The sequence below is a fragment of the Phascolarctos cinereus genome, unplaced genomic scaffold (genome assembly GCF_003287225.1).
Source record: "Phascolarctos cinereus isolate Bilbo 61053 unplaced genomic scaffold, phaCin_HiC Scaffold_1;HRSCAF=81, whole genome shotgun sequence".
NCBI lineage: Eukaryota > Metazoa > Chordata > Mammalia > Diprotodontia > Phascolarctidae > Phascolarctos > Phascolarctos cinereus.
Genome location: NW_027555514.1, coordinates 72,157,324 through 72,279,219, shown reverse-complemented (window position 1 = coordinate 72,279,219; position 121,896 = coordinate 72,157,324). Strand labels below are relative to the sequence as shown.

General features: G+C 36.1%; 1 protein-coding gene and 1 pseudogene across 34 annotated transcripts; both read right to left on the bottom strand.

Annotated features, from left to right (window-relative positions):
- Positions 1–7,716: 7,716 nt before the first annotated feature.
- On the bottom strand, positions 7,717–8,677 carry LOC110211198 (L-lactate dehydrogenase A chain pseudogene; annotated as a pseudogene).
- An 11,985-nt stretch (positions 8,678–20,662) lies between these two features.
- CREM (cAMP responsive element modulator) lies at positions 20,663–92,351 on the bottom strand. 34 transcript variants are annotated; one of them, XM_020990400.2, is made up of 9 exons: positions 92,160–92,348; positions 81,142–81,243; positions 78,657–78,780; positions 59,871–60,017; positions 53,013–53,110; positions 52,703–52,845; positions 41,785–41,973; positions 30,093–30,249; positions 20,663–22,182 (listed from the first exon to the last, which is right to left on the bottom strand). In XM_020990400.2, the coding sequence occupies exons 2-9, from the start codon at positions 81,183–81,185 to the stop codon at positions 22,038–22,040; spliced, it is 1,047 nt and encodes a 348-aa protein (XP_020846059.1). In that variant the 5' UTR covers positions 81,186–81,243; positions 92,160–92,348; the 3' UTR covers positions 20,663–22,037. The 34 variants fall into 34 exon arrangements, with proteins under 34 accessions (XP_020846059.1, XP_020846071.1, XP_020846074.1 ...); XM_020990401.2 differs by having other exon boundaries at positions 22,089–22,596; positions 30,093–30,246; positions 92,160–92,347; XM_020990399.2 differs by having other exon boundaries at positions 22,089–22,596; positions 92,160–92,346.
- Between the last annotated feature and the right edge of the window lie 29,545 nt (positions 92,352–121,896).

Sequence of the window (121,896 nt, the reverse complement as noted above, 5' to 3'; positions counted from 1 at the left end):
ACTGGGCTTTACTCCCATTAGGAAACCCTGAGTTCAAATTTCAGACACAATTACTGGCTATGTGACCCCGGGCAAGCTACTTAAACTCTTACCTGCCTCAATTTCCTCAACTGTAACATAATTGCACCTATCTCTCTGGTTTATAAGGATCAAATGAGATATTTCTAAGTTCTTAGCAGCATCCTTGGCACATAGAAGGTGCTCAATAAATGCTTGTTGACTTGACTTGAAGCTCTCTTAAGCTGGTCAGGTCGGGCTTTTTTACTAACATACACTTCTCACTAATGTTACCTATCTCCAGATATAAGAATTATTGCTAGGTTCTCAGGAACCGGAAGTCTCTTGCTACTATACTGAACATAATTAAGCAAGCGGACAAAGGCATATGCATAAAGAAGTGAGGCATTTATGCCATTGTTGTGCACGCTAATTGTTGTAGAGTTGCAGATACTGAAGATGCTCCACCAGAATCAAATGGAATCTTTTACTATCTCTAACTTCATATCATCGTCATTAATATTTATATATATCTGCCCTATGAAGGGCACTGTGCTAGAAACTGGGCATATGAAGATGCTTTTGAGGAGCTATATCCTAGTTGGAACAACTGAATGTATTAAAAAGATAGAAATATAAGGAAGCCCATATATGTAGTATTAAATGAGTGCTACAGTAATATGCTGTACCTCAGAAGAGTTATTAATCACTGAAATTACATTGGCTGGGGGAGGCTTTTAGGACCTAAAGGCATCTTGAAGGAATAACATTTCAGTAAACAGGTTAAGGGTATGTAGGTGTTTTGTTTTTGTTTTTCTTTTTTTTGGGGGGGGCAGGGAGGAGGGGGAGATTAATTTTATCATTCCAAGCAAGGAGAATGATGTTACCAAAGTACATGACCTCTCTGGAGGATAGTAAATCTATTAGTTTTACTGAAGTAAAACATTTCAAAAAGATCATTCAGGACTGGATTGTGGAAGGCCTTGAATTTTAGTTCAAGAGTTTTAACTTTACTCTGTAGGCATTGGAAAGCCAATGAGAAGGGTGAGACGTGGGCAAAATGGTATTTTAAAAAGATTCATTAGGAGGCAGAGCCAAAATGGTGGAGTAAAAGCAGTGACTTGCTTGAGTTCTCCCCCAAATACCTGTAAAAAATGGCTCTAAACAAATTCTAAAGCAGCAGAACCCACAAAAAGACAGAGTGAAACAAATTTCCAGCCCCAGACAACCTGGATGGTTCATCAGGAAGGTATACAGTGCTGGGCTGGGAGAGAAGCACAGTTTGGCGTGGTCTCACAGGCCTCATCAAACCTGGAGCAGCCCTCAGAGGACTGAATCATGGGCAGCTGTGGCAGCTTCCAGATCTCTCAACCCATGAATGCCAAAGACAACTCAGAAGGTAGGAAAGTCAGTGAGAGAGAAGCACAGTGCAGTCCCAGCCCCAGTTCCCAAGCATAGCCCCAGGGCAGCAGCTGCCTCCAGAGTTACTGGCCCACAAACTGAGGGGGAATTGAGTGGCTGATCAGAGGGGGACTGCAGGGATCTGTCTGCTGGTGCAGGATTCTCTTGCTTTGCCCGTTCATGGATCTGGGTCACATTTCTAGGTAGCAGTCCTGGGACGAGGAGGAGCGCTGGTGTGATGGCACAGCTTGTAGTGGCTGTAGAGAGAGAATCCTCCTCACAGTTCCAAGACAGAAAAGAGTGCCTGTGGTCACTCACAGACCAGAGGACAGGCCAGGAAAGGAGTAAACACCTTGCCCCTCGATCATAGCACCTTGGAAGAACTTAAAATTTACAGGTCCCTAGAAGTATCTCTGAAAACAGCTACACAAAACCCCCAAAGCTTGGGACAGTACATTCTCCACACTGGAAGCAGACCCCTACCTTAACAAAGAGTTCATAACTCAATTAATTGGCTGGGATCATGAGCAAGCAGCGCAAAAAGAGACCACAGAAGCTTACTTTGGTGATAAAGAAGATCAAAACATACAACCGGAAAAAGACAACAAAGTCAAAGCTCTTACATCCAAAGCCTCCAAGAAAAATATGAATCAGTCCCAGGCCATGGAAGAGCTCAAAAAGGATTTTGAGAAGCAAGTAAGAGAAGTTGAGGAAAAACTGAGAGTGACGCAAGAAAATCATGAAAAACAAATCAACAGCTTGCTAAAGGAGACCTCCAAAAAATACTGAAGAAAATAACACCTTAAAAAATAGCCTAACTCAAATGGCAAAAGAGGTCCAAAAAGCCAATGAGGAGAAGAATGCCTTAAAAAGCAAAATTGGCCAATGGAAAAGGAAGCCCAAAAGCTTACTGAAGAAAATACTTCCTTAAAAATTAGAATGGAGCAATTGGAAGCTAGTGACTTTATGAGAAATCAAGACACTATAAAGCAAATTCAAAAGAATGAAAAAATAGAAAGCAATGTGAAATATGTCCTTGGAGAAACAACTGACCTGGAAAATAGATCCAAAGAGAGAGAATTTAAAAATTATTGGACTATCTGAAAGCCATGAGCAAAAAAACCTAGACTTCATCTTTCAAGAAATTATCAAGGAAAACTGCCCTGATATTTTAGAACCAGAGGGCAAAATAGAAATTGAAAGAATCCACTGATCCCTCCTGAAAGAGATCCCCAAAGGAAAACTCCTAGGAATATTGAGCCAAATTCCAGAGTTCCCAGGTCAAGGAGAAAATATTACAAGCATCCAGGAAGAAACAATTCAAGTACTGTGGAAATAGAATCAGGATAACACAAGATTTAGCAGCTTCTACATTAAGGCATGCAATATAATATTCTAGAGGGCAAAGGAGATAGGATTATAACCAAGAACCATCTACCCAGCAAAACTGAGTATCCTTCAGGGGAAAAAATGGATTTTCAGTGAAATAGAGGACTTTCAAGCATTCTCGATGAAAAGACCAGAGCTGAACAGAAAATGTGCTTTCAGATACAAGACACAAGAGAAACATGAAGAGGTAAACAGGAAAGAGAAATCATAAGAGACTTATTAAGGTTGAACTGTTTACATTCCTGCATGGAAAGATGATATTTGTAACTCATGAGTTTGTAAGTATTAGAGTTGTTGGAGGGAAAAAATTATATGTATGTATATAGATAGATAGATAGATAGGTAGATAGATAGATGGATAGACAGATACATAGATAGAGGGCACAGGATGAGTTGAAGATGAAGGGGTGATATCTGGAGAATAAAATTAAGGGGTGAAAGAGGATTATACGGAGAGAAGGAGAAACGGAGAGGTAGAATGGGGTAAATTATCTCACGTAAAACTGACAAGAAAAGGCTTTTACAGTGGAGGAGAAAGGGAATGAGTGAATCTTATTCTCTTCGGATTTGGCTTAAGGAGAGAATAACATACACACTCAATTGGGTATGGAACTCTATCTTACCCTACAAGAATGGGATGGGGAGGGACAAGAGAGCAGGAGGATGATAGAGGGGAGGGAAGATTGGGGGAGGGTGTAATCAGAAGCAAACACTTCTAAGGAGGGACAGAGTCAAAAGAGAGAATAGAATAAATGGGGGACAGGACAGGATGAAGGGAAATATACTTAAGTTTTTCACAACATGACTACTATAGAAGTGTTTTGCATGACTACACATGTATAACCTCTACTGAGTTGCTTGCCTTCTCAATGAGGGTGAGTGGGGAGGGAGGAAGGAGAAAATTTGGAACACAAAATTTTAAAAACAAAAGTTAAAAAAATTGTTTTCAGGAAATACAGGAAATAGGGTATAGAAATCTATCCTGCCCTATAGGAAAATTGAAGGGGAAGGGAATAAGAAAATTTTATGAAAAAACAACAACAATAAAATAGGTGACCCATTGGTTAATTTGATTTTTAAAAAGAAAGAAGAAAGTCAAATTATCAGTATCAAAAATGAAAAGGCTGAATTTACCACCAATGAAGAGGGAATTAAAGCAATAATTAGGAGTTATTTTGCCCAGTGCAAAGTATGCAAATAAATCTGTCAATATAAGTGAAATTGATGGATGTTTACAAAAATATAAATTTCCCAGGCTAACAGAAGAGGAAATAGAATATTTAAATAACCTTTTTTAAGAAAACATTTTAAAAAATCCATCAACTAACTCCCTAAGTAAAAATCCCTAGGACCAGATAGATTCACAAGTGAATTCTATCAAATAGTTAAACAATTAATTCCAATACCTTACAAACTATTTGGGAAAATAGGTGAAGAAGTCTTAACTACATGCCTTACACAACACAAACATAACGCTGATACCTAAACCAAGAAGAGACAAAATAGAGAAAGATAACTGCAGACCAATTTCCCTAATGAATACTGACGCAAAAAAAAAAGTAAATAAAAGACTAGTAACAAGGAGATTACAGCACTACATCACCAGGATGATACACGATGACCAGGGGGGATTTATATCAGGAATGCAGGGCTAATTCAATACTATGAAAACTAGTGGTATAATTGAGCATATCAATAACAAAATTAACAGAAATCATATGATCATCTCAATAGATGCAGAAAAAACTTTTGACAAAACACAGCAGCCACTCCTATTACAAACACTATAGAACATAGGTATAAATGGAGCTTTCCTTAAAATAATAAGTAGCATTTATCTAAAACCATCAGTGAGCATTTTCTATAATGGGGATAAGCTAGAAGCCTTTCCAGTAAAATCAGGGGTGAAGTAAAGATGCCCATTATCACCACTCTTATTTGCTTATTGTACTAGAAATGTTAGCCATAGCAATGAGAAGAAAAAGAAGTTGAAGGAATTAGAATAGGCAACGAAGAAACAAAACCATCACTCTTTGTAGATGTTATGATGGCATACTTAAGAGAATCCTAGAGAATCAACTAAAAAACTACTTGAAATAATGAACAACTTTAACCAAGTTGCCGGATATAAAATAAACCCACATAAATCATCAGCATTTCTATATATTACCAACAAAGCTCAGCATTAAGACATAGGAGAAATTCAATTTAAAATAGCCATAGAGAAGATAAAATACTTGGGAGTCTACATGCCAAGACAAACCCAGAAACTACATGAACCCAATTATAAAGCACTTTACACACAAATAAAGTCAGATCTAAACAATTAGAAAATTATAAATTGCTCATGGGTAAGCTGAGCCAATATAATAAAAATGAGGATTCTACCTAAATTTACTTATTTATTCAGTGCCATACCAATCAAACTACAAAATACTATTTCATAAAGCTAGAAAAAATAATAACAATTCATCTGGAAGAACAAAAGATCAAGAAGATCAAGGGAATTAATGAAAAAATGCAAAGGAAGGCGGCCTAGCCATACCAAATCTAAAACTATATTATAAAGTGGCAATCATCAAAACTACCTGTTAAGGGTTAAGAAATTGAGTAGTGGATCAGTGGAATAGATTAGATACACAAGACAGTAGTAAATAACCATGGTAATCTCGTGTTTGATACACCCAAAGACCCCAGCTTCTGGGATAAGAACTGTTTGACAAAAACTGCTGGGAAAACTGGAAAACAGTATGGTAGGAACGAGTATAGACCAACATCTTATACCATATACCAAGATAAGGTGATACCATAAGGAAATTAGGAAAGCAAGGAATCGTTACCAGTTAGATATATGGAGAAGGGAAGAATTCATGACCAAACGAGAGAGAGAACATTAAAAGATGTAAAATGGATATTTTTATTATATGAAATTAAAAAGGGTTTGTGCAAACGAAACCAATGCAGCCAAGATTAGAAGAAAAGCAGAAAGCCGGGAAACAATTTTACTGCAAATGTCTCTGATACCTCATTTCTCAAATATAGGGAAAATGGAGTAAATTTATAAGATTACAAGTCATTCCTCAACCGATAAATGGTCAAAGGATATGAACAGGCAGCGTTCTCTAAATCATTACTGATTAGAGAAATTCAAATAGAACTCTGGGGTACCACCTCACACCTACAGATTGACTAATATGACAGAAAAACACAATGATAAATGTTGGGAGAGGATGTGGAAAAATTGGGATGCTAATGCATTGTTGGTGGAATTGTGAACTGATCCAACCACTCTGGAGAGTAATTTGGAATCATACCCAAAGAGCAATCAGACTGCATACCTTTTGATCCAATAACACCATTACTAGGTTTGTATCCCAGAGATCACAAAAAAGGGAAAAGGACCTACACGCACAAAAATATTTATGGCAGCTTTTTACGGCGGCAAAGAATTGGAAGTTGAGGGGATGCCTATCACTTGGGGAATGGCTGAACAAGCTATGGTATATGAATGTAACAAAATACTATAGTGCCATGGGAAATGAGGAGGCAGATTTCAGATAAAAACCTGGAAAGACTTACATGAACTGATGCTGAGTGAAGTGGGCAGAACCAGAGTATTTTACACAGTAATAGCCACATTGTGTGATGGTCAATTATAAATGACTCCTCAGCAATACAATGATCCAAGACAAGCCCAAAGGACTTCTGATAGAAAATGCTACCCACATTCAGAGAAAGAACTGATGGAGTCTGAATGCAGATTGAAGCATACTATTTTCACTATATTTTTTTGGTTTTTTTTTTCCTTTTGGTCTGTTTCTACTTTCACAACATGACTAATATGGATATGTTTTACATGATGGCACATGTTTAATCTATTGTCAAATTGCTTATCATTTTAGGAGGGGACAGGAAAGGGAAGGAGAAAATCTGGAATTCAAAATTTTTTAAATGAATGTTAAAATTATCTTTACATGTAATTAGAAAAAATAAAATATTGTTTAAAAATAATTTTTAAAAAGAGAAAAGTTTAGAGGTAAGAAGATCCATTGCAAATTCTCTTTCAGTGATCTAGGCTTGAAGTGGTAAGGATCACGAATAACAATTTTGGATATGGAATAAACCACAGCAGTCACCTCATTCAACCTATACCCCCCAAAGAATCTCCAGAACCTTTAGAAATCAAATCCCTTTTACTCCCTTTATAAATCGATTCCCTTTTTATCATTTCTTAGTAACCTGATGGTTATTCTCAACCTCCTTTTCCTTCTCATACTAAATTCTTACCATGTCTTAACCAATTTGTCTTACTTACCTTTCCTTACCTTATTTTTTTAAATCAGTTTTTTGTTTATTTAGTATTTAGGGTCAGTATGACACCTGAGGAGTTGGCTGCATTGTTGTACATATATAGATCTTTTTATATAATATGGAAATTTACAACTATTAATACATTTATATGTAGAAAAAAATCAGGTCCTCTGGAAAGGTGATACACGGGGCCATGCTATAGAACCCTAATGGAGAGGAGCACAAAGGTAATCAATGTATCAATAAAGTATTACTACGATATAGTGTTTTGTATCCAGGAATGTTGTCTTCTGGACCTATGGGAACCTGTAGCACCTACATCCAAGGCAGGCGATTAGATACCTGTGGGGCGCTGGCTCTGCTTGACACCAACTACTAAGACTGTACAAGTCTTATCCAGCATCATATACAACAACAGGGTTTAACACATAGTAGTTACACTGTACTATTCCCTACTTCTAACTTTAGGAAGAGACCAGAGTGTGTTCACAGGTTTTACACTTCTGGTGTTCAATCACTAATTAGAGGAAGATTTGACCTATTTGAAAAGTGCATCATACATAACCCCTTAACCACTGTCATGTTCTCTATAGTAAAATGGCAACACATTAAAAGGCTTTAAAATTGCAGCTCCTTCTGGATTCTCCAAAGAGTATCTGTGCTCTTCTTTAAATGGCCCTCCTTCTCCAGATTCAGGCTTACCTTCACCATGTCTGAAATGCCATTCTGCCCCAAGACATATGGTACACTAAGAAAGACATCTTCATTAATGCCATATAGGCCCTTAATCATGGTGGAAATTGGATGCAGTCTCCTAAGATTCTTCATAATGCTTCCTGCCAGATGTGCCACAGATACGCCAATGGCCCGGGAAGTATTGCCCTTTGGCTTGATCACCTCATAAGCACTGTCAACCATCTATTTATTTCCAATTCTCTGAATCAGCATCAGTTCCCAAAGCAGGATATTCTTCAGAGAGCCACCAGCAATATTCATACCACTCCACAGAGGAACAGACCCACCTATAAAAACCTGAAGAATGGACACCAAGTTTCTCCCTCATAGGTAATGGAAACAGGCAGAATCCAGATTGCAACCACTTCCAACACGGTTCTTAGGAAACACACTTAGCTTCCAGGCCACAAATGTCAAAATACCCACTGGATTGCAGACAATAAGCAGCTTGCAATTAGGGCTGTATTTAACAATACTGGGAATGATGAATTCAAAGATATTCACATTGCTCTGGACCAAATTAAGACCGCTTTCTCCCTGTTGACATGCCCCAGCTGTAACAACCACCAACTTTGAGCCTGCAGTCACACTGTAATCTTTGCCAGAAACAATCTTTGACGTTTTGAGGAAAAGGCTGCCATGCTGGAGATCCATCATCTATCCCTCTAGTTTGTCTTCTATTACATCAACTAGGGCAAGTTTATCAACCAAATCCTTCATTGAGATACTGATGGCACATGCCATGCCAACTGCACCAACCCCAACAACAGTGATCTTGTTATGGGGAACCTGGTCTTCCTTTAGGACATTCACAATCAGCTTGATCTTTGACAGTAGTTGCCATTTTGGGGGAGATCGAGGTTGCTGGTCAGAATGCGAAAGTTCTAAGTTAGATGTCTACTTATCTTATTTTGCCACCTGCCTTCTCTTTCTCCTTGAATTCTTCTTTTCCGCTTCTGATTGAGTCCTCCCTTTAACTTCATTAAGGTTTTCCTAATTTCTATAAATTATGCCAGCCTAAATTCAAAACCTGTCCTTTACAAATTCACAGACACCCAAATCACTTCCACAGAAATCAGAACAGAAAGCACTATAAATTTAAAGACAGCAATAGTTTTGAAAAATATTAGGAAGGACTGACAGTAATTTGTGACTTGCCTGATGCAAGTGGCAAGTAAAAGTCAAGAGACTGGACATAATGGAACATCTTAACAGGAAAAGGGGAATGAGTCACTACAGAGATGGAAGACAGCTGAGAGAGGATATTGGTGATAGAGACAAGTCCTGGAGGGGGTGGGTGAGGAAGAGATCAATAACTAAGGTGAAGGATTTAGCCTTGAACAGGAGGACATTTAAGACAAGAGCAGTAAAGAATCTGTGAAAATCCAAAGGAATTTTGAGATAATAAAGGTATGACTACAGCAATGCTTTGAAGTGGAGTTAGCTCAGAGAGTTTGGACCACATGACTTCCATTCACTCCATAAAATATGAGATAATGTCAACTGACAGAAAGGGAGGCAACACCTAAGACTTGGACTTGAAGAATATGGAAAAAGGTTTGGAACAGTCTCTAGGGAGAACATGAAAGCAATTCAAGAGGAGATGAATAAAAGGAATTTTGAGTGGCCATGAAGGCTCACCTGATACATCTAAGATAGCATGGATCTGTATTGGACTCAAGCCCTCATAGTTTTGTGATTTTTTTCCTAAAATGCTTGGCAGTCCAAGAGTAGAAGTTAAAGATGTGGGGAAGGGGGGAGAGAAGAGGCATAATTGGAGGTAAGAAAACCCAGTGTGCTAGAAAGAGTGTTATTTAAAAGGATTTTACCAAATATGGAGGAGAGTGGCACCATAAGAAAGCTGAAGGGCTAGAATAAGGACATTATGGACAAAAAAACGAGGATTGCTGACCTAACCTGATTCAACTGAACAAATTCTCTAAGTCAATTCAACCAGTTTTTATTAAGCTCCTTCTAGGAACAGGGCACAGTGCTAAACAAAAACTGGAACAAAAGGCCTACACAGGCCCTCCTTTCAAGTACTGGATGTGACAATATAATGGGGTAATAGTTTATGTTAGCATTTTACAGTTTACAAATCATTTTCCTTACAACAACTGTGTGAGGTAGGTAGTATACATGGCTATTACCCCCATTTTGTGGATTGGTAAAAAGCCACACATTTCTTAGGTACCAGTATTTAGGCCTTTCTAAGTCTAGGCCTTCTGACTTTAGGTCTAGAGCTTTTCCTATCATATGTATGTATGCTCCCCACATGGGCAGGGATAGTGTCCCCTATTTTTAATCAGCACATAGCTACTAAGCACTTTCTAACGTGCAAGGAACTGTTTTAGATGCTATGGAAGAATTGAAGATATATAAATCTGTTCCCAATAGCCTCCAGGGGCTTAAAATCTAGCTTGGGAAACAAGACAGACATAATTTAAAATTAGTCCAAAATTAACGGCCAAAAGAATTGTGTGAACAATACAAGCTCTGAGTTCAGAGGAAGGAGAAGTCACTGTGTTCTAAAAAGACTTTACTCAGGACTTTAGATGGGTTTGAAAAAATGGGTATGATTGAGGGGTGCTCATTAAATGAACAGCCTAAACTGCTGCCTCACTTCTTAGCTATGTTTTGGTGTTACGAAACTGGCTGCACTGTAAAGACCAGGACGAGGTTTGTAGTTTCTTTTTATCCTAAAAGAACTCTCACACTGTGTTTTCCTCACACAACCCTTATACTTGATATTTCCACCCCATCCTGTTCTAAATCTGAGAGTTTGGAAAAAGGTCTTAACACTTATGGCAGTAAAAGGCCTTGAAGGGGCGCCTAGGTGGCACAGTGGATAGAGCACCAGCCCTGCAGTCAGGAAGACCTGAGGTTCAAATGCAGTCTCAGACCAGAAACTTGACACTTAGTAGCTGTGTGACCCTGGGCAAGTCACTTAACCCCAACTGCCTCGCAAAAAAAAAAAAAGGCCTTGGAAATGAAATGGAAGACTACGGCAGTGAAGTGACTTGCCTAAGGTTTTCATACCTAGTGAAGGATTGAAACCCAGGTCTTCATACACTAACCCTAGTGCTCTTTCCTTCCTGTATTAACTTTACTTGAGGGCAAGGAGGGTAGGGAGGTAAAGGGGCCCAATAAGTTGATTTTAAAAAAAACCCACTTAAATATATGATGTTATACCTTCCTCCTCCTCAACTAAATGTAGGTTTACTATTGATGGATTAATCAATCACCTAAGTTTTCAGCACAAACTTCCATGAAACTGGTAGGTCTGGAGAAAATGCGTTCTGCCTTAAAAACAAATGATTTTACTAGGCCTGATTTTCTCTAAATAATTTAGCACCTCTTCTCAAAGAAAAGTTTATGAAAAGGATTCTTTCCATACATCTCAAATTAACATTTGACTAAACCCCAAGAACATTAAAACAACAAAATAAAACAACTAGATTCTGTAAGGCTCCATTGTGTCCACAAGGGGTCAGACAAAGGCAATCACTACTGATTTTTCCTTAATTTCTATTTTTCCAGAGACCAACAACCACCATTAGGTGTAGCTGCTCACATGGAAAATTCTTTTGCTCAGAAAACTAAGAAGCCTAGTTATCTAAAACTAAAAACAATTAGGAAATACTTTCAAATGCCTTCTTAATATAAAGTCTATCAAATGTCAAAAGGTAGAGTTTTAAGTTCAAAGTCATCGTATATGCTTTTTATACCAAATTATAAGCAAGCAGTCTCTTCAAAGAACTGAGACAGTAAATCAATTCATACGGACAAAAATCCTTAGAACAATAAAAGTTACACTTTTATTAATAGTAAAATATAATACAGCAAAATTTAGATGAGTTTTTATTTTCTGAAGTTTATTATGAATATGCTAGATTTTATTTTTAGACTACCATCTGATTTTCTAAAGTATGCAACACTATACACTGGAAAACACAAAAGAGTTTGACTTAAACAAATGCAAAAAAAAAGGAGGGGATCTTTCTACTCCATCGATAGAGATCAAAAGCTTCAGAGAAGGAATTTGGGGATTTATCAACTCAACAAGCATTTATTAATGTCAGGCACACAATAGGCTCTAGGGATATCAAGACAAAAATAAACAGCTCCTGCCCTCAAGGAGCTTATGTTCTCTACTGGGCAGAAATCTGGAGCTGGAAGGAAGGTTGGAGGCGAACTAACCTACCTCAAGTGCAGTTTCCTTTTACAGATGAAGCTGAGGCCCAGAGGTGAAATAACTTGTCCAATGTTGGATAACACGGGGAAGAACTGGGACTTGAACCCAGGGAACTGACTCCAAATCCTGTCTTCCTTCCAAAGCATCAAGCTGCTTTCTAATAACTCACTGAATAAAAATTAAAGCACTTCAAGGTTCATACAGCTCAAGAGGTAGGGAAGTGCAATACTATCATTCCCATCTCACAGATGAGCACAAATAACTTGCAAAGTCACAGTATCACACATGCGGCACCTTTTCTGATCCCCTCAAATCATCTCTATGAAGAAACTGTCTCTCCAACAGAAGAGAAGAACGTTCGCATTTTTGTCTGTGTAGCCTTAATAGACAGCACATATCCTGGCACATATCAGATGCTTAATACATGATTATTTGACTGATCAGGGACTGATGAGCTCACAAGCTCCAATCCCACAAGTTTAGAGTAGGGTTCTTTTCAACATACTCCACATTAGGGCTGGTATGGTACTTAAAGATGAGAAATAGCAAAGTAAAATGACTGGTCCATGGTCATCCCACTGGTATTAAACAGCTGGTGATCAAACCCAAATCAAATCAATGTTCTTTTACATAATGATACTTTCTTATGGAAACTTCAATCTAATTTTCTTTCAATTTTATTTTTACAAAAACCAATGACTTTTTTAAAAAGAGTTTTCCTAAATGAAAAATTCTTCTACAAGTAGTAATCATTTGGTGCTGCTTCACTGGACATACAGACTGCAATTAATAGAGAATCCTACAGCATTTTGAAAACTGCTGTGATTACTATGTCATTTTTTCAATACCATCAGATTCATCATCATAATATTCCTGTTGAAAAGTTCATAGCAAACTTTTTAGTCAGTAAGAACAAAAGTTTCCTTGAATCTATTTAGAAACTATGCTAAGGTAACATTTTTAAAAGTCTCATATCAAGGTTTTACAGATGCCAGAAGAGAGGATAACTCTCCCTTTACCAAAATTAAGGACCAACCCTAAGGAAAAAGGGCATGGATATAATCTTTGATTTAGCATTCTGAAAGTCAATCATAATTAGGAAACCTGGGTATTAAGAAATTTAAAACTCTTTTGAAGGATAAAGATGTAATACAGGTCAAGATGGGGTGCTACTGAATTCTCTGGAAATTTGAGAACAATGATCACTTGTTTATTAAGGTTTAGAAGGGTCATGATTTTAGGAGGGAAATTTTTAACCAGATCTTCCTGAACAAAAGCAAAAAAATAAGGTGCCCTCCAACAAAAATGTAGCTACTGACCCACCGTCAGTACTAGCATAAATTTTGAATTTTTTAGAAGTAGCATTATAGTGGATTTACACTGATCTATTCACATTCACCTATCTCATCCAAAATGGAGAACAAGGATCTTTAGGAGAGCTAACCAGTATTAAGGATGTCATCTATAGCCACAGAATGGAGCAGGACAAAGATAACTGGCAGGCTAAGTTGTCAAACCATTGATTATGGTCTCATTCCTATCACATTCCAACAAACTACAGGAACCAGCTATAACACCACTGGTAATAATAGAAGAGGTTTCCTTTGAGAGTCACTATGTCTGATTTAAAGGTACTTTATATAGTGCCTTTAGCAACAATCAGTTCATCTACAAGTAATGATTCTTTCTTGAGACAAATCAATAGGCAGAGGATTTTCCACGTGTATAAATTAGTTGAAAAATGTATGACAATAAAGAAAGTGAGCCAATCTTGTAGTGAGAATAAGGATTGACAACAGCTTGAGTGTTTCAGTTTCCCATAAAATGAAAAAAGACCTGGAGTCTATGCCTCAGGGTGAAGAAGAGGCAGAGAGGGAGGCAAATGGAGGTGGGGGACCCATACGTACAAAAATATTTATAGCACCTCTTTTTTGTGGTGGCAAAGAAAACTGAGAGGATAACCATCAATTGGGGAATGGCTGAACCAGTATGTGAATGTGATGGAGTACTACTGTCCTGTAAGAAATGATGAAGGATCTGGTTTCAGAAAAACTCAGAAGATATAAACTGATGCAAAGTGAAGGGAGCAGAATCAGAACAATTGCTATAGCAACAGCAATATTATAAAGATAACTTTGAAAGACCTTTGAAAGACCTGGGAACTCTGACCAATGCAATGATCTACTACAGTTCCAAAAGACTGATGATGAAACATGCTATCCACCTCCAGAAAGAAAGCAGATGGACTGAGTGATGATGGAAGCACATATATTTTTTTTGGACATAGCTAACATGAAAACTTGTTCTGCATGACTATACATTTTGTAATGGGTTTTATATTTCTTGCTTTCTCAATGCATGGGAGAGACAGAGAATTTGGAATTTAAAATTAAATTAAAAAAAAAAACTTAGAGGAAGGCCACTCCACAATAGGTACATCATCTATGATAAATCTATGGGAAAACAGACAAGATGAGAGGGATGGGATGTGATCTGTAATGGTGGAAGGAATATTCACATTGACAGGGCTATAAGTACTTAAGTATACTTGTAGGACTTTCCCATACTAACAAATGTGTGTTTAAAAAAATGTGGGGGGGGGGCAACTAGGTGGCAACGTGGATAGAGCTCCAGCCCTTAAGTCAGGAGGACCTGAGTTCAAAACCAGCCTCAGACCAAACATTTGACACTAGCTGTGTGACCCTTGGCAAGTCACTTAACCCCGATTGCCCCCCCCAAAAATGTGGGCATACATTTTGCTCAAATTATTGCCTATAATGCTGTTTTAAGGAAAGTAGGGATTCTTTTCCTTTTTGTTGATGAACATTAAATAGGATTTAGAAAAACATTTTGGGCTCATATCAGCAAAAGATAAGCTGGGAAACAGAACCATGGTCATTTAGCTCTATTCTACCAATGAACTGGAGGCAGCCCTCACCCTGGAAAAAGGAACTTAGTGGCAAAGGAATCATAGGTCAGTCTTTAGGGGAGCTCTTTTATGGAACAAAATATGTGCAAAGCAGATTTCAGAAAAAAGGTCATTTTAACTACCTTTCGCTTTCAGTCACTTATTGTGGTCCTTTCAGAAATAAAAGTGGCCCAGATGTGAGCTTACAGAAATAGGCAGAAAAGCTAAGCTTCATCAGAAGGTCAGAAACTGTCATGACGAGCTAGTAAATTTGCTTTAAGAAAAAAGTTTTCTCTTCCCTTCCCCTGTGGTTTCAGGGTGAATTAGGACTTCTACTAGGTAAGGAGGATAATGTACTCATGGGGTAATACAAAACCTACGAGAGAGATTTTTAAAGGGTGGAACTATAAGATTATGAACTCAGAATAAGAAAGGACCAAGAAAAGGAATTTCCTATGGTCAGGAATGAGGGTGGGATCTTAAGTTGAACAGATGCCATTTAAACATCTTAGGAAGGTGCAAGGAAGGCTTCTGCAAAGTCTTTGCAGGACAGCCAGAAACATATGGGAGAAATCTTTGGGAAGTCAGATTAGTGCCTTTTGTAATTCAGGAGCCTGAAATGTGTAAATAAAGTTGAGAAATAGGTTCCAGAAGGTATGAGAAATTTAGCAGACTTGATAAACTAGATCTCTCTCAAGCTACAAACCTGAGTACTTGGTCTAGCACTGAGCTTTAAAAGAGTTGGGGAATGACTCAAAAAGAAAAATCTTTACTGAATGGGTTTGGTCTGGGGAAAAAAAGAGAACAATCTAGGCATATTAAACTAGTTTAACTTCCAAGGCTTTCTAAACTTTCTCCTTTTTAAAAAAAAAACCTCTATATTTCTCTTTCTTTTTTTTTAGTGAGCAATTGGGGTTAGGTGACTTGCCCAGAGTCACACAGCTAGGAAGTATGATGTGTCTGAGGCCGGATTTGAACTCAGGTCCTCCTGACTCCAGGGCCAGTGCTCTATCCACTGCACCACCTTGCTGCCCCCCTCTGTATATTTCCCTCTCGTTTACTAAAGCGGAAAAACTAAAGAAGTATGGGCTAATCACGAGAAAAGCAGGGACGGAGAAGAGTTAGAGATGTGTCTCTTCTTCCAGGCTAAAAGGAACCCAGGCCAGGAGGACGGGTGATTGGAAAAAACAACGAAACAATCGCAGCATTGAGGGCTTTCATTTTAAACCTGCCAAGAAGCCCTGAAGACTGTAGGAGCCCTGACAATCCAAGCTAGACATGAAAATCCTTGTCTCAGGAGTCAGTGTAGGACCCTGGGGGCTGTTTAGAGGGGTGAGGGTGGAGAAGAAACTGCATTACACTCGAAGTTTTCAGTTAATCATTTACCTAAGAAATTTGGCTCTTAACAGTGGAACTAGATTTCCTTAAGACTCCAGGTACGGATGGTGCCTTTTAGTTCTTGCTTCTCCCACATTACTTGCCACAAAGTACGTGCTCCCTAAATGCTAACATAAGATTGAGGGATTATATGCCTGGGGCTCTGCCAATCAAGGGCTTCTATGATATAAATGATGCCTTATTGTTTAGGCATATCTTCATATCACATAATTCATGAAAATGATTACTGGAAGAACTCATGGTAAAAGATTGAGCTTTATTATCACAACTTAGTACTTATATAGCCTGAATCATGAGTCTATAACCTCTAAAAGTGAAAGACAGGTGACTTTTACTGCAAGGCATTCACTGAGAAAACTCTTTTACTGTAGGTGAGATACCTTTCCTAAAGCCAGGGCAAAGCATTGTGGCAACAATATTATTTAATTCCTGTTCTTTAGTGAGAATAATGTCTGAAGACTGTCTACTCTCATGGAAACCAGATGAAATTCTGGATGACAAGACTGTGGTGAGGCAATGTGCTTTACATGGTTTTCAATAAATTGCAGAATTATCAATCGGGAAGGATACAGACCTTTTTCATAACATATACACCTAACCTACCCTAAAGCTGAACCAAAAAATTGATTACTTTAGCTGAAAGTGACAACATAAAACCAATAGCAAAAGAGCCCGATATGGTTGAAAGAGGGAATTCAGGTCAGTGGTCCTCATTTCTAGGCCCAGGTCTGCCAGCAGGCATTCAATTTCTCCAAGCTTCATTTATAAGATTAGAGTGTTGGACTTAATCTCTAATGTCTTTTTTGACTTGATAATCCTATATTTCTATTTCAAAAGGCTTTGTCTGCTAAGTATGTAGTGCCTGCTCTGTGGCAGGTTATGTGCTAAGTTCTAGGTAATTATTACCTTGTTTAATCCTCACAACAAGCCTGTGAGGTGAGTGCTGTACAAAGGTCCAGTCCCTTCCAGGATCACAGAGCCAGAACACGTCTGAGGTCTCAGCACCTCGTAACAATTATTCCAACAGTTTCTATTACTGTCCTTGCCTCCAGTTTCTCCCCTCCTTCAAAATACAACTATATAATTCGTGTTACTAAAGCTTCTCAAGAATCTTCAGTAGCATTCTGTTGCCTCTACAATACAACAAAAATCTCTGCTTGGCATTTAGTCTACAGTCAGGCTCCAAACTCTATTCTCTGACTCATTTCACAAGACTCCCCCCACATATATTCTACTTTCTGGCCTAACTGGCCTAGTGCTTATTACTCCCTGTATAAGACATTGCATCTCCCCTATGCCTGAACCTCCGCCTCTTGGAATTCCTACGTCCCATCATCAAGGTTCATTATTCAAGCCACTGCCTACATGAGGCCTTTCCCAATTCCTCCAGGTTTTAGTGTTCCTCCACCAGCAAATTCATATTTATTTTGCATTTCCTTGTAGGGTGTATGTAAATTTATGTCATATGTGTGTTGTTTCCTCTAAGCAGAATTCAAGCTTTGGAGGGCAGGAGCACATCCAGTACTGACCACAGTTCCTGGCACAAAGCAGTCAATGTCTATTAAATTTCATTAGAATATTAAATTTCATTAGAAAGCACAAAAGAGAAAGAGTGTGATGACTTTTTGGCTCAGTGTTATTATATTTTTGTTTCTATTCTACTACAGGAAGGAACTAATGGCATTGCCATCGTTTCAGAGCAGGATCAAGTCTCCTACTATTAACTTCAAACCAAATAACCTTGAACATAGGTTATTTAGATAGGAAAGAGGAAAGCCTGAGTTAAAAGTCAACAATACTTAATGCCAATGGTAGAGGGAAAACAATTGCCCAATAACACATGGCAGTTCAGTGTTTTACTTTTTTTCCTTTCCTTGAAGAAATTCAAGAATGCTTTTGGCTGTTTGATTTCGAAGCTTTTCCAAGTTAGAACTGGCTCAGAATTAACACGAGTGGCATTTTATTTTAAATAAAACCTATTCTAAGCACCAAATATGTTAATTAGCTTTGCAATGATTGTTTTTTATTCCTTAAATAAGATTTAAGCATGATTTTACGTAGCAGGCATTACCCCAAAAAGATTATGTCTGAAGTGTCTCGTCATAGATAGATACAGATCCACAAAACAATGTTATGTTAACAATATTTTTGGCTACAATAACACACACAAAACTTCTCAAATGCAGGAATATTCTAAGAGCCTTCTTTGAACATATTTTTAAATTTTATAGAATTCTAAGCATGCAATATAAAAATAAAAATGTCATAGCTGAGGTAAGCACAAAGCATGGGTTCTTTATGGGTTCATAAAGCATTCTCTTGAGTTTACTTACTTGAGCTTCCTTACAGAGTTAAGCAAATTTGGGTCTTTGCAAAAGCCGTTATGACTTGCTGAGGTATTTTAATGTTTACAAACTACCTGGAATACTCTTAATTAAAATTTTACCTATTCCTCAAGATTCAGATTACCAGCTACCTCCTCTGTGAAACTTTCTCTGATTATTCAGGTCCTCACTCACTCTCACTCTTACCAACTCATAAAACACACAATTTGCTAGATGCAGTCTTATTTTCTTGCACCTCTTTAAGGTTATTCTCTTTTACAGCTAGATTATATACCCCTCAAAGGCAGGAAGTATATCATACTTATTTTTGCATCCCTTTCAGCATCTAATAGAATGATGGTAATATATAGTAGGTTTTTAAATCTACCTAATGATTGATCAATTAAAAAAAGGACAAAAAAAGAGGATGCTTTCTGCAAAGAAGAAGGTTGTGAAATCAACCTCCTGCTCTGACGGCTTCATTGAGTCATTTTCCTGCCACTGACCTTTAAGTGTGGACAACACCCTCAACTCAATTCTTTGTGTTCTGCTTTTTTCCATCTATTCTCAAGTTGGAGAATTCATTCACTTTAAGAGCCTCAACATCACCTCTGTGGTACAGAAATCCAATTTGATAACCCTTTCCATATCTGAATTTCAGAACTACATTTCTAGATACCTACTGGACATTCTCCCATGTTATGTTTATCTTGCCATCTCCTCAAACTCAATATATTTAAAACTAAAACATACTTCCCCTCTTCTGATTTGTGTTCTCTTTCCAACTCTCCTATCTCTGTCTGTACTACCTTGTATCTCTTTGCCTTGCTTCACCCAACCTTAATCCCCCCTCCTTAAATCTTCAAATCATCGACTTTTCTCTATCTTTTGCCCCCACTTACCAGTTATCCCTCATCCCTATTCATTCTACTTAGAAATACTATTCAAATTCATGCCTCCTTCTCTATTACATGGCCACATTCTGCTATAATCACAGTTTGGGACCTTCACAACTTTATAACTAGATGAGTGCAATATCCTGATTTATCTCCTTAAATCAATACTACTGCCAGACTTACCTAAAGCATTACCTCATCACTAACCTTGTTTACAGACTTTTTGCTACTGTTTGTTAAATAAATTTTAATTCATTAGCATGAAATTCAAGACTCTAAATCAATAGGCACCCACCATACAAACTTATCTATCACTATTGCTCAACACAGACCCAACATGCCAATCTGACCCATCTGTGTGCCATTCTCACTTATATCTCTGGATTTACCCATGTTCAGGCTTGTACCTTCAATGTTTCTCTTCCCTCTTTCTTCATTAATTCAAATTAAATCCTACAGGCACTTCCCTTTATATTAAAAAAAAAATGAAGCTATCCTTAGATTAATACCAACTTAAATGATCCAAAATTCAGTTAGAGAGGACTTGTTTTCTTCTTATTAGATCATCTCTTTCCAGTTCCAAGAAAGAGTCTTCTATTTTTTCTGTAGTCCTATGAGTGCCTACCCCAATTATGGGCATATAGTAGACACTTAGTAATGTTCAATTAATGAATGAGTACAAAATACTCTCCTTTTCTTCACCTGAAACTTTGGCTTTTCTTTCCTTTCCTCTTTTCTTCTGCTTGTCTTCTTCCTCACCTTATTTTTCTGCAGGAGAAAAGACAAAAAGTTTCATAAGATGACATGGTGAAGTGGGGGAGAAAAGACTATAAAAGGGAAAGAACAAGTTTTTCTAGAGAATACATGAATAACATCTTGATTCTCCTACTTCTTGGAAGTATACCTGGAGATACACAACATGAAGAGAAATGTCTGAAAAGAGCAGAAGAGAAGGAATAGTCAAAGAAAGGTACTCTTTCTCTCTTTCTGGGTATGTATTAATCACTTCTATAAAGTGATTCTATGAACTAAAATTGGGGTGATTATTTAACCAAGGGAAAGCTGCCATAGCCATTCTGATTTAAAATACAAATGCAGACAAAAAAGGTCATTTGTAAAAAAAGATTCTTTATCATGGGAAAACTTCACTTTTTACTTGAGGAGATGATATATAATGACAGGTAGGGATTTAGTCCTATAATCTGAAATGGCTATTAAAAACAATTATTTTAATAAAACTGGGTAGCAGGTGAAATGTAGACACATACAACCTGTTATTACAAACACAGTCTTGATATAATGAATTTGTAAATCTTGCTGCATCTAGCTTGAATCCATTGAAATACAAATGTTTCCTATAACTCAAATTGCTTTAGAATAACAATGAACACTGTTTCTTTAGGGCTGCCTCAACTAATAGCAAATATTCAGGTAAGAGGCACATTAACAAGAAATCTCCAAACCTTTTTTACCCTCTCCAAGGAAAGGCCAATTCCACAGCACACACACACACACACACACACATATGCATACATACATTTGTGTACACACATGCACTCATACATATACACACACACATAAATTCTTCACCACAGATCTTCTCTTCTGTGTGTAAGCTCCACAGGTCTGGATCAGAGGAGACAGCTCAAACAGCCTCAGGGCGAAGATCATGGAACCATGTAGAAATAGGTCAATATACTTTGAGGTGCAGATGTTCAGTTTTGGCAAGAAGCACTTAACTCTTTTCAGAAGTCGAAAATGTGTTGTAAGATAAGTGCTGATCATGTAACATAAAACTGACACTAAAAACTTCTGCAAGATCTTTTATATTACACTGTAGATTAAAAACTATAATAAGTGTTTCAGATATTTAAATGAGCACCAAACACTACAAAGTGTAACCAACATGGTTCTATTAAAAACTATCTTCAACCATGGCATTCAAGGACAGCAATACAATATTTTCTTCACAAAGCAACTAATATAAAAAAATCTCAAAAATGCCATAAATGCATTTATGAGCTACTATTCTCATGTAAGTATGTAATCAGAACATACTTTCTATGAACTACTTCCTGAGGTATTTTTGGTGTTTTAATTCTATTGTACTGTTGGATGTGTTATCTCTGATCATCCTTTCCTAAAATGATTTTTAAAAGACCTGCAAAATATTTTATTTCGTAGGACACTATTAGTGACACAAAGAGTGGAAACTGCAAATATGTGGCAATGGAACAAGTCTTACAAATATTGCATTTTAAGAATTTGTTACATACATTTTTTACAGTTTGTCTCTTTTAAAAAAACTGAAGTTACAGCTAAGAGTCAACAAAGTACAGTAAAGCATTTCAGGAATGTTAGAAATTATAGTATAAGATGAATGATACAAAGGAAAAAAGCCATAATTCTTGCCAGCTATATATTGTATTGCCTTCAAAAGCAACTGTACATGTTGTAATCAGTTCATAGCGTAAATATTTCTACTAATCTGTTTTGGGAGAGCAAATGTCTTTCAACGTTTCAAGTTCCTCTATAAGCTTCTTGTTCTGAACTTCCAGCACTGCAACACGACTCTCCAGACATTTTACATATTCTTTCTTTCGACGTCGACATTCTTTAGCAGCTTCCCTGCAAAAAGCAGAAGCAAAAAGGGCAAACAAAAAACCATTTGCATGCTATTGGCAAACAGATTGAAGAAAGCTCGGTATAACTGTGTGATCATGGTTGCATTCCAAATTTTGGAACAACACTCCCAATTCAGTTTCAAATACTAAGCCAAACTGGATTCCCAAGGGTCACAAGTGTCCCTTCCACAAGTCCACCTGGCAATTTGTAGAACTGCTGCATCTCATGCCTTGATTAGAGTTCACAGTAAACAAGGTCCAAGTCAAAGACAGTTACTCTGCTTTATGGCAATAAAGATCTTTGAGGGCCTTGAGTTCCTCAATGAGAGTCTTGTTTTGGTTTTCAAGAACAGCCACACGATTTTCAAGACATTTGACATACTCCTTCTTCTTCCTGCGACACTCCCGAGCAGCTTCCCTGGAACCAACACAAGGCAAATGACTACAGGAACAACTCCCAGCACAACCAAGAATGGCTCAATGAACTGTTCTTCTGCCCCCCAGACTCAACAGCCACTCAAACCTGGTGCCAATTCATACAAAGCCGTACAACAATTACAACCAAGCACATGCCTTTTATAAACGACTGTAATACAAACAAACAACTACATTCAATTTGCTCAGAAAACTGGGTTTTCATAAGGACATATGTTCCATAATCACAGTGATCACATCAATGAATTGCTTTTCCATCACACAAAACAATAAGACCACATTGCCAACTGCATTTCTATATGTGACATTTATATTTCCTTTCAATTCTTCTGATCGTTTTTATCTACCAGGAACATCATAATTCTATCATCCTGAATTGAATTTTACTTGACCAAAAATGCTTAGAAGAATTAATCTTCAGAAAACTTTAATAAAGTACCATTGGTGGAAGTTTTGTTTTAATACTAAAATCTAGGCAAAACAGACAGGTTCAACTTTATCAAAAGATAAACAGATTTCATCTGTAAAAAACAACATGTATAAGACAAGTCACAAAAGTGCCCAACTGAAAGGGCACTACTACTACTGAAAAAAAGGAGTGCACAAGACGAAACACAGGGCTCATTACTCTAAGCAATTTAAACAGGAGATGGGCAGAAGAGCAAAACAACACAGAAATATGAGAGGAAAGCTGCCAAAATAACTCACACGGGAAGATCAAAACTTTTTTCTATGATGACATGCATTTAACATCCATTATACTTCATTTAAAAGCACCAGAGGCATCCATGAAGAAAAGCAGCCAAAGCAACAAATAAAAAGGAGTGAGATTAAATTGGATTATTTTCACACACAATGGCCACCAAAAAGTAAACAGCCAATTTAAAAATTCCCTTTTTGGGGGGAGTTGGGGAAGCAAATGTTACACTTAACTCCTTGCAGTATAAACCCTGTGACAGCAAATTTTTCTGAAATATTACCTTTCTTCCTTGGCAAATCTAACACCTAACAAAAGTATATCCATCTTAGAATAACCTTGCTTTCTGGAATAGCCGTTACACTGCTAATTCAGTCCATCTTAATAAGACAACTTTGGAGCTTTAAGAAACAGTATCTGGACAGTTGTGTTAAATGTATAAAATAAAAAAAAACTGCCAAACAATAATTAGATTTACTTCCAAACTTGAATTTAGTGTAAATCTATCCCAAAGAATAATCCTTTAAGCATCTAATTGAAAGACTGAATGACTAATTGGTGAATATTTCTGTTTCAGGCAGGTAAACGGTTTCTCCAGAGGAATCAGCAGTTAGCACCCTCAATGAAGTACAGCAAAAAGAGCAGTGCCTACTTTCTAGCTAAAAACAATAAAAGCACTGTGTCAAAAGTTTTCAGTCTTCTCAACTGGTTAGAAGAAATAAGAGAAAATTGGATTTCATCAATAAGAGATGCAATTAATGTAAATGATACACATTGCTAATTTTAAAAGTAAACCAAGGTTATTCACACATTTGCCAGTTTTAAAAGATTGTCCAACTATCATCCCCACTGGGGCTGAAATAACCTCAAAAGTTCTCACAGTATAATTATTTTAACAATTACAGATCTGAAATAAAGTTAATTTAATAATGTGAATGAACAAAATGGAACTTTAAAGCTCAACATACAGTTTTGTAGGTTTCAAAAAATATATATATATTATATTTCCTTTTTTTCTTGCATATACTCTTGTAATCCTGTACTTAGGAGAGTCAGAATTTCCAAGCACAATACTCTTAAATGATATCACTAGTAGATAGTACATATCTAAACAATGCTTAGATAGGGAAAACACCTGCTATGCCTATTTATAGCTAGGTCAACTTTCACACACTATATGTCTACATATCTGAACCTTTGCTGTCGCCTCTTACTCAAGAGAAATAAATAGCAAGTAAGCAAGGATAAGAAGACTGGAAGAAATAAAAAACTGCCCTTAGTTTAATAGAAAAGTAGACGTATGAAAAAATTGTTGGTGGGAAAATCACAGGAGTTGGGGGGCAGAGAAGAGGGCAAGAAGGGAAAAAGGGGAAAAAGGTTCTGAAGAGCTCTTAGATTTGAATCATACAGTACAAGTCCATCATCTGAAAAGGTCCATATGTAGTATATGTATCACATAATGTGTGTGTATACACTCTGCAGACCTTCACAAGTCCACAGACGTGACGACTTAAAGACCTACCCTATGCCACAGTGTGCAGCAGAACTTACAACCAAACCCAAGTCTTCTGGCTCCAAATCCAGAGCTGCTTCTGTTTTGCCATGCCACCTGAAGCCAGTCAGCTTAATCACAATGTGGGTAAGGTCAGTATAAGCTGGAGGCTGCTTATGGGGCAGGAGTTCAGGAGGACTAACTGGGGGGGGGGGTCCTCATATAAAAAGTGTCTCCTCCTCTAGCCTCCCTGATACTTAGAACTCCGTAATGAAATTCTTTTCCCACCAAAACCGCAGATACTATTAGGAGCACTAAGATACTAAACCTCACCCATCATTTACTCTTCAGTACGAGTGCGTTTTTATCTTGTATCCCAGCATGAAATACAGTACCTGGTACACATAAGGTGCTTAATAAATAAATGTTTGACGACTGACTGATTTATCTGATACCTCAGGAAAACCTCAAGAATTAATGAAGATGTGAATGAGCTGATCTTTCAGGTAACTAAAAAAGGAAACACCACCTCATCTTTCTTAAATTCACAAGCTTCCATGGCAAATACGCAAAAAGGCTGTCTCCCAAATAAGTTTAGTCAGTGATACAGGTGGCGGACAGGAAGATACTATTGCCTGGAGTTGTTTATTTTTACTGCTGAAAGGTTTCTGGGTGCTAAAAACAAAGGTATAAAGTGCTGAACAAAACAAATAATGGGAATCCTAGTTCCCCTTCAGGGCAGCTGAGTGGTGTAGTGGATAGAATGCCAGCCCTGGAGTCAGGAGGATCTGAATTCAGATTTGGCCTCAGAAACTTACTAGCTGTGTGTGACCTTGGGCAAGTTATCCCTTATCCCTATTTGCCTCAGTTTCCTCATCTGTAAAATGAGTTAGAGAAGGAAATAGCAAACCACTCTAGGATCTTTGCCAAGAAGACTCCAAATGGGGTCACAGAGAGTCAGATACAACATTAACAATTCAACAACAACAAAGTCCCTCCTCACTCCCAACCTGTACTACAGACCACCTAGACAGGAAGATAAGAGAGATGAGGGTTCAGAAAACAGATCAAGAGCCTGGGTACAGCGAACAGTGAAAGGAGGTATACCCACTGGAGCTGGCTCACTTACGCTTACGTTCCCACCCCCTCCTATCATTCCTTCTCTGCCAAAAGCAGAGCAGATAATAAAATCTGGCTGTAAATATGTCACATTTTGAAAAAAGAATAGAATGAAGTCTCAAAAGTCATATGTCAATGGGTTTTCAATTTCTAGCAAAATTCTAGAACACATTCTCAAAGGAAAAGTTAATGAAGATGATACAAAAAAGGAGTGGTAAGCACAGAAAATCAGCATGGCTTCATGTCAGTGATCTTGTCAGACCAGCCCCCTTCCCTTTGTTGACAGGATTACTAGACTGGCAGAGCAGAGGAATTTGCTGTTAACATACCTTGCTGAGATTTTAAGAAAAAAATTTGGTCAAGTCTCTCACATGGTTCATTTAGTAAAGACATAGAAAAGATGAGTGCTAGGCAATAGTATGATTCGAACCAACTGAACTAGGCAGATCCAAAGAACAGTCTGTCAATAGCTCAATCTCATCTCTGAAGGAGGTTTCTAATACATTGCCCCAAGGAGCTGTGCTCTGACCCCAAGTTTGTTTAACATTTTAAAAAATAATCTGGATAAAGGCAGAGATAGCATGGTTATCAAAACTGCAGATAACAAGAGGCTGGGAGGGCAATCTGGGTTTCTAAAAGGTATTAAAATACTAGAACATTGGTCTGAATAGTATAAGATGAAATTTAATTCACAGGAATAAGTGTAAAGTCATATACTTAGATGGGTGAAAGCATGGCTAGTTCATCTAAAAAAAAAATCAGGGTATTTTAGTGGCCTACAAGTTTAATGAGTCACCACTGTGATAAAGGCAGCCAAGAAAGTTCATATAATGTTAAACCGCTTTAATAGAGGCACAGCGTTCTAGAATAAGGAAATGACAGTCCTGCCATATGCCAGCCTAGAACCTACTTCTGCTTACCACATTTAACAAAGGAAAGTGCTATGCTCAAAAGTATTCAGGAGAGCAACCAAGACCTTAAAGAATGTTTTCATGCCACTTTGAAAACACATTGAAGGAATTTGGGATGCTATTTAAAGAGAGAACAGTGAAAGAGAACAGAAGACAACAGAAAAACAACAGAACACACGGGGTGGGAGGTCAGGGAGGAAAGGACATGGTAGCTATTCTCAAGTATTTGATGTGCCATCACAAGGGAGAGGGATTAGATTTCCTCTGCCTGGCCCTGGACAGCAGAACTGGGAATGATGGGTGTAAGTTGCAGAGATAAATTAGGCTTGAGGTAAGAAAGAAGTCCTAACTACTAGAGCTTTTCAAAAATGGAGATGAAATTGGGTAAATCAGGAAATGGTAGGGGGGGTTCATTTGCATGACAAAATGATATATAAAATAAGTTCATTTGTACATTGAGATTATCAATTTGTCTAATTATCTATGGATAACAGAAAAAAGTACTGTCATATCTTTTTCATTATTTTGTACAAGCTATTAGAGAGCAAGAGACTATATTTTTTAATTATTAGGACCTAGTTAAATGCTTTGTACATGAGATTTACAAAATAGGCTTCGTGCATCAAATCGTCACAGAACTGTTATTCATTTCTTCCAGGATTATGGCAATGTAATTTAAAAATCAATCAACCAACACGCATTTATTAAGCATCTACCATGTTCCAGGGACAGTGCTAGATGCTGGGCATACTAAGGAAGAAAATGAAACACTTTATGACATCAAGAAGCTTATATTTTATCAGACAAGAAAATATCTACATAAATAAGTATATAATGAATGTATTTAAAAATAAAACAAAGCAATTTTGTGAGGGTGAGCACCGGGAACTGAGGGGAAATCCTGAAAGATTTCAGGCAGAACTGAGAGCTGAAGGGAACATGAGATCCTAAAGAGCTAAAGGGGGACTACATTCTGGGCATGAGGCACAGCCAGTGGAAAGTCACAGAGAAGGGAGATACGGCAAGAAAATCATGAAAGAAAAGAGGGTTTGGAAGGGAATGAGGAGTTTTGGACAGTTTGAAATGTTTGTGGGACATACAGTTTGACATGGCCAAATGGCAACTGGTGATGAGACTAGAGCTCAGGAGACAGCAGTAAGGGTGGATACACAGATCTAGTAGACTTCTGCACAGAAATGATGACTAAACCATAGGATCCGATGAGGTCACCAAGAAAAATGAATATGGAAAAGATAGGAGAGCACTAGGACAGAGCTTTGGGTTCCCTACTAAAAGAAAAGGACATTGTGGAGAGCTTGGACAGGGAGGAGAACAGGTAGAAGAAAACAAACATGAAAACCCAGGAAACAGGGTATGTAAGAGAGGGTGACCAAGAGTATTAAATGCTTCAAATGTCAAGAAGTGAGAAAAGGCTATCAGACTTGGCAATTAAGAGATTATCTATAACTTTGGAGAAAGTTAATTCAGTTGAATAATGATGTGAAAAGCCAAACAGCTACAAAGTAGGTGAGGGAAGAGGAAGAGAGGGAAACAAGTAAAGAGAGACTTTTCTGCAAATTTGGTTACCAAAGGAAAGGGAGAGATAGGATGACAGCTGGTAAGCACACTGGGATTTTTTTTTTTATGAATGGGGAAAACCCACATAAGAAGAAAACAAAGAACATTCTTAAGTCAGGTCATTCATTAAGTAACTGTGACTTTTGAATGGGGCCTATTCAAAACTTTAAGCTTTTTAACACGTTCAAATCATGGATTCCATGGAACCAGAAAGATATTAAGATTTAGGGGGCAGGTATTATTTCCCTGACAAAGTCTGAGTTTCCCAATGTGGTAATATTTGTTCTAACATGAAAATAATGAGACTGGGATCAACCAACTATTCCAGTAGTATATCAATTTATATCATTTTTACATTATTATATTAAATAGCACTACTTCTGGTCAATAATAACTACCACCAACAAAACATAGGTGAAAACTTCTTACATGTCATGTTTTTATATCTGTTACTACTGCAAATACAAAAGAAGAGTGATAAAAACTATAAGCATTGCTATTATAGTTTCAAATATTTTTAAGTGTCTCTGAGCAGCAAATAGGGTGTACAATTTCTAGACTAAGTTGACTCGTCTAAAATCTAAATATGCCCAAGGGAGCTTCTAACTTGAGTCTAAAAGGTAATTCTTTACAATCTTTGATTGTAGCTAAGGTACTAATTAGAATAACCAAAGCCATGAGCTGCACCTTTAAGACTGTAGGTGCTAAGCATAAACAAATACCTGTATTTAAAATGGTCTAGGCACCCTGTGAGGAGCACCATAATATGATAAAAAAAACTGTCCAAAAGGTTTCTGGGCTGTTATTTTGATTCTATAAGAGTGTACTTCTCAATATACTATTATGTTAAAAAATTAACCAATAAAAATTTTAAAATTAGAAAAGAATGAACAAACCAATATATAACAAATAAGCTCTTCAAACGTTTCACCAAAATGAGAAAATATTTTCTCACGTAAATACCCTGATGCTAGAGATAATTAGTCTGTGTTTATATTATACTGATATATTAATATAAAAATATCAAACATTCACGTTCTTAAGAAAATAAACACACTAAAAAGTTCCTTTAAGAGATGTGAAAATTATGGAGCATTTTAAGATTTGCAAAGTGCTTTACAAATATATTTGCTCATTTGATCATTTCTCTCCTTTCTCTACAGAGATAGGGAATGAGTATGAAACACTACATAGACTATCTGACTGAGCTGATGTGTTTGTCACTTTTTGCTTACCTACATTATTTTTTCCCTCTTTTTTTCAAGGCATGGCTCTCTAAAAATGGAGAGATCCATATTGGGAAATCAAGGTGATATAAAAATAAATTATATTAATAAAACCTTCAAAAATAACAATTTTTATAAAGAAAGTTTCTCATTAGTTAACATGAGGGAAAAAAAAAGTGATTGTGAAAGCAGTAACTGAACATCATCCTTAGCAACAGGAAGGAATGCACCTCCTGCTGATCTGAATATAGGCCAATCTGATTTTCATTGAATTGTGGAACAAAGATTTACGCAAATGTCACAGAATACTTACTGCAGTAGTAAGATATTTTTAAAAACCAAACATTTTAAAACAAAAATGAAAATTTCTACCAGAGAAGTTTTTCAAAAGTTTCTAACATATCTAAGAGAAACTTGCTTTTTTGTAGTAGTTTCAATTTCAGTGAAAATTCTCACCTATTTTTCATAAGTCTTAATTCTCTTTTGCGGGTTGCCTCTTCCGCTAATTGCTGTGGACTATGCAAACTTCCTGGAGAGGCTGCCATTACGACTCCCTGTGGCAAAGCAGTAGTAGGAGTTCGGATCTGGTAAGTTGGCATGTCACCAGTAGCTGCTGCAATAAAACAGAACATTATAAATATTATATAAACAACTCACAATTTTCAGCTTCATATACCTCAAAGAAATGGATGGAAACATCAGATCTTGTTTTACAAGCAATAGGGGCTTTTGTTAAATTAAGGATAGCTTTGTCACAAATGATGTCACAGAAGCATGCTTTATCAAATGAAAATTAAGACAGTAAATCCATCTGCCATGCAACCTTAGCATTATACAGTACCTTCTCTATTCTCCATAATGCTCTAACCATTCCCTGAAGTTTTAAGGCTTAAGAAAGTGCATTACTATTCTAGTACTGCAAAACACTAATTAACTTGAAAGCTAACCAGAATCTTCAATTAATAAACAATAACTTTGAACTTCATTTTTAGGAAAGAAACAAGTAGTTCATATTAGAGGTTTAATCTACACACATATGTGTGTATATATATATGCATGCATATGTATGTATGTAAATAAAATAACTTCACGTAGGTTTTCTGGGTCTTATTTGTTCATCTGAAAAATGCTACTGGGCCACTGGATCTCTAAGATTTCTTCCAGCCCTAAATTCTAAGGATCGAACTGAGTTTCCAATAAATTCATCAGATATATTTAAAGCATGCAAGTCGACAAATACTCAATGGGTGAATGAATAAATGAAAGAAATAATAACAGCTTTGGGGAAAAGTACTATATAACGAAACTTCATGATGACCACTACCCTGGGGGGGAAAACAACAACTCTGCATAATCAAAGATATGTATTTATCATATTCTACTTATTAAGGTAAAATGTATGCTAATACATATTTCAAAACAGTTTAAAATAGTTTTCTGCTTTTCAGTTAACCTTTCAATTCACCAGTTTAGAACGTCTACATACCATACCACCAGCTATTCAGTTAACTAAAGAGACCACTGAAAGAATTAATGTGCCTCCCTCAGAGTCAGACATATTATGAGGAAGAGAGTAAGGTACTAGAGGAATTCAGTTTAACACAATTTAAATATAAAAAAAGTTTTCATCTATATCTGGTTTCTTTTAAATATACTTTTATAGGTTTGTTTCTTTAGATTCTTCACACCATTCCTAAGGTGAATGATGCATTAATCAAACTTTAAGTGTTTATTTCAAATAAGTGTTATTCTTAAAGTTTTCATGTATTATAACACAGGTGAATTTTAGAATGAATTCTTCTAACTGTAAAGAGGTGTCATAGTTAAACGATCTGTACTACAACATCCATTGTTCTTTTTAATCAATAGATGGTTCTAGATTAGACTGTACAGACAGCTTCTCCCACAAGAACTTTTTGTAAGGCATTATCAGTATAGATTATCACAATACCCTTCAGCCTTTGTGCCACTGCTGTTAGACCCTAATTCAGGTAATACAACCTTCTCACTTATATAACAAATTCCAAGGGGCACTGATTATCTTCTTCATAAAGAGGACTCCCAAAGAATCGAGTATATTGTTTCAAATAAAGTGGTCTGTCAAAAAATATTGACTGAAAAAAAGTTTAAAAAAATTTTAATAAAAAGTTAAAACAATATATTTACTGGTGGCTTCCATCAGGAGAATAATATGATCAAGATCAGGAAATTACTTAAGAAGGAATTAAGGGCAGAGAATCAGGCAACATGTGTTAAAGTTCCTACTATGTGCCAGGCACTGTGCTAGGTGATAAGAATACAAAGAATGAAACATTCCTTACTCTCATGGAGCTTACATTCTAAAAGAAAAGCTGTTTTGAGGGGATCCTCAAATCAAAGAATCAGAATGTTCCAACTGAAACAGTTCTTTCATTTTATGCAGAAAGGAACTCAGGCCCAGAAAGGATGAATGATTTGCCCAGTGTCCTACCACACTGGTACAGAGCCGGAATTCAAACTGGAAATCTGCTGACCCCAAATTTATTCTTTACTTTAGTACTCTTTCCACCACCCCCCATGCAAGTATACAACTAAGGTTTTCATTAGTTATCTTCACTTTGCAACATTTGGAATTACTTCGTTTTGTATTTTAGACCATAGTTCAAAGAAGCAATCTTCAGGTATACTCTGTTGTCTTTATTGAAAATACTCGTAACTGGGGTAGCTAGGTGGCGCTGTGAATAGAGCACCGGCCCTGAAGTCAGGAGGACCTGAGTTCAAATCTGACCTCAGATCAAACACTTGACACTTACTAGCTGTGTGACTCTGGGCAAGTCACTTAACCCCAATTGCCTAAAACAACAACAACAAAAACAAAGAAAATACTCCTAACTTTCACTACCACTCATTGAAAAGATGCTTACCTATGTAAATTGGCTAAATTAACATAGTATCCCTATCCCCCTACAAGGCCAACATCTGTCATTTTCAACTACTAAAGGGTGCTCAAATTACTTTATTATGATAAATTTTACTGTATCCAATATTTTGCAAAATAGGTCATTATATGAACATAGGATCAATTGGAAAGGGGCATAGTATAATAAACAGAGGGCAAGAATTGAGTCAGGCACACTAGATTAAAATTCTGTATCTGACACCTACTAGTTGCGTAGTTAAGGGCAAGTCACATAATTTCTTTAGAACCCTGAGCAATTCTTTGAGACTATAAATTAGACAATGTGCCCATTTCTACTCCCAGAATTTCCATACACCAATGAAATAAAAAGTCTGGAATAAAAAATGACCCCCAAATCCAATCAGTTGAGGTTTGGGGGGAAAAAAACTTTTTTGTTACGTTTTTGTTCTGATATGACTGAGCATCTATATGAAAAAGAAAAAAATATGTTTAACATGTATACAAAAATATTTTCTATACAGTTCAGTTCCAAGTAGGCAAAAAACGGCAAAAAAAAAAATTACAAATGCCTAGTGAATTCAGAATTTTTAAAAAGGATCTTTGGGAAAATATACAGACTTTCTTAACAATATCAACAAATTCCATGGAAAGTACAAGTGGCTAAAGAGTCCTTATTTTATAGAAACTAGACTTCTTCGAAGGCTTTCTTTTTTCAAAGCATTCCCTGAGATCATGGATTATCCAAAAAGAATTTCAGAAGCTGATGATCTCTGATTACCAAGCGTTACCTAACACTCAATTCCTGATATAAAAAAAAAAACCAAAAACATACACTTGTATGCTTTTCTCATAGCCTTACTTGGCAAGACAGATATGTATCCTATAGATAAAATTCAAATTGTATTTTCCAATGTTTCACAAAAAATTCCTTAACTCTTAATTTGGATCCTTAATCTAATGTTTCTTACTGTAAACTCTAAAAGAAAATGTACCAAATTGTGGTGTAAAGAATATAATAAGTTCCTCTCAAAAATTTCCCCTTCAGGGCAAAAGAAACCTATTTCTTTTAAGGAAATTATTGTCAAGTTGCTCTATTATAATATACTGTTAGCCAATTTCTCAAAAGAATGAAAATATACAATTGTGATATGGATCATCTATTTTTTCTTATAACTTAAGATCACTTTTAAATCACAGAAGACTAACTGGTAAGTAAAATAAGCAGAACACACAGTAATCCACAAGACAAGCACTATAGGAAAAAAAGAGAAATATGAAATGTCATAAAAGGGACATTCTGAAAGATTTCTAAGATGACTAATTTATTGTTACTACAAATGAGTATTTACTAAATCACTAGTAAACACATACAGAAACTTCCTCCCACCAAATTTCCCACAACATTTGGCTAACGAACCAAGTCATTATAATGTGACAATGCTTAATTAATCAATTAATCCAACTTGAAAATATTTCAATTAAATGTTTATCATTTTACCAAAGAAAAATTGCAAAACATTTTAAAGGCCAACAGGAAGTTATTAAAAGGCATTTTCTTACCTGTTTGGCTTTATGTTCATGAGGTACTTATTTAAATAAGCAGTTATAAAATTTAAAAGTCAACACTTTCAATCATTGAAATAAAACATGAAAAATGTCCATTACCAATACTGTTATTCAAATTTATATAGAATGCTAAAGAAATGGTTTTAATATGACAGTATAAGCTCAGTAATATCTTCCAAAAATACTCCAAAGCATGAACAGAAAACATGTCTCAACTCTTTAGAAAAGGGAGTTTTAACCAGGGATTAATGACCTTAATTTAAAAAAAAAATTATATAGCTGTATTTCAACATAATTGACCATTTGTAATCTTATGAATTTTGTGAATTTAAAAACATTATTCAGAAAAGAGGGCAAAGGCTTCACCAGATTGCAAAAGGGGTCTATGATACAAAAAAAAAACTGCTTTAAAATAATAACATCTTTCAAAAACTCCATTTTTTGTATGTCTTACGCAACGTGTAAATTTTACTAACACTAAAACAACATTTTCTTAATGAAAATGTTTCACGTGAAGAAATACTGATGCACAGTGGTTAGAGAGATGGCCTCAGGGCCCTGAAGCCCTGCGTTCAAAACTTGTCCTGGGCCCAGCTAGTGGTACAGCCATGGGCAAGTCACTCGCTTAGTGCTTCAAGGAACTAACTCTCGAAGACTATATATACAGTGGAAAAGAAGATAAAGATCTGCTCTGATCAGTGAAAGTCATCACTGAGAGCTAAGATATGGATACCGCACATAACATGTGTATATAGATATAAGTACAGATACATATATATTTATATTTACATATATGTACATATAATTCTGTTTGGCAATTTTCAGTCATTTGACATTTTTAAACAGGCATAAGAAATTTCACTTGTAAAGGTGACTTTGGAAATAGGATGTCTCCTTCATAACAGCATTGCCCAGATTACTACTACCTGATAAACATAAAATGCTACCATTATTATATCAATTAGTATGATTATGTAAAACTTAAAATTTTAAGATATGCGCTACACAATGCAAAAACCAAAGTTTGTTCAATGTATTTTTAGGCAAATTTCCAACTACTATATTTATGATTCTTCTTTTACTGTATTTTTATACTATATTTTTTCTTATTTTTCATTATGATTTTGTCATGCCCATATAAAACCCACAGGAGAAATTAAATGGGTTCAGTGAGAGCAACAACAATTACTAATCTGAGAATAAACAATCATTTAAAATCTGTGAATTATATTACGTTAGAGATTTATGATTATACTTTTACATGACTAATAGGTGTTTTCAAGTACATCAGGAAAACTAAATTTCTAATAAAAGCTCCTTCAATCTAGGATTTACAACTTCAAATTACAGCTCAATAAAAAAAATTGAGGATAAAGAGTAAAAAAATTTAGAAAACTTTATTCAGGTTCTCCTCAGATATTTTGAGAATTATAAAACCTAAAACAATGTATATCCTACTATTCTAGCTGAAGTGACTCTGAGGTGTCAAATCAGTGTTAAGTCATCCTTCACAATCAACTTATTCTAGTCACACTGTGGAGTTTAAAAAAGCCAATATTAAATGCCCAATGTTTTATCCAAGTGATTTTTTTTGTTTAAATAAGTTAATTTCTCAAGATTAATATGTCAAAAATATTTTTAAAAACTAATGAATAAATACCTTCTCAAAGGCAGGTGGTACTATAAAAGACATGAAAGAAACCCAAACCCAACATAAAGTATTTCCCTCACTGAGCACTAGAGAGCACCCCAGTATTAGTAAGTTCTTATATGGCTGTTTAAGAGAAGACAGACTTATTCTATATATAGTCCCCTCCTCATAAGGGACGTGCACGGGCTCTCTTCTGGAAAATATTCTCTACTTTACCATATAAGCTTGCTACATTAATCTCCTCTCTCTTGCTCATACAAGCATTTCTGCTTTAAAGCAGATACTTACCTTGAAAGAAAAGAAACAAAGTAAAGCTTTTTTGTCTATTCAGGTTAACAACAGCCTTGCAGATGAAGAAAGTGAGCCACTTAGCAATCTCTATCTAGCCAAAGCATTTGACAAAGCAGAAAGGAACTGACTAACTCAGAGCATGACTCGGAGCTGACGTCAATGTGCATCTTGTTTGGAGTTTAACTTTTCCACTTCCCTACTGAAACATGATTCCAGGAAATCTGATGACGTGAGCCTTTTGAACTCAATTAGCTGAGGAACAAACCATTTTAAAACAGAGGTGGAAAGAAACACACAGGCATATGAACATGAGAACGACACCTTTTTCTCCTCTGTTTTGAGCTATATTCCTCTGCTTCAGTATAATTATTTCCAAGTCTTATTTTCACTTTCCAAGCTGTGCATGCTTTTCACTGTTGCTAGGCTAAACTCACAACAGGTTGTAAAAAAGTGATGAGATAGTTTATTCCTGATGAGCAGAACTCCAACTAACTGAATATTCATAAAAGAAAAAAAGACTCCCCTGAATAAGCAGTGAAATTCTGAACTGCATTGTACAATTACATTTCAATGTTATAATGGTTAGAAGATAGAAAAGGTAAGCTTTCTTTGTGCTTACAATTCTAAAATTCTTATTCTTGAATAATACCTAGACATTCCTGAATATTTTTTCTTTTCTTAAGTTCCCTATGCAGAATTTATTCTGAAAACTCCCAGGTAAAATTCCTACCTGTGTCCTCTCCAGTTACAGCCATGATCAGGTAGTTTCTGCTTACAGAATTTTCTTGTTCCTCTAACACGGTTCAACAGAAAATGTTTCAAACTAGCAGCATGTACAGGACAACAAACAGGAGTACTGACATCACAATGACATCACTGACTTATCAATGTCATCAATTTACTTTGTCACTGAATAGTTCATTGCAACAGAAGCCTAATGAAAGCTCTTGCTAATGAGACTGATTCCCACTTTCTTCCAAAATCTACTAATAAAACTGGTTCTAACAACTCAAAGAAAATAAATTCAAAGAAATTCAAAGAAAATGTCAGCCATACTAGCTTTAAGAATTAAAACCATTTTGTTATTTCTATATTTTTCTTTGCTGAAGATTTTGATACAAACTTTTATGAAATCTAAAAATAGATTTTTTTTCTTAGTTGGTGTACTGACTAACTCTAACTTATAGATTTAAAGTTTGGGGGAATGAACAGTTTAAGAAAAAGGAATAAAAAAAGAACAAGAGATATTGTGATTTTCTATACTGCAAAGGGAACATTTTTTGACATAACATTAATTAGAGCTTTCTTTGCTGGCATGATAGACTATCTGCTGACTTTATTGGTGGAATATGTTAATTGTTTTGTTGTTTTAAAGTCATTTATAGTGCCAGAATAGTCAAAGTTACATTTTAGTACTCTAAAGATCCATGACATCCTTGGCATGGGTACACCCTCAACTGACAGAAAACATAACCCCTTTTACGCAGATGCTAGGAGTTGCTATGGCCAACCTGGCTCCTCAGAATTTAGCTAAGTTGGTTCTTAGATGACAGGCAGGAATGAAATGCTTTGCCAGGCCCATACCAAAAAGCTCATACCAGTTCAGTATGAACTTTGACCTGCAATCCTAACAGGCACAGTTCTTGGAGAAGCTAAGAACTCAAACACACAATGAATCATCAGAGTGGATCTTTAAGATTAAATATCACTGCTATAGGAATTCTTGCCCCATCTGAAATTATGTTAGGGATTCTGAGTATAGATAATAGTGATAATTATGGTTGTCAAATTTTAGTTTAAATATCTAAACACTCCGCCGCAATTAAAACACTGTCAAATTCTACTTCTCCTTCATTTACTTTGTACATATTTTACATATGTCCATATTTCCTGCCCTGACACAGCGTTTAAGCTCCCTAAAAGTGGGGACTGTCTCATTCTTTGCATTTGTATTTGTTTCTCAGGGGCTGGGGGTAGGGGGATAGCATAGAAGTAGACAAATAGAAGGTACTTGATAAAAGCTTGCTGATTGATTGTTCTATTAGTAAAATCATAATGTACTGACTGAAAGGAAGCCTAGCACAGAGGACAGAACGCTGGCCTCAAAAAGTCAAGAAGACCTAGCTTCAAGTGACACCTGCCAGCTGCATAACCCTAGGCAAGTTACTTAATCTCTTGCTGCCCCAGGCAACTCTCTGAAAAGACTCAAAACTGCAGCACAGTTGCCAATCTTCAATAACAGGGGAAGCTTGCTCACCAAGAGTGTGTTGCACTAAGAGAACACAAGTGTGGACAAGTAACAAAAAAATTTTTATATCGTGTGTGTATGGTTGTATAAATGCTCCCCCCCCAACCCTTAACCATCAATTATTTCCCACAATGCCAGCCAAGACACACCGTTCTTTGTCTCCACTCTGCCAGTTCAGACCCTCATCTCCTCTCACCTGGACCATTTTAATAGCCTCCTAATTGGGTCTCCCTGCCTCCAACCTCTCCGGTCTCCAATCCATCCTCCATGTAGTTGTCAAATTGATATTCTTAAAACACAGGTCTCGCCATCATGTCACTTCTCTGCTGAAGGTGTGCCAGTGGCTTCCAATTGCTTCTAGGATAAAATACACACTCCTCCATTTGGCATTTAAAGCCCTTTACAATGTGGCTCTAGCCTACCTCTCCAAGGTTATTAATAGCAGCACACTGCTCTCCATCACAAGCATACTCCCTCTCCTGCCTCCATGATCATTCACATGCTTATCCCCCTCCCAATATGGAATGTGTCTCCTTCTTGACCTCTCCCTCATAACCTTCTCTGTTCCCCTGAAGGCTCAGGTCAAGGGCCATGTCTGTATACCTCCCCTTTTCCCCCCTACCCTCTGGCCCCTGCTACTGCCCTCTCAATGCAATTTCTTTGACCTCACTTGGTATTTTGCAATTTACTTATCTTGGGGTTCACTGTATTTTCCCTTAATACCTGGAAAATCTTAGGGTATTTTAAGCTATTAAAGATTACTGTAAACTCCTTGAGACTGGGGACTATTTCATTTTTGTATTTATATCTCCAGCTCCTAGAACAATACCTAGCACACAGTAGGTGTTTAATAAATTTAATGTTCAGTGAATGAATACGAGAGATGGTAAGGCCAGATATAGATGGTTTAGTGCAACTAATCTCCACTTGTGGAAAACCAAATCAAAATAAAAATTCTCATCCTACCAACAATGGGTCTACACCAGTCTTATTTCTTAAGAGCTCAAAGATATATATTTTGCTATCACAATAACACTAAAATATAACATTCTTCAAGGAAAGCATCATTTTTACCATTTTACAAATGAGGAAACAAATTTTAAAAAGTAAACTGAGTTTCTAAAAGTGATCAAGTTGGTATTAGGACAAAAATGACACCTGTATCCCTGAATGAATGCTGAGCGCTCTGAATTAAATACCAGATATCTGAAGTTTCCCTGGGAAGCTTGATGAAGATCTGAAAGACTAAATGAATATAGCAAAGTTAAGTCCACTTTGCATTCCCCAGGGAATGACCACATTATTATGCCTCTGCTTCCACCCTGAGTAGACCTGAATCACTGGGAAGATCCTAAAGCCTCTAGGATATAGGAGTGGGTCTGATGTAGAGTCACCCACTTTTAGCGGCTTTAGAATCATCTCACGCAGTCTTCTCATTTTACAGATGAGGAAACCAAGGCTTAAAGTGGTAAAAAAAATACTTTCCTTCAAAGTCAGAATATAGGCAGCAGAGTCAGCACTAGATTTCAAGTTTCCTAATGCCTACCCCAATACTCTATTAAAAATTTACTATTTTTTGGTGGGCTTTTGTTTTTTACTAAAAATTATGCTATTAATGTGTTCTTCTAAGGGAGGGTTTAAAACTGATTCCCTAGGAACCTAGTTCCAGTCTGGACCAAGCATAGTGGATAGTGTGTTGGCCTTGTGTTCAGGAGAACCTGAAATCGAATCCTGCCTTGGACACTTACTAGCTCAAGTATGATCCTGGACAAGTCACTTAACCTCTTTCAGCCTCAGTTTTCTCATCTGTAAAATGGGGACAACAACAGGGTTGTGAGGATCAAATGAGAGAATATAAGTAAAGCGCATCGCAATCCTTTAAGCGCTATGTAAATCTTAGTTATCATCATCATCATCATCATCATCATCTACTGAAAGAATAGTAGGACTCGCTGGAAAAGTGACAACATAGCTAGAAGTCTCTTGACGCTAACACTGGCAGAAGGACAAAACTGACTTTCAATCTAACATAATTAAACTGTATCATTTTAACGCCTCCACATTTACAATAGTCAATCACAGCCCTTCTTCTTATCAGTTTTGTACTTGGTCTAGAAAAAAGTTTATTGCTTTTTTAAAAAGCTAAGGCACAGAATGAGAGGTTGCAGTAGAGGGGAAATTATTGTTCGCCACATTAGAAATCATAACTTCACCCTATATAAAATTTACACTGAGTCAAATAAAACAAATTTTCTTTTACATTAGGAAAAAATTCTGACCAAAGATTAGAGGTGTGCTATCTATGAAGTAAGTATTAGGTGTATTTTTCACACAAATGAACATTAGTGACAGTTCTTCAAATACTGTATGTTCTAGATTAGCTATATGATAGGCAAAGCATATAAAAGGGAAAAGCAAGTATTTTCATGTTACATGTCTGGTGTAAGCTGCTGCTTTCTATTATTGTAAAAGTAACAGACTAAAGAGCTCAGCTTGATAACCTTCAAAACCAGTGCCATAAACATATACAATGAGTAAACACACCATTCAAGAGAAATGAAACTCGAGATCTTAAAAAGTTGTATTACTTCACATAAAATAACATATACAGCCCTCTTAGCTGATTAATTAATGTTGAAGCCCTTATGAATGTAATCCATTTAACTGAACAAAATTATTAAAATAATTTATAACTGAAAGCCTATCAAGCTGTCTGGTCATTCTAATAGCATGGAATTACTGCATAATTATGGGTTCACTTTATTTATAAGTGCCACAGGGTGTGGGGGGAAAGGAGAAGGGAATTGGGAAGGTCTAAGCTAGAACTGTGATTTCTTTGGTTTAGGGAACTCCCCATGTGGAAACTCCCTCCACTGAAGTAGACTTGCAATTCATCTGCAACTTGACAGTCTTAGAGACACTGAAGGGTTGACCTGCCCATAGTCACAAAGCTAACATGTAGCAAAGCTAGGGCTTAAATTTAGGTCTTCCTTTCTTCAGGCTGGCCCTCTTGAGCACTGAACTCGCAGAGAGAAAATTGGTACTTTAGGTACAATTGGTACATTAAGGACAAGTGAAATCTGGATTTGCTTTGAAATTATCTGGTGGCAATTTGACAGCAGCACCATGGCTAGGGGAAAAAAGTCCACCTCAACCACCTGACTATGATTAGGCTAAATTTGTCCTAAAAGACGTACAACAAAGCTCAAGTTCTTATCCCTCAGATACTTTTTGGTGGGCTTAAGATGCTGTTTTATCATAACTTTACATTAACTTTAATTTTTCTAAATGTTCACAAAATTTTACTACTTAGAGGGAATTAAGCAATTTGTGTAAATGGCTGTTTGATGTATTAAGATATTATATCTTTCTCAGCTTTCCTCCTTGTTAAGTGGCCAATAGAAACTACTAATGTCATTTGAAAAGCCACCCCACCACAAAATGGTGTGAATCATTTAAAACTATCTAAACTTATTGTAGTAATAAAATATACCTTGGACAACAACCTGGCTGCCTGGTACAAAGAACTGCTGTGTGCCATCAGCTGATTGTGCTGCATACTGTACAATTGTAGCACCTGGTGGAGGAGCTCCTGAATTTGTCATTGTTAATGTCTGTAGTCCCTGAACACCATCAGATCCTGGATTAGAAATCTGGACTGCTCCACCTTGGGCTATAGCAACTTAACAGAAAAAAGAAAAGAAACATTAGAAACCGCGAAAAGTCATACTCCATAATCCTGTAATGGAAAACACACGCTTGGAAATTTTTCTTCTCAGGTGGCTTTCTGTTTCTCAAGTCACCACGGATTCTCTTGGTAACAGGGGAGGATCATTAAGCCAGGCCAGGGATAGTTCTCTTAAATGGCCCTTAGAGCACTACATTTATAATGCCTCTTTTGGAGGCGGGGTGAGGGGAAGTTTGGGCTTTAGATCAAGTGATTAATCCACCATCTTGCTGGCCAATTGCTCTTTCACAAGACACTTGAAAGAGGCCTACAGCCAAGATATTTCATGGTACCCACTGAATGCTGCCACCATGCTGTTTTCTCCATTTGTCTAGAACTGTATGAGTAAAGGTTAGAGTCTTTAAGAATGTTTCAAAATGACCGCCAGGGGCTCCCTTACAGCTTTTGGATCTTCTAATTTCACTGAGGCATTTTTAATTGCAGGAAACCAATACTTTTTTCTGATAAGTATATCTGCTACTAGAAACTGGCAATTTTTTTATCGGAATGCTTCGTTCCATTTGAGTCATCATAAAAGGAAAATAAAACTTTAATTCTCTCATTTTAAAGAGCACTATAGGATATAGATCTCTTTTTTAAATCTTCAAATATGTCAAAGACAGGCTCTAAACAGCTTCATACCTTCTATGCCTGACTGGAGAATGTAATATTTCAGACAGAATATCATCTTCTTAAAAATACTAGGGTTTACAGTCACATTTTTAGTAACATCCTAATGATAAAAGGACCAAACAGCACCAGTTTTCTTCAAACACCAAATTAAAATCTATTTTTGACATTTTTTTTTGCAGGGGGTTGGGGGGGGAGCATTAGGATTAAAAGCCATGTTTTAAGACTAAGGTATGAACTTAAGTGTAATAAAGTATCTTTTTTTTGGGAGGAGGAGAAGGGGAGGTCCTTTAATTTAAAACCTACAATAGTCAACTAGACTTTGCCACAAAGACCAAAATAAAATGCTAGAAAAATATGACAACAAATACATGGAATTCAATATAAGTACAATAATGTAACAATGCTATTTAAGACAACACATTCAGCACAGTTGTGGGTCAATTTCAAACTCCCATTCTTAGTAGAAGCTAAATAAATGCCCTTTTAGTTAGAAATTCATATACTGAGGTTGGGAGGTAGGGGGTGGAATTTCAAATAAATATCCAGATAAATTTTTCAACCAAAGGTTCAGATAATTACATAATGACAAATAAGAATTTGGGGGAAAGTTTCCTAAATTTTAGGAACCACTGGGTGTAATTTAGATAAAATGAGAGGAGCTAAAGAAATTGTTATAAAATGATTAACAAGATGTCACTAAATATACTTAGCATGAAAGAGGAATTAAATATTCATCTTAGGGGAGTGGGTTCAGTGTTGAATTGGAACTTTATAAAAGTCTGATTAACCAAAATACTTGGGAAACGTGTTTGTACTTTTGTTCAATGAACGTTCAAATTAAGTCTTTTTGTTTCAATCCTTGTTGAAAATCATTCCAAAACACTTTAGTCCACTTTTCCTACCTTTATAAGCCGACTACACTGGATATTCCTTGATGATTCAGGGCCTTTTAGTGCTTCATGATCAACATTCTGAGCATTGCTTCTCAAAACAGAAGGGGTACAAGGTTGGACTAAACATGTACTGACACCAGAATGTAACCAGAAGTTTGCTTTCCCTCTAAATTCTTGAGAAGAGCTTGTTTTGTGATTCCCTCTTCTTCTCAAAGTGTAATGTCACAAAGTTTTGGATGATCAAGGTTTACCAATACAAACACTACATATACTCTTCTATAATTCAAATTCTGACTTTCTGTATGACATCAGGGCTTAAGTGAAATTCATTCAATTTAACAACAAACAGATTCAATTTTTTAGAAGCTGGGATAGGATGAAGATTTGAAAAGTCTAAGTGGATTAATTATTTTTTAATTATCATTTTTGGAATTAGCATTGCATGATAAAAAAAAAGTTCTATTTGCCAAAGATATAGAAAATAATCAACATGTGGGCTCTTCACTACTCACAAATAGCAGAAAAAAGACTTTCATAAGAATACAAACATAGAAAATGATTTAAGTAATACACTAATATTAAAATATTTTAAATTTGATGAGTTTAACACATCATGGGGTCAATCAATTAATATAGACTGTAAACAACCTAATTCCAAAATCTCAAAAACACAATGAAAGTAAGACTACACTGTGTACTTTTATCCTTTAGAGAATTTAGGCCTTTCTAAGATGACTGAGATTACTAAAAAGGTTGTTATGACTTCATGTGCCTTCTTCCAAACACCTAGATTATAACAAACTTCCAATTAAACTGCTGTTCTCCGTGCAAGTAAGCGTTACCAACAAGCCTGAAAATAAGTAACATATATCTCCTTCCTTCTTTTTTCAATAATAGCCTTTATTCTCAATGATTTTCAAATCAGTACTTCCTTGGTACACTACTTCCAATAAGAAAAGTATACAAAGAATTAGTTTCTTAGGAATTTTTTTCTTTCATTTACCTATCAAATCCCTCCATTATAAGCAGACATTAAGGATGGCTAAATAATATTATTTCATTTGTTGGTTCTGTTTACCTATTTTTTATCTAGCATAAGAAGAAACTATATATTCTCTCTATAAAGGTTTATAATTTAACTTTTAATATTCCAAACATCTAACCTGTGATTTCAATGACCTGTCTTCCCATTTATTCCAACTTCCTTTGCCAAGATAGCCCCTGCTGCGTGGCAACTACTGAAGATCATACAAGTATAAAAATGCATGCTATTAACATGCAATTTAGAAAATAAAGAAAATTCAACATATAAAATAGATATGCCAAATAATTATTAAGCTAGTGAAGGGGGAATGGGGAATGATAAAGGCAATGCCTGAACAATTTTAATATTCCTCCCCAAATTCAATATTAAATGTCCTCCTCAAGGAGCCCATAGCCCAACACACTCTAATATATATTCTTTTATGATATCTTTACATTGATCCATTAACCAATAAGCCAAAGATTGTATTCATTTTAGTACCAACAAGTCCTATGAAACTTTTTAAAGTTTGAAATTTTAGCTTTTTCTGTAAGATACATCCATATTTTTCAAACGTCCAAGTTGGGAAATAATAATGTGTGATTTTTTAATATCATGAGAAAATTTATTAGGCAAATCAGATCATTCAAGGAAAGATAGCAAGCACTGCTCGTTAACAGGAGCAGAGAAAGGTTAATAACAAATTCATGTACCAGGAGTATTATTAACATACTTCTAATGTGTTAGCATATCACTTGCATAAGTAAAATTCTACTTTGATTAATGGCCACTAATGACTATGTGTAAATAAAAATTAATGTGTTTTCCACTTCACATTAATAAAAAGGCTTAGTCAGTGTTTTCCTAAAACACTTGTAATAAAGGCCTAAGACCTGAACTTAACAACATGACTTTTGCAGTAGCAATTTAAACAAAAGCACAATTCATCATATAATTGCTCCTCTCCATAGTAAAAATAAAGTCATATTTTATACATGATTTCTCTAATTTTAGGACCTCTGAATTAAATATATATTTATATTCTTTTATTTCCAAACTAATTTAATAATTAAGAGGTAATAGATAGAAGAGTGGTTGGCTTAAAATGCACTGTGAAAACCAACAACAGCTTACTATATTAACAAATTGAAGTGAAATTTCTAAAGCATGTGAAATTGTGCCTGCTGTTAAATCTGAACTTGCCAATGCCACAAGCATTCTTCTCCAAGGTACCGTCACATATCATAGATCACAAAAGTTTTAAACTGGGCTCTTTTTAAAATAAGAAAACTAAAACTTACAGATTATGTGACAACCAAAAAAAAAAATCCCATAGCTGGTGATGTATTCAAATTTAAGTCTTTCTTGATTCTCCTTATTAACTGTTATTTCTTCCTTCATCACAGTACTAATAACACTAGTGATTATAAAAAACTTTAAAAAGTGGAAAGTACTAGAAAGATCATCATGTACAACACCTCGACTTTACAGCTGAAGAAATCGATCAAGTCCTCCTGACTCCAAGGTCGGAGCTCTATCTACTGTGGCAGCTAGCTGCCCCAATAACTTGTCTTTAAAGATGAGAGTAAAAGCCAACTCTCCTAATTCCAAATGCAATAATACTTTTTCCACAATCCCATGCTGTCTCTTTTTAACAGCCTTGGATACAGAATTCTGCCAAAAAATGTTTAGAGAAACCAAATGTCCAATGGTTCTCCTTTGTCCTCTCAAAGAATTCCACAGCCCAGAAAAGAAAGTTAGAGAAGGATACTTAAGCTATTTCTGCGATACCTCTAAAATACTGATTGCAAACCCAAGGTGATAGTTATCTATCTATCTATCTATCTATCTATCTATCTATCTATCTATCTATCTGTCTGTCTGTCTGATCTCACGCATAAATGATTAATATTCACCTTTTTTTCACCTTGGAGTAAAAGAGTGCGTTTGTAGAGTACACCAGAATATTTTAGAGCATCAACTCTCTTAGGCTTACTGCTACTCTCACCGTCAGCAGCACCATATCTGAACAAAAGTTAGTGGCTTCTCTAAATCCAGTAACCTCAGTTCACTCTACTAAACCTGAACTTCTTGACCCTCCCAATTATATCAATATCATTTCCTTCTCATCCTCTATAGGTGATTGCAGAATGAATACAAAATAGAGATCTGTGTGATCAATATATTAATGTTACCGTATCTCTGCAAGGTGGGGTGGGGACCAGGCCTGGAGTCAAGAAGACATCTTCCTGAGTTCAAATCTGGCCTCAGACACTGACTAGCTGTGTCAGCCTGGGCAAGTTACTTAACCCAATTTGCCTCAGTTTCTCACCTGTAAAAATGAGCTAGAAAAGGAAATGATAAACCTCTCCAGTGTCTTTGCCAAGAAAACCCCAAATGGGCTCACAAAGAGTCAGACAACTGAAATGACTGAACAACAACAAAAATCTCTGCAAGGCAGGACACAGTTGTCTGCACAACACTTAGCACCCAGGTAAGACAACATGGTGTAATAGAAAAATCAATGATTCAGAAGACATGAGTTTGAATCCTGGGTCTGCTACTTACTATTGTTATTACCTTAGGTAAGTCAACCTCCAGGAGCCCCAGTATCCTCTGATAGGGGACAGAACTATTGACAATTCTACCCACCTTTATGTCCTGCAGAACCTACCAAGTGCAATCTGGCACTTAATATATGCTTTTGATGATGGTGGTGGTAGAACTAAATTTAACAACAACAACAACAACAAAAACATATCCTAAAAGCTAGTCTTCTAGAGGAACAGAGAATTTCCATAATCTGAAATAGTTCAAATATACTCAACAATTACCTAAACACACTTCTGTGAACAATGAAAAGTACTGTATAATCAACAACATATGAAGAGAAAGGTAAGAGTAAGTAAAAGAGAGGGCCTGTGAGAGGTGGTAGGAAGAATGGTTTGGGAAAAAGTTTATAGCATCGTAAGATTTGGACCTGGAATGCATTTCAGAGTTCATCTAGAGGTCCACAGACCCCTTCTGCTCCCCACCTAAGAGGTCCATGGATATATTTCAGGGGAGAGGATATGGATTTGGATATGGAAAAACTACATATCACACTTTTATTTTCACTAACCAGTAACAGAAAATTTAGCACTTCCTCCAATTATGAATTTAAAATAAAAATGGGGTCCATTATACTAAAAAAGGTAAGAATCCTGATTACACAGATGTAAGGCCTAGAGAATATAAATTACTCGACTACAGTTCACACAGGTAATAGCACAACTATAATATAAACCTGATAAGGAGTCAATCTGGGAAGATGAATGATTTGCCCTATGACTTGAAGTGACTTGGTCAAATATATGTTATATCCTAACCATGTAAAGACACATTAATTTGCACACTGACTTCACTATTTCTGTCATCGTTCTCTTCTATATTCCATTCCATGTTACCTTTGATTCTTCTTCCCTCTCTCACTTCTCACATCCAATCAGTTACCAAGTCCACGCAATTCTGACACAGAAATATATCTAACATTCATCCCTTATACCCAGTACCAACAACTTGGATTATTTCAATACCCTCTTAATAGATCTTCCTGTTTCTCTTCTCTCTACCCCCTCCAACTTATCCTTCATACAGTCTAATCTTCCTGAAGCTTAGCTTCAGGCATGTCCATCTCTGACCAAAAATCTTCATTGGCTTCCTACTGCCTGAAGAAAATTCAAATTAATTCATTTCACCTTCAAGACATTCCACAAACTTGGACCATCCTCACCATTTCCCCCCTTATCTCACGTTAACCCTTTTGATGTACTCTATGCTATAACCAAATAGTATCATTCTCTGCTCTCTACACTGGCCGAGTGCTTTACAAACTAAACTAATGTTCTTTGTTCATAATTAATACCTGGAATGTTCTACTTTCCCCTTTTCAACTATTTAATTCTTGTCCATCTTTAAAAGGCCAATTCATAAACTACCTCCTAAGCAGCCAAGTGAGGTCTTCTCTAATGACCACTAATCACAATCCACCTAACCTTTGTTTTAAGCCTTCAATGCACTAGCTTCTCATTGTATATTTGTTTTATCCCTCTACTACATTGTAAGCTACAATTCCCGTCTTCTAGGAGCTTACCTGAATGTTTCATCTCCAGAGTCTTTATTACAGTGCTTTTGTTGTTTCAGTCAGTTTCAGTCAATGCAGATACATATTATCTATTCTTAAAGTTACCTTAACTACATAGGTTGTGAAAAAACAGGTAACAGACAACAACAATGTATCCTCATTGATAAAATGTTGACAGATTGGAAAAGAACAACAGATTCTCACCACAAATCCTCCGTTTTAAATTTCCACAGAAAAACTTGAAACAAAAGAAAGAGTTATGGACTCAGATTCTTAAAATCTAGCCACGGCTGAGACTTACTCTGGCCCGTTTGTCAATACAAGGATCACAAATATCACACAGGTCACATTTATAAAAATGTGGGTAAATGTGAGATAATTAAGTTAGGCATTACTATTGCATTTTACCCATGATTTGCCCAAGGTCACAAAATTCATTGGCAGAGTTGGGAATGAACAGTAAGTTTCACAACACAACTAACCACATGGAAATAAAGAGTAGATTCAATAGGAAGGGTCACACAAAGTGAGATTTGTGAAATACATAAGACTACTCCTGATAAAAACATTTTTTTTTTTACAATGTACATTAAGGCATCTGGTCTATACCTCTGAAAATATACTCTATGTACGATTCCAAAGTCAAAGGCACAAAACACAAAAGTTAATAACTGTAGTAAATGTAACTATGCTCATTTAATAATAATAGTTGACATTTTATATAGTACTTTAGGTTTAGAAACTCATCAGTTATCTCAGTTGAATTGAAACTTGGTATAAACCAAATTCCTTCTATAAAGAATAGACTCAGCAGACCTATGACTTTCCCAACAACTCTGAAATCTTAAGAAGACTATTAATCCCTCTAATCAGTCTGCAAGTCATTTTTTATAGACTGATTCACTTAATTTTAAATATAAGCTCATAAAGGTTGAGATACTAAAATCAGATATTAGCAAAATTTCCAATGCAACAGAAGCAAGAATATTTGAGGGCAAGAAAAATGATCAGAAAATATGTATGGAGTAGGGAATAACTGATATTCTGGAATCTGGGGGTAAGGGAAATATTCAATAAGTCTATACTATCAAGTAAAAAGATCTTACGTTTGATAGGAAAATTTATAGTTTTTAAAGGAAACTTTTATATAGTAAGAAACTTCATCAATATTCCAACATCATGCTAAATTAATAAGTTCCATTACTGTATTTTTGGGAGAAATTCTCTCTTGTTTATGTAGTAAAAATTTTAAAGGGAGATTTCATGGAATATGTGTAATATCTAATTCAATAACTAACATATTTATATTTCTAGGACTAAAATAGAGACCATTTATATAATTTCTTTAAATGATTTCTCCTGAGATAAAATAATTCCACTTGTACAAAAATGGCAACTGTCATGCAACAAAACCATCAATATGACTATGCTGAAATACATGAAGACTTAACTGATTTCAGATCATGCGCATACACAATGGATCTCTTCTTACTTTTATCTCTTTTCCCCCCCTAACACCGGGAACTATTCTAACTCAATATTCATTTCTTATTTTTTCTGGTAGGGCAAGACATGTTATAAAAGTACAGCAAACCTATAGCAAATAACTAACTTTCAGATTCTATTCATAGAATTTCTATCTATATGTAGGTGCACATTCCAATATATGCTGACGACCATTATCTATTTGGAACATATTTATAAAAGATTTCATTTCTCCAACTTTTATATTAGTAATTTTTGCTTTTTATAATTAATCAACCCTTCAAATACCAATGACAGATTAAGTTGTTTTTAATTTATTAAAGGAAATATGCATAATAGGAAGATTAGCAGAAATCAGAGATGAAAATTAAAGAAACAAACAAAAACTACAAGTTTTTGCAACAAAAGATTCTGAAAAGCCCTCAAAAAGTACATCTAGATGGAAACTGGCTGGCTGTTATAGTAGAGGCAAATTTCTCCACTTGACCTTTGTTGACATCAGCAATTAACACTATTTAACCATGCATACATAGACTTGAAAACAAGAGTGTTATTGACTATAAAATGATGCTTTAAAGTAAGCATTACAATTAATATAAAACCATATATTTATATATTTATCTTCTAAATAAAGGTAAAGTAAGTTTAGAAGGTTCTGCAGATTATATTTTACTAACATAGTAACGATTGGGTCCAGGGACATGAATTTACAGAAATACAGTACACCTTTCTAATCACACTGCTGAATTAACAAAGGTCAAGTATTATCAAAAGACTGAATCTACAAAAGAACCAGGATTTGGTGTTTAAAATGATTAATAATATTACATCAGAGACAAACTGGAAACTAGTTCTTCCAGTTCTAGCGTACAGATGGCTCAAATACAGAAAACTGTAAGATGGTAGATCTTTCTTAAAACAAAGACATGAACATCTACAGAACTAAAAAAAAAAAAAAGAAGCCCTTATCTAGCTTTACAATCTTCTCAAGTGGAAGATATGCTATTACCCTTTACACTATCTCCAATTCAAGTTTAATACTTGACCACTGGCTGCACAGAAAGCTGGATCCAAAAGTGCCCTGAAGAAATGTCCTTATTTGGGCAGAAGCAGAAGTCTAATAAATGTGTATGAGACTCTGATGCTATCCCTACATTTTTTTAAATGTTCTATGTTAACTGCATTACTTTTCACACAAATTATCTTTTTAACCTTATGATAAATGACTTAGTAAAGTGGAATAGTAAACATTTTTTATACCGACATGAAAGCCACTTTTCCCCTAAATCTAGCTTGTGTAAAAGCTGAGTGTAGTCTATAAACAATCTTCTTTTTCTGCGTATGTTTATGTACTCTTTATCAAAAGCATCTGATTTTTGCAATGAAGTGACTTGCCCAAGGTCACAGAGCCACACTAAAACCCAGTTCTTCCAAGTCTCATCCAATACTAGCTGTATTATAAATACACAATACCTGTCACCAAAGCAGCAAAGGAAATTGTGTAGATGGCTTAGTGTAAAACTATCAGCACAACTGGAAAAATATCCTAAAGCACATTAAACTGACAAAGTCTTTCTAGATCTCACAGGTGATTTCCTCCTTGCTCAGATTAAAGTCTGTGAATGTAATAATAAGATTTTTCATCCTAGGTGATGAACTCTGGAAGGGTTTTGGAGAGAGACCATTCAAAATTTAGTCCTAGATCTGACCAACAGAATGTTTAAATTTCCAATCCTCCAGCACCTGCAACACAGATCTCTTTTACAAAAGCATTGACTTAGCAAACTTGCTCTTTATTGGGAGTAACAACTAGTGCCTTAATTACAGCAATGAACATAAGTATTTACAATACATTAACATATATAAGAGCAATGCACATATAAGCATCAGTTTCAAGATTTCAGTTAAATTGTCTGCCTTATTATTGTGGTTTTAAAAGCTAAATATTTTTCCCATCCTCATTTTGGCAGAGCTACAATATAAATGAACAAAGAGAGGAATGGAAATGGAAATACACTTAAAAACATTTTTAAAAATACAAATATAACCTTTTCATATTAATAAATAATAGGTATTTTTCATAATGAGTTAACAACAGTAAAGTACAGACTTTAGCTCTATTCATTTGCTTTTAACTTTAATACACAATTACAGTAAAATGACCACAAACAATAACAAAGCAAAAATTCTTAGCAGAAATGAAAGAAAATATATCTGAAAAGGGTAAAAACCTTGCCATATACACTATTACCCAATTCTTTTCTTTTTAATTCTTTTATTTTGATTATTAATAAAAGCAGACTTTTTCAATGTGTAAATGGCTTTCAGTACAAATCTCATTTTATTTAACATCCATTTTTTAAATTCTGTAATACATACAGGTGGAAATAATTGATGTATTAAAAACTAAAATAATAAATGCTGAAAAGCAAAATTATTTTAATTCAGCATGGTATATACTTCTTTAATATAACTACAGAGGACTTAAAAATAAAATTATATCATATTGTATCTTAGTATACATACTGTATTGCCCCGTGCTAGTCTGATATATGCTAGTTGGCACTGCCATAGTAGCGATGTTAGGTGGTGTTCCTTCTTCCTCAGATTTTTCTTCTTCAATCTTGGGAACACCAGGCACATCAGATGAAAGTTCATTCAGTATTTTTCTAAAACACAATTTGCAGAGTATAAATGATCACTTTAACTTCTCTAAAACATGCTTTTAAGAAATAAAACTAAAAGCAAAAACAAAAGTTTAAAATTAAGGTGTTGATGGCTAATTACGTAATATTATACAACAATTACACTGCAATGGAAATTTTAACAAACTCACCGATATGAAGGTCTTCTTGAAAGGATTTCTCTACGTTTATGAGAATCAATTACACCCTCTGCTTCTGCAGATTCATCTGTCTCTGCAATTGTTGCTACCTAGAATACAAGAGTTTCTAAAAATTCATCATAAAATAAAAGGCCTTCTAATTAATTCATTCAACCAATAAATATTTATTGAAGAATATTACATATAAAACACTACATTATGTACTGTGGCAGATACAAATTAAGTACACATAGTCCAAGCCCTCAGGGAACTTATAATCTAGCTAGAGAAAATACATCAACACATGAAATACTTACAACAGGACAGCAGTATATATAATTATGTGCCAAATAAATAGCACATAAGATAAACACTACAGATCTGAGAGAAAGCCAAATCACTGCAGATCTGGAATAATGTGGGAAGATTCTATGTAGAAGGTGGAGAATTCTGTGTCAAAGAATCAAGGATCCTTACTGTGCGGAGAAATCTCAGAAGTCATTTAGCTCTGCCTGTACCTGAAAAGAAATTCCTTCTACAACATCCTTAGCAAGTGGTCAACCAGCCTCCACTTAAAGATTTCCAGTAAGGTCAAATCCTCTACTTGAAGCAACCACTTCACTTCTGGACAACTTTAATTGTCAGCAAGCTTTCCAGACCTTGAGACCAAATGTGCCTTCATAACATCCACTCCACTACCCTCTGGGGCAATCAAAATGAATATAATCTCCATTCTACATGAACACCATTCCAATTCACAAAGACAGAATGAGACATATGTTGTTAGACATTACTTATGTGTGAATTTGTTTAGCTTGACTGTCCTTAATTTTTGTTTAAAAAGGGAAGGATTTTTTTGAGAAGAGGAATAATTGCAGGAAGGAATGGGTAGGTCAGGTGATGAAAATTTTAAAAAGAATGTCAATATAACATAAAAAAAGAAGAGAGCAGAAAAAAGTCCAGAAGGAAACACAGATAAGCAAGATAGCGTTGGTACAAAAGCATTAAAAATTTAATACACTTCTTTAAAAGAAGCAATTTCCATGTAATTAAGATCCACATTTCATATATTATTCTTTTTTTCTGTTCTCTTCTATATGGAAATATTCACATGTTGATTGTGAAATTTCTAATTTTAAAAAAAGAAAATCTGAAAAGAAAATCTTTGAAGGCAACTATCATGGAAACTGCAAGTTTTCTCTTCTCCAGGCTAAAAATTACCTAGGTCCTTCTTGTGATCTTCATATGGCATACTCTCTTGCCATGTCATCATCTGGTCACCTTCCTCTGGATATACTCTAACTTGTTAATGTCCTTCCTAAAACATATTTAATTTTAAGTGCCACAATAACTAGATGGGGTCTGACCAGGAAAGAATAGTGCAGTGGAATTATCACTTCCCTTATTGTGCACACTATGGCCTTCTTAGCTCAGCTGAAGATCATATTAGCCTTTTTGGCTGCCATGTTGCACTGTTCACTCCAAGTACTCTTTGAAGGCTTCATAGGATTTAAATAAATGGAGAAAGGAAGGGGGTGTGGCACTTAGTGTTGGAGGGAATATTATAAAAAAAAACACAGAGGAAATAGGGGTTTTCATGGCATGCTTTAGGGGCAGCAAATATACCATTCTGGCTAAACAAAAGACTTGTGTTATGTACCAGTCCAAAGAGGTGAAGATTAGAAAGAGTGGTATTCAAAGACAGATCCAATCTGGCCCTGGCATAAAGACATTATCCTTTTATAATGACAGTATGGAAGAAGAAAAAGGCCAGTGAAACAAAAGACACACAGGAGGAAATGTGCAATGTCTAATTAGTTGTGTGCCTTTGAAAAATCATAGTATATTTCTAAAAAACTATAACTTCTTCATAAAATGAATTGGTGTAAATATTCTCTAAGATTCCTCCCAAATTAGATTCCAGTATCAAACTGGGAAGCCTCAAAAATGTGGAACATAAAAATTTGTTTATCTCTTCTCAAAAAAGTAGTAGTATTGTTTCACTTTTAAGGTCTAATAACATTAAATACAATAACAAATATTAAGGAAACCTGGGAAAAATTTAAATTTACATTTCTAAAACAACATTAACTCTCAATCACTCTGAACACTGAACCACATAAATTATAGGGGACCATTGTGATGATTAAATGAGAACATATGTAAAATATTATTAACTAATTCAATTAAGTCATTAATAAGCACTTAGTATGCTGAAAGCATGGAGTTTAGTAATGGGAATTCAAAGACAAAAAAGCTACATGCTCCCTATCCTAAAGAGCTTACAATTTACCAACAATCATAGAAATGTGAGTATTTATTAGTATCAGTCACAATGGTAAATTTAGTGCAATAACAATAAGTATAATGCAGTAAGCCTAATAATGCTAAAACTTGATATGAACACAAAAACCCTGATTAACCAAAATATCAGTCATTTATGCAGATTTATGTACATGGGTATACAGACTTCTAACTTGACAAAGTACTTTAATAGTCTGACTTTGATGAAAATTTGATTTTCCAACAGATGGTATAGTACCAATAGTACTAGAGTGTCTCAAGATAGCACGTGTGTACATGTGTCTATGTGTGTGTGAACACACACATATACATATAAACACCATCCACATATATAATAATAATGTGCTTCCAGAGTCCTTTATAATATTCTGCCATGAGAAGGGAGCTCTGACACAATTATTCATGTGTTCCTATCAAGATAAGGTAGTATAATTTGAATATAATGATGAAATTAATGACTAATCCATACTTCTAATATAATCCATATTTCTTAATGTCTCTGTATTGGGGGTGACCATAACTAATATCATCAACTTTGTCCTAAAACTCAAGACAGCAAAAGAAGCATATTCACAAGACAAAAATGAAGGGCTAAATGCCATCTAGAGAAACATATCTCTATCATGATATAAAGTCTGAAAAAGTGTTTAGCTTAAAAAGCTTCTATTATTCTAGCAGCTCTGATTGGGTATCAGAATCTGCCAGTAACTCCTTAATACACACTAACAGCCAAAAGTACCAGCACCACTCATAAATTTTTAAATTCTGAAAAGGTAAGCAGATCAATCTAGGACAGCCTAGAACAAATGAAAACATTTAAGGGATTAAACTTAATTACTTCTTAATAGGTTTACTCAGACTTGGAAATGATTCAGAATCTCAGAGAACCTACTATTACAATGGTGTGGGGTCTCCCTGAAAAATCCAGTCAAAACATAAATCCGCAACTTAGAATAAAGTTTATAAGAAAGAAAATGACCAACAGTGACCAAAACTCTGGTTAAAAACACATAAAATTACATCAGTGGAACAAACAAGAACTACTGGGAAAATAGGAAAGTAGCTTAGCAGAAGTTAAATTTAGAATAGCATACAACACAGTAAAGAATCAAATGGATATACTACCTGAACACAAAAGCCTATATCATAAAACAAAAAATTAGAGAATGAAAGGAGATGCCTTTCACAACTACAATTAAGAGGTAAACCTTTAACTAAAGAAGGGCTAGAGATGAACATAAAAGACATGGTGTGAGCTGATACAAAGTGAAGTGAGCAGAACCAGAACACTGTACACAGCAACACCAACATCATATGATGAAAAACTGTGAATGACTTGGCAATTCTCAGCAATACAATGATCTAAGACAATTCCACAGGACTCATGACGAAAAATGCTATTTACCTCCAGAGAAAGAACTGATGTCATCTGAATACAGATCGAAGCATACTATTTTTCATTTTCTTTCTTTTTCTTTTTTTGGCTTGAGTGCTCTTACACAAAATGACTAGCATGGAAATGTTTTACGTGATTGCACATATATAACCTATATCAGGTTGTTTACCATCTCAGGGAAGGGGAAAGGGAGAGAGAGGGATAGAATTTGGAACTCAAAATTAAAAAAAAAAAAGAATGAATGCTAAAAGTTATTTTTACATGTAATTAGGGGAAAATAAAATACTATTCTAAATTTTTTAAAATTAAAAACATGGTAGATAATTTTGATTACAAAAAATAAGAATGAAGATAGAATAAAGAGAGAAAATGCTGAGTGGGAAAAAATCAACATAATCGATGTCTGATATTCAAGATACATAGGGAATGGACACAAATATAACACCAAGAACCATTTGCCAACAGATAAGAGGTCCAACCATTTTCTTTTTTCAAAAGAAAAAATGCAAACTATAAATGATCATATGGAAAATACACTTCAAACTCCTTTAAATGCAAATTAAAACTCCAAGATTTTACTCCATAACTTGCAAACTGGCAAAGATGACCAAAAAAAGGGGAAAGAATCACTGCTGAAGTGACTAAGGGAAAACAGGCACAAAAATATGCTATTAGTAGAGCTACTATCTGTTAAACCATTTTGGATTATGAATTTTAGATTATGTAAAAAAAATAATTACAATGTTCATATTCTTTGACCCAGTGGTCCCAATACTGGGCGTGCGCGCGCATGTGTGTGTGTGTGTATATATATATGTATATGGGAGGTCAAAGACAGAAACAAATGTCTGATATATAATACTATATCAAAATAGTCACATCTTCAACTTTTTGTTATAGTAAAAGAACTGGGGGAAAAATAACTTATCAACTGGGAAATTGTCCAAAAAAACTCATTTATGAATGTAAAGAAATATTATGCAGTAAGAAATGACAACTATGAAAAACTGGGTTTGTATAAACTGATACAGAGTGACATGAGTAGAGATGGTAACAAAATAAATACTGACAACAATTTCAATGGAAAAAACCACCCACTAAAACAAAGCCCAACTTTTAACAATTAAAGAACCCAGTATGCTGAAGAGCACATAATGAAAAATACCACTCTAAACCTGGCAATAGAGGTGGCAAACAACTAAGGCAGAATATTATACACAAACATGCTCTCATATGTAATTACTATATTATGTTTCTTTTGACTATTTTTCTTCGATATAAGAGAATGTTCAATTGGGAAGAAAGGGGTATTTCCAAAAAAGACTACAGTGTTAAAACAAAAGACAACAAAAGGCACAAAAATAACTGATTCTGGAAAAGGGTTATTATATAATCACAGTACACACACACACACACACACACACACACACACACATGCACATACATATATACAAAACAGAAAAATTTCTCTCTTAGATCTTAGCAAAAATTTTAAGGCAATATGGCAGTAAGACGAAGGCTGGCCTTGGACTCTGGAAAAACTGGGTTCAAGGCCTATATCTGATATATATTAGTTTTATGACCGTAGTCAAGTCACTCAACCTCTGAATGGCCCACATAACACTTCAAGACAAAGTTACAGGGAAGGTGCTGAGCTCTATCAGTAGAGGTAGCTTCCATGTAGGGAGTTGCCCTACTCAGATGAAATCATAAGTTCAGTTATTTTCTTTAAAAAGCTCTCTACATTCCTTCATACAAGGAAAATCCATTCATTTGCTCGACATGACTAAATTCCCAGTATACTCAAGACTTTATGCCTTCATTTAACTTCAGTCATGTAAAAACCTGGGACAAAGAATGACATGCCTTATTAAGTTAAGAATCTAAACAGAAGATGAAAAGTCTAGATTTAGGAGTCAAGAAAGTTTTAAAACTTGCCTGTAAATCATCTACTAACATACAGAGCATAGATTTGGGCCAAATTTTCTTAAATAATTTGAACAACATAAGAAAAGATGTACAATACACAAAGATAATTTTAAAATTTTAAAGGCTGATACCTACAATTTAAAATATTATGCTGCTGAAAAGATGGCTCATGGGGTAGAGGATGAGGAGGGATATGTTTGGAAATAAAAATTTAAAATATATATTCATTATACTGCTGGATCCAAGCTTTCAAGAACAGATATGAATAAAATATGCCAAGTCATGATTCCTTCTTATGGTCAATGTCAGTATTTGAAGAAAAAAAATTATTCCCCAAAAGGAATGAAAAGAAAATGAGTAAACTGAACACACAAATACACTTGAATATGCATTCCTAACCCTTTATGGAATTTACATCATAAACAATATGAAATTTTAGCCACAACAGATGATTTAAGATCTACTGGAATAAATGTTTACTAGAAAGTATCACAAGATTAAAACTATAAGATTATAAAGAAATCCAAGTATTTAAGAGAGTAAAAACTCAAGAATATATAGCATCAAAGTGAACTGAGCTATCACTTTTCTGAAGAAACACTAATTTCAAAATCAATTGTCTCCTTGTAACAATATGACACTCCTAAAAACCATGCCATCCTAACACCATCATCCCAATATATTTACCAAATGTATTTCATGAGGGATTCTCAAAATATGTACCACTGATTAATTTATAAGCCTGATTTTTTTCCCTAGAGAGAAATAAGTTAGCTGACTAATTTAATAACAGCTAGCATTTTTATAATACTTCTTGAAGTGTTTGCAAGAGCTTTACAAATATTATCTCATTTGATCCTCACAACAACCCTAAGAGGTAGGGGCTATTATATCCATTTTTACAAATAAGGAAACTGAGGCAGGAGTTAAGTGACTTGCCCTGGGTTCAAACTGCTAGTAATTGTCTGAAGCTGCTTTTGAACTTCGGTCTTCCTGACTCCAAGTCCAGAGTTCTAGCCACTGTTCCATTTAGCTGCCTTGTTTGACATCATTTTGCAAATTAAGTCCTAAGAGCAGTACCCTAAACTACCAAAGCATGACAGAAGTATCACAGAAATACCTCTGTAACATCTAAGAAAAGATTTTAATAAGAACAGCTCTACAGAGAAGACAAAAACAACTTAGGCAATGTTTTTTTTGGAGCCTAAGAAAGTTCAAAGTCATCCAGAAAGAAAGCTAACCTGAACAGTTTGTATCTGTGGTGACTGGATAACCGATGGCTGTGGTGTCTGAATCACTCCCTGGACATGTACAGTTTGACCTGAAGGCAACTGCACTAGAGTTACAGCTGGAGAGCCTCTTCCGGTACCTGATCCAGCTACAGAAACCTGCAAAAACGATCATTCAGTATTACAAAAATGTCACAATAAAAACAAAACAACAGTAACAATGGCCAAAAAATAGGCGCTACTCATCACTAAGACCAGTTTATTTACTTTTCTTTTTTTAGTTATCAAGGAATGACAAACAAGCTGCTATATTTACCATTAGGAGATTATTATTATTATTATTATCCTAGAACAGCTGTTCTCTGATGTTATAGATATTAAAAAAAATCCATGACCCTCACTTTCAGTCCCCATGCTTAGGTGGGCTAAGAATGTTCCCAGCAAAGGATTCTAAGGCAGTTAAACCACCTCACCACTACAGAAACCAAGCCTCCTTTGGCAAAGCTCAACGCTATGGTTAAACTCTTCAGATGACTATTTTTACCTTTTACCTGTAATATTTTAAGAGTGAGGAAAACTAAGTGAAAATTAAATTTGGGAATCTTTTTATTCTAACAAATGTTACTTAAAATCTCAAGTTGATGACATTCTGATGTACTTATGATCATAGGACAATGCCCTGCAGACGCAGTACTGCCACACCTATATATTAAAATCACAAGCTAATGCACACCAGAAGTAATACCAAGAACCCCACATACTTGCAGAGGGTTTTTAACCCATTAACAACAGGGTCCTTCTTCCCTCCCATCCCTTGCTATCCTATTTAACTCAAATGCTCTGTACAAAGCTCAGACCATGCTGAGGAGAAAAACTGCCTCCTCTTTCACTACCTGTCAAGGTCCTCTCAACAAAGATTTCTATCAGCTAAAGAACATTATTGCTAAAGGAAATTTTAAATTACTGAATCTCTTAATCACAAAGATTCCTTCCACAAACATGTAAGACAAAGAAACAACCTAATCATCTTAGTGATAGACATACCCAGAAAACAGCAAGCTGTGCCTCTCTTTCCTTGCTACTGAGTAATTTAGCATTCGCCTCCTTGACATGTAATTTTTGAAGAGCAGCGACCAAATCCTACAGTGCTCAAGATGTTACAGAAAACCAGGTGCCTGGCACTGTGTCCATGGAGCTGCAGGAAACTTTGTGATCTTATTTCAGGGGATAATTCTAATTTTCAACACTTCTTCAGACTGATAAAGTAGCAGAACAGTGTCAGGAAAAGGGCATTGGAATCTGACATTGGACACATTCAAATTCCAGCTGTCGCACATATTAGCTGTGTGACCCTTGGGCATTCCTCTCTGAATCTATACAAAGAGGACAGTAAAATGGACTCATCTTTCTACCTCACGGGGCTGTTATGACAACGAAATAAAAGGACATATGTGAAAATGTTCTGCATATCATAAATGTTACACCATCATAAATCATACTGACAGTAAACAGACGAATTAGGAGACAAGCATATCCAACTTGATAAAAATGAAAAAATAATGGAAATCTCTCTTTACACTGCATATGCTCTTCTAATGGATAGATGCTAAGTCTCAGAATCAAAAAGACTGAGATCAAATTCTGCTTTTGATGAACACTACTGCATGACCCTTTCAGTGTTCTAAGACTATAAACTGCAGAGAAGGTACATATACTGGAAAAGGAAGTCTCTCGCCAAAGCTCTCCCTACACAGATGAAAGCACAAGTCTGGTTAAAAAAAAAAAACACAACAAAACCTAAGGTATTCATAATAGGTTTCTTGCAAAAAGCAAATTCCCTACCAATCCCACAAATATTTACCCAGCCCCTAGAATGCACTCAGCACTGTGCTATACTGTAATACAGAAAAAAGGATATGTTCCTCTATCAAAAAGAGATTACAATTTAGTTCAGGTGCCTGGATGAATACATTATATTAAGAGCAAAATTTTGTAGCCCAGATCGTTAAGGAGTTCAAAGTAGAGGGCTAGAATGGTCAAAGAAAGCTTCATAATTTGGCCTTGATTTGGGCCCTAAAGGATGAGTAAAATTAAGGTTGGTAGAAGGAGAAAGGTCTATAGAGATAAGAATGAATTAGGGCACTAAAGGGGGAATGCACATAGGACGATCACAGGACAGTGAGGACACCAGCCCAATGTAAACATTTGTTTTAAAGAACGTAATGGGACATGATAGAATCTGAGCCAGCCTATGATATATGTTTAATGTCAAGCTAAATGTAGTATTTGTTTTGTCCCTTTATCTTCTAGGCACTGGGGAAGCATGGAGAGCTTCTGAGCAAAAGAATGATGTGATTTAAAAAAAAAAATAAACAAATATTTAAGAAGACTAATCTATCAGAGGCAGCTAGGTGGCTCAGTAGAAAGAGCAGTGGGCCTAGGGTAAGACCTGAGTTCAAATTCAGCCTCAGACACTCACTAGCTGCGTGACCCTGGGCAAGTCATTTAACTTCTGTTTGCCTTAATCCACTGGAGAAGGAAATGGCAAAGCACTCCAGTATCTTTGCCAATAAAACACCACAAAGAGTATGGAGTGACCACAGTCCACAGGGTCATGAAGAGTTGAACACAACTGAACAACAATTATCTGCTATTAGCACATAAAATGAACTGGAAGCTGACAAGACTGGGAGCAGGGAGGCCAAACAGGAGATTACTGCAATAACTTAGGGTATGAGGGAGAATAAATTACAATGGTGGTAGCAACAGTGAACAATGATTCCCTTGAAAAAACTGGGTAATAATAAAAAGGACTAAGGAGGGGGGACTAAGAAGCAATTACTGATTCAATTTTGAAAAAAGTTAAATGATAGTGGGACATCCAGGTGAAAAGTCCAATAGAGGGGCTGTTATAGAATTATAATTTGGAGGAAAGATCAGGGTAGGAAGCAGATTTTTAATTTTACAGAAGCTCCCTGGGAAATCTATTCTTAAAGGACTCTTTTCCTAAAAAGAACAATGATAGCAAAAAGCTATTTTAAAAGTGTATTACTGCCAAGAAATTCAAAAGATTGTTACCACATTAACACCAGAGATTCTGCTCTAAGAAAGAGCTTCTCTGATACAGTCTTCTCTGAAGATTTCATTAAAATGTAGAAAGAAAAATATGATACTCCTTTCAAATGGTCCTATTTCAGGAACTTGGAATAATGTTAAAAGCTAAGTCATCAAAATTAAAAATAAGCAGCTTTTGACTAATGAAAAAAGTGAATTGGAATTAATGCTTTGGAGTTGAGGAAAGTGATATCTTAATAAAAATATATTATTATGTCTGAATCTAAAGAATATGCATAAATAAGGGGAAGAGATTCAAATATCAAATATGCATTCCAAGATTTTTATAAGAAAAAAAATCTTAGCTTTGAATAGCTCAATACATTTATGTATATTCATCACTCTCCAGAAAGTCACATCAAAATGAATATTAAACGAAGGATTTTTAGTTACTTAAATTATATTCACAAATAAAAACCTTGTTAGTTTGCATGTTTTTATTTACAATAAAGATGTTGCCCAAAAGATGTATAAAGTGATCTGTTTAACCCATAATGGGCATGTAGTTTACCTTTTTTTCTAGATCCCCTAAAGAGCAGTCCTCCTGTGTGTGATGCCTGAAACATAGATTATGCTGATGCCACCACATCCACTGAAAACCCCACTACAGACAGCTAATCTGAAGAGATAAATTAGATGATGCGATTTACAGCCTTACTTGGCTTTGCAATTTTAAAAATCTTATTAATGATACTTGTAACTGGGAGAAACCTCACAATGTTGAAACACAGCACTTGATTTAGACCTAACAGACTATATCCAATCTGTTGCTAGGTTCCCTGAAGATGGATTTGTGATGTCACAATGGACCTTCAAATGTCACAGAGCCCTCTAAGGGAGCTAATAAAGTAAAAAATGTGTCACTGTGAACTAAATTCTTGTAATAACCCTGTGACCAAGGAATCAAATGTCTATAGTCTCTAATTCAATTTCAGGAAGAAATAATGAGATTGCATTAACAGGTAGAGCTTTAACTAACTATCATAATTCCAGTACTAAAAACAGGTGTCCAAAATCTGCCTCAATTTTGAGGATGACTCGGAACAAAATTATTACAAGTGGAAGCAATAAATTAGATACAAAAAACATTCACTTTCACCATATTAAAATTTGGGGGAGGAATATATCATTTGTTCTTCTATGGGGAAAAAAAAGGTCAAGAGGAAGGAAACACTGAAATAATCCTCATTTTATCTAGTATCTTCACTCTGCTCCCACAAAAACGTTTTTTTGTTACCAGAACAGGAATACAAATTGCACAATAGACTAGGTTGTTTCACAGAGGTCTTCCTGCCTATCCTCACAAACAGTTGCTACTGAGCAAGAGCATATCCGCAAAGATGGGAGGATGTGGAAATACAAATTGATTCAGAAACTACATAACTAAGAATGTTAATTTTAAAATATCTGATTAACTTGTAGTGTGGTTTTTAACCTAATCTTTATATTTATATGATAATAACATTATGAAGGGAATCATAAAAGGTTTTCAAAACACCTATTTAAAACTGGTTGCATAAACAAAAATAATGCTCCAGAAAATCACTCTTCTTATTGTTATAGAAGTAAAATGGTATAATTACAACTTTGAAAAACAAATTCAACCCGTAAGATTAAAAAAAAATACACATACATAAAAAACAGCAGCAGAAAGAATCATTTACTTTAAGGCTACAAGAGTTTAAGAAATACCATGGTAGTCTGAACTTGATTTTGGGAATGGGGGAGGGGGGAGAGAGGATAGGGGTGTGTGTATGAATGAATAGAAGGGAATGGAGGAAAAAAATTGTCTCTAAAAATATCACTGTTATTATTTTCCATAGCATTTATCATGACAGATATAATAAAATAAAAAACCCACCAAGAAATATTTATTAAGTGCCTATTATGTCCCAGGCATTGTACTAGAAAACAGAGGTAGAAAAGTTTGCCCTCCGTCCCTTCTCTCAAAGACCTTATGATATATCCAGTGGAAAAAAGATACATATATGTAAATAATATAAATATAAATATGTATGTATATATATAAAACAGTCAAATAATTTTGGTAGAAAGTCACCAGTGTAGACGAAGTTTGAGCCAAATCTTAAAGAAAACTCAGGATTTAAACTAACAAGTACTCATGAAAACATTCTAATGGGAAAGACAAGTATACGTAAAAATATATACAGCATAAACATAAAAGTGAATACAAAGTAGTTAACTATAAGGAGCTGCATCTTCAAGGAAGAGAGGAAATCTTAAGATATGGAGCTATGGAAGTGCGTTCCTTCTTGGACACGGAGGACAGCCAAAACAAAAGCACAGAGCTGGGAGACAGAGTGTCAAGTATGACATGCAAAGAAGGCCAATTTGGCTGGAAGTGGGAGTAATGCCCAGGGAAGCTGCAAGTATTAGTTGGAGCCAAGTTCTGTAGGGCTTTAAAAGCCAAATAGTTTATATTTCATCCTTAAGGCAACAGGAAGTCACTGGATATTTTTTCAATAAGGAAGTCATGTGATCAGAGCTGTGCTTAATAAAAATTACTTTCAAAGTAGTGTAGAGGATGGAATGGAGTAGCAAGATGGGAAGACTTTTGCAATAACCTAGGCAGGGAGGTGATAAGGGATCTGAACTAAAGTGACTAAGGTGGTACACGTGTGAATGGAGAGAAGGAAATAGAGGTAAAGAAATACTGTAAGGATAGAATCAGCAAGATTGGCTAAAAGTTACTGAATATATAAGGGTAAGGACAAGTGCCTGACAGAAATAATGAAGGTTGGGGGAGGATAGTTTGGGGGGCAAAGATAATAAATTCTATTTCGATTATGTTAAGTCTGAAACGTCTACAGGACATCGAGTTTGAAACATCCAATGCAAGCAGTTCAAGACATGCAAAAGAAGTTAGAAAGAGGTCAGGGTTAAAGACAGATCTAGGTATTATCAGAATAGTGATGATAAACCCATGTGAGTTGATGATGAGGTTGCCAAGTGAGAGAGTACAGAAAGAGAAGAAAACGAGTCGAGGATAAAGTCTTGAGGTACACTCCACAGTGACATGATGGTGATAACAACTCAGCAAAGGAGAAAGAATAGTCATCTCGTGGGAGGAAAAAACCAAAAACATTCTCAAGAAAACCCATAGGGTAGAGAAGTACTCAGAAGAAAAGGGCACTCAACAGTATCAAATGCTGACGAGGTCAAGAAGTGGGATTGAGAAAAGGCCATTAAAACATCATTGATAAATTCAGAGACTAGTTTCAGTTAAGTGTTGAGACTAGAAAGCAGACTACACATTGTTAAGAAGTGAGTGAGGGGCACAGCCAAAGTGGCAGAGTAAAAGCAGTGACTTGCTTGAGCTCTCCCCCAAACCCCTTCCAAATACTTGTAAAGAATTCTAGAGCAGCAGAACCTCCAGCCCAAAACAAACTGGATGGTTGATTAAAAAGGTTTATTGCACCGGGCTGGAAGAGAAATGCAGTTCAGCATGGGAGTGCAGGCAAAGACCAGGCCTCAAAGGACTGAATCACGGGCAGCTGTGGCAGTTTCCAGACTTCTCAAACCATAAACACCAAAGACAATTTAGAAGGTCAGTAGGAAAAGTCTGTGCCTGCAGTGAGAGAAAAGCTCGACACAGTCTTCTGGACCACAGACTGAGGGGGAATCAAGTGGCTGATCAGAGGGGGATTGCAGGGATCTCTTTGCTGGTGCTGAGGCAGGATTCTGTTGCTTTGCCTGTGCTTAGATCTGGTCACAATTCTGGGTGGCAGTACTGAGGTGGAGAGGAGTGCTGGCGTGATAGAGTTTATAGTGGTGGTGTAGAGAGAATCCTTCTCACAGTTTCAAGAGAGAAAAGTGTTTGTACTCACTCATAGACCAGAGCACAGGCCAGGAAAGGAATAAACACCTCGACCTTGATCATACCACTTTGGAAGAACTGAAAACTTACAGGTTCCTAGAAGTATCTCTGAAAACAGCTGCATAAAATCCTCGAAGCTTGGGACAGCACATTCTCTACACTGGAAGTAGATCCCTACCGTTAACAAAGAGTTTAAAACTCAAGAAACTGGCTGGGATCATGAGCAAACTTTGCAAAAAAAAAAGTCAGAACACAGAATCTTTCTTTGGTGACAAAGAAGATCAAAACATACAACCAGAAGAAGATAACAAAGTCAAAGCTCCTACATCCAAAGAAGTGACGAGAGGAAGCGAAGGCAATGAGGACAGATTTTTTTCAAGTAGTTTGGCTGAGAAATAAAGAACTATAAGGGGACGGTGGAGTCTGATGAGGGATTTTTCAGCATGGGAGACACTTGGGAGTGTTCATTGGCAGCTGGGAAGGGACCACTTGATGGAGAGTGAAGGTCAGAAAGAAGGGGAAGCAAAAAAAAAAAGACGTATGTATAGAGAGAGCACACGAAGAGAGTCTTGCTTTGGCAAGAAAGATCACTTCATCAGAGTCATACTAAGCTAATTCACCTGTAGTTGAGTAGATAGAGAGAGCTAAGCCTGAATTCAGAAAAGTAAGTTCAAAACTGGCCTCAGACCCTGAATAGTTTTATGACCCTGAGAGCAAGTCACTCAATCTGTTTGCCTTAATTTTCTTAACTGAAAAATAGGGATAATAATAGCACCTACCTTGTAAGGCTGTTGTAAGAATCAAATGAGGTCATATTTGTAAAAACCTCTTGGCACAGTGGCTAGCATATAGAAGGCATTACAGAAATGTGTATTTCCTTCCCCTTCTTCCACTGTGCTCAAAAAAATGATAAATGTGGTCAAGAAAGAAAAGCATAGAAAGAGCTGCTGAACTGATTCAGGGTGAATGAAGCACACAGAGCTAAAGAAGCAATATACATAATGACAACAACAAAATAAATGGAAAGCACCAACACAACCCCACCCCACCCCCACCCCACACACGAATGCTGCACATGTTTTTGGACTTTTTTTCAATTTATTGATTGTGTTGATTTTTTTCCTCTTCTTTTTTTTGCCTTAAAAAATATTATTAGTTATATGGGATGGCTCTCTGAGATGAAAGATACTGTAGAAAACTATGACAATATTAAAAAATAAAAGACATCAATAAATAAAAGCTTATTTTAGAAAAACAGTTTCAAAGTTTCTAGTTTATTAATTAGCACATTAGTTTCCATACAAACAAGTCCTTCAATGAAATTCCTGACCACTAATATCAGAATGATTATTCTAGTATTCTCAGAAAAAACTAGAATTCTTTAAAAAAATAAAAAAGACCTCCCAACTCTAGTCCATCATTCTTTACCTCATTACTCCACTTCATAGGAATATGTATTAGTCTTTAAAAGCTCAGCCTTTTTCTGTTACTGGAAGAAATGGCAGACCAACTAATTCAACAACAACAACAAAAAGATTTGGAGTTTAATCTCATCTCATTTCTCCCACTCACCCAACTTCTGAAAAAGAAACTAAGACATAATGAAATATTCACCCCAGAAAAATATTAAATTGAAGTGATGATCCTCAAAATAACTTAATTTACTTTTGGAAAACCAGGACTTAATATGACAGTGAACATTCTACCATACATTATTCATTGCTAACTTTCCATTTTTAAAAAAATAACTGTCTTCCTAAAATCTTTATGACTCAATGAGTGACTGCAAAAATCTATACAGGATTTTATTTTAAAAGCCGTTTGAAAACCTACAATTTAAAGTATGTAAATCAAGTTTCTGGTTTGAGAGGTTTTAAAAAAAAATCTTCTCCAGTGTAATTGTTATGAGATAAAGGTTACCTTTCTTATTCCCCTAGTTTGCAATTTAAGCAGTTCTAAAGGTCAGAGGATCACAGAAATTAAAACTGAAATGGACCTCAAAGTCCAACCCCAACATTTTTCAGATGCAAAATGAAGGTCTGCCCATGGTTCTAAAATATAGTGAGATTAGCAGAATTTAAACTCAAGTTCTCTGACTCCAAATCTAATTATACCATGATGATGCTGTAGAGACTTTTTACCACTTAGGCTTTTTTTCCCTCCCAATAAGCTAAGGAATATGAAATTCAAAAGCCTGAATTTTTCCACAAAAATTTTCTGGGTCATCTTATAAACATAAGTGACACATGGCAAGAGCAAACGCAACTTTTAAAAAATACTTATATTTTTGCTTTAGGTCTATAGTATCTTCATATATAAAAGAAACTCCAAAATAGTAAAACGTTGACTTTTACCAATAACAGAGGTTCATAAAGCAATGTTACTACATACTATGAATGTGGCATTCTAAAAACCTACATTTTAAAAGAGTAAAAACTCTGAAAGAATAATAGTAATAATAGCAATAATAATGCTAGTATTTCAATTTAGGTCATTAATACTAAATTCCAAATAATGTGTTAGAGTTTGTAGGACCAAGAAAACCTTCAAAGCATGGCAAAATGTTGACTGGAAATCCTAAGTAATACACATAACTCAAAGAGCACATAAAAAAGAACTTTTAACCAGTATATGACATTTCTTCAGTTGAATTCTTCTTATGAAACAAGTATAAAATTAACCTTTTTTCTTTGTACTCTCTGAATGCCCACTCTATAGACTAAAGAGCCACAGGTCACTTCATCAAGGTCACCTGATCAACTTCTGTTCTAATTAGAAGCACACACTCCACTGTAGTTTATAGCTTTCCTTTATTACATAATCATCTCTCAATGAACCCTATCACCCGTATCTCTAATCCCAGTTAATCTACCCTGATTTTCTTTTGTCCCCTATTAGAATGGACACCACTATTTCTAGGAATATTTTTACCTCTTGCCTGCTACCTTTGAGGTAGCTTTTGGAATGGTTTCCAAAGTACACCAGAGAAAGGGCGCCCATTAAATCAATCTAAGTTCCGTATGCCTTTTCCCTCACAAGAATCCCACAGGAAAGTTCCTTGGTCTGTCATGAACAACAGAAATCATAAGGTCAGTTCTACAGCAATTAAATGGCAGCAAAGTGGCATCTCTAACCCTGAAGCAAAATAAAGTTCAAGAGCTACTGAAGTCCTGAATTATAACCAAGCACTAAATCATTTAACTGAGCACTGTGGTTTGATATGATGTAACTACTATCTACAATGTTTGCTTTGAGGAACTTACCAGAGATAATCTCTACCTTGGCTAGGTCACCATCAAGTGTAATGCAGCAAAAAGAGGACTGGATTTTAAGTCAAGAGGATGGGGCTGAAATCCCAGGGATGCTACTCACCGTCTGTGACCTTGGGCAGGTTCCTTCACCTTCCTGGGTTTGTTTCTTCATCTCTAAAATGAGGGGGTTGAATTAAATGACCTCTAAATGCTATAGTCTCATGAATTATGCCAGATCATCCTAAGAACATCTGCAGGTAAAACCAACAAAGTGGTCTCTTCAAATCAGGACAAAAAGTAGAACCAACAAAAGGAGCATACCAAGGACTGTACCTGGAGTACCTTATGGAAAAAGTGTCAATGGCACTTGCAAGAGTGGCTGGACTTGATCTAAATACGTTAATAAGAAACTGGTGTTAAATATAACTGTTTAAATATAAAAATGACTGTGAGGTATAGAGAAAATAAAATCTTGCTGATGGGTGAAGGAAACAGACATGATAACTGTCTTAGCACTTAATAAGCACTTGCTGAATTTAACTGGATCTAAGTACTTCACGGGATATCATGAGGAAAAAGGCTTAGATTTGTTTTGCTTGTATACAAAAGGGATGTACAAGGAGAAATTAGGTGAAGTTGAAAAAAAAACAGATGGTTGCCTGGTACATAGCACTGAGTAGCACTGATTACTGTAAGCTCTATGTAAGAGAACATTTCCAAATATTACACCTATCTAAAAAGTAGGATGATCTCCTCAGAGAAATGATGGGGTATTCCCCCTCATTAAAAGTCTGAAATGATGCTAGATTATCAGGAGACACCCTGCATGGGATTTGGGTCTGATACAGCTTAGATTAGATGGCCTTTGAAGTCCCTTCCAACTCTAAGATTCTGAAGATGCTATAACATGCAACCTATCAACAAGCATTTTCTATGAAGCGCCTACTATATGTCGGACCTATGCTTGATGCTGAGGATGCAAAGACAAAAAAGCAATCTCTGCCTTCAAGGATCTTACATACACATGTTAGGGGTATGCAAGGTAATGGGATGAGAAAAGGCACTAACAACTTGCTGGGAAGGGGTTGCAATCAGAAAAGGTTTCATATAGAAAGTGTTACCTGAGCAGAGTTCTAAAGGAAATAAGGGATTCCTAAAAGGCTAAGGTGAGGAAGAAATGAAGTATCTTCCAGGCATGAAGGATAGCCAGCACAAAGGTGGGAGTAGGACTTCTGTGCATAAGGAATAGTAAGAAGGTCAATTTGGTTGGACCACAACATAGATGGAAGTAATGTGTAATAAGACTGAAAGGCAGGTTGAAGAAAGATTATAAGCCCTTCAATCAATGGTCTGCTTATTATGGGCATTAAGAAAGGTATAAAAAAGCAAGACGTTCATGTAAGATGATGCTAGAGTCATGGAGGATACTGAGCAAAATCCAAGCAAAAGAAATGCAGGTAGTCAGTTTCTCCAAACGTTCTTTTGTGCACAGATGACATTGAACTAATGACATCAACTCCTAGAATATCTGAAAAATTCCTAAGAAAAGTCATAGTAATTCAAAATCTTAGTCCATCTACAATAAGAAAACAAGTAGATGAAAAATCCATATTGCCCAAATTATGGAATATAGCCAGATATGACAGTCCACTGAGTTTGTCCATTAAAAATACACATCTTAGATGGGCAATAAGGACAGTCGATGAACCCAGAACTGAATAGGTAAAGGAGATCAGTTTATCAAATTTGGAAAGTTAATCAATGCTTTCGATGCTCATCAATGACTGCTAGCATAAAGAACTCACCTCTAATACCAATATTCCCATGGTAATATGCCACTATGAAAGAGGTGAATTTCAGTTAAGACAAAGGACAAGAGAATGATACATGGTGAGTCTAAGTAGGGTATCTGATATTATAAACAATGTGTGAGAAATGGCTTAAAAGAAATCAAGGATATGAAAGACTGGAAAAGAAGGCAGAGCAGTCATATGAAGAGAGCAAAGGAAAACAGGCAGTTTGAGTGACGTACTGGTACAAACAAGCTATTAAAACAAATGGTAGAAGGCTTCTTCTGATATGTTGGGTGGATCCACTTTGAAGGACCATAAAGGCATAAGGGTGTTATAATCCACAAACAGAAGGAGTATCTTCACATTAATTTTCCGGCAAAATTTGATAGGGTTCTAGTTTGAAACTTTGGGTTCTATGTAAAAAAGCCATTTTGAGATGCAGGTTGGAACAGAAGAGCTCTTATTAACTTTATGTAAGCAAACCTAAAGGGTCTTTTTAATACTAGATTACAAAAAACAAAGTAACAAAAAATTCTGAGAAAAGGTCAAAGTGTAAACTAAAATGCTCTGAGGATAAAATACCTCAGTGACTGAAGTGAACTGGCAGCACTTTACTCTAACATCTTAAACTGTATACCCAGTGCTTTATGACTATTATTTGCCAAAACAAAGAGATAGTCTAGATCCAGTGCATAATCTTTTCAAATATACGTGTTTTTATGTCTGTCCCTCATACATTCAAACATTATGGAGACAAAAACTAACAAATCTGACAAAAAGAAACAAATAAGTGGGGAGAGGGGAAAGAATCTCAGGAAATATATCTGACAAACTCATCTAAACACTAGCATCTAAACTCGCTAAGAGACTTAAAATTTTTCTATTAGTAAAACCAACAGCCCAAAGCATAAATTCTGTCCAAGTGTATCAAGAGACAGCTTTTCAAACTAGAAATGCAAACAATCAATCATCATTTCAAAAACTATTCAAACTCTAACTCAACTAAACACCTGACAATCTTTTGCTTAGGCCATTTGTTCTTTTCTTTTCTTTTTTTTTGTCTAGGTAATGGGGTTAAGTGACTTGTCCAGGGTCACACAGCTAGTGAGTGTTATGTGTCTGAGGCCAAATTTGAACTCTGGTCCTCCTGACTCCAGGGCCAGTGCTCTAACCACTGCACCACCTAGCTGCCCTCATTTGTTCTTTATTGAATAAATAAAAATGTATTAACTAGGCAGTTGTGGTATCATGCTTCTCTAAACTGTAAAGTTAAAGTAATCTGCAATTTCATATACACTTTTAAAAAAATAAAAACGACAAGGAAACAACTGAAATAAGGGATTCTTTTTTAGGTTCACTTTCATTAAAAGTCAACAGAGTCAATATAAATTCAGCCTCATTTCCTACACCCATTTTAGATCTATAGTACTGTAGGATAATGAATATTCATAATGATGAATTTGAGGCAGTGCTAAATCTGGAGTCATTAAAAAAATCTATACAGTTATAAGTATTAGGTATATATGACTCATCAATTCTCTGTAAAGTAACAATCCATGTATTATGTATATCCTAACACTCAGTTAAGCGGAACACCATATTCTTCAGTCATCTGGGATAAATTTGAGCTTAGTAAGAGTAATATTGCTTTATTTTTATTGAACCTATCACAAGGGAAAGGTAAAATCCTAAGTTTACAAAAAGCACCAATGTATTGGCTCCAATTTTTTGTAGTTCTGTATTTTTTATTTCCCCCAAAACTGGGGGGGGGGGAGGGAAAGGTAAATAAAGCACTAAATTAATCCTCCCCTACAGGGAATCTTGCTATCATATCCTATTCATGACCTCTATTACATCATGCAACACTATGTCCTATGTAACATTAACCATACCTAGGCCAAATTTTAAAGATTTGTTCAAAATAATACATTAGTTCTTCTGAGTATTTATCTACGTTTTCCCTATCTGGAAAAATTTCATTTAAAAAAATCATGGTAAAACAGAGAAACTTACAGAGGCCTAAAACACAGAAATATGTATGTTCTGCTATTTCCATTCCATTCAACTTAGCCAGATTTTCCTTCTATTGCTATTTAGCAATTCTTTTTCGTTTGACTATTTCATTTTCCACAGCACCTATTTCAAACCTTTTCCTCTTTTAAGTCTCCTTTGCTTTATAGTAAACCTCCTAGTTCACTGAGAAGAGTGGAGCCATCTGACAAGAGGTTCCCAAACTTCCAACTTCCAGTCCTCAAATTTCACCTATACACTCATAAATCCCTCATTTTGCCATTCTCCTCTCTTGGGTCTCTGAGAAACACATACCCCTAATTAATCCCTCTATCTTTACCTTCTTTCTTGCCTTATCTAGGAACTTCCTCCGGCAATCATCTTTTCTTTCTCATACACATACAATCTCTCAATCTATACAAGATCCTACCTAACAAATATGTTCAAGTTTCCTCAAACTTAAAAAGATTTCACCTTGACTTTTCTATTCAATATTGCTAATATGCCATTCTCTTCTCCCCTTGTATGATCAAATTTTATTGAAAAAAGCAATCTCTTAATGGATCCACTTCTATAAACCAAAGTAACATTTTAGAGAGCATGAGACTTGGAATCAGGAAACCTGGATTCATATCACAACTTGGTCACTTATTAACTGTGATGCTTGGGGCCAATCGGTTTCCTCATCAAAAAGATATGGATAACACTACCTGGCACACCTACCTTCTTGTAATGAAATAATCAAAACAGAATGTATATAAAACCAACTTATATACACAGCACTATCACTATTACATTCTGAAGGTTTAATTACATAAACTGAGAATCACTAACATGTTATTCATGTTACCTTTCCTTTTCCTCATATGTGTTTGAGTGATTTCTACTTAAATTTCTACTTTCTCAGTTATTATTGCTATTTCTACTTTCTTTTTTTAACACACTAATGGAAAATTTTACACCAACCTGTTTTTAAATCAAATGTACCTTTTTACATTAAATAGGTTCACTATGAACAATATATAAATGGGGTTTATATATGGAAGCATATTATAACTGTCTTGATAAGAGAATTAAGACCATCTTTACTGTTTTAAATAATTTTGATATGTCTAAAAAAGAAATGAATTTTAAATTTGACTTGGTGAAACTTATTATTAAAATCTATTTCAGATCAACTAACATAACAAAGTATTTAGGTAGAGAAAAAAGGAGTTCGTTGGCTTGAGAAATATGTAAATATGGATATGCATATTTTTTTAAAGCACCAAGTTCTCACTCAATACCTACATGTAATTTTAAGAGACTATAAACTCCTTAATAATAGTGAATGCTAGCTTCTTTTCTTTGTATACTTAGCACAGTGCCTGGCATAGAGCATGTGCTTAATAAGAGCTTACTGACTGATAATTTTTTAAAACCTATTTATAGCAAAACCTCTGAGACTTTCTTGATTTTAAATTAATAATTTAGATATTAAATGGCTAATTTACATTTGGAATAATTTAGGTATGAGATAAATGATTCAGTTAAAAGTTTTGAATATTTTTTCTGGGCATTTTCTAAGTCTTTCTCATAAAAGAAAACTACCTTACAGCAATAACTTTTTAAAACCACACTATCTTTGATTTCCAGAGCTAGCCACAATAAATCTTGTTTAACTCAATCAATCCAACAATCAACATTTATTAAGCACCAGTCAATTCTCAAAAAAGAGAATAGAACACAGTCTGCAAACTGCAGGCCAATGAGCTTAACTGACTCCTGCGAATATCTTATTATGGATTATTAAAGAGGTGGCTGATGAACATTTAGAAAGGAATGCTTAAATCCAAACAGCCAGCATGGTTTCATCAAGAACAGGTCATACCAGACTAAACTCATTTCCTGTTTTGAAAATATCACTAAATTAGTAGATGAGGGGAGTGCGGTGAATACAGTTAACCTAGATTTTTTATAAAATATATAATACTATTCCCTGTGAAGAAGACATATATATATATATATATATATATATATATATATATATATATATATATATATATATATATATATATATATATATATATATATATATCACACACACAACACATGTATGTATGTATGTATATATATATATATAAATATATATATATATATATATATATATATATATATATATATACACTGATTAAACAATAAGCTGATGGATTCAATATTGGTTGTATGGCCAGATTCAAAGACTAATTAACACTTCAAAAGCAACAGGGCAGGAGGTCTCCAGTGAAATACCCCCGAGATCTGAGTACTGTGCTGCCCAATATTTTTATCAATGACTTAGACAATGGCATAGCTAATAGTATTCATAAAATTTGAAAATGAGACAAAGTTTGGAGGGATAGTGAACACAGGATGCAATAAAAGATCAAAAAAATCTTGACAGGCTAGAACATTGGGCTGAATCATTATTATTAGATCAATCACGGTCAGGATCACATAAGACCTGAAAGGTTCTACTATAGATAAGAGATCTCAGAATATAATATTCTAAAAGGCAAAAAATATAGTTTTACTACCAACTTGCCTGCAAAGCTGAATATAGTCTTAAAAGGACAAAAATAGACCTTTAATGGAATAGAGCACTCTCAAGATTTCCTGACGAAAAGACTAGAGCTGAGTTGGACCTTGAAATACAAACACAAGAGTCAAGTAAAAACTAGAAAGGTAAACTTATTTGAGCAACTGAAAAGGGCTGCAAAATGATGAAGTATTAATATTCTAACAGGGAAAAAATAAGTAAGTATCCCTTTAGAAATGTAGTATCTTCAAAAGGTATAGAGGGTTTTAAATACGAAAAAAAACAGAAGAGGGGGGGTGAGGTGGGGATTGGTTTTGTTCTGATGCTTTTTAAGAGAGGAAAGGGAGCAGAGAATAAAAGGAATACACTAATATGGAAAGGAAGAAGGAACAGTGGAAATTACTTTTCCTCATAACAAATATGGAAGAAGAGTTGGGGTGATGGGCATCAAATGACCCTCTCCCCCATCTGAATTAGACAATGGCAGTCCGAATCACCTACACAGAATTTGGAATAGAAATAAATTAAACTCAACAGGAAAATCTGCAAAAATTGGGGGGTTGGGGGTGTAGTATAAAGAAGAATACTGGGAATGAACAGTCACAAGCAAAACAAACGTCCTAATCCTCAAGCAGGAGATGGTACTTCAAAGGAAAAAATGGGAGGAGAGAGAGATAAGACAATTGGAAATGGGGGAGATGGCTAAATTGTGGTGCATAAAAAAATATAAGGGAATATTATTGTGCCTTAAGAAATATGTGCCTTAAGTGACTTCAAAGAATCCTGGGAGGTACAAACTGATAATGAGTGAAGAAAGCAGACCAGAAGAACAATCTATACAAGGCCAGTAACACTGGATAACACTTAAGAATTTCCATCAAAGCAACTACCAACCCTATCTCCAGAGCTAGAATGACTTATATTACCCCGCCTCCTACCTAACAAGTGAGAGACTTAAGGTGATCTTTTTTGGACACCATTGCCCTTTTGTTTGACTATGCTCATTACTTGACTGTTTCTTTGTTACAAAGGTTTGCGTTTTTTTTCCTCCTGTTTTTAACTGGGAAGGGCTTTGGAGTTGGGGAAGTATTAATCATGCCATTAAAAAAAACAAACAAACTGGGCATTACAATATTTTTTAAAGTGCACAGAAAACAGAAGTAAACAGAGCCAATTTTGAAAGTAAGGGAAGAGAAGACTAGCCACTTTTGAAAGTAACATTTAATTAAGCACACACTCTTCTATTTGTGTTCTACTTTATATGTGGTTTTTTTGTTGTTTGTTTCTTTGTTTTCAGGCAATTGGGGTTAAGCGACTTGCCCAGGGTCACACAGCTTGTGTCAAGTGTTTGGTCTGAGGCTGGATTTGAACTCAGGTCCTCCTGACTTCAGGGCCGATGCTCTATCCACTGCACCACCTAGCTGCCCCTTTTTTGTTTTTGTTTTTCTACTTTATATATGAAAATCCTGTTTTGGAGGACTTATGTTGTGAATTAAAAAAATAAAGTTTAATAGTTTTAAAGTGTACCAAGACTTCTGGGACACTCCGTATTATGTACTTGTTAACTTCCCTGGTCGATCACAAATTCCATGAGGATAGATATGTTTCCTTGTTGTCTTTGTAACTATTCTCAGTGGGCAGCAACAGTCTCTAGCTCAGAGAAGGTGCTCAATAAATACTTAACTGATTCCTACCAGCAAGCTTAGCACCTGTAGTAGGACAGTCCACCTCTCACAGTCCTCAACCCACCTTCCCTAAAAACTCACCTCAACCTCCAAAAAATACTCCTTCAGGATTTTTAAAGTACTAAATAACCAGACCCATATATTTTATGTTCAAATTTATATTTATATTCAAATACCAATAGTCAAAGATAATAAAAGTAACTAGCGGGCACTTAAAAAAATAACTCAATTTTACTGTTATGTAATGGTTATCATGACAACTCTATACCAACCATTCTTTTTGAATGTTTTATAAGGTTTATATATTTTTTCTTGCTTTTTTTCTTCTTCTGGAGTTTCATTTTTTGCTATTATATGCTCATTAAAATATCAATATTCCCTTCAACATAAGCATTAGAAATAATTACTATCCAAGAATAATTACTATCCAAGAATATACAACATTAAAGACCACCTCCAAGAAAATAACAAGTATAGAGCCACAGCTCTTATTTCCATATATTTTCAACTTTATTATTAGTTTCTGTCTATCACTTCTATTTTAATTTACCTGAGCTAGGGTTGGAATAGAATTTTGACCAGTCTGAGTCTGTACATGAGTAGAATCACTGTCTGTTACGGAATCTGTTACACTTCCGTCCTGCTGAGATTCAACTGTTTCCATGGTCATTTGTCTAAAAAGAAAAGAAAAAAAAATAAAAACATTAGGCATCTATTTCAAGAATCACTATTTATGTTTGACTCTGACATAATTTCATTTTTAGAATTTTTTTTACTTTCAAAGTGAACGCTTTATCCTACAGAATGTATGGTATAGTACAAATTCTCAATCTCTAAATTCCAGGCAAGTTATTCTATTGACATTGCCCAAAGAATGCAGATTTTAAAAACCATTGTTCTCCTATGATCACCTATAGCTGAATGATATAAATTGTTGGCTTATTCCTTAATTATCTATAATAAAACTTCCATCAAAAGTTTTCAAAAGGTAGGTGGTCCTTTGTAATCATAAAACAATATATAAATGTGAGATATCATTATTGTTATTACCACAATTGCTGATACTGGCATGGAAAGATAACATCATATATTTAGAATGTGCAGGGATCTCATGATATAGCCCACCTCCTCTCAATTTACAGATGAAGAAATTAAAGCTATCTCTATTCTATGAAAATAATTTACGCATCATTTATTCAAACTGCCCATGTCTATAACACAGTATTATAAAAAGAGTAATTTAACTTTTTAGTCATGTAGTTAATGATAAATAAGTCTACCATGTAATTTTATCCTTGTGAAGCTGAAGACATGTAAGAGAGCTTTGGTCATTTTTAAGAAACTCATCCATGTAGTCATTTCTAAGAAACTGATCCATTTTTATAGGGATATTTTAAAAATATTTTCCGTTTCCTTTCAAATTTAATTTAAATAAATAAGTTATCACCCTGAATTTTTATCTAGAAGACTAAGTAATCTTGTGATAACTCTAATTGAAAACTAAAAAGTGAAAATATGAAATCTTTTAAATGGTATGCTCACTAAATGAAATATGTAACAATTCATTTTTTAAAATGACCATTTAAAATTTATCTTCCTGATCTTATACCCCCTTTCCCATTTAATACTACTACAATAATTTATTTTTCACCAAAATAGTCTAAAAAGAGATATAATATTTAAGTGGATCATTCAGAACTTTGATTGAAATAAAAATTATCTTAAATAGTCATCCTCCAACAACGCTTCTCAGACTAGCCATTTCTTTTCCATATCTGTCAACACCTGACTTCCAAGTTTTCTAACCTCATCACATCTGCTTCCTTTTTATTAATCTGCCCATACTCCATTTTCTAGTACACCCTAAACACAGCTGCTGAAACAATTATTTCTCAAAAGTGATCATATCACTTTCATAATAACTTTCAATAACCTCCTGCCATTATTTACGACTCTAAATTAAACATTCTTAGTTTACTGCTCCTTATACAGAAAACACCTTATCACATTCATTTTCCAGGCTCACAGTTTGTTATTCCTCAACCTGGCCTCTTTACTTCTAGGCCAAACCAATCTATTTGCCTCTCATCATCCAATTTGGATTTATAATTCTTACCTCTTCACCTTTAATCATACCAATTCTTCTACCTCAAGTGCCTTGCTTTCTTCAAACAAGCAACACTGTTCTTTAAGAGCCAGCTCAAAACTCCCCTCTTTTGAAGAAGCCCTTTCTTATCACTTCATGACTAAACTATTCTATAGACACTTTATGCACTATACACACTTTACCTATCTGGAACTTAAATATGGCAACTTTACCTATTCAGAACTCAAATGAAAACCGAGAAAAAAAAAAGCCCTCTAAACACTAGAATCAGACATAAAGAAGTCCATGCACTAGAGGCACCCACAGGGCTTGGGCTCAGAGCCTATTTACTCTTACATCAATTGTTATTCAAAAAACCTTGATTATCTTGTTTCCAAGCCCACAGACAATTCAAAACCAGGGAAGGCTATTTGCTCTACAGGCAGATACAATGTCAGCAGCAAAAAGTAAGACCTACAAGAATGAAAGAGACAGAAAAACTATAAAAAACAGATAAAAACTAACAAAACCACAGCAGGCTAGAAGTATTTAAGGCATCAATATAGCAACAATTCCCTAAGGGCATTTTATATTACAGAACATTACAGTAAAAATGACCCTGAATCATCCAGAAAGGTTATATTCTTTTGTTCAAGAGTTTAATATGAATACAATTTCTATCTCTCTGATCCAGCTACTTAGCCCAATTGAGACTATTTGCCACACGCTCCATTTTCGTGTGTGTGTGTGTGTGTGTGTGTGTGTGTACACAGTGCTATAAACAAAGTAGTTCAATAAATTATCGCTGAGTGAAAGAATACACAGTTTATGTTTATTTCTACATAATTTAAGGCTGAAGAGAACAAATAGCTTTTATTTGTCTATCATTCTAACTTTAACTTTTTCAAAGTAAAACTTTTTAAAACCAGATAAACATAAATTTACCTACCTTATACTTGTCTTAATATATTTTTTCCTGCCACATTTGCTCATTATTAAGACATTTGTAAACAATGCTTTGCTCCTTCCCAGCTTTCTTCTTCTATTTATCCTGCAGTAAAATTATACTTTTGAATTTGGGATATTACAAATTTTCCATCAAAACAATTTAAGACTTTGTTGTCAAAATAAGAGCAGGAAAGAGATAATTCTAATTTTCATACAATTAAAATGACGTAAGACAAAAGCATCAAGGTAAAAATTCCAATTATTCTTTCAATCTGCTTCTTAAATACTTAATTTTCTGTTTCATGTGTCACAATAAAGTTTTCACCATAACAATGGATTTCTAAAATTACAGTATAAAACTTAAAAGTAACTGTCTGAAATATAAAAAATATGATATTCATTGCCCTCAGTTCTATTAGTTGTCCCTTATCAAAATCAAATACATGTATTAATAACACCTTAGTCCAAGAGCCAACAATACTTGATTAAAATTCTATGAAGCTCCAATTTTGCTGACAATGAAACCCCACTCAACTTCCAAGTCTCATCTATACTTACTATCTCCCTCATACTCTGCCTGGCAGTGCTCCACACACATTATATATTTTGTGAAAGGTTTAAAGACATCTTTCAACCTAAAGGAAGGCTGTTTTAACCAATTTAATAAAACAAAATGCCATTGATTCCAAATTTCTCAAGGATTGTCTTTTAAAATTACATGTGGACATCTTTATATGTACAAGTGCATGACTAGGACAACAAATTCAGGAAAAGAGATTGGCACTTGGACATGCAAGCCTACCTGGGGACATCTATTAATTCTAATGCTAAAGGACAGAATTGTTTCTGCCTGTGACATCAGTGGGAAAATGGCTGAGAAACAATATTACTTTCATTAGTTCCTCTTTTCTTACTGCCAAATTGCTAATGTCATACTACCAAGATGTTCATATTCGCCAACAATGAAACTGGCATAATTTATCTATCTTTAAGGCTGACAAAGCAATGATGAATGCAGCCACACCATGCCGCAGTGAGAATAATAGGTGATGATGACACTGCAACCCATTATTAAAGAGGGACGCTAAATATCATAGAATAAGAAAAGGAAATACCTTTGGACTACTCATTTTGACAATTAATGGTGCTTTCTTATGTTAGTATTTGATGGTTTTTGTTCTTCCCAAAATAATCATAAGCTTCCTGAGGACAAGGGGCTGTCTTACATAGTTGTGCTATGTGCTTACTATATGCCAGGTACTGTGTTAAGCACTAGGGATACAAAGATGAATACAAATATAGTCCCTGCCCTTGGGAAAAGACACAAAACGTTTCTTATCAACCAACTGTGCTAAGCACTTGTCAAATTAACACATAAGGTGCTATCTTTGAGGCCACTACAACCACAGGGTAACAGATGATAACAGAAACCTCAAGGAAAAGAGAGACCAGTTTTCCCCCATAGTTATTCTCAAAATCCTCCCTTGGAGGAAATAAAGTGTTTCCCTGGTGAAATAGTATAGTTATTTTGAGGCTCAACATTTTCCTCAGCTTTTATTTAACTTTTACACTAAGTCTGATCCTAAAGAATCCAGGTAGAAATTCAACTCACCACCAGTACATAAATCCATTTTCTTTGGCACAACAGCTAATTTTTCATTAAAATTATATATAAGCAATATTCTTTTTTTTATTTTGGAGACAATTAGGGTAAAGTGACTTGCCCTGGGAAGCGTCTGAAGCCATATCTGAAATCAGGTCCTCCTGACTCCAGGACTGGTGTTCTATCCACTGCACTACTTAACTGTCCCTAAAAGTAATATTCTTTAAACAAAGATTTGCTTTAAAACAATGTCTAACTTAAGGAACAGATGTTAATTTTGCACTTAAAAAATACTTAGTCTATTCCTTCATTGCAGGCATCAAACAACTATTACTACAGCTACTTTGGAGACAGACAGTGATATTTAGATGGCAATATATGTATGTGTATATATATATATATATATATATATATCTCTATCATATTATCTTTTAATGTTGTCTGCAGGGGAAAAAAAGTGATACTTCTATATAGAACTCTACCCTTTAAAGTAAATACAACATACACATCTTTTCTATGCATTAGGGAATTACCTATTACTCATGAAAAATAAACCAGTATGATTATACAAACCATCTTCCCTGTTCTTCAGTACTGAAACCTTAGTTCTGAAGAAGACTCTAACAAACATTGAAAAGTTCTACAGGATAAAAATATTTTTTATCTATGTTCACTGTTTCAACATAAAGTCATTTCTGAAAACTAATATATTTCATTTTTGAAAAGTAATTTATAGTACTCCAATCATCCCCTAATATAGGCTGCACCCCACAAATGAGATCTCTTTAAAAAGAAAAAATTGAGTATAGGCTGCATTAAGGCAGATGTTCCAGAAATAAAGGAGAAAAAAAATGCATACTCTATCATTTCTCTGGTAATTTGTAAATTACTTCAAGTCCTAAATTTAAGTAGTTTCATTATGTGTAATGATGAATATTTCTATTTCAAAAGATCTAGATCCAGGGTTCCTAACCTTTTTCTGGTCCCATAGTCCACATTACCTTCCAAGTTTACCATTGTATATGCGAAGAACGAAATAAGAGATTAATTTTTCAGAAATAAAAACTGTTCCCTTAATAAGCTTTTTATACCCCAGTCTGGGAACCCCTCACCTAGACAAACATTCAAGAACAATTTAAAACATAAAATGACCACAATTCATAAAGTTTTTTCTGAAATATAGATATACAATTTGGACGCTTTCATTGAAAAACAAGGGCATCATAGAATAGCTTCTACAATACTTACCTTAAAACATTGTTTTAAAAATATGATTTATCTTTGACATAAATTGCATTTGTCCAAAAGACATGCTTTATGCAGAACTATACATTTAGAGTTAGAAAGGAACCTAAAGGTAATCTCATCCAACCTCCTCATTGCAGATAAAAAAACTGCGGACCAAGAGATCAGATGATTTGCCCAAGATGGGACTTGAACCTGGGAATCCAAATCCAGGCATCTTTTCATTATATAATGCTGCCTGCCATATGAACTTTCCTTTATTTTTAAGTGACTTTAAGACTGTCTGAAAGAAATATTCAGCTGTTTATAACTGATACAGAATATATGAAAAAACTGTAAAGAATTTACAGAAAGGAAAAATGACTGACAGAATTTTAAGAACATAAGCCTACTCATTTGCTATGTCAAATGTATAATCAAATATAAGCCCCAATTTGTACACAAATGGCCCTATTAAAAGCTATTCAGTAATAAGTTAGCATTTTATATAGCAGTTTAAGGTTTGCAAAATGCTTCACGATACCTAATTTGATCTTTACAACAACCCTGTGAGGTGAGTTCTATTATTACCCCCATTTGACAGATAAGGAAACTGGGGGTGAGAGAGGTTAACTCTCTTGTTCGGCCTTAGTGCCATTAACTCACTGTCTGGCCCTGGGCAAATCACTTAACCCTGTTTGCCCCAGTTCTTCATCTGTAAAATGAGGGGGAGAAGGAAACAGCAAACCACTACAGTATATCTGCCAAGAAAACCCCCCAGAAAAGGACCACAGAGTTTGACACAACTGAAAAACAACTAAACCACAAAATCAAGGCTGAAGATAAATCTTAAATAACACTGTTCAGAGAAGATATGACTTTATTCAAATTTCCTCATTTAAGAAGTATCTTAATTTTCCTAGAAATTCCTTCTTAAATCTAAGCCATTCTCAATAATTCTAGCTTGGAATGCTCTCATAAGAAAACACGTCCCTTCCTTTGAAAGTCCCTTAAGCAGGCAAAAACATGAAAATGAAAGCACAGAAAACAATGTTTTAACTGTCTTTCATGATTGACTCTGTCACAGCTACAAGTCTCCAGATGATAAGAAAACAGAAATACCTTCCTTTTCACCTGAATAAACTAAGTTTAGGGCTAAATTACGCAAACTGTCCATCCGTGTACATTGCCTAAATTCATTATACAATTCATGCCAATTCAACAAGGAGGGAGAGAGAGTCTAAAGATTAACTGTCTCCTTGAATAGGAAACTACACTATTAAGTTATATAAATGGGGGAGGGGGGAATTAACTTTTTTTGTACTAGTTAGGGGATATTATCACACCATAAAGGTGACAAAGCACAGGTAACCAAATCAAAATAGCAAAAAACAGCTCTAGCAAAGCTGGTTTTTTTTTTCTCCTATTGCCAATGCATTAAATACACAATTTTAAGAAAACTAGAGTTGACATTTAGGAATTTGCATCATTAGGTCCTGATGATAAACTAGACTGAGGCTAGGGGAGAAAGCCAGAATGTATGTGTATTTTAATCTCAAATTGCATATGACCCAATTTAAATTTCTCACCCACACTTTGGACTACTTTGATGACCAGAGTAAGCGGGAAATCCAGAGTTAATGGAATTCACTGGCAGCTCTTATCACTGTTTAACAGTACAGTAAGGGCAGATTAATAATACCAGCATCTTCAAGGTTTTTTGTTTTGTTTTTTGTCACTTTATTAGTCCCTTTAGAAAAATATAATGTACTCGTATTCTTAATGACTTGTGCATTGTCCATTAAGAGCTTCTATTCCAAGATAGGCAACATTAACAATGATGACGCCACAGAAAAAGATGGACACCTACAGTAAAATGAAGATATTTTTCCAACTATAAAGAAGTATGAGGGAATTTTTTCCTTTCCCATTTATTTTTCTAGCAGTCACTGTAATCTTAGAGGGATAAAGAAAAAAAGTCAGAAGGGTAATTGACGAAAACTGAAAGATAACAAAGGTGAGGAAGGGATAGGAAGTTGCTCTCATTTTCTCCTGTGTTAACATCCCAATGCCTTTCTTTTTAAATAGGATGTTCTTCTTACAGGTTTTTGGGTTGGGGACAGAAGTACAAATAATAATCTTTAAAACTGAAGGATACAAATAGTTCCTTTATAACATAAAAAATGAGGTATTATTAAATAATTTATCCCATCAAGAATTGCATATAATCACTCGTTTCTAATGGTTTAAAGCTTATAAAGCACTTTCCTCACAACTGAATGAGGTAGACAGTTTAAGTATTATCCTCATTTTATATATGAGGAAACTGAAGCTCAAAGAAATTAAAATTGTCCATGGGCACACAGCTAATAAGTGCTTGAGCTGGGATTTAAACCTAGGTCTCCCAGTCCAGTTCCTGAGACCTTTCCACTACAGACCACTCAGCCTTTCACATTAAAAAACTAATTGAACACCTTTAGGTTGGGAGCATGGGGGTGGGGGGCAAATGTCATGTTTCATATGAACAAAATAGAACAAACTGTCCTTTGATCATGATTAAAATTTGCTGTATTACTCAGTTGAGAGCCTTATATGCTGTGCCATTCAATCATTTGGAGGCAACCTCATATTATCCTGATGGAGAGCTGAATCATTTTGGCTTTATCTGAATTCTACTCAGAATATTAAAGTCAGATACTGTGTGACATGAGGATTCTTGGACAATTAAAACAAACCCAATCAAGTAATCTGAAAATCTACCTAGAAACTACATTGTTTAGAAATTCTGAACTTTCCTTGAAAAGTTAAAGATCTAATGAGACAAGGAGAGATACATGATTTTACCACACAACCACTAAGACTAATTTTCACAAATTTATTTTGAGCTTCCATTCACTTATTCTTTGTGTATCAGCCATTCTTAAATTGCTGCCTTTTAGGTATCCGTACAATTACAAGTCATTATGAAGGCATCATAAAATTAAATTGTTTACTTTTACTTCTTCCTGTAATGACTTGTATCAGAGACAGTGAAATAGACAGCTTCCATTAGTTATCTCCTTCTCCCTTACCTCATCCTCCACAAAGGCAAAGTATACCTAACCCTTTTATTGGAGAAAAGTGATAATAACTTTATAGTTTTCAAAGTTAAAGTGCTGAAAGGTTCCACTTTCTCTTTCCTCTGCCAAAAGATAAACATAGGTAATTTGGGGCACTACATGGTATATCTGAGTTGAGATCATTAAACATTTTAGGCAGCATGAACTTTCTGAATATTGAATACACTTCAGATAGAAGTACTGAATACACTTCAGAGAGAAAATGACAATACTTCAAGTGGAACAGACTTTTTCCTTCTGAAAGGAGAAAACAAATAATGGCAAAATTTTTGGTTATCAAGATACACAGTAAAAGACAACACAGTTCTTACAGACAAAATAAGAGTCCACAAGTCAAACTAAGATACAAAATACAAACTAATACCCCAAAAAAACAAGTTAAAGAAATGAGAAGAATCCATAAACTAGTAAGAACCAAGCAGATGAGTCACAGACAAGTATCATTTTAAGGTTCTAGGAAAGAAACTTGAATAGGGGGAGAAGATAAGTAGGGCTCTAAGAATTCAGAAGCATTAAAAAACAGTCCCAGGTCTACAAGGACTGAATAGGATGTCTAGAAAGGCCACCTGACAGTCCCAGAGATAAAAGACTAGTGAGCTTTTGGAATAAGAGAAGGAAAAATACAGCAACCAAAGTTAAGAGCAGTGTGTTAATAGGAGATTCAAGTTTAAGATTGATCAGTTTTTCCAAAAATCATTTAAGTACCACAATTTTGCACAGAAATCAAAGTTTCTGAATATACTTTTTAATGAAGTTAATATTCTGAATCCAAATCACAATTAAAAGCATAGGGTGATGAGCGTAAGGGGAGATTTTGTATCACTCCAACTAATTCCTTTATTATCAACTAGTCTCATAATTAAAAGCATAGGGTGATGAGCGTAAGAGGAGATTTTGTATCATTCCAACTAATTCCTTTATTATCAACTAGTCAACATCAATATTAATACAGATGTAATTTTGGTGACTGGAGTAAAAAATAACTGTTCAAGATTATCCAGACCCTAGTTGGAAGGGGGTTTTTCCACCTGACTCCTGTCTTCTGCCTATTGTCTTGCTTATGAGCATCTAAATCTGATAATTAAAAGAAAGTGGAATTCAAAGGCAACCATTCCAGCACAAGAAAATTATTTGGGTATGGGTAAAGGGAGAGCTTAAATAAATTTTGTTTTAAAAAAGAATTCACAAAATTCTTATGTATTAATTTCTCTTATGGCATTTAAAAGAATGAGTTACAACAACTGTTTTGTATATAACTGTTCAAATGAACCTCTACTGCTTACAATAAAATTTTTATACTGGAAAACAATGAGATGAGGGAGGCTGAAGTTAACTAGTATAAAGCTTGAGAAATTTTCTAAGTACCTTATTTATTCACGTTATTCCTGTTTACGAATAGTAAATATATTTAAGCAGCCAGCAGCTTTGGCTTAAGTATTTCAGGGTGTATATTAAATCACTTCGTAGAAACAAGCTTTCGGTTGGCTTTAACTACAGCAAAAGTACAAAATTTCATATATAACACAGGTGCATCATGTTTTTTTCCAACTGTGTGGAATATATGGCTTTTTTTTTTTACACAATTCATGCCAGCAAAGAACATCAGAACTAGAAATTTCCCATCTTATTTAGTGTTGGACTTTCCACTTGGAAGTTTTTTCCAAGGAAAGGTTAGCATATAAATTATCAATGGTACATAAAGAAATGAAATACAATGAAAGATTTGGACATATTTAGAATAATTTCTAACAGAAACCATGTCATTTTGATAGCTGAACAACACTAAAATAATTCACTGTAAATATGGTTAATAAAATCAGTTTATTTTTAAAAAATGGGCACATACAGATTAAAATGTCAGAACTGAATATCACTCACTTATAAAACCACCCAAACATATCATTTGCCTGGTTACCTTTCTCTCTGGTAAGAGACCATGAAAAGGCCCACAAACAGTACAAAAATGACCAAAAAAACCTCATTAAAACTTTCATTATACTCAAGTATTAATCCCCCCAATTACACTGTGTAAGCAAGTATGAATTTTTTTCAAAATATGAAAGAAATATTTCCAAATTCTCAACTGGCCTGACATCAAAATGGCAAGAAATCACTAACTCTCAAGACAGTATTTTACCTTGGCAAATTCCTCTGATAAATCTTTCTAGTCTAATCTCACCTTCCTCTTTGTAGGAGTGGTCTCAGAGCCATCATAATATCAGCAGTCCCCATTAGAACTTTTGTGAGTCAATCACATGACATGTATGAAATAGTATTGTAGGATGTTTTAAAACCTGAAAAAAAAATCTATCGTATGCTGTGCCAGGAAAGGTCACAATTCTAAGTAAGTTTTCATTTATTTTCTTAATCTTTATGTAATAACTCTCCCAAGGTAACTATAATTTAATCTACTGCCTAGGAATTCCAGAAACTCATTAATGACTTTCAAAAATGACAAGTCAAAAATTCATAGGCCCCACAGTAACAAAACCAAATCTAAAATTTTTAATTCAAAAAAAAAATTGCTCCTGAACTTTTAACAATTAAACAATAAACATATACACAAATATATATGTAAATAAGTACAGAGTAGTTACAATCTTAATAATTACAAAATAGAGCTAAAAAAATACCAATGGAAATCATATTATTCTACATATACTAGGTAGGTGCAGGTGTAAATATCCAAAGATTAACAATGCTGATAGTACTTAAAAAGAGTCAGACCCTTGAGAATATCTTCTGATATTCTAGCTGAGTAACTGTGCAAGCCACTCTGCCTTTTAAATATTCATTTATACTAATACACAACATCATCAAGGCCAAAACAGATTGTTTTGCAAAAAATGCCTTGTTTTAAGTATGCCAATAATGCATATTTTCAAGCGTTTTTATTACAGCATATAGTACAAAAAATGTGTTTTGTGATATAGATGGTTAAAAATCACCCTGCCCATTTCTGCAGGAATCAAATCTCAAATGCTTGGCAGATCATGATGGAAGAGAACTGTTAGATCAAAAATGAAGAGAAAAATTAACAAGTGTTCTAATGGCCATGAGTCAAAATCAGCACTTAAGGTAACACACTTATGTGTTCAATAAGGTTGGGAAGGAAAACTGGGTTGGAGGCGGGGCGGTAATGACAAGATATTAAAGCATACATTAGCAATTGAATCTAGGTCACTGATACATAGTGTCTTAAGATTTGCAAAGTTAATATCTCCTCCCGCATTAACTGGAATAATCTCTTTCAAACTGAGCACACTTTACTATATTCTTTATTCTCTCGGGAATTAAGTTTCAATAATATCAAAGGCTGAGATAGTTGCTTCAATAAAACAGGACAAGGGTTAGCAACAAAATGCCCTATAGAACGTTTAATTCTAACACATTTTTTCATGCTGGATCATTTTCTACCTTGGATCATTTCAAAAAGGAGGGAAGCACACATACACCACCATTCCATCCAAGGAATAAATGTAAATGGAAGAAAACAAACTTTTTAGTTTAGCTATGTTAAAAAAATTTGCTTAGAAATGCTAAGAAATTAGGGCCACAAAGCCAAACATTTAACAATTTTCTGGAAACCTATTTCTACTTTAACACAACCCTCTCCTTTGCTTTAGCATTTAACAAAGTAACTGACATTAAGTTTTGCTAAACTAAATTATTTCTAAACAGATTTCAAATTTCGGGATCAAGCACATCTCAACTAGTTATTGATCACTAAATACCCTCTAAATGTCCACACAAGCAGTAAAAATTAACTATCTAAGAAATCAACCTTCCCAGGTTTTTATTTATCCTTCACAAGCCATTAATAAACTAAACAGCCTCTTCATATCTTCTTGAAAAGGGATTAAATTACCTTTATAGAAATGTCATTTTTTTAAGTTTTTAAGACCGAACTGGTCATGGAAAACATAAGGCCCAACTACCTTAAAATGAATTATGGTAGTGGAGTTTCCAAAGAGCTGTTAAAGTTTGAATACTTCGACAACCCTGTAAGGTAGGTACTGCACTGCGCCCATTTTACAGATTAAGAAACTGAGGGTTGGAAACGTCAGCTCGATTGGCCTAGCCCCAGCACTCCGTCCACTGCACCAGACCGCCTCTTCGGAGAAGATCCTTCATTTCAGAAGAGGGCAGCCAGAGCCGTCTCTTATCTGGGCATTAACGCCGCCGCCCTCGGGGCCGAGGTCACTGGGCAGTCCGCGGGGTCCCTGCCGCCTACACCCGGCACTCCACCACTGACCCCATGGCTCCAGGCTCCGCCAAGTCCAGCGTGTCAGGCTCCAAAGCAGCCGGCCCGCGGGACGCGGACGAGGGGGCCAAGGTTACTGATCGCGTCCGTCCGAGCTGCAGAGTCCAAACCGGGCGGCGCGGTCAGTCCGGGAGGAGAGGCGAGTGGGAAGCGCGGGGCCCGGTCTCCGTGCCCGCGGGGAGCCGGAGGGAGACACTGCCCTGGCGGTAGGGCCCGAGAAGGAGCGAGAAGGCGCGGTTGGGGCCGCCCGCCCGCCTGCTCCACCAGCCGGGCTCCGGTTCCTTCAGCGCGGCGCGGCGGGAGGCAGGCAGAGAGTGGAAAGGGCGGGCGGGCTCCGGGGCGCGGCCGCCTCCACTCGGCCCGTCCCCCTCCCCCCTCCTCCCTGCCTCCTGCTCCCCACCCCCCGGCAGGACCGCGCAGCGCAGCCCCGGGTCCGCTCCTCCTCCTCCGGCTCCGGCTCCTGCTCCTCCCGCTCCAACGTCGGCGGCTCCCAGCTCTCTAGGTCGGGGGGGAGACGCGCTACTTACCCGCCGCGAAGAGATTTACGTAGCGGGCCTCGTCACTGATTACGGGCGAGAGGAGGTGGAGACGGAGACCCGGGGCCCCTGAGCGGCGCCGCCGCCGCCGCCCAGTAACCCCGCCGACGGCAGCCGCTGCGGCCGCTCCACGTAACCCCTCACGTCAGCTCGGATGCGACGACGGCCTCTTTGCCGGGGGTCGGGGGACGAAATGTAGCTCCGAAGCTGCGGCTGGCTCGAACCGCCTCCTAGCGCCCAGCCCTCCCCTCCCCTCCCCCACTCGCTCCTTACCTCCCTCCGGCACACGCAGCGGAAAAGTTCAAAGCTCTGACTCCGCCCCCTGCCGGCCGCGAGCTGGCGGGCGGCGCTGACCAACAATTAAATGGAACGAGCTGGAAGGGAGCGGGGGGGAGGGGCTGGCCTGGAGGGTGAAGGGAATGGGGGAAGAGAAGGGAGCCCGGCCGAGGGGCGGGGCCTGAGGAGAGAGGCCGGGGTGGGGGGGCAGAGTGGGGAAGTGGAACCGGAACCAGCCGCGGCGCGCGCGGCGCTCGGAATGCCAATTGGTTGCAAACACGCTCAACGGCCTCTGGCCCGCCCCCACCCTCCCCCCCTTCCCCCCGCCGGGCTCGAGGGCTCCGTCTCCTCCGCCCATAGCCACGGTGAGGACTTTTCGCGATCTCTTGACCGTTGTTCGGGCCTGAAAGCCTGAAGAGAGGCGCTCCTCCGCCGGGGGACGGCCCCGAAAGGCTGAGGGGATCCCTGCCGGCTCCCCGGGCAGGAGCGGTGGGGCGGAGGGAGGCCGTCGGTGACCGGCAGGCGGAGGTTTCCAGCCTGCTGTGACCGCCGGGTCGAGCGCCGCGCGTCCTCCCTTCGTTTCCTCGCCGTCACAAACGCCCCCTTGACAAGACTCGAGCCCTGCGGGTTCTTGCCCTTCCCGGGGCCCAGGTGACGAAAGTGGCAGCTCCCGGGCTCAGGCCGCTATGTTTGTTCCGTGACCTTGGCGGTCGCGCCGTGGGATAGCCTTGACCTTGCCTCTTGTCTCCTCCCCGGGGCTGCAGCCGGCTACAGCCGGAGATCTCAGCCCCAGGGACCCACCCGGGCCCCGGAGAGGCCGGGGCGCCCGTGGGGCTGGTCAGCCAAATTCTCGGGCTTCCCTTTCGGGAGAGGTTCCCAATAAAAGGCAGCTGTCCCCGAGGGAATGAAAATGGTATAGGTAAAGTGCCCGCAGTTAAGGCGTGGATAGATTTCTGGGGGTCTGTGGTCTTGAGGGGAAAAAAAGTTACGTCTTTTTTTTTTATTCATCTGTAAACAAGCATTCAGTCAACAAGCATTAATTAAATGCTTACAGTATGCCAGGAACGGTGACATACAAAACACTGGAGATAGAAAGGCAAAAGACAGTCACTATCCCAGGGAGCGCAATATGCAAATAACTGTGCACAAACAAGTATGTACTAGATGAATTTCTTGCAGTCCCATGAGGAGAGCACTAACTAACTAAGGGAGAATCGGAAAAAAGACTAATTGTAGAAGATGTAATTTTAGCTGGGACTTGAAAGAAATCAGAGAAGGGGCAAAGAATTCCAACTATGAGGAAATCAGGGAAAACGCATGGAGTCAGGAACGTAACTGTCTTGTGTAATCAAGTAACATTTGTAAAGCTCTTTAGCTATATAAATGTGTTAGCTGTTGTTCAAGGACCAGCAAGAAGGCCAGTGTCACTGGATCTTCTGTTGTTTAAAAAGAATTTTCTGGGAAGCTGTCCATAGGTTTCACCACATTGCCAAAGGGGATCCCTGTCCCAACAAATACAAAGAGTCCCTGGTCTATTAGGGGTTTTGGACATGCCTAACCTAGAAGTTTGTTTTCCTGGACTATGCATATTTGTTACTACGGTTTTATTTCTCGTAGGTTTTGCTCAATAGTGTAGGTAGGGAGAAATGCTTGTTTAAAAATATATGCATATCTCTTGTTATATGTATAGATAGGGAACTATATAGATAAATATTAAGCCCTACTCTAAAGGGATTGGGTGGGGGAGGGGCCTACATAATTTGTCATGCTGAAATCTAAAGATACTTTACAAGCAGGGATTTAACCTTAAATCTTAGCATCCCTAGGAACTTAGTACTCTGGTAATCACTGTTCCTGCCTTTATAGAAAAGCAGGAACTCATAAAAGTTCCCTGATAAAGAAAAAAAAATGTATGTCCTGCATATTGTGTTGTGTGTATTGGTGTCAGTGCAGTGGCAGCCACCACAGTGATGCTTTTATGAAATAGTTTTTAGTCCCTGGAATCATCTCAGTAGCATGAGGAAAAGATATATGCAATAGGAATGAGTGGTGAATCTTGACAAGGTACTAAAGGTACAAATGAGCACTACCAATTCAATTCTCTTTTTAACATAAGCAGAATTTAAAGATTGGATTTCACTCCCAGGGTTAATATAGAATTTAGATAGACAGGTAGATAGATAGATTGAGTGTTATTTTGTTTAGGCATTACAGATTTTTTTTAGATCAGGAAGCATTAAGGACTTTCTACATGGCTGGCACTGTGAAAACCACTGGGGTTAAAAATGTATGTTCATGTCAAGACTCACAGATTAGGAGTAACGTAAGGTAAGGGGGAACAAAAGAATTATAACTAATAAAGACATAAAAGACATGCCTACAGAGTCAAAGCCAACCTGAAAACAAGTGAGGACCACTTGTGGGATGGATTTCAAGAATAGGGAAGGGTCCAAAAACTGAAGGTCAAAATAAAGGTCAAGTGAGAGGTCAGGAAAAGTAGGAGAGGGAGGTGTGGCTAGAGAGTGGAACTGCAAAGTTCTGGATCATGGAGGTGCTGCAATTCCAATTTATCCTATATCTATCTAAATTGTCTTGTCCACAAGTAGGTGAAGCAGAGGATAAAGCACTGGAATTGGACTCAGGAAGACCTAAGTTCAAATACAGTCTCAGACATTTACTACCTGTGTGATCCTGGGCAAGTCAATTTCTGTCAGCCTCAGTTTCCTCAACAGTAAAATGCCAATAATAACACCTGCCTTACAGGGTTGTGAGGATAAAATGAGATATTTGTAAAACACATCACAGTGCATAGCACAAAGTAATCACATAAATGTTTTTTTTTCCTCTTCCCTTCTTCCTTTTTTCCTTCCTTTCTTCCCTGCCTTGAAGGCTGAAGTGATATGGAAGAGGAGGAGGTCATCAGAGTGAGGGCATAGAAGAATTAAAATATCAGGTTACTAAAGGCATCAGCAACATGAATGTTGAAACCCTGAGAGTGATACTAGGGAAGGAAATACAGTGAAAAAAACCATTAACCACATGCTAAACAGTAGGAGGAGGGGAGGGAAATACTGACAACTGTAAGGATAAGAATAGGTTGGCACAAACAGATTGAATGGACCTTGAAAAAAGTCACTGAATGATGATGTTAAAAGATGTGAGTAAGGAGTATGAGGACTCACCCTCCTAAACTTTTCAGTCCGTGGAAGTAAAAGAATGAAAGACCAATCGTGAAGTTTTCCAGGGATTTGACTCAGAAGAGCCAGGTTTCTGTTAAAGCAAAAAGGGTGTGGGACTGTTGGTTGAAGAGTCTGAGGATAAAGTAGAGTTTGCATTCAATAGAGTAGAGTTTCCAAAGGCCACTTTGGAATGATTAGGTGATAGTTAAACTGGGAAGAAGTTAGTGATTAGAGTAGGAATGAAGCTGTGGATGGAAGTAGTATGAGCAGGCTTCTTAAACCTTAGGGAGAATCAATGTCCAGAACTAGAGAGTCAGTTTAAAAAAAAATTTTTTTAAGGTATTAGAAGCCTCTTTCACCACAGGATCCTGTAGGCTCCTACTATTGATCTTCCCAGCCCCACCTGAAGATAAAAACTAGGAAGGAAAAAGCCCAAGAAGAAGCTACATTTTCACTTCAATTTGCCCTATGTGTGAGAATCTGGTATTAGCCACTTATCAGTCATCTTTCCTGAAAATAGGATTTCCTGAAATGCTATGGGTAACTGAGTGTCTGAAGAAGTCAGGAGTATTTATGGCAAAGTAGGGTTTAAAAGGTACAAAAAAGGAAAATCTAGAGTTTTAAAAGAGAAATACTTTGATCAACAGTTTTGATAGGGACCAATCCTGATTGCTTTTAGTCTTCAAGTGTCTTATGGAAATGGAAGCAAATAGAATCAACCAATTTTTGAGTTTCCCTTAATCTAAATCTAATACATTGTACCTTCATCTTCCTATACTTACACCACCTCCTTAAACAAGTTGAACCCTGACTTTGCCTGAGGATTCCACATCTTTAGTAGCCCTAGTACTGTAACCCCCTTTTCATGCTCACCTTATCTCACAGGGCTCAGAGTTAAAGTGAATATATTTCATATATACTGCTGCGTGTCGACCCTTGCTATGCCATCATCACTTGATAACCTCTCCTTTCAGGTTCATTCAATCTGACCATCCTTCCCTCTCCTAATGTTTGTCTCTGATTTTGGCACCTGGTTCATAATTGTCTCTATCCATTCCGCTGCCATAATCTTTGAAAATTTCATTAATGACATTGAGTACACTGTCCTCAGTTTCTTGAACTCCTCAATACTTATGACTTCTACCTCAGCTGCCCCCATTATAGTTAACACTTTAGTTATCAGATGAAACTGCTCCAAAATCTTACTGGGAAATATCTTCTGGTCTTTTCACCATTCTCATCCTTCCCTCATGCATGTCAATTTTTTATTTTATATTGGTTGCTTAATTCTCCCCTATTCTATGAACCATCTTCTAGCCCTTCTCAAACTTGACCTGAGAGTCAAACCTGTATTCCACTCTTGAATCAATTGTTCCTTTGACTTTCCAGCCTTTGTACTCTGCTAAGTCTTCTACCCCAGATAGTTTCTACCATCTGCATCCTCTGTTCCTACTCCCAAGCAATCAAATGCTGTTTAAGGAAATTTTTAAATGGTAATTGAGTACTTTCCTAACTGGGCTCATGCAACAGCAGGATAATTTTTTCCCTTTTTTCTTATTGACCCTCTTCTATACAACAAAACAGCTATTCCAAACCTCTTCTCACATCAAGCCCCAAATTCTTCCCTCTTCCCTTGCCTAGCACATAGACAATCTCACTATTATATAAACTTTACTGAGAAAATTGAAGCCATCTGATTTGAAGCAAACATTTATAAGCATCTACTATGTACCACATAATTCAAAGACAAAAATGAAGCAGTTCATGAACTCAAGGGCTCTTCCTTGCCTCCCTCAATAAGTTAACCAGCTTTTATTAAGGGCCTACTTTGTGCCAGGTTCTAAAGATACAATGACAAAAGTAAAGACAGTCCCAGCTGACAAGGGGCTTGTAATTTATCAGGGAACATAACATTTACCTAGAGAGGTATGCACAAAATATCTACCAATTAGATAAAAGGTGATTGGAAGGGAAAATATTGGGGGGGGGGGGCACCAGGACAGGCTTCATGTAAGGCCCAACTGAGCCTTGAAGGAAAATAGGGATTTTTGAGAAGTGAAGGTCAGGAGGGAGGCCATTCTGTGGGAGACAACATAGAAGATGGAGTTTTGTGTATGAGGAATGGCAAGAACACCAGTTTGGCTAGACCACAGTATGCATAGATGAAATAAAATATTTTTGTTGTAGCCGTTCAGTCATTTCAGTCATGTCTGACTCTTCCTGATGCTAAAAAAAAAAAGTTTGTGAATGACTTTAAATACCAAACAGAAAAGTTGCAAGGGGGTTGGTTGAGAAAGAAAGGAGAGATACAGGATGATAGTTTGAGGGAGTGGTAAAGGGTAAGTCATGTCTGACTCTTCCTGATGCTAATAAAAAAAAAGTTTGTGAATGACTTTAAATACCAAACAGAAAAGTTGCAAGGGGGTTGGTTGAGAAAGAAAGGAGAGATACAGGATGATAGTTTGAGGGAATGGTAAAGGGTACAGTCTGTGGAAAGTTTTTTTGTTTTGTTTTCTAAGGGTAGGAGAGATTTGCCTGTGTTTTAAGGTCATGAGGGAAGGGACCTATATATGGGAAGAGTTCAAAGAAAAAAGACTAAATGGAATCCAAATTGGGGATAATGTGCTGGAGAAAACAGAAAGGGACCTGATAAAGTGTGTAGGTAAAGAGGTGGATGTGGGCACTTCTTCATCAGATACTGGAGTAAAGGAGCATAGAAGGAATGATGTCAGTGGATAGTGAGATGGACAAAGAGAGAATGAATGACAAAGGGCCTCTGTTTTCTTGATAAAATTTGAAACAATCTGAAGGGTGGGACATTTAGAGAAAGAAGAGAAGGCTTGAAAAAGATACTGTTCAACCTCTCGGTATTTTTAGTGAATCTCCTCTGATCCTACAGGCTCAGAGAAAGAGAAAAGCTCCTTCGTAAGAGGAAGTTTGTGTAGAAAGAAATATGCTTTGAGGTCAGAACGTGTCAGCTCAAAATGTGGCTATGCCCCATATAACAGTAAACTTTAGAAAATCACTTTGCCTATTTGTTTCTCAATTTCACTATTCATAAAATAAAGGTAGTAATTCTTAGACTACTTATAGGGTTTTTGTGAAGAAACTTCTTTGTCAATCGTATACAATAAAAATTGTCACCTGTTAACAGAATTTTACTGAGCCAGTCTGTAACCTGGGAATCGTGAAACAAAGCAGGCCAGAGGCAAAGTGCCAGTAATCAAGTAGCAGTTTAATTAATTAGTTTCATTATGAGGAATAGATTTGCAAATTGGGAATTCTCCTGATCAGAATTCCATCTTGCTGTAGTGAAGGCAGATATTATGTACATAAATCACAAGTGGGAAGGGAGAGGGGAAGGTAGATTACAAACAATCGTTTCCAGAACCTGAGTGGTTTCCATGAAAAGCCCATGAATCCACAATACGGGTGTTCTAGAGTCCTGTGGGAACAGTATTGTTTCAGGTCCTTGGAGGTCATTACTTGGTGGGTCGTAGGACCAGAGTTCTATCATGGGAAAGTTCTATAATCTTTGATTCACTTAACTTATAGTACACAGGCACAAGAATGCAGTGATTGTGAGAGTGTTGTCAAGGGCTTGATTGATCATTTCAGGCTGCAGAGTAAGCTTCTAACTTGCTAGTTGGAAGAGGCAATTCTGTAAAATCTAAATTATTAGTATATTTGTTACATATATCTTTGATTAATATGAAAATCATAATTCCCTTCATACACCAAAACTATCTCTCCCTTGACCTGAACCCTTGATCCCTTTCCTCTTTTCCTTCAAGACCCTGGTACACAAGCCATTACTGCTTCTGTGTCTTATGAATCTTCAGTCTTTACTGAGTCGTTTCCCTCAAGAGAAGAATATGTTCTGGCCACCTTTATTCTGAAGCAAAACAAAACAAAACAAAAGTTCCTTTGCCATTGTCATTCCTTCAAGCTAACCACCTCTCTCTACTTCCCGTCTATGCTAAATTTCTATGAAGGGTACTAGAACTCCTGTGCTTACAGCCTCTACTTTCTCACTACATACTCTTTTAAAACATTTTTTGCGATTCTGAGTTTATACTATCAAATGCTCCCTTCTTACGTCTCTAGTCTCTCTCCCAGAATAAAAAAGAAAAAGGAAAATATGATCCTTGTAACAAATACGCATAGTAAAGCAAAAATAAATTCATATGTTTTTCATGTCCAAAAATGTATATCTCATTTTGCACCCTGAATCCATCCCCCCTCTGAAAGGAAGTAAGTAGCATGTTTCATCATTAGTCTTCAAGTTATGGTTGATCATTGTATTAACCAGAGTTCATAAGTCTTCTAAGTTGTTTTTCTTTGCAATGTTGCTGTTGTATAAATTGTTCTCCTGGTTATGCTGCCTTCACTCTGTATCAATTCATACAAATTCATGCAACTTTCCCTGAAATCCTCCCTTTCATCATTTCTCATAGTGCAGTATATTTACAGGATAATTTGTTCAGTCATTCCCCAAATGATCACCAGCTCTTTCATCGTTAATTCTTTGCTACAACAAAAAGAGCTACAATAAATATTTCTGTAAATATTAATCTTTTCCCTCTAATCTTTTTGGGTTGTTGACCTAGTAGTGGTATTGCTGGGTTAAAAGACCTACGTAGTTTAGGGATTTGGGGGGCATAGTTTCAAGTATTTTTTTTCAGAATGGCTAGACTAGTTTCTAGCCCTACCAACAGTACATTAGCATGTATATCTTCCTATAGCCCCTCCAACAATTGTACTTTTCCTTTTTTATTTTGTATGGTAGAACCCCAAAGATGTTTTAATTTGCATTTATTTAATTATTAGTGATTTGGAATGTTTTTGTGTTTATTATTAACTTGGATTCCTTCCCTTGAAAATTGCCTGTTCATACATAGCCTCTGAACATTTGTCTATTGGAGAATAGCCTGTTATTTATAGTAATTTTTATAAAATACAATGAATTCATTAAATATATTGCATATCAGATTTATATCAGAGAAACTTGCTTTAAAAATTTTTCCTAGCTATTTCCCTTCTAATTTTATCTGCATTGATTTTGTCTGTGCAAAAATTTTTCAATTTTGTATAATCCAAATTGTCTATTTTGTCTTCTGTGAATGCAAAAGGTATTTGATTCTTTGCTTCTCTAGGTCATATGTCCATTTGGAACATGCTGTCATATGTGTTTTGAAATATCGGTCTTAAATTAATTTCTTCCACACAGTTTTCTAAGTGTCCTAGTAGTTTTTGTCAAATAATGAGTCCTTTCCCTATTTGAAGTTTTGGGGTCTATTGAATACAGTGCTTCTGTGTTCATTTGCTTTTGTATGTTGTGTACCTAATCTGTACTATTCATCAACTTTTCTACTTTTTAGCCAGTACCAAATAGTTTTGAAGATTACTGTTTTATATATTACAGTGTGAGATCCAATACTGCTTGGTATGTATAGTTCCCACTTTTTTTCATTACTTCCCTTGAGTTTACTTTTATTCCTCTATGTGAATTTTGTCATTTTTTTCCCTAGCTTTCTAATGTAATCGTTTAGTACTTTGATTCGTATGATACTCAATAAGTAAATTTATGTAGGTAATATTGTCATTTAGATAGGTAGTATTATTACCCTATCACACTAATAACTAATATTATTATCATCTGTTTTCTCTTCCTGGAGTTTGATGTTTTTTCTACACAAGATTCTGTGTGTATAACTGGCCTGTGTTCAACCTTTATTTGTCCAGTTTGAATGAAAATAAGGTTCATGTGATTTCTACGGCTTCCTCCATGTTTGTATAGTTTTTTTTTTTAATCTGCATACCCTGATTAGGTGAAATAGTAAGGTCTACCCCTGCTTTCCCTTTTCTTCCCAAGTGGATTCATTTTTCTATCCCTTTTCTTCAGTTATTATCATTCATACAGAACAAAATCATGCCTAACCTCTCTGTTTATCTTTCTTAACTCTATGTTGCTCAAAGGCGTTAGAGTTGTAAGAGAACACTTGTTTCTTTTCCTGCTATTAGAATTTAAATACTTTCTCAATGAATAATCCCACTTGTTCTGACATATTTACCTTTATAGATTTCTCTTAACTCTTGTGTTTGTGTTTTAAAGATTCTATTCAACATTGACTTTTTTATAAAAAATTCTTGGAAGTCCTCTGTTTCATTAAAAATCCTTCCCACCCCACCCCCTTTGGGGGGATTATGCTCAGTTTTGGTGGGTAATTTATTCTTGGTTGTAAACCTTTTGCCTTTCAGAATTTCTTATTCTAGGCTCTCTTATTCTTTATGATGAGAGCTGCTAAAACTTGCATAATCCTAACTGTGGCTCCTTGGCACTTGAAATCTTTCTTTGATACTAAAAATACTTTTTTTTCTTTGATCTGGTAGCTTTGGATTTTGATGCTCTTGGGAGTTTTCATTTTAGAATTTCTTCTATAAGGTGATTTAAATGGATTCTTTTTATTTTCATTTTGCTCAAAATTTTTGCTCGTAATTTCTTGGTAGATATCATCTAAGGCCCTTTTCCCCATTTGGTCCTGGTTTTCTGGTTGTCTAATGATTCGCAGATTATCTCCCCTGGACTTTCCTAGATCAATTGTTTTTAATAGGAGGTATCTTACATCTTCTCTTATTTTTTCAATCTTTTAATTTTGTTTTGATATTTCTTGTTGTCTCATTGGATCATTGATTTTTGTTTGGTCCATTTTAATTTTAAGAGATTCATTAATTAGATAACATTTCATATCTCCTACCCTGAACTATTTGTTCTCCTAACAATGGTTTTCTCTATAGTTCTCATTTAATTTAAAATATCCTTTTCTCTGCCTTGTTTCATTTCTTTCAGGAATTTTCATAGACCTTTTTGCCAAGCCCTTACCCTTATTTGTGGCTTTGTCTGAAGTGGCTATGAAATTCACTCTCTTATAGGATTATATCTGGGACATGTGTGTGGGTAGCCCTTTGTATTCCCACTTACACAGAACAAGTTCAGGCCATTATCACTCCATACATGGATTATTTGAATAGTCTCCTGACTAATCTCTAGACCCCAACTCTTTTTCTCCTTTCCAGCCTGTCCTATATATACAGCCATTAGAATTTCCTAAAATGTTACATTTACCTTTTCGTTTACCTGCTCAATAAATTTCAATGTTTCCTCATTTGTCAAGGCCAAGTTAGTCTAGATTATGTCCAGGTTTATTGTAAGAAAGCACTTTGCCAGCATTTCAGTGCCATAGAAATGGGAGATGATTAAGGATCTGGGATTTTTTTTTTCCCTATGTGGGGAGAGAGGATGGTGAGAGAGAAAATAGATTTTTGTTAATAGAAAAAAATTAATGAAAAATGAAATGTGATATTATGATAATGACAATTGTTTTCAGTACTTGGACGGTCAGATCTATAACAGCCAATGGAAGCCATGAAAAAGTGGCTGAAAGAAGCAAATACTTCTTTCTGAGGAGGGACAGGGTCAAAAGAAAGAATAGAATAAATGTGAGGGCAGGATAGTATTAAGGGAAATAGAGTTAGTTTTTCACAACATGTCTACTATGGAAGTGTTTTGCATAACTGCACATGTATAACCTATATTGAGTTGCTTGCCTTTTCAATGAGGGTGGGTGGGGAGAGAAAAAGGGAGAAAATTTGGAACCCAAAGTTTTAAAAACATATGTTTAAAAAAAATGTTTTCACATGCAACTGGGAAATAAGAAATACAGGAAATGGGGTACAGGAGTCTATCCTGCCCTATAGGAAAATAGAAGGGGAAGAGGATAAGAGAAGGGGGGGAGAGATAGAAGAGAGGGCAGACTAGGAGAAGGGATATTCAGAATGCATGCCATCTTGGGGTGGGGGAGGGGCGAGACGGGGTGAAAATTTGGAACTCAAAATCTTGTGGAAGTAAATGTTGAAAACTAAAATAAATTCATATTTAAAAATAAACAAATAAATAAATAAAAGTGGCTGAAACACAGAATGTCAATAGCAATTCACCTTTGACCTCATTTTATCTTTGTTCCAGTTTACATTGTGCTCAACCCTGATCTACTTTTTTTCTTCTCTGTTACTGATACCTTGTTTTTACACCATGGTCATTGCCTAACAAGCCCAGCCCCTCACTGAGACTACCCCCTGTAACCAAGAAAAACAATTAAGTAAATCTTACACCTTCAGAATTGCCACCTCTCCCCATTTCTTCCGATTTGTTTTTCAGTAAACTTTCATGACTAATTCAAATCAGAACTTCTCCATGAAGTGCCCTGACCACTAACCTTCTGAATTCTTATAATACTCACTATGTCATTCATTTGGCCTTGAAATATTATCTTACGTTGTTAGGTAATTTCATGTGTGATTCTTGACTCCCTTACCAAATCATAAGTTTCTTGAGATCTGGGACCATAGATAACATATATATGTGACTATAGATAAGTATGTATGTGTATATGTGTACATATGTATTTCCCTGTGTCCTCTACAAAGTTATGTCATTGCCTTCCACATAAAACCTGTTCTTCCTATTGACATAATAATTAGTTGATAACAACACTAAAAGGCTAGCAATCTATAGTCCTCAGATAGTGAGCTATTCTAGATAATTGAGCTTCTGAATATCTAAAGATATATTCCTTTAAGCACCAAGTTTTAGATTATTTCAATTGTTTTAACCGTTTTGCTTAAAATATCTCTAAAATATATTATGTGCTCTCCTGTCTTCTTAATCTAAATATATTTAAAATAATTTAATCTTGATAATTCAGGTCAACATGATGAGTATTAGTTTTCATGCTATTCTGCTATACAATGATTCTTACCCTATTGAGGTTTATCAGGCAATGGGAAGCAGTGAAAAGACTTGGAGTCAAGAAATCTGAATTCAACTCCTACCTCAGACACTGACTAGCTGTGTAACTATGGCAAATCTCCTAATCCCCTCATAGACTTGGTTTTCAAATCTATAATGCAGATAGTGATACTTTTAACAACCAAAAACTTCATAGGATTATTGAAAAGAAAGCGGTTTGGAAAACTTAATGTGTCATACAAATATGAGTTATTACTTATCCCCATATTAAATAATTATAGACACTTTTAAAAAATTTAAGCTGATACTTTCCACTATTTTTCTGTTTCTTCCCCTGCTATCAGGATATTACTTCCTATTAACTTTAAGTCCCATCTGATTATCCACCCTAGCTAACCATAGTGTGGCTGCCTTGGGATTTAATTTATTCAGCTTTGGAACTGCTTCCTGGGGCCCTCAGGTGTAACTATTTGAATTTTCTTATGTTTAGACATCAACTTTAACTATGTAAAGGCCTTTTTTCTTATTCCTGGCTTCTAGATAGTTTTCTATCAGTTATATTGCTGGATGGCTGAGCTCTGAGCAAGTCAGGTCTTATTACACTTTGCATTTGTATACTGCTTTCTGTGGGAAGCTAAGTGGCGCAGTGGATGGAGTGCCAGGCCTGAAGTCAGAAAGAATCATCTTCCTGAATTCAAATCTGGCTTCAGATACTCATTAGCTGTGTGACTCTGGGTAAATCACTTAGGCCTGTTTGCCTCAGTTTCATCACCTGTAAAATGAGCTGGAGAAGGAAATGGCAAACCACTCCAGGATCTTTACCAAGAAAACCTGACAAAAGGTCTAGAAGAGTCAGACACAACTGAACAACTGCTTTGTATTCTTCAAAGTACTGCATTTATATTGTTTCCTTAATTCTCACAAAGATATTGCAAAGAAGGTAGAATATATATACTAATCTCCTGGCCAAGTCCTTCTGTAGTGGAAGTAAAGGGATTAAGAGACCTAGTTGGGGTTGTGAGGTGGAGGACAAGGGAAAACAGCAGATCAGACCAGTATGAGCTCTGTCAGCAGCTAGGGAATGCGATGACTGGGGAGGAAGTCAGTGTGCCAAAACAGAGGAAACAATGGAGCAGATACTAAGTGACAAACTGGGTCAAAATGAAATGAGCAACAGTCAAGATGAAGGATGAAAACAAAAGAATCAGCATGGAAGCTAGGAATCAGGAAACCAGGGAGTTAGCAAGGGATCAGGAAGCATGATCAACATTATGAAGAGGAAGGGTTCCCTCAGCAGTGCAAATTGCCTTTTTCCCTCATCTCCTTTTGCTGACGAGACTTGGGAAAGCTGGCAAAGGTACCCCACCTCCTTGCCTCTTAGAGGGAATAGTCCTCTGAGATCTCAGGACCAGATAATCCTCATTTTGCATAGGAAAATGGGATTCAAAGAAGTTAAATGACAAAAAAACTCTTTTTCAACCAAGATTGCAAAGAAGTATTATGCAGGGTAAACCTGATTCAGTGATTGGCACTTTGGTACAATACAGCAAATCCTGGATTGTCCTGAAATCATTTACACCACATTCCCTTACCCCATGGCCTCAGGAGAGGGGCGTGAGGCTTAACAAAGAAAAGCTTTTCTTTTTTAAGAACCAGCTTTTGGTTCCCTCTCTTTCTTCTACTTCCCCATATCAGTCTGGGCTCTGTGACTTCTTGTTTGTTTTCCAAGAGAACCAATGATATCACAGTGATGCCTGAATTGGATTTAAGTGAGGTAGAGTTGTGCAAAGTTGTCAGCCTTATTCTTTCTTCCAGAGTCATCAAAGTCCAGTGGCGACACAAAAATCAGGATGACTGGTAATGGCTGGGGATGCAGTGGATGACCTTGGCATCTTCTATGTCTGATCAAGCTCTGAGCTTTTGCTGCCTTCATGGCCGCTGGAACAAATTGTTCTCATCTGCACATTCCACTAAGGAGAGTCTTCACAGGCTTAGGATAGACACCCCACTTACCCTGGGCTTGAGACCTGTTGGCTATGCTCAACCTGGTACTCTAGGCCTAGATTTCCTCTTAAGAGGTAGAAAGATGGTCAAATCGCTATCACTTATTTTTACTGTCGAGTTTTGTTCCATCTTTCTGATGGTTTCTCCTATTGGTTTTAATTTTTACTTACAACTTCACTAATGTGAAAATGTGTTTAATGGGTATGTAAACGTAAAGTCTATATCAGATTGTGCACCGTCTTGGGGAGGGTGGGGGGAGGAAGGGGGAGAAAAATTTTCAACTCAAAAGCATATGGAAGTGATTGTTGATAAATCAAAATAAATTAATAAAAAAAAAAGAGGTAGAAAGATGGGCCACATTCTTCCCCCATCCACTACCCCATGGCCTTATTGTTGTTGTTGAGTCCTGTCCAACTCTTTGTGACCCCATGTGGGGTTTTCTTGGCAAAGATACTGGAGTGGTTTGCCATTTCCTTGTCTAGGTCATTTTACAGATGAGGAAACAGAGGTAAAGGGGGTTAAGTGTATTGCCCAGGTGACATAGCTATTAAGTGTCTGAGGTCAGATTTGAACCTAAATCTTCATGACTCCAGGGCCAGCACTCTATCCACTGTGCCAGCTAGCTTCCCTAGGCCCCATGGCCATTCTCACATAAATTAGGTTAACTTTTTCCTGGACCTCTGGCTTCCATTTCCAGTTTTATTTTTCCTTTCCTCTGTAGATGACAGAACATCAGTTTGGAGATGTCTGATTTTGGAGGTGACTTTGTAAGTTCAAGAGGTTCAGAGATCTACTGGGTCCATCATTTGGAGCTGACTGGTATCATAGGGAATTTCTTTATCCGAGAAAATAGCCACCAAAAGAAGACACAAACTGAGAGTTATTTTGGATGGTGGTGCACAACCCAAGTTCAATATGGAATGTCTCCTTGGTAGGCTCATGAACTACTTGATGTTCTGACAAGGTTTCAGTATCAGCTTTTGGAAAGATTATAGCAGTAGTTATAAGTTAAATTATTGAATCTTTTAAAAATTATTCTATCCGTTTGAACCCATGAAAGCCCTTTGTGTTAGCATTTCTTTTGTGTATAGGAAATAAATACTTGTCCTATAACTAATTTAGAATATGTACTGGGTATCTTTTTGACTTCCTTCTTTGGAGAGACCTAGACAGGAGCTAAAACCTAAGCCTTAATAATTTTTTTTAGGGGATGCATGATCCACAAATTGTGAGAAAAAGGAGTTTAATTCCCCCTTGCAACACACCCTTTGATCAGGTTTCCTCAGTTCTGAAACCTGTTTAAGTCATGAGAGAAAAAGTATTAAAATTCAGGTTACTAAGAACAGGAACTTAAAAGTTCAAATGACTGTCTTCCTTCTCATTTAATATTACTAGCTTATTACAGGGATTTGATAAATAGTATTTCAGAGAATTCAAAATTGTGCCATCAGAAAGCATTGACATTATATACATAATTTTCTGTTCAAACTAAAACTCTTTAGATAAGCTTCACACATATGATATAAATGCTGAGGAAATGCAAAGCAAATCAGTATACTACGGCTTTGAGGTGTGATGGTCCCTGGATTGCCCTTTGGCAGGAACAACATGTTTTGGTTTGGGTTTTTTTTTTTTACCACTAGGGAATTAATAATTCTACTTTTCCAAGATACAAAACATTCATTTTTTACCTGGATGAGTTTTAAGACTTTTCAACTTGAGAATGACAGATCTACCAATCTCTTAGCCCAGTAATACTTTTTTACTCCAGTATAGCAATGAATATTACAACAATAACCATTATGAATGTTTTAAACTATGGATTGTTTTGTAATCATTCAAATATTGCTTGGATTTGGGCCCTTTAAGTGGTCTTTTTATGTTTAAATACCACAGAAATTTCATTTTTCTAACAAATTTGCTCTTTCCCACACAACTGCATTTTAGCAGTTGTCAAGGGAAACTGTAGGGACAAAAAAACCAACTGTGAACCTTGTCTCAAATTGAGCCAAATCTAGTTTTGGAACTTATGAGGTTTGATAGGATTAATTTAAGACTTTTGTTCCATTCTCTGAATGATTTTTGGAAGAATAATGGTAATAATTAGAGCTGCTTTGATTTTTGTTCTTGAAAGTACTTTTCTAAGATGATGAAAGGACACCAACAGAGAAGATTAGTAATGACAAGTCACCTCCACAAGTAACAATCCACAGAGCATGACCCTAACTTTCTTATGTCATATTTAATCCACATTTTTAAAGGCAAAGAATTAAACTGAGTGAAAATAATTATATATGACCCTTTATAAGATTCTAGCCAAGAAGAAACAGATGAGGCACAAAGTTAGAATAATAATAGATATTTTTATAGTACTTGAAAGCTTGCTAAAGTTGCTTTAACTGTATTATCTCATTTGATCATTATAATGTTCTAACGAAGTTAGTGCCGTATGCTAATTATAATCCACAGTTTACAGATAAGAAAATTGAGGTTGAGCTATTCAAACATGACCAACTAGATGGCAGACTAGACATTTTCTCCTATCCCCACAACCTCTCAAATCTCCCCCAAACAGAAATTATGCACCAAAAATAAAGCAACTTCAGCTATTCCCATGGTCTCGGATACCCAGAATCCAAAAGAATATTAAAAAAAAAAACCAAACCCAGGAACTGATGCTCACTGACCCTGAGCTCTCTCAGCACCCCTCTCCCATTTCTTCTACTACTAGCAACAAGATCATGCTAGCAGGCCGAAGGACACAACACAGGTTTACATTAAAACCCACCTTTGCACCTTATTTCCCTTTCCTTCTTCCCAGTGCCACAGAGACCCTGGCTCCAGGCTGCAAAAGTTTTCTCAGGCATTGACAGCCAATTTGGTCACAGCCCTTCAGGAGCAAAAGCTGTCCAGGGGCTACAATCTGGAAGCACCAGACTGCAGAGTTCTGAGCTGCCAGTGCTGGGGAAGGCAGGCTGTGAACTGTTGGTGACACACCAGAGACCTAAAGGAAGAGAAGGAGTGGGACAAGAATAGGACACTCTGCTTGTGCCACACTCCATCAAGCCTGAGGGAAACAGAACAGCATTCAGCTGGGGCTATTTCTGACCACCCAAAAGTCAGTTGGGGCAGAAACCTAAGCTAATGAACTGTGAATTGCCCAATAAGGGAAGACACTGAAATTCTTTGAAATCCAATCCCCAAGGAAGCTACAGTCAGAGAGTAGGGAGTAGGGAAGTAAGTGATAAGGAAAATAAGAGGGAGAAAAATACTGAAACTACCAAAGTTTCCAAGAAGAAATCTCAAAAACCTTGAAGACACACCCAAAAAAAAGTCAACAGGAAAAGCAATAACAGAAGGAAATATGACCTTTTGATCTAATAAACAAGTTCAATCATATATGAATGAATACTGCAAAATAAAGGAAAATGATCCAACACTTGATGAGGCAGAGGTATCTGTGGAATTTGAAAAGAATAGAGTGAATAGAGAAGATATATAGTGAAGAGAGTGAGAGAAATCATTTTTGGAAAGGGGTGCAAAAAATGAAATAAAAAACCTAATAAACAGGATTAGCTGAAAAGGAGGAGGGGGAATCTACTTGATTCTAACAGAAAGGAAAAAAAGAGAACAAAGAAATATATAGCCAGATAAAGGCAGGAGAGAAGAACAAATAAACAGAACCCTAAAGGAAATACAGTAACAAAGGAGAAGAGAAGGTGGGGGATAGAGGAAGAAAGCCAATAGGAACAGGATGGACAAAGAACAAAAAAAGATGAAAGTAAAATAATTGAAAGAATATAATACTGTGTTACAGCAGAAGAGGACAAAAAAATCATAACTTTAAAAAATGATTTGAGACAGATGGAGGAAAATATAAACCTAACTCCAATAACTAAATGTGAATGGATTAAACATTCCAATAAAATAAAAAAAGTGTCAGATTGGATAAGAAAACAAATATTACAATCTGTTGCTTACAAGAAACACATTTAAAAAACAAAGACATACACAAAATAAAACGGGAAAAAAAGCTGTCCCTCAAGAGAATCTGAAAAATCAAGAGTTGCCATCATGCTATCAGATAAGGCAAAAACAAAAATAAAAAAAGACAAACAAGGAAACTAAATTATGCTGAAAGGAACCATGGACAACAAATCAATATCAGTAATAAGCTTATGTGCTCCAAATGCCTTAGTGTCCAAATTCATAAAGCAAATATTATCTAAGCTTCAAGAAGGCATAAATAGTATAACACAGTAGTGACAGGAGACTTCACAATAGTAACAGGAAACAATAATGATGTAAAAAATGATAATGATGAAACAATATTTGTTGTTGTTCAGTAGTATCCAACTCTTCATGACCCCATCTGGGTTTTTCTAGGCAAAGATAATGGAGTGGTTTGCCATTTCCTTCTCCAGCTCATTTTTACAAATGAGGAAATTGAGGCAAACAGGATTAAAGGACTTGCTCAGGGTCATGTAGCTAGTAAGTGTCTGAGGCTGGATTTGAACTCAGGTCTTCCTGACTCCAGGCCTGGCACTCTACCCAGTTTCTAAGATGCAGCTAAAATAGTCCTCAGTGGGGAAATCATATCCTTATAATCATATATTTACAAAGTAGAAAGAGAAAGTTATTGAACTGAATAGCATTTTTAAAAATTAGAGAATCAGCAAATAAACCCAAAAAAGCACCAAAGAGGAGAAATTTAAAATTAGGGGGAAAATAGGTAAATTGGAAATAAAAAACTCTTAGGAGTGACAAATAAATATAAAAGCTGTTTTATTTAATTTACAAGTTTTTTTAAAAGGCTAATTGATAAACCCTTGCCTTATTTGATTAAAAAGAAAATCAAATCAATAAAGTAGCTAATGAGCAAGGTGAAATCACAGGAAAGCCAGAAGATATAAAAAGAATAATCAGAACATATTATGTAGTTATATGTTAACAAAACTGAAAACATAAAGAAATACCTTCAAAAATACAAAATACCAAAACTATCAGAAGACTAGATAGAGATCTTAAATATTCCGATCTCAGAAAAAGAAATCTAGGAAGCAACTAGATGGCCCAGTGGCCCTGGATTCAGGAGAACCTGAGTTCAAATGCGGCCTCAGACACATAACACTTGGTAACTGTGTGACCCTGGGCAAGTCACTTAACCCCATTGCCTAGCCAAAAAAAGAAAGAAAGAAAAGAAATCTAGCTGTAAAGGAACTGCCAAAGGAAAAAAAAATCCTGGACTTTATGGATTCCTAGGAGAATTCTATCAAACTTTTAAAGAATAGTACCAATACTTCACAAATTATTCTTAAAATTTGCAAAAGAAAGTATCCTACCAGAATCCTTTTATGAGATAAATAAAGTCCTAGTACCTAAACCAGGAAAAGATAAAACACTGAAAGAAAACTATAGGCCAATATCATTATTGAACATAGATTTACACATTTTAAACAAAATCCTATCAAACAATGATTTATTCAAGAAATCATTCATTATGATCAAATGGGAAATCAAAAATGTGCAAAACTACATTATCATCTCAATAGATACATAAAAAGCCTTTGACAAAGTACAAAACTTTTTATTCTAAAAACTACAAAAATATAGTCATGGAGGATAAAAAGGATCTATCTAAAACCAAAAGTAAGCATCATAAGCAATGGGGATACACTAGAGCTTTTTCCAATAAATTCAGGAGTGATGTACAAAGATGCCCACTCTTCCCACTATTGTTTGCCATAGTTAGGAAAATGCTTGCAGTAGCAATGAAACAAGAGAAGAGAATTAAAGTAATAATAATAGTTAAAGAGGAAATAAAACTGTCTTTGTTTGCTGATGATATGATGGTTTGCTTGGGAAACCCTGGAGAATCAGCAATGGTAGCACTTGAGACGATAGCTTCAGCAAAGTTGCAAGGTACCAAGTAAATTCTCAAAAATCAGCAGCATTTCTGTATAGTAACAAAACACAAAAAGCAATAATAGAAAGGGAAATCCAAATAATTACAAAAGGCATAAAATATCTGGAGATCAACTTTCTAAAGCGCACGAAAGACTTGTATAGATTATTATAAAACACTCATTAAAGAATGACCTAAATAGCCGGAGGAATATTCAGTGCTCTTGGCTAGGCCACAACAATACTACCAAAGTTAGTGTACACTTTTAATATGCCAATCAAATTATTAAAAGGTTACTTTACGTAGTTTGATAAAATGATAACAAAATTCATTTGGAAAAACAAAAGCTCTAGAATATCAAGGGATATAAATAAAAGGAATAAAGGCAAAAGGGTAATAGCACTTTCACACCTCAAACTTTATCATAAAGCAGCAGTCATCAAAACCATCTATATAAATTAAAGAGATAGATCAATGGAACAGATTAGACAAGGGAGATTCAGAAATAATAGAAGTCAGTAATCCAGTATTTAATAAAGTGGAAAACATGTTGCCTAGAGAAAAATTCCCTATTTGATAAAAATTTCTAGAAAACTGTAAAGCGGTCTGTCAAAAATTAAGCTTATACCAACACCTTACACCACATACTACGATACATTCTAAATGGCTATACAACCTTAATATTAAAGATTAATAAAGTAGAGAAATAGATCATATATTTCTCACATCTATGGATAAGATATGTGTCCTTAACCAAAAAAGAGATACATGCAATTACAAAAGATAAATTAGATCATTTTGATTACTAGAAACCAAAAAGCTTCCGCGCAGACAATATTAATGCATCTGGGATAAGAAGGGAAAATGGGGGAAAAATCTTTAGAATAAATTTCTCTACGAGATTGATATTCAAGACATATAAACAATTACATACACATACATATGTATGTATACACATATTTATGACTAATAGCCATTCCCCAAAAAGATAAAAATGGTCAAAGGATATGAACAAACAATTCTTAAAAGAACTGCAAAATATTCACCACATGAAAAAATGCTCCAAATCACTTATAATAAGAGAAATGCAAATCAAAACCATGCTGAGGTTTTATCTTATATCCTGAAAATTGGCAAAAAGATTTTTAAAAATAGCTATTGCCAATATTGGAGGGGTTGTGGAAAGACAGATGCACTAATACACTGTTGGTAAAGCTGTGAAATGGTACAACCATTTTGGAAAGCAATTTGGAGTTATGCAAATGAAATGACTAAAATGTCCATACCCTTTGAACCAAAGACTCCATTACTGGACTTGTACCCCAAGGAAGCAATCAATAAAAAAAAAATATATACATATACTCCAAAATACTTGTAGCAACACTTTTTGTGATAGCTAAGAAATGGAAACGAAGTAGATACTCAACAACTGGGGAAGGGTTAAACAAATTGTGGTCCACAAATGTAATAGAATACTACTGTGCCATAAGAAATGATCATTGTGAAAAATTTTTTTTAAAGTGATGATTGTGATTAATTCAGAGAAGCATAGAAATATCTATATGAACTGATGCAGAGTGAAGTAAGCAGAGCCAAGAAAACATACACACAGTACCTGCAACAATGTAAATGGAAAGAACACCGCCACCAAAGAAAATTTTTAAAAAATGTAAAAATTGCAAAGATCAAATGGGACTTGAATGAATATATAGGAGAAGATACTCCTAACTTAACCCCTTCTTGGAGGTGGGCGGTCCACAGACATAGCTCATTGCACATGTTTGAACTTTTTCAACGTATTAATCGGTTGCACTGACTTTTTTTTCCTACTTAAAAAAAATACTATTTGTCATATGGAATAGCTGTCAGGAAAGGAAATAGGGACAGAAACATGGGACACTATGGTGATGTAATAAACAGAAAATATAAATAAAAAGTTATTTTTAAAAAGAAAAAAATAAAATTGTGGTTGAGCAAAGTTAAATAATTTGCCAAAATGTCCAAGATGAGATTTGAACCAGTTTTCCTGACTCTTAAGTTCAGCCACAATGTCCACAATGTCATACTGACTCTGGAAGATACAAGAGTAAAGTAGCTGTGCCTGTAAAAATATTTAGTTTCAGTTAAAGCCGAGTATGAACTGACTCTTGCAACAAATCCTAAAGCCAATAAAAGGATCCTTTTAAAAAATTGCATTGATGACAAGAGATAAATCAAGAAAAAGACAAGATATCTTCTTAATAGAAATAGGAAGATAATAATTACATTTTGTAGCATTTAAAATTTATGCACATATAAAACTGTCAAGCTTGTCATGTAAGTATCATTATTCCCATTTTACAGAAGAGAAAATTGATGAAAGATGAAGTGACTTACAGCTATGTGGTTCATCCAAAGGATTCATTTAAGTACTGCATTTTAGGAGGGAGATTGGGAAACTAAAGCATGTTCAGAGGAGAGTGAACAGGATGGGAAGATGGTTAGAGATGATACCATTAAAGGATCATTTTTAGGATTAGGTAAAATTGGACTGGAGCAAATAAGTCAAATCAAGTCAAAAAGCATTTATTAAGTATCTACTATGTGCCAGGTACTGTGCTAATTAGTGGTGTTACAAAGAAAGACAAAAACAGTACCTGCTCTTAAAGAGAGAAGACATGGGTGGGAGATAACATTTACCTTCAGTATAGTGATTACTCTGAAAGCACATATCCAGAGTAAGGAAGATAACATCTCCCTGCCAACTCACTTAGGGTTTAGGAGTACCCTCAGAGGGACTATAGATTTCTTTTGCAAGCTCTGTTGACTTAAGTTCCCATTCCACAGTGTTCCTTTCTCTGTTACCTATGGATGGCTAGTGCCCCAGTTCCATGTAACCAATTAACATCAATTAGCTTTTATAAAGGGTTATTTACTTTGAAAATATAGCAACAGTAGAATTACAAACATTTTTCCCCAAGACCTGGGAGCATACTTTCCCCTATACAACCTTAATATGGGAGTGGGGTGGGAATAGGCACAAACAGCCCAATTTCTACATAGCAGTCTCCACCAAGTTCACTTCCAAACGTGGCATGATGGATGAATGGATGAGTTTGTGTCTCTGGCACTGCTGGACTGGACCAGGCAGATTCCTTGAGAATTTGCTCATTGTTGTCTGAATTACAGCTACTCTCTGACTCACTCTCATGACCATTCCAGGCTCATAAACTTGTATCCATCTCCAGTCAACTTTGTATAAAAGTAGGAAAGAGTGGACACAACAGAAACATAATCAGTTATAGGTTCATGTGTTCTCATCTTCGTTCTGATCCAGGGGAGAAAGGGCCTAGGCCCCTCCTATTCCCAGAGGCCCTCAGCAGTTCATCCTTCCCCAATTTCAGAAAATCTAGAAAGAGCCCACTCTAAGAGAGTAGCCCTGACTGACTAGTGCCTCACATTAAATGAACTGCTAAAGACAATGCAGCTCTTTGGCCAAAGTCTGATATTCAAACAATGAAACAATTTCACCATGGTCTTACTTTCTCATTCACTGAATTTACTGGAATACTCAAAATGATCTACTTCTTCCATGATTCCACAATCATAGAATTTTAGAGTTGGATTGGACATTTGTAACCATATAACCGAACCCATAACTGAAAATCTCTTCTATAGCATACCTGACAAGCAGACATCCAACCTCTGCTTGAAAATATGCAGTGAAAGGGAGCCTGCTTATCTCCCAAGGCTGCTCAGTTCCATTTTTGGACAGCTCTAATTGTTAGAAAGTTTTTTTCCTGACATAAAGCCTAAATTTGTCTCCTAATTTTTCCATGACAACCATTCAAATACTTGAACCCAACTTTCATGTTCATTCCTCCCCCACACCTTAGTCTTCTCTTCTCCAGAATAAACATACCTCTATTCTTCCAACTGAGCAGCTAGGTGGCACAGTGGATAGAGTGTCAGGCCTGAAATTAGGAAGACTCATCTTCCTGAGTTCAAATCTGAACTCCAACATTTACTAGCTGTGTGACCCTAAGTAAGTCACTCAACCTTGTTTGTCTATTTCCTCACTTATAAAATGAGCTGTAGAAGAAAATGGCAAATCACTTCAGTATCTCTACCAAAAAATCCCAAATGGGGTCATGATGGGTTGGACATGACTGAAAATGACTGAAAAACAAAATTCATCTAAAAAGTATTCATCAAGTGTCTGTTCTGTGACAACACTGCTCTAGGAGTTGGCATTACAATGATACACATGGAAAAAGGCCTTGACCTTCAGAAACTTGCATTCTATTGAAAGGAAATACATGAATATAGAAAAGTAAAAACAGCCATGTATAGAAAAGGTAATTTCCTGGGGGAGTACACTAACAATGGGGATGATCAGAAAAGACTTCATGTGAGCTGAACTTCAAAGAAAACTTGGGATTCTATGAGATAGAAATGAGACAGAGATTATGGTGGACAGTTTATGCAAAGGTATAAAAATAGCAAATGGAATATTGTTTTGGGGGGATATCAAGGAGGTCAGATCCCCATTAATATGGACTCAAGGCCTTTCTCAATCATAGTTGTCTTTCTCTGAACACTTTTAGGTTTATCAGTTTCATTTCTGAAATATGGTACCTATAACTCAGTCAGTGAGACAGTCAAATATTTATTAATTTAACATTTGTTTACTTAACTCAACACAGTTCTCCATATGTGCTATGACCAGGTCGGAATACTGAGCGATTATCACCTTCCTTTTCCTGGAAGCTATATCTTTGCAGTCCAAGATCCTTGCATGATAGATTTAGAGCTGAAAGGGACCAAGTCCAACCTTTTTACTTTAGAAATGAGGAAACTGAGGCCCAGTATGTTGAAAGGACTCATGTAAGGTCACACAGCCAAAAAGTATATGGGGGCTGGGGTGGGGGGGGTGGGGATTCTCCAAGTCTTCTGACTCCAAATTCAGCATTTTCTCCCTCATACCAAGCTTCCTCTCACCTAAACCATATTTCATTAGCATTTTTGACTGCCATATTCCATTTCTGATTCATATTGAACTTGCAGTCTACTAAAAATCTTTGATCTTTTATCAGACAAGTAACTATTTAACCATTTTTCAGTCATCTTAGATTTATGAAACCACTGGAGTTTTTGAATCACATCTCACTAGATTCAGCCCTATTGTCTAAACCAGAGGTTCTCGTCCTGGAATCCATAAACATGCTTTAAAACATATTTTGATAACTATATTTTAATATAATTGGTTTCCTTTTTAACCTTATATATTTTATTCTATGCATTTAAAAACATTCTGAGAAGGAGTTCATAAGCTTCACTAGATGGACAAAGATGGCCATCACAAGTATAAAAGGTTAAGAACCCCTGGTATAAGACTGTCAAGAAATTTTTGGATCCCCACTCTGTCATATACTAGCTCTCTCCTTCAGCTTTGTGTCATAGGTAAATTGGATAATCATGACCTATCTACATTTATCCAAATTATTGGTGTAGCATTCTTTCTGGGCTATTCCCTCCAATTCAAGTTTATAGTTTGGTTAACAAGAAGGGAGTTACTATCTAGTGTTTAAAATATTGTGTAGGTCTAAATTCCTAAAATTTTACCTTATGATTCCTTACTAGTATGCTTAGTCAGTCAATAAACACAATTAGCTTAAACAAAGCCATGTGCTGAGAATGGCTACAAAATATTCCTGCCATAAACATGGACATTCTTCCATAATTAGAGAAGACTGGGCACATACCTAGCGAATCCTAGCAGAGAAGCACACATATAAGGAACTCATGTAGCCAATGTAACTCACATCTCAGACACTGCAAGGCTCTGTTTTTTTTCCTTTTTTATGATTTATCTGGATTCTCTGGGCCTGTTCTTCTCCAAAGCTCAACTTCCCATAGTCAAGGTTGACTTTCTTCTCAACTCAGAGGGACATACTTCCTAAAGCTGTCTCTTTGATGCACTACCGATACTCCTAGTCACCCAGGTTCACAATCTCAGTGTCACCTCAGAGTCCTCACTCTCACTTACCCCATATATCTGGTCAGTTGTCAAATTTTGTCATTTCTACCTCCATAACATCTTTCCATTATACCTCTTCTCTATAGTCACATAACTGCCACCCTAGTTTAGGCTCTCATTACCTCCAATTTAGAGTATTTTTTCAATTTTACACTTATTTTTAAATTTTGAGTTCCAGATTCTCTCCCTTTGTTCAGCCCCTCCCCTACCCATTGAGAAGGCAAGCAATATGATGCCCATTATATGTGTGAAATCATGCAGAACATATTTCCATATTAACCGTGTTGGGGGGAAAAAACAAGAAACATAAAGTGGAAAAAATATGATTCCATTTATACTCACAGTTTATCAGTTCCCTCTCTGAAAAGGGATAGCATTTTTCACCATGAGTCCTTTGGGATTGTTTTGGCTTATTGTCTGGATCAGGGTAGATAAGTCTTTCACAGATGATCATTGTTATGCTATTGCTGTTACTGTGTACAATGTTCTCCTGGTTATGGTAGCTTCATTGCATCAGTTCATATCCCCTTCATCATTTCTTACAGCAAAAGAGTATTCCATTACATTCATATACCACAACTTGTTCAACCATTCCCTCATTGATGGGTATCCCTTCTATTTCCAATTCTTTGCCACCACAAAAAGAGCTGCTATAAATATTTTTGTACGTGTGGGTGTTTTCCTTTTTGCTTTAATCTCTTGGAGATACAGACCTGGTAGTGGTATTCCTGGCTCAAAGGTTATGTTCACAGTTTTATAATCCTTTGAGCATAGTAGCAAATTTACAAATATTGTCTCATTTTATCCTGAAACATACAGCAAATGTCTCAACAACTGACATCCCCTATTATTATTATTATCATGCTTCTGTGACCTATTTCCTGAACTCTTCATCAATTTTGTTTTTGCTCTATGTGTTCAAACTGCACTGGGGAGCCAGATTAAAATGCAATTGAGAAATATTTAATGAAATAAATAAAAATACAATAGAACATAGATAATGTTAATATGTGGTTTTCTAAGTCATTATGTGGCCCTCAGGTTTCCTTTATACTTCATGGCCTGATTTCTACTTGAGGTTGACTCCCTTGATCTACAGGATGGGAAAAATAAAACAAAAACAATTAACAGGGAATTGAAACGAAGATATGTAGGAGATAGTAAGAAAATGACAAAATGTGCTGGTTGGATTCAAATCCCAAGATCCATCCAGGGAACTAAATCTAGAGTACTGAAAGATTAGTGAACTGTTTATCTATGATCTTTGAAAAATCTTGGCAAATGGGAAAGATGTAAAAATTGCCAAGATAGGCAAATGACCTGATTTTCAAAAAGAGGAAGAAAAAGTAGATCCTTTTCTTGAAATTTATTTTATCTTAAAAGTCAGAGAACTATTTCTGAATTATCTGTTTGTGTACACCACCAATTTATTAGTGCAAAGGTTGGAAGTGATACCATATTATGAAAAAGAATAAAAATAAGATATGGAGTAAAATTGAGATAATTCTAAACTATCCTATTTAAACAAGTTGTTAATATTAAAAAAATGAAGATCAGCTTTAAAAAAAAATACATTGGGGCAGCTAGGTGGTGCAGTGGATACAGCACTGGCCCTAAAGTCAGGAGGACCTGAGTTCAAATCTGACCTTAGACCAAACACTTGACACACTAGCTGTGTGACCCTGGGCAAGTCACTTAACCCCAATTGCCTAACCGAAAAAAAAAAAACCCAAAAAAACATTGACAGAGACTATCACCATGTCCCACAGAAAGTTAATCTATGTAAGTCAACCAATGTTCAGCCAGCAAACACTTGATATGATTGCCAAAGGCATCAGAAGATTAAAATATAAGATTTATCTGTAAAATCTTATAAAGGAGAATTGTAGACGATAACAAGCTGTATCACTTCATAAAACAATGAGGTGAGGGAGAGAGAAATTGTTTACAAGTGTAGAATGGCTAACACACAGTGAAAACCACATATACTGAGGGGCCTTATCCCCCTACATATAACATGGGGGTGTCATGTGACCTTCCTCAAAGAGAAGCAGAATGAACATCTCTAGCCTCTGCTTCCCCCCTACCCTTTTCTAAGGGAAACTTTAATGTTTGCCTTAGGAGGTAGGCAGGAGGAGGAGCAGGAAGTTAGGGACAGAGGCTACCCCTCTGCTTTCCTTACAGAGAGGGGGTGCCAGGCTTGGATTACATCTCTCTACTTCCTTAACAATTATTAGTCCAGGGGATGTGAACCGGTTCAATCTAACTTCTGATCTATGCATCATTGTTGGAGGGGGAAGCAGGATTCCAATCTCTGTGTCCAAGGTTTACACCAGATACCAGTTCCACAATGAACACACATAGCAAATATCTAAATATGGCCTTAATTATTCAGAATCTTTTGGCTCACCAATTTCTCCTGCCTGGAAGGTACTAGAATACTCTGACCAATCCTTGAACCTTGATAGCAAGCAGGTGTGTATAATTAAAGTAACACCTTAGGGCTGGGATTAGCGTAAATTGATAGTAAACAGGTGTGTATAATTAAAGTAACACCTGAGGGCTGGGATTAGCCACCAGGGTGGGGGAGGGGGGGGATTGTTAGCTTTCACTATATAAACTGGACCCTCACTGATCTCACCTGGCCCATGTCTCATCATTTCACACTTCTCTGTTTGATGCAATACTTAGTCGGGGGCGACAGCAAAGAAACTCATTTATCCAAATTATAGGAAAATGCAAATCATAGTAGATATACATAGAATATATACCAGACAATATAGAGTGACAATATAGACTCAGCTCAATCAAGAAAGTGCCAAATCTCACCCAACGGGAAATTCTCCAGTCTCTAGTGTGGCAAGTTAGCAATAGGGACATGATGAAGAATGCCAGCTCCTCTCATGTCTTCCCAGAGTCTTTTCCTTTAGTAACCTTAAGTGGGATTGGCCTCTTCAATCTTCTCTCTTGAAACTGGAAGCCAGAAGCACCCAAAGCAACTTGTAATTTGAAGAGCCGCCAAGAAGACTGGACAAGAACTGAAGCTCTCTCACTCTTGACAACTCCACCCTAACCCTCATGCAGGACAAGACATTCATCTCCACCAATAAGACAGTCCCATACTAATGAGCTTTGGGACAGGGTTTATACAAGAACTTTGATAAGGCACCTTAGTAAACCAAATCATTCAAGAATATTTGAGGAAAATATATATCAAGATTTCTATATTTGCTCTACCAATGACAGTAGTGCCAACATATTTGGATTCTAACATCGCATTCCCCCATGTGCCTTGTAAGAATATAAAAATGGCAGTGAAGAGGAAAAAAAAAGCTGAGAAGAGAAGTTCTGATAGACCAAGTAGATTCAGAAGATATCTAAGTAGACACAAATTTTAGGGCTCTTGAGGGAATAGTTCTCAAGCTATCAAAAGGAAGGATGATACCAAATACCTAGAAAAATCAAACTCCTTTGTATTTCTAAAAGAACCAATGAAGAAAATATCAATATGTTTTTCCATTTCTGCAAAATATTTATTAGATTGATCTACATACAAATTAAAGATATCCTTGATAAAGGTACAGTATTTAGAAAGAGGCACATTTTTGCAAGTCATATGCATTGAGCAGGCAGCATATTGTTGTTCAGTCCTGTTGAGACTCTGCATGACTCCATATGGGGTTTTCTTGGAAGAAGATACTAGTGTGGTTTGCCATTTCCTTCTCCAGCTCATTTTACAGATGAGGAGCTGAGGCAAACAGGATTAAGGGACTTGCCCAGAGTCACATAGTTAGTAAGGGTCTAAACCCAGATTTGAA

Coding starts and splice junctions, on each gene's coding strand:
- CREM (XM_020990400.2), bottom strand. CDS start 81,185: ATGAGCAAATGTGGCAGGAAAAAATATATTAAGACAAGTATAAG. Junction 78,781..81,141: donor TATATTAAGACAAGTATAAG/GTAGGTAAATTT, acceptor TTTTCTTTTTAG/ACAAATGACCATGGAAACAG. Junction 60,018..78,656: donor CTATTCCAACCCTAGCTCAG/GTAAATTAAAAT, acceptor TCGTTTTTGCAG/GTTTCTGTAGCTGGATCAGG.